The sequence below is a fragment of the Perissodus microlepis genome, chromosome 4, assembly GCF_051167445.1.
Source record: "Perissodus microlepis isolate ML-2025 ecotype Zambia chromosome 4, ASM5116744v1, whole genome shotgun sequence".
Taxonomy (NCBI): domain Eukaryota; kingdom Metazoa; phylum Chordata; class Actinopteri; order Cichliformes; family Cichlidae; genus Perissodus; species Perissodus microlepis.
Genome location: NC_140464.1, coordinates 23,096,169 through 23,234,025, shown reverse-complemented (window position 1 = coordinate 23,234,025; position 137,857 = coordinate 23,096,169). Strand labels below are relative to the sequence as shown.

The following is a 137,857-nucleotide window of genomic DNA, read 5'->3' as shown; positions in this document are numbered from 1 at the left end:
AAGACATGAGTGGAAATGGGAAACGTGTCACAAGCCAGAAACACAGACTAGTTTATGGTTTAGGCCTGGCAACTGAAGACATGGGAGCCATCAAAAGCATTGTTTAAGACCGCATCGTTGGGCCACGATTGGCCATATCTCTGGTCTACAATCGACTGGGCGCTGTGATCTACAGCACTATTTCACTGGTCAGAGACCTCCTGAAGACCCACTGAGGACTTGTCATTGTCGGCATCGTAAGGGCTGCGACTCGAATTCACCGGGCTGTAGGTGAAAACAAGGCTGGGGGTGTCCGCTTGTGCATAATCTCTACAGACTGAACAGGAGGAGGGACACACGCATTTGCATTAAAAGGGGGAGAAAAAGTGGCGTACTAATTTAGTACCATTGTGTTAAGACTCATAAAGGGGGAGTGGGGGGGGGGGGGGGGGGGGTCGACCTTTGGTGTAAAGTCCCTCCCCACGCACAGACACACACACGCCCCCCCTTCCTCATCCCCGATCTGACCCCCCTGTTCTTCCGTGCGGACAGCACTGTCGGACCCTCGCGGATTTTTATTATCCATAAGTTTCCTTTGAAGTACACCGCCCCGCTTTACACAGTTGCAAAAATGTTGATTAAAAAAATTAGAGGCGGTTTCAAACTGCCCGTGCCCCCTCCTTCCTCCTCCCTCCATTCCTCCAGCCCCTCCCTCCTTAGTGCGCCGGTTTCAAGGCGACCCTTCGGTGTAGGGGCACAGCGAGCGCTTCAACAGACCGAATCGCCAAAGGAGAAGAAGGAGAGCAGCGAGGGCTCATCTGAACAGCAGACGTGGACGTTATGTACCCGCTCGTGGGGACACTCGGTGCCCGACTTTCCCGGTGGTCACGGCTCGGTGGCTTCTTTGTTTTTGTCCAATCGGACCACCACACCGCTAGCGAGCTGAGCAAAAACACTAGGCTGCTCAGCGGCGGATCTCACCCCGCTGACCTCGCTGCTACGATGCGCCTGCCATCCCTGACGGGACTCGGGGAGGGAATTACCAGGCGGTGATCAGAGTCATGTCCCGGACTGTCCGAGGGGACCGAGTCGGCCCTTTGTTCTCAAAATCGCTCCCGACTGGGAATTCAGACAATGCTTTCTAATTAGTGTCCTGTTGTTGCCCTCTTTTCAACCTGCGAGCGAGAGGCAGGGTTCACCTTCACTGTGTTGGGTTTGTCTTGTCAATAACACCGTGGCTTCCGTGGGACTTATCCCCACTTTTAGGTGGGTATGGACGATTCGTAGCAAATTTACCAAACGGCTTAGTCATGATTCCAGCGCATAATCAAGAGCACAGCTTATTACTTGCAGCATTTTACGCCTTTTGTTTGTTTGTTTGTTTTTTTAGTTTTTTACACACGGGTTTAATCCACATCCATAATGTGTGTTTATTCACTGTAATAAAATGATAATAATAAGGTGACTTATTTTTATACAAACATCACACTGAATTTCTATGTAATGAAACCCTCCAGTTCAGCCAAATAACCCAATAAAGGCTAATTCAGCATTCCTCATTGCACTCTCCACCTACAGCACGACAAGCAGCTAATGTGTAGAACAATGTGTCCAGGTTCAGAGACATATCTGTTTATTTCTAGGTTAGGCTTGTCACATGGATAGGAACAGATGGGACCATTTGGTAGATTGTGTTTTTTTGTTTTTTATAGCATATACACCAACTGTGTTCTTTGAGGATGATCCAACTGTATGTTCCAGGCTTTTGGAGCTGCTGTGGAAAAAGTACTGAAAACCATGATTTATGACCTAAAAACGCTGCTGAGTCAATATAATACCACAGTCATTTTTTTTTATCTTACTAACGCTGGTTTTTTGTGTTGTTGTTGTTGTGTTTTTTTTTATTCCACCCAGCAGATATTATAGAGGGGGGACATTTGTTATCCTTGACTCTCATCCAGGCTGCCAGTGTTTTTCTTCTTGTTGTTCGCCCCTTATCTTCCCCCCTCAGCGCCCTATCTCACATCAACCTCTAGCTGTGTGGCTGTCCAAATACTATCTTTTCTAAGGCTTGGGTTAATTCTGTCCTATCAGCTGAAGGATCAGGTAAATGATTTGATTTGCTGGACAGACTATCTGATTTTCTCCAAGGCCTGTGGCTGCATTAACCCACGGGGGACAGAGTGAGGAGGCGGCATTGATTCATTCAGCTAGGGGTTCACACCTCTGTGGAGAGGAGACGCATAGCCCTACATAAATACAGAAGGATGTCCTCCTGCATAACCATAAAAACACACAGTAATGGGCTAATAAAACCATGAGGCATGGTTGTATTCTCAGTTAAGTATATTTTCTACTGTATTCCATAAAACAAAACAATAAGTCCAAACAAATACTAACACCCCTCCCTCACACACAGAGCAGTGAGCCTGCATGCCCAGAGGGCTAAATCATTCATCAAACTGCATCTCATGCTCGACACAAGCTCTGTATTGTTACTGAAGCTGGTGCTACTGCACTGCAGCAAGATACATGCAGAAATATGTTAATGAAGAAACCTAATAGCAGTGTCATGTTTCCTGCTGGAGCGAAACAAATGTACACGCACAAGCAACGCACACACGCATGCAATAAAAATGCCACTGAGGCTTAGATGACTGACACCACACACACAAACACAGACCAACCCCCCTCCACTTCAGAGCTGTAGGCCCATACAGACCCAGAGCTCTCATGGGGTGACTGCCAATCATCAGACAGAGCCTTGAAGGGTTTTTGTTTTGTTTTTGATTTGATTGGGCCACTTGAGAACACACAGCTGGCCACTTACTTCACATCAGAAGACATGTGTGCACAAGACAGAGGAAAAAGTAGGTCCACCAATTTCCAGAATGTGTAAAGGGATTTCTGGTTTGTCTCTCTTTGCTTTTTTCTTTCCTTTTTGGGGGGGCGGTGTGTTCAGGTTTAGGAAATAGCCAAATGCACACAGCAAAAACAACACACACATACAACACACCAGCTGGAAGAAGTACATGAGATGGTGCAAGGAGATACTTTTACATCCAACACATCTCAATACAGAAAGAAAAAAAGGAAGCAGTAAATATCAAAACAAGCATTGGCATTTGTTCCAGTGCTCCCAGAAAGATGAGGAATATTTTGCGTCACTTAGAGCACGCTTAGTTGAGATCAGCATAACTCCATTTTTACACTCACAGCGTGAAAGGTGGGAACATTACTAGCTGCAAACATTTGGCTTGAGCTTGTGTAAGTTGGAAGCTTGAGCAAAATCCTGAATGTATTATCATGTGCCACCTGAAGCCTTTTTTTTTCTATGTGTGTGTTTGTTTTTCCTTTACAAATGTGCTGCATGCATTGGAGTACAGTAGCTTGTGAAAGGTACTGTTTTGACATCGTCTGTGCACATTGTGCAGTTTGCATTCTGGTTTATTTGCCTGGGCGACCACAGCGATCATTCCTGATGATGTGACCCAGATATGCTATGGGATACAGCACATTTGGTTGTCGGTCTGCTGTATGCAATGAGGGACAAATTTGCTTTTGATTGTCCTTAGTTGTAGGTAAATGTCATGTCAGGGTGTACACCATGACATGAGCCAGCAGGCAAATTAGTCAGCTTAAGCATACATCAGGTGACTAATAGGGCACCAAACAGCCAGCGTTATTTGGATTTTTTATAAAGAAAGAAAACAGGCGACAGTCTTCTACCAAACCCTGTCTGACTTATAGTCTGAGCTTGTAATCAGATGTGAAGGTGCTAAATAAGTCAGTCTACCATAACTGAGATGGCCAAAAGCTTGTGGTGTTGCTTTCTTGTCTTAATCTTTAAAGTTCTTTCTTTTCGCTCCTGGAAATAGCACCATGACAAAGACATGCACAGAGCGGTCACAGCACAGAAATTTCCATCTGCCCCTCCTGCTTTAAACCAACGTGGGGGATGGCAAATGAGGAGGCAGTGGTTGTGTCTGTCAGCTGTGCTCTGTACAGTGCGCGAGCAAGCTTGCAGCTTGCAGGGTTGTATATTTTTGGTGCTTGTTCCTCTTCCTGACTTGTGTGGTCAGATCTCTGAGAAATTTTTTCTTTTCTCTAGAAATGAAAAAAACAACAACAACACATCCACAGGCTTGCCACAAATGTAAGGAAACAGTGATGCAACAGACTCATATATCCTGCTGAGTAAATGCTCAGTGGTGATGTGTCAGGGTCACTGAGTCCTCTGAAGGCTTGCTGCTCCTGCTCCTGCTGCTGCGAACGCTGCTACCGATCATGCATCTTTATTCGGTTACTGTAGAACAGAGGGATGGTCTGCACTGCAGAGTGTGTGAAACAGACACAAAACATCACTTTAAAGCTGCTGTCAGTCAATCAGACAAAATACTGTAATGTCCTTTGAGGGATTGGTGGGGGGGGGATGCAGAGATGTATTAACCCTGTGAGCATGTCATCCACTGTAGCATTGAAATCACCCCAAGCCCTGCAAATGGAGGATCTAATGTATTTGAGTTGATTATTCTCCTCTGGCCTCCTCCTGTCAGCAGTTGTAGCCCTCTCTTTCTCGTGTTTGCCTTTCACCCAGTTCACAGGTCGAAGAAGACTCATGTAGTGCAGCAGCCCCACCTGTTGGAGAGAGGTGAAAACTGCAGGTGAAAGAGGTCCCTGACCAGTGGATTTGCTTGCTCCAGAGCCTCACGCCTGTAGTAGAAAAAGAAAGAAGAAGAAAAAAGGAAGGACACACTAAGCCTCTTTTTTTTAAAATGACAAACGCCCCCCCCCCCCCCCCCCCCCCACACACACACACACACACACCCCGCCCCCACCCCCACCCCACTGTGTCGTTTCTCACAGACACTTTTGATCTGGGAGTGCTTCATTCACAAACACCTGCAGTCCACAGACAACACACACACACAACCCTGACAAAGACCGGGAAAATAAAGTGTAGTAGACTACAAACACACACTAAGCGCTGTTTCTCTGGCAGTGCGTGTTTTGCTGGCGTGGCAGTAAAAGGATATCAGAGGGAAGCAGTCTCAGCAGAATCACAGGGGTGCGCTGGGGCGGGAGCTGCAGTGAGATGGAATACATTTTCAATACCAAACACACTCGATCTTCGGCGTGTGTGTGTGCGTAGCCTTTCTAGAAGCATGCATATATGAATTTCTATCAGGGCAAGTGCACACGTCTTTATGCATATGCACGGACCTGCATGTCCTCTCTAACAGGCCTGCATTCAGCTCAGGATACAGCATGAATCTAGGGCAGCCTGATTAATGGGAGCAGCATGACTTTGGGCCGCACTAGATCTGTGCTGTCCCTCTCTCTCTCTCACACACACACACACACGCACACACAGAAACAGGATATGATGCATTGAACATGAGGGTGGGGCTGGTCTATCCATCTTATCCTCTTTCATCTCTCTGATATACAAATGTGGAAGATCCGCTTTTAGAAGTGCACAGGAAATGGGCCTGTATCAGCACGGGATCTTATTTTCCCACCATTCTAGGAAAGCTGGCATGAAACCTCAGCTTCAATGGCATCTTTTAACTGCCGTCTCACAGTTTCTCCCCAAACCCTTTGGGTTCTAATATATATACAGTAGCGTGCAAAAGTTTTACGCAGGTGTCAAAAAATGCTGTAAACAAAGAATGCTTTCATAAATATAAATTATTGTTTATTGGCCCCAAATGTATTCTGCAGCAGGACAACAGCCCCAAACATACAGCCAAAGTCACTGAGAACCAGCGTAAAGAAGATCAAGAAGTACTGGAAGTGATGGTATGGCCCCCACAGAGCCCTGATGTCAACATCATCGAGTGTGTCTGGGATTACATGACAACCACAGAAGATGTTTGGAACAACCTACCAGCTGAGTTCACTCAAAAACTGTGTGAAAGTGTACCAAGAAGAATTGATGTTGTTTTGAAGGCAAAAGGTGGTCACACTAAATATTGATTTGAGTTAAATTTGTCTTTTGTTCATTCATTGCATTTTGTTGATTGATGAAAATAAATGACTAATACTTCCATTTTTGAAAGCATTCTTTGTTTACAGCATTTTTACCTCACCTGCATAAAGCTTTTGCACAGTATTGCATATATATATATATATATATATATATATATATATATATATATATGTATGTATGTATATGTATACCTTGCACATGCAGTGACTCAAAGCACCTGGTCAACCGTGCATTTGTGCAGAGAAAAACGACAACGTGAGAACAGGCAGGAGAGTCACGCCTTAGTTTGTGATAAATCAGCCTCTGTCGCCACCTGCTGTCTAAACAACGCAACTGCCTGAAAGTCAATCTTTTTTTTTCCTTTATGGAGAGATTTAACCTCTTGTCACTCACATCATAAAACCAGTCTAAAAACAAAAAGATTACTGTCAAAGCTTTTTATAGCCAATAAACAGCTCATCATGTGGAAAGCAGTGAAGTCATTAAGAAACACACAAAGGCAGCGAAAAGACCCTTTCATGTGACATTTAGAGACTGTCCTTACCGTGTGAGACTGACTGAACTTTAGTCACATTACTTTGCACAGTCAGCTCATGTAAGTAATACTAAAAAAAAAAAAACAGGTCAGCATAAACCCCTGGAGCACCAAAAAGCAGAGATACTGATGCATTTAAACATCATACTCTGAGACGCAAAAGCATCCTGTTACAGTCTGCAAGTACTGTGCATTAAGTTTAACTCGGGCAGTATTTTCAGAATCTTCTAGCATTAAATGAGATCGAGGCTTCGCCGGTTCTCAGCAACACAGAGTCAAATGGACGGGAATTACTGGCAAGGTGCTTTTAATGGGAGAAGCCACAGTGTACCCACCCTCTAACCTAATATACACAACAAATAGCACTTATGGCACTTTAATGCCTCATGTTAATGAATCACTTACAATAAATGGTAAGTGGTAATTGATTTATCTGCCATCTAGCAACTTGGCTTTAACAGCAGCACTACTTCATAAAAATACAGACCAGCAAAAGCTGCTTAGAGGTGCATTGCTATTATAGCAGTTATGACGTTATCCTACACTTGCGCACACAGCTTGTTTAAAAGGGAGTTAATTGAACCCATTGGTGATTAGATTTCTAGTTTTAGCTCTGCAAGAAAATACATCACATGGTTAGCTTTAAGCTTTTACAGATACCAGCTCAAAGACCAAAAACTATGAGCAAACGAGCTATAATAGATCTGCACACTAGCATGACTTTGCTCCATGAATAAAGCATTGGTCTGGTTTTTACTGCTGTATAACTGGCATTTTAAGTCTACTTTAACACTCACACTGTAATAATTTTAACACTTCTACAGCTTGGTCGTCTTTTAGTAATGTTCAAGTCATAAAAAAAAAAAAAAGACAAAAGTCAGACATCACTTCGGAACACATGTGCACTTTATTGGGATTGTTTAGTCAGTGTACAGGTTGGCCCCACCGGTCTGGCACCCCATGTTTACCCCATCATTCCGAGACACCCCCTTGCCCCACCACCCCAGGGATGAAACCTCCAACATGGGGGGAGAAGAAGTGGGGTCAGGATGAGGGTTTGCATAACAAAAACAAAAATTAAACAGGACCAAGATTTTCTTTTAAGGCTGAAAGTACAAAAAACCCAGACATAACTTACATACAAGCGATACTACAACCATGTTAAGTATGCGCCAACCACTGGGCAGCCTTCACAGAGGCAAATACGTATCTGAACAATGCAAGTTAACATTTGGAATCATGTGTCTGAACAATGCAGTTAACAAACATTTGGAATGACCTAAAGAAAAACAAAATGTACATTTTTTTAAGCCCCAGATGAGACTGCAGAACCCTGGGGTGTCTTTTTTAAAACCTAGCCAAAAACATTACTGTCTCCTTCATCGTTCCAGTTTTTTTTTAATCCTGAGTCAAGCGCCAAAAATAACTGAAGCCATGCCAATGAGTTGGTCATCTATTCTCTGCGCCTGAGTTGTGTATGAGAAATGTGTGGTGTGTGGTTGTTTTGCACAGAGCTGAAGTTGTTGGGCGTTTGGTTGGGGAAGGGGAGAAGGAACAGTCTGTTTAGAAGCATTTGCGGTGGACAATGGAGGGGCCGGACTCATCGTACTCCTGCTTGCTGATCCACATCTGCTGGAAGGTGGACAGGGAGGCCAGGATGGAGCCGCCGATCCAGACGGAGTATTTACGCTCAGGTGGGGCGATGATCTGCAGGACAATGAGGCAGAGTGTCATTGGGATGCTTAATAATTTTTAAAAAGTGCATTAACTGAACCCTTATGAATGCCACTAGAAGGCAAGTCAGCTCACCTTGATCTTCATGGTGGATGGGGCCAGGGCTGTGATCTCCTTCTGCATCCTGTCAGCGATGCCGGGGTACATGGTGGTACCTCCAGACAGCACGGTGTTGGCGTACAGGTCCTTACGGATGTCGACGTCGCACTTCATGATGCTGTTGTAGGTGGTTTCGTGGATTCCGCAGGATTCCATACCTGAGAAGATACAAGACACCAGTTAGCAAGTGGAACTGCAGGACACTAAGGGCCCAGTTTGCATGTGAGGATTTAATAAGTGGTGGATTTCTGTTGGAAACATACCCAGGAAGGAAGGCTGGAAGAGGGCCTCGGGGCAACGGAACCTCTCATTGCCAATGGTGATGACCTGTCCGTCAGGCAGCTCGTAACTCTTCTCCAGGGAGGAGGAGGAGGCAGCGGTGCCCATCTCCTGCTCGAAGTCCAGGGCAACGTAGCACAGCTTCTCCTTGATGTCACGCACGATTTCCCTCTCGGCTGTGGTGGTGAAGGAGTAGCCACGCTCTGTCAGGATCTTCATGAGGTAGTCTGTGAGGTCACGGCCAGCCAGGTCCAGACGCAGGATGGCGTGGGGCAGGGCATAACCCTCGTAGATGGGCACTGTGTGGGTCACACCATCACCGGAGTCCATGACGATACCAGTGGTACGACCAGAGGCGTACAGGGACAGCACGGCCTGGATGGCAACGTACATGGCGGGGGTGTTGAAGGTCTCGAACATGATCTGCAAGGAGAGGGAGAACACATTTTAGCTTTACAAATTTAAAAAGACAAGTCTAGCTTTTGTCACCACTGCACTCACTACATGCATTAGAGTGAGGCTGACTGAAGTTAGTAGAATAAAAGTGCAGAAAGTAAACATTCCTTCACACTTGTGCAAGTAAGTCAATGTCTAATAAAGTGCAGAGCTACTGCGCTCTTAAATAGACACAAGTGCAGGTAAGGCACACAGTCAAGAGACCTGTTGATGATAGATCATCTTATAGAAGAGAGTTCCTGGAGGAGAGGGAGGGGAAGGAGCAAATGAGAATGGAACAGAAGGAAACTGGGGAGGAGATAAACACTGAGGTCTAGCCAAACATTACAAGTGGAAAAAGTGTGTACCTGGGTCATCTTCTCCCTGTTGGCTTTGGGGTTCAGGGGAGCCTCTGTGAGCAGGACGGGGTGCTCCTCAGGGGCAACTCTCAGCTCGTTGTAGAAGGTGTGATGCCAGATCTTCTCCATGTCATCCCAGTTGGTCACAATACCGTGCTCGATGGGGTACTTCAGGGTCAGGATACCCCTCTTGCTCTGGGCCTCATCACCAACGTAGCTGTCTTTCTGACCCATACCCACCATCACACCCTGAACAGGGAGATCAGTTTTAGTTAAAAAGTCAAAAATTACAAACTTTAGAGAAATTAGAGAAGTGTTTGCGAAGTGATAGCTGAACTAAACATAATATTAACTGTCATTAAGTTGAACAATTTTCTTGATATAGGCTTGATTTGTGACAAGTCACAATTTAAGGTGGCATTAAAAGTAGACATGCGCAGTCGCTAACCTGATGCCTGGGGCGACCGACGATGGAGGGGAAGACAGCACGAGGAGCGTCGTCTCCGGCGAATCCGGCCTTGCACATACCGGATCCGTTGTCAACAACCAGTGCGGCGATTTCATCTTCCATGGCTGAACTGTTGAAGATAAAGGAAAAAAGGATTAACACTCAAGCCTGCGGCCATTCCGCTTCCACTTCCTGTTAACTAGCGGAAGTTCACGAGCTCGGCCGCTAGGAGGAGCTCGTGCCCCACATTCCGAGTAAGCCAGACAAAAGGAAGTGGCGCTGCGTTCTGTTATTACCATATAAGGACATGGTTCGGTTTTGAGCAGCTTTGCGGCTACCGGCGCGTGGCGCGACGCCAGAGCGGCAACGCACGGCAAGAAAAAAAAAAAAAAAAAAAAAAAGGGGAACAGTCCACATTACAGAAGAGCCGACAGACCACTCCCTTCATTTTACTATCGTTACAACCAGCGCCCTCCCACTGTTGCTTAATCACGCTCGCTTTTATGAACCTTCTAAGTCCTTTGAGTGAATATCACTGCGTCATGCAGCAGCACAGTCATTCATTGCACAGCACGAGACACTTAAAAAAGGCTGCAGGTATAAAGCAAAAACGATGAAGTCTGCGATTACTTAATACTGAAGCTAGTTTATGAGAAGAGAAGTTGCATAATGAACTTATGCCGACTCATGAATGGTCACAAGCGCTTGACTGGTGATCCATTTCCTGAAAGCCACGCCTTTTCTCGGAGTGGAAGATCAGGCGATTGATTGGCAATTTCCTCATTTCTTTCTTGTCACATCTAAGAAAAGACTAAACTGATCGGGACATATTCATTCACTTGCGCTATTAATCAGTTTATCACCTTTAAAAAAAAGAAGCTAGGCCTTCTTTTTACTGCAAGCCATATAAACTGACACCAGATCAGGTTAAATAAAAAAGGAGGAATTCAGCTTTTAAAAGCGTGTGTGGGAGTATCCAGGATAAACGAGAGAGACTTAAAACTGCAACTGCTGCAAATCTGAAGGGCGTGCTAGCATGATGTGGCTAGGCTAATATGCTAAAGTAGGTCACACCCCGCCGCATCGGGCGCACAAAGGGAGCAGCCGGGATCCAGACAGCCTCAACTCGGAAACCCTCTTCAAAGTACCCTGCCTGGGATCAAATGCCAGGCGTCGCCACAATCCTGCAAAAAACATGTACGACTACACGGTGACAAACACCGGTTTTAGCGCAACCATTAACTCATAGGATGCCATTTACTAGAAGCCGGCTCCATCCAAAAGCACCTGTGAATCGCAGCAGCAGCGCTAATGAATTTGTCTGCAATCATAACCGTTCCTCGTTTTAAATAAAAAGCCAAACACAAGATACAGATACTGCTGTTTAACAATCAATACAATTCTTGTACGGGAAGACAAAGAACCGCGTGGTCCCCGACGACAGTTTGCATTAAGGTGAATAAATTCATCCATGTTTACATAAAATAAACAAATCAGCTCGTTGTTTACTTGATAAACATCCTAAAATAAGAATTTATAAATAAGGATTTCTCCGTCTCCTTACCTTTGGGTGGGGGGCTTTTCGCTTTAAGGGAAACGGTTTCAGGCAAATGATATCCCGCACAAGCTGTGAGTGTGACGGCGCTCAGAGTGAATCCGTTAGTTGTGGGCGCTTGTTTTTTATACCCAGTCGTTTGCCTGGCTCTAGCCATAAAAGGTAAACTTTCGGAATTGCGCCCCCTGATTGGTCCGGCGTCACTCACTGGGCACGTCGCGTGCACGCTATGGTGCACCGAGCGCTCGCGATTCGAGAGAGAGAGAAAGAGAGAGAGGGAGGCGATAATAGCAAAGGATTGGAGAAAATAAAAGGGAAGGGATTGGTGTGGCGAGGCCTACCTAGTAAGTCTTAATGTGTAGATATACCGCTGTATGTTCAGGTTAAATGACGTTTATTGTTTATTAAAAGTGAAATATGTCCCTCGTGCACCTGCTCGGAACAGTTTGTTATAAACATATATGAACGTTAGCAGAGCTCAGCACCCAGGACTCCTCCCTGTGAAGGCTGCAGAGGCCTCAGGCTTTTTTATCAAAAGGCTGTCCTCTCTCCCGGTTATTCAGCCTGGAATAACCTGGCATTATTTGATATTTCAGACATCGAAGTGGGGTGGGGGTGATGCTGAGGTTGCCTCCACTTTGAAAGGCAGATGTGAGCCCAGTGGGAGTCACGACCACTGCATCACCAGGTCAAAAGCTTAATGAACACAGAGCTGTGGAGCTGCCCCTCCACAGGCCGGGGAATGACCAGTTTGCTGTGTAAGGCCACCCCCTTGTCCACTGATGCCAGTTGTTTCTTATAAAGTTCATTTATATATCAGGTATGTGTCCTTCATGGTTGTCAGGTGTCCTGTAAATAGCTACCTCTTCCTCTCTGTTTGAGATACAGCAGCATGATAAAGGTGTGTCATTTCAGGGGATAATGGAGGGGGGAATCTCATGCTTGTCTCAGATTTTTATGCTCCGCTTGGTTATTATGGGTGTGATTCCTGCTGATTACTATGAAGCAGGAAGTATTAAAACTCCCTGCTCTATCAGACAGACGACCAGCACTCCCATGCCTCTAGCTTAATCACTCAGTAGATCCCCTTTGATTGACCTTTATTTAAATAAATAAAAAAAAACCCAGGTTTTATTTACCAGTTTCAGATAAAACACAGAGGCACACACACTGCGCCCATTTCCACTTCCTGTTCTTGTGTGAGTACACTTTAAAACGTGTGATTTTCGGCCTTGCTCACTCCCTGAGCAATGGGCCCAATCTAACCCCTGTCACAGACTTATGCTGCGGGGTTGACCTAAGGCCTGCAGGCAGGCAACTTTCCATCAACGATTCACTGCTGTATAAAGGTTTAACATTCAATCATACCACAGTGTGAAGGTTTGAAGGTTTTACTTTAACCCTACTCTTCCTCTGTGGTCCCCCATTCCTCTCTCATCTATCTCTCATTAAATTCAAACAGCCTGCACATCAATCCAGCTATCCCTCCATTCATTCATTCATTCATTCATTGCACAAGCATGCAGGTTATAAAAATGGCGAGGTGGCCTCAGTACCATTTAAAGCCACACTCACAGCAGCTCCTTCTCTTCCCCCCCCACACCACTTCCCTTTCCTCTCTCAGTTGCATCAACTCTTGTGTATCTCGTTGTTCCTGCCCTCTGTTCTTTGTCATGTTGACTTTAAATGGCCATTTAAATGGACCCTTATAAGCCTCTTTTAAATGAACTACAGCTTCCTGTAGTGTGAAACGGCGCGGGTGAGACCTGCACATTTTAACCCTTCTTTCGGCTGAACTTTAATATTTGGTGATGAACAAATTTGTTAAAAGCGATCAAATCAAGTGTTGGTTTGTGCACAGACTCATGAAGATGCAGTTAGAGGGCTTGCACATGCAGGGAAGAGCGTTTGCAGCAATCAAAATGTCTTCTGGCTACACTTGCTAATTTACAGGTCTTAAATCTCACCTAGACTTTAGCGATGCCTTGAACGCCTAAAGTTTTATTCATGTTTGTTTTATCAGTATTAAAATTGTATTTCTAATGAATAAAACAATAAAAAACAAAGCAAAAGCATGAACCCTGTTAATGGAGGTTTGAACAGAAACCAGAGGGTTGTGTCTCTGTAATGGCGTAAACAGGGATTGGCTGGGAAATGTTTAATCCGGCCTCAGGGAGTGCTTGTGGGATTTTGAATTCACAGTGTGTGTCTATGCAACGCACATACGTGCATAGGTGAGTCATTGTTCCAACCCACAGCTCCAGCTCCTACTTTGATTCAGGGCAAAAGCATTTAAAGGAGGATCTGTTGTTTTTTTGTTTAGTTTTGAACTCTACTAAAAATAAGCTTTCCATCATTTACAGTTCAGAATAATCACTACTGATGTGAGGCTGGACCTCAGTGCGGGCACTCAATGCATTCTCAGTCTTTAAAGCCAGCTTTTTTTCTGATTGGTTGCCATCACAAACAGAAGGTATGGGCGTGGCTTGTGTGTACCTGACGGCCATATTGGGTCATGCCATGTACACTTGATATCCGTTCTGTGACATCATGCGTGGCCGAAAGGATAAAAAAAGTGCTAGGCTTGAGCTTTTGGCTCAATATTTGAACCTGTGGCTACATTTAATATGACATCCACCATCGTAGTGGCGACAGCGGCGTCGGAGCTTCTTTGCTCACTCCTGTATAAAGAATCAAAGCGGAGCTCAGGTTGTCAGTCAGCTTGGGCGAGCATGTATTTATGTATGTTTGCGTACAGCTCTCTGGTTGGAAGTGAGAGGTCTCTGGTTAAGTGCTATGTTGTCAACACTCTTCACTGGGAAATGTGTACTCGCCAAGTGCTTGGAATGCTGTCCTGGAAAGCCTCCTCCTCCTCCACCTCCTCTCGTGTATCATACCAGCATGTGTGTGTATGTTGTGTAAGTGCGTGTTTGTGCTTACACCCAGTGTGCCAGCCAAAAACAAGCTTTGACCCTGGGCCCCTGCTGCCAAGATCCTTACTGCTATAAAGCCACCTAATGAATTTTTCCGGGGATTTTTTCCCCCCCAGACGGGAGTTTACACACAGTCACTTGAGGTGTTGTGTATAATAACTATTACTGTGATCACTGGTTTTCTAAATAGACCACTTGTCAAGCTAAGTGACACTTTAATGTGAGAAGCGAGTGAAGAGTCAGGGAGGGTTAGCCATTAGACGTGGAACTACGCCTGAAAAGGTCCATCTTTTCTTTACAGTGTGGATCCGCCACATGACCCAATGAATCTGCTGCCAGCAGCCCCGTGCGAGGTCCCGTGTACACGCCAAGTCCGAGCTGTTTTGATGACACAAGGAGGACTCGCACGACATCAGGCAGGTGTTTTTTAAGTTATGGCAGATCCGTGTGTATTATGTAAGCACGCCAACAGGTGATCTCGTTGGCTGTTTTTTTGGCTGAAGCCAGGTATTACCCCGGCCACGTGACGAGTCAATCAGTAACCCAGTGACCGCAGCAGCATTTGTGTTTATGTGTTCTTTAAGGGACAGGAGCTAACCATGACCTCGTACTATCTTTGCTGACTCTGCTTTTACGTGTCTGAGTAATTTAGAGCTCACCGGCGAGCTTTACATAGATCTGACAGTGTGTCTGTGTGACTAGTGAGAAACAAACAGTGCTCTTTTGCATGAAAACACACACAACCTTGCAAAGTGCACGCCAGTCACGTGTGTCTGTGTACACTCACTGGTCAGTGATTTGAAAAAAACCCTGCTGTGACGTCAGCACCTCAGGTTTTGCTCTTCAAATAAGGTAAGCTACCAGTCGGCCGGGAGCGACAACACAGAGCGACGCCACTCCCTGAGTTGCTAAACCCGTCCCACCGTGGCTTCCTGTTCCTCTTATGAGTAAAGACGCCACAAGTTTCCCTTTGCTCTCAACTCGGCAAGGCCATTATTGGCTAACTCGCTCGCGCTGTAACCTGTTTTGGCTCTGTGTCTACACTCATGTGTCTCTTCTTCCTCTTTCTGTCCCCTTCATCATCAAGAGAAATAAGACAGTCCACGCCATGTTTGTGGATGTGGCACTGAGGCTGAAATCAAGGCTTTTTTCTTTCTTTTTTTTATTGGTCTGTGTAGGAAGGTTAGAGGAACCACAAAAGGCCTTTATTTGTTGATGACTAAAGCCGGTTTAGAAGCTGGACAAGAATCATACAGTTACACATCAGCTGCCTTGAGTCTTACTGTTACTAGACTGCAGCTCAATACAAAAAACATTAGTTGCAATTAGCTTTGCCAGAGGCTGAAAGCACAATGCTGATGTCAGATGAGGGATGGGAAGCAGTGATGGCAAGAGCGAGCGATAAAAGCGATAAAACCATCAAATGGGATCTTGGTTGAAGCTAAGATGGAAATGGAAGCAGAAGAAGATGTCGAGAGGCGTCTTGATGTCATCTTGGAAATGCATCCTGTTTGTCGCCCGCAGGAGTTTCATTCTTGGTTCCCTGCGAGTGTTTTGCGTGACAGAGCAGCAGGAAAACAGGAGGCCAGATTAGCTTCCCGGTTACAAGCTTAAGGTGAATGCAGCTATCCGGGGATTTTCTCCTTTAGATTAATGGCAAAGTAGTTTAAACAAATACTTTGAGTACACTTTCAGTTTCTGGAGACTGACTCCAGCAACAAGTGAGCACAAATATGAGAAATAAGGGAAACCGCAACTGCGGCTCTCTGCAGGAGAAAAGGAACAACAACAGCACCTCTACAGCCGAGTTTAGCTTCAGGGGACAATAACTAGTTGCTGTTTTCCATGGTGATCTGTCCTGAATCCCTACACTATGTCCTGTCCACACACGGGCTATTTCCTCAACTGCCAGCTGCTCAGAACTGAGCTGAAAGGATGTTTTTATAAATACAAAGACAAGCTGGCTGTTTTCCAGTTTGCACTTTTCCTGCTAAGCTAAGCTAACTGGCCGGCTGCGTTGTGCCAAAATATTATTGCCCTTATTCAAAATGTTGCAAATGACTTGTTGGTATATAACCTGTGAAACATGTGTCAAACCTACTGTATCTCTTATGAATGCCATCAAGTTATTTTGAGCCACAAACAACGTTCCTGTTGCAAGGCAGAAGCTGCAGTCTGTTTTTTGACAAATTGACTTTTACATAGCCTTTATTTATCTGGCTAAGACATCTCACTGACATTAACGTGTTCTTTTTTTTAATAGAGGTCAGGCCAAGAGCGCAGCAGAAATTACAACAAATATAACATCACAGTTGTATAAAGATATTTTTAGTAGCCAAAAGGGACTGAATTGGTTACTGTGTAGGTACGATTATGCAAAGTTATAAAGATGCTTCCAAAACTGCTCATTTCTTGAGTTATATATGTCCGTACAACTCACTGATAAATCCAGTTGACTTCAGTCTTTTTACCAAAATAAGCAAAGACAGTACACACACAAAAACACACACAGAAACATTGGAAATCACTTTTTAGCACAACACTGGCTCTGGTCTTATATTTCACAGACATCAGTGAGGTCTCGTCTGTCCAAGTAAACTTCTGGTGTTTCTTTCTTTTTTTTAGAGTCATCTATCCGCCCATTTTGCTAAGCAGACATTTCCCCTCTCAAACACACACACACCCTTTTGTTTCCCTCTTGTCTTTGCAGCCTGATTAAAAGTGACTTGCTGACCGATTGTTTGCCATCTGTGACTGGTCATAGTTTCAGAGAGGGAAGCCCTATTCACCGTTCTTCCCTAGCCTCGCTCCCTTCCACTCTGCCTCCCTCCTCTTTGCGATGCAGCCAATGGATTGGTCGTCTGCAGCGTCATTGATCCGCAGGTCACCGTGGTGACAGTCTGACTCCAAGGCACGGGCCAGTTACCAGCTGTGTGTGTGTGTGTGTATGTGTGTGTTGTGCCTGCCAGCTGGCCAGTTCGTGCTTCAATTGGATTAGCTTCCCATTTATGGCCTAAATGGATTCTTAACGCCGTCCCTCTCCCCACCCCCCCACCTCACGACTTCTTAAATGCACTAGCTATAGACACACAAATAATGTACTGACCACGCCCCACGCTGCCACCCTGACGGTATCGTATGTCATTTATCCTAATGCATATAACATATATATAAATAATGGATGAAACTCTTAATTGTCTTTTGTGATTCCTGGCATTTTGTGATCCTCAGATGAGTTCATCCCCAGCAGTGAGGCTGGTAGTTCAAATGAATGTGTGGATATTTTTTTACATTGCTGTTGATTTGCCTGTTTGGCACTTCCTGTGTGTTGGACTCTTCAACGAATGTGATTTATGTGTGTAGATTGCAGGCCACTGCAAGAGTGTCACCCTGGTTTTTGAAAGTCATGTGATTATGACCACTTTTCACACTTTTTTTGGTAAACAAACAGTCTCTCTATAACGGTTAAACAGTTATAATAAGGTACAGTGTTTTTCTTTCTCTCTCTCTTTCCTCTCTGCCTCTTCCTGTGCACCCACCTCACTTCCTCCTGTAGCTCTGGGCCCTCATTGGCCCAAATTTCAGGCCGAGGTGCCTTTTAAGGGTGCGATATGTTACTCAGGTAAACTGATGACAAAGCAGTCTCAACCATGAATGGAGAAATGTCAACGCAAAAGCGGCACATGTAGATGACCACAAGCATTTGTTACGCTAGAGGTGCAGTTTTTTTACACAAAAGTGTAGAAATGCATGCAGGCTTGCACACTTTTAGATGTAAAAGCTCATTTGCAGGATATATTCATTACTGCTGCACAAGCTCAGAAGACTGACAGCTTTATCTATCTCTGTATCTAATTCTATCTCCTACTCATGCACACACACACAATCCTTAGTCACCCCCTGCATGGTGGTGGACCCAGGGAGGCTTATGTCTCCTCTACCATCTGTCTCTGTCTAGTAGGAGGGAGCCTCCTCTCACATTGGCTCGTTTCACCACTTACCAGCCCTCTGATTGGCTTGTGTGGGAATTATGAGCTTCTTACAGGCTGCGGCCACGCTCCCACTTCCTGATCTACCTTACTTCATTGCTGCCCCCACTAAAGCATGGCGAGAGAGGTCAGCCACCTACTCACACCCATGCATGCTCTTTGGTCTGCAGTCCTTGGTGATCGGCTGTTTGCACACTCCTTACATAACATGACAGCCTGTCCTCTTATTTCTGCATTTCCCAATTCCCTTTACATCTTCTCCTCTGTTTCATTCTCTGTCATTTACTTCCCCCTCTGTGTCTCCACCTAAATCAAAAGTCAGTTGCTGACCATTCCCTCAAAATAAAGCGTCCGGGGGAATTGTGGCATCGTGCCGAGTCATATCTTGGTCCACACCCTCTTTTCAGCTCTGGAAATCTATCTCCTCTCCTCTGCATAGTAACCAAGCCCACCCTTTCCCATTTGCCACCAAAAAACAAGTTCAGTGCAGCGCTGCAGCATGCACCCAGTGGCCCCCGAATTTGCTGCTGAGTAAAGTTTACATGTGTCGCTGGGCTTTGTCGTCGTATTGTGACACCTCGCTTTTGTTTTAAGCCGGCGGGGGAGGCTTATGCGTGTGTGCCGGTGGAGTATATTGTTTTTGCACGGGACGATTTCTGTTCATTTCTGTTTGCAGTTCCCACCCTTCTCTTCTCTCACACTGGCAGTTTGAATGAGCTGGCTGTTCAGTGCTGATTGGCTGCACGCAGTTGCCATATAAGGGCATAGGCCTGCAGCAGAGGCAGGAAGTGGGGTAAGGAGGAAGTGGAGAGCCGGCTCTCAGAGGCCGGCAGCAGAACGTGTGGCTTATGGAGGATTCATAAGAAATTTGCCACACCTTTTCTTTAATCCCTTTTTCTCCAGATTCTCTTTTCAGTTTCTAATCCCTTTAATTTATGACACAATCATCTCCTTCTCTTCATCTGACATAACGATTCCCATCAATCATCTCTCTTTTCATCTTCCGTTTTCCTCCGCTTCTCCTCCCTTCTGTCTTAGCATCCCTTTCCCCTGACAAGCACATGTCAGGGAAAGCCGGTCATCCATGGGTACCACCCGCAGTACCTGTGCTTGAAATGTGTACCCGGAAGCCTCTTAATCACTCACGCCAGCGTTTTTTCAGCTTAGTGCAGCATATTAGCTTTACTTTACAAGTGCAGAGTCCAGTTGGAACTGGGCAGCAACACATGGCAACAAAGATTTACACGAGTGAAGCGTGACATAACGCGCCGGCGGGAGGCATCAAAGGAGAGGTATCCGTTTCTTCTGTCCACATCTGAACATGCAGCAGAGATTACAGGGGGAAGGGGGGAAGGCGAGCGTGTAGGTTCCTGTGCAGACTGAGAGATGTAAAATGGAGGCTGCAGTTTTATTTATAAAGTCTGAATAGTCTCCTGCCACCACTGTGGTAATCTAGTCTGGATTTATAAAGATAAACTCAAAATCTGCACTTACCCACCCCCACTCCCAGGACTATGGCAGCCAAGTCAACCTATGAGCTTTGGCAGCCTCCAGGAAGTTTTGAAACTTGAGCTCTAGTGAGTAGCCTTTGTTAAATTTCTGATTTTTTAAGCTTGTGAGGGGACTCGTGTTTGAAAATGTTACCTACTAGGTAGGTGTATGTAAAAAAAAACAAAACCCTATGAGCCCAAAAGCTGAGGCCTCACAGCGTTTGAAATGCTCAGCTTTACACAGTTATTTCTACTAAAGCTCTGTGTGATATTACAGATGTGGGCACAGCAGCCCCACCCACCTGCTGTTCAAATCTTCTGTTTTATGAGGGGCAGCCAGTCAGAAGACAGTTAGCTTTAAAGGTTCTGGGAAGAGAGGGGCTTATTTCAGACAGATGAGGGCCTGCTTTAAATGAGGATCAATTTGAATAGCGACTCATGCAAAGCTACCCTTAAAGAGTCCAAAGAAATGAATGAGTTCTTGAGAAGGAGCACTGCTTGGATTTATCCCACTTCCTTACAGGCTTAAATAACAAAAACAAAACTCCAAATCACTCCCTTGTTAAATGAATGAGCTGAAAAGCAACATAACAGGGCGCCTTTCGTGTAATTTAATTTCATTGGCTGATTTATAGCGGGATTAATGATCAATAAATAAAATGGGCTTAATTATTGTTTTCATTTGTTACATAAAGTTAAACGTTTTTTCAGTTACAATGGGTACACTATTATGATCCAGGTGTCACGCAATGAAGCAGTTGGCCTGAAACTGGGGCGGTTGGAGTCTGGTAATACCTGCAAAGTGACTGTGACAGAGAGGATGACTGTGCTGCCAGTCTGATTTCACAACTCCCGCACCACTTTCTTCCGTCTCTGCGGGGTTTGTTTGTGTTTGGGTTGGAGCGTGAGGTATTTTAGAGTACATTTTGAGTGCATTCTTCATCAGTTTCAGTGCCAGAGTGCGTTTTCCGTGTGACCTGGGTGTGCATTAGTGAGGCCACACCCTCTTGTTAAGACTGACGTCCATAAAAGGAGATCTTTAAGTTTGTCACATGACAACAATCTGAGGAATGCGAGTCACATGGGATGCCATCTCAAGGAAATCAGCTTCACCCCCTAAGGACTGTGTTGTGTGCGTGTCTGTGTTTATCTTATTAGTTATGAGCTTTGTGTAGACACATGATGTATCAGTGTGTTACTGATGAACAGTGCTACTCTGTGTATTTTAGTAACTTTCCCCTTTCTTTGACTTTATGTGTTTGTCCGTGCATGACTGTGTGTGTGTGTGTTGTTGCGTGCGTGCGTGCTTGCTACATTACAGGGGAATTCACAGCTCGAGAAATTTCACTTCTCGTTCAGTTGTGTTTCAGTAACTGGAAACTGCAGAGGAGGACGTTCCAATTTCCTTCTCTGTCAAGAGAACAAGCACTTATGTGTGTGTGTGTGTGTGTGTTCGTGTGTGATTGATTGTGTACTTCATGTGCAGCCTGTACGCCTGTCAGTTAAGTACAAAGATGGGTGGGTTCAAACCCATTGATGTTACACAGATCGGCACACTGATGTGTCTACGAGCTGCTGGGAAACAGCAATAAAACCATTAGATCCTGATGATGAGCCCTTCATACATGAAGAGTGTACCTGTAACACACATCTGTGGTCATGTAGAAATGAAAATCAGCACTCACACCACTTCCTAAAGCTGACCGTGTGGGCTACATGCTGATGCTGCTCTGTAGTGCCTCCTACAGCTGCTGATCCTCTACTGAAACCACACGGTTGTCACTTTTTTTTATTGCTACACACACAAAGGGACTTCCTCTTTTTTCACTATGAGGCACCATATAAGGTCAACATTTTGACAGGTAGACACCACTACTTTGCACGAGCACTTATGGCAAATGCGTTAGTCATATCTGGGCAAAAAACAGGCTGTATAAACCACCTTTTCTTCCATCGCTGCGTATCTGCAAGCGTGCGTGTTAGTCATCGTGGGGACAGGAAATTTGAGGCAACAACCCGATGCCTGCCTTAGCTGTCCTCAGCATATCCGTTTGCGTGTTTGTTTGTTTTTCTGGACCAACAGCATTAGATAGGTTTCTGTTTTAGCTTCATTTAAATATTCCTGAGTTGAGGATTTTCATTTCAGGACTGCATAACTGGTCGGCCCTGCTTGACGCCATTTACATGTTTTTGCAAGAGATTTTTTTTGTTGCCTGCAAACGAAACACCAGGCTTTCTTTTCAGCTAGTGTCTAGTGTGGTTAACTTAAACAGCCTGTAGTTTAACCAGAATGTATCTGTGAGGTCGCGCATAAGTACAGTAAGGTTCTGTAGCTAACATGAAAGGTAAACACTTCATTACAACCCAGAATGTAAATTGAGGTAGCGAGTCTGAAGTCCGGGGTGTGCAGAAAATCAGATAGTTATGAAATACCCTGGACTGACCAGCTTACGGCACATCGTCTGCATGTGATGCATTCAGAATAATTCCTTTGAGATGAAGTAGGGATAAAATGCATGAACTCAGTGTAATTCTTATCATCTGAGGAATGTGCTGTGTGGAGTTATGCTACGGGAAAGCCATAAACAGATTCTGATTCAGGCTTCTGTCGGGCACTGACCCTCTGTGCTGACTCAGCTCTGTGCTCAGGCCGCCACCTCACTGCCTAACCCGGGCTTTTACACCATGAGAAAACTTGGATACATTATCGATCCTCAACTGAATTCGGGCATCCCTCTTTCCCATCACAACCTCTCCCCCCTGCTCCTTTCCCATCCCAGAGCTATTACCGCCCTGACCACACAGCTGAGATCCCACCTCAACCCTCCGTCCGGACACGCACATGCCAGAGGGGAAACGGGACCTCAAACAGGATCTCCAAGACTTTAGCACTTTTCTCTGGGATGCCACATAACTTCACCATCTCTCTCTTTGTTTGACAGTCTGTCCAAATAAAACACCCCTTCTTTCCTTCTCTGCTTTTCTCCCTCCCTCCAAGTCTTCTCTCCCCCCCTCTGCATTGTTGTATTAAGCAAGAAATTTTCACAAACCTATGACCCAGTTGCACTCCCATTTCCCTTTTCAATGTGGGCACATATTCACTTCCTGTCAAGTGGTTACAGTGGAAAACACTTTACTGCTTCAGCGTGTCTTTTATTGGAAGCGCAGGCAAAGAGGGAAGACGTTAGCAGAGAAACTAGCTAAGGAGACGCAGGGAAAAGAGCCTTGTGTGTTTGTGGGTGTATACTGTTACATGTATGTAAAAACATCTGTGTGTGTGTGCATTACAGGCAAACACATGGGATTCCCTAAGCAGTGGGGAACTACATTTTACCAAACACCCCAAAAATGTAGGTCAAGGGGCGCAGCAGTTTTCCTAGCACTGTTGCATAACCCTGAACGCACACACTCACACACAAGCATTAGCTGTGACTGTGCTGATGTGCAGGGAAGGAATCCAGTGTAAGCAACTGTAAAAACACTTTGTGAGGCCTTCACTTGCAGCTGCGTCCGCTGGTGTCATTGTTCTACACAGGCTGATATGAAAATGTCCAATGTGTGTGTTTAGCTTTGTATGTGTGGGTGTGCCCTGTGTTAAGATATGGCCACAGTGGACAGGAGAAAATGGAGATTGGGCTTTTACAGGTAGATGACTCCCTGCACTGTCATTGGCTGAGGAATGCAGGTAATCACCTGGACTGGATTGCCTTTTAAGGAAACAGACCGGCTGTAAATCGCTCTCTCTCTTTATCTTTATCTCTCTGTCACACATGCACACGGACATGCACACATGTGACCACTCGTTTTCCTACAACTCCGCGTCCCTTTTTTTTTTTTTGCCTATTTTAGCTTTTAGCTCTTTAAATTCTTTGTGACTTCTGTCGTCAGCTTTCCTGTCACTCCTGCGCTTGAACGCACCCCTCCGTGTTATGAAAGGCTTGAAGGGGAAAGTGGAGAAACTGGGCAAAGACGGAGGATGAGAAGAGGGATTGAGAGAGGTAGTTACGCCTTTCTTGGCTCATCTGATTGTAAACTGATAACCTGGAACATACTACCAAGCTGTTACATAAGGGATAGGAGACACCCTGAGAGAGTGTGTGTGAGACACAGTAAGCAGCAGTCTCATTTCTGTTTTGACCCCCAGCCCCCTCCCCCATTTTCTTTCCTACAGCACAGACAACTGTGTTAGTCACACTGCCATTAACTTCATGTGAAAGAATCTGCTTGGATGTGTGATCCAGTGTGTGCTTTCAGAGCGACCACATTATTAGCTGAGAGGAAATGGAACATGTTGTACGTCTGGCTCTAATTCATCTTCCTTATTCTGACCCGATTTTAATAAATATCTGCTCGTGTGCCTGATATTGAACCGGTGTAGCTGACGTACATTAGAGGTCGCTGAATGTCCTACAGAGTTATTTAATGGAAAGTCCTGTATCATTTCAGAAGTGAAAATGGGCGTGGAGGGGCAGTTTGATGGGGAATTGTGGTCTTGATTGCATAAATTATTAAAAGCAAAACTTGAATTGAAATTCCCTGCACTCTGTCATCCCCCTGAATGCATCATTCACTGTATGAGTGGGATAATATGCATATTTTTTATTCTGCTTCTTTAATAATCAGAGATTAAAAAAAAGATTCCTGTCTGTCAAAATCAAGCGATGATGTGTGAAATGTTGTAAAACGACTTTAGAGTATTTACTAAAATATGATATGAATGTTAGGTCTGCCTCCCTAGCATGTAGCAGCATCACACAGTGGCTGCACATCCGTGATGTAAGTCTTCCGTTCCACCACATACCATAGATACCCTACTGGATTTAGATGTGGTGACTGTGGAGGTCATTTGAGTACAGCCAACTGAGATGATTTTAGCTTTGTGGCATGTTATCCTGTTAGAACAGGGGTGTCGAACTCCAGGCCTCGAGGGCCGGTCTCCTGCAGGTTTTAGATAACATCCTGGGTCAACACACCTGAATCAAATGATAAGTTCATTGACAGGCCTCTGGAGAACTTCATGACATGTTGAGGACATAATTTAGCCTTTAAATCAGCTGTGTTGGATCAAGGACACATCTAAAACCTGCAGGACACCGGCCCTCGAGGCCTGGAGTTCGACACCTGTGTGTTAGAAGCAGCCATCTAAAGATGGATAAAGTGTGGTCATAAAGGGTCAGTAGTATTTAAAAGAATCCTCGGTTGTTACTAAGTGATCCAAAGAGTCCCGAGAAAATATCCCCCACATTATTACACAATCACAAGCTTCAGTTTCCTTTTCTTAGCTGACAGGAGAGGCACCTGGTGTGGTCTTCTGCTGCTGTAGCCCAACTCAGAAATGCTTCAGAAATGCTCTTCTGCGTACTTTTGTTGAAACCAGTGGTTATTTGGGTTACCGTTGCCTTCGTGTGAGCTTGGGCGTGTGGGTGAATCTCAGTAGATGATCATTTTCTGAAAATACTCAGAACAGCTAGTGTGGCACCAACAACCACGCCCTGTTCAGAGTCACTGAAATCACCTTTCTTCCTCATTCTGATGCTCACTAGCTTGACTGTGTGTACATGAATAAATGCTGCTGCATTTATAAATAAATCCCGTGGCAACTCATTAGTTTTTTGCACCAAAAATTCCTTGTTGGTGTAACAGATGAGAGTACTTTTCTTAAGGTTAAGGTGATATGTGACTAATCCCAACTGGAAACATGTTAGGTTGAGCAATGAAACAGTTAGGCTGGTCTAGTAGAAAACACTGAGTTGTGCATTATGTAACTCATATTTAAATTAAGCTGAAGTTGTTTTGTTTTTCTCAGCTTTGCATGTAGGTTTGGTTCCTTTTGAGCTGTACCAGGAACTGAAAGCTGCAAGATGTTCCATAACAACAGTGTTTCTAAAAGCGGTATTCCAGAGAATCTCATTGGGGCCATGTTACAGTTGCCTTTTAGTAGGAAATGTAACTTCCTGTAATTAATAAAATGATAACATTTTATGATAGAGAGGTTAATGATTTCTTTGTAGCATCATGGGTGAATAAAACATTGTGTTCTACTCTATTATGATGTGTACCTACTGTGTGCGACCCTACGCTGGGCTGAAACCAGTGTGCCCGGATGTCTGGCTCACGAGGGTGGCAGCTCAGTGTGCTTTCAAGATGGCCATCTGTGCCAGATGTTAACGATCCCTGCCCCTGTGTGTACAGTGGCCGTGTGCAAGTGTAGTGCATGTGTGTGTCAGCAGATGGTGTGTGTCCATCACACACACAAACACACACACATTTTCTTCCATTATCAGTTCCCAGTCATCAATTATTCACACCAGGAGACTGAAAGCGATGAAGAAAAAACGTGTTTCCTGTAGAACCTGCCAGCTCGATTTCATTTTACCCGAAATTTGATAGAACTGCATAAATATTATGAGCATGGAAAATTTAGGGTGGTGTTTTATTCATGCGTGCTGGTGTATTTGTCTGCGTGTCCCAAAAAAGAAAAAAGAAACGAAAAAAAGCGAGAACAGCTAAATCTTTCAGGGGGTCTGTGTAATAAGAGGCCTGCAGAGAACAGCTGGTGTTTGGTGTGTGTGTGTGTCCAAAGAGGCTCTCTGAGGGGGCCTCCAACCCTTTGTTGAGAGAGGGCATATCATTAGCATCTAAAACTCCTCATTGCCCGTGAAGAAAAAGAGAGATGAAAAGCTGAGGCGAGACGAAGGGAGCAGGTCAGAGACAGAGAAGAAGACAGTGAGAGAAAGAAAGAAAGAAGAGAGGTAAAGGGATGGAGAAGAAGGAGGGGACTCCGATGGTGGGGGTACAGCAGGAAAGTGGTGGCAATAACCGGCAACACCTGCCACTTCAGACAAATGGACTGTCTGTGTGTACGTGTGTGTGTGTCCAGCCGTCCAGTGGGGATACACATGTGTTGCTGTGTGTCTGTGCAGAGCTGTGGGCGTGGAACCATAAAACTGGTGGATGATCTAACTTGTGTAGTATGCTGCTGTCGCCAGTTGGTGGAGCAACAGAGCTCCTATAGACCGACCTGAGTGCTGTGCAGGCAGCAGACCTTAAGGTGATTTGGTAAAATAAAAAAGGATCAAATAAGACCAGACTTTTTGTTATTGCACTGTCCCTTCAAATTTTGTATTTATTTATTTGTATCTATTTAATGACATAGGACACGTCACAGTTTGGTAAAATGGAGAATAGAAGAAGAATCGACCTTTGACCTGTGGGTTAAGCTGTCCTTTCAGGGATCACATCCACGTGGGACGTAGCAATATGATGCTTGTATAAAACTATGTGCACTTACATGATTATCTGAAGAAGTATATTTGGTTGTTTAAAGACAGATTTAGATTTATTTTATTTACTGAAATATTTTGGGGTTTTAAATATATACCTGATCATTTGAATCAGGTGTGCAGGAGCAGGGATTTGGCTCACACGATAACACTGAGTGGTGGGATATGTCAGTAGGTGCTAACATAAATTTGTACCAACGTACAGGAAATGTTGACAAGAACTTTTTATGGAAAGGAAAAGGTCAATTAATGTGTTTGGAAAGTGAGGCTCACTCCCTCAGTGAGTACAGTCTAAATCAGGCCTGAGAGTGGACCCCAGAATCAAGTTTGAGAAACAGTTAGGAGGTCAGGGGTCAGTTAAGGGCAATGTGTGCGTATAAATGATGGTGACGTGTCTGTCTGTGTTGGGAGCTTGGAGAGGAGTTTATGTAAGGTAACAGGATGTTATGGTACTCCAAAAGTCAAATGATAGAAATGTGATATCGGCCTCTGCTTCATCGAGTTCTGCACAGAGTAGTTATCAATGCCAGACACACGAAGCACAAAGGCCTCCAGTCACACATACAGACAAACCCTTGCATGCATGAGCACGCACACACAATTTAGTTGTTCGATTAAATGTTTATATGAAAATTAACTTTATTTGTTAAAATGAAATTAAAATAGTGAACCAACTGCTTGTTTTCTACTACAACTACAACATGAGTATATATAGAAAACTGTGATATTCTCGTACCCTTATAGCACAATATTACCCTGAGGCAACAAAGCAATTTCAGGTGCAAGGCACATTTAATGATTGATATATCATCAGGGATGCCCAAGCTCTCGAAAAGTAGGATGAAATATTTTTTTCTCCCAGAAATAATATTCATGCCACAGAGGTCTAGTCCTGCAAAAGCCTTTTTCCCATGAGTTTATATTTGTCCAATAGCCCACTTCTCATCAGTGTGCCCTGGTTCTTTAACAGGAGCCGGTATGTCTTTAGTTCATTTTTACTGTCATGTTCTGAGGTAAGCTTGGGAAGCCTTGGGGGCTTTAATGGATGCATGTTTCAATAGAGGTAATATTACCACTACATTCATACACATATGAACCTGTGCCGTTCCCACCAATGCTGTACACAGTATTTTAATGTCTTTCGGCTCATTGTTTTGGTTTTACGTACCTCTGCTTTACTGCTTTGTCCCCGCTCTCCTGTCCAACACCAAACCGCTCAAAGACACAACTAGCAATCATCTGGTGGTCACCAGCTCCAAGTTAGATAAGGACAGAGACAGAAACTGGCCAGCTTCGTTATCAGGTACCTGCTTACTCAAACTGATAATACGCTAATGCTGCGTTTACAGTTGGTCTTTCAGTAAATGTTTATCTCTAAATAAGTTGACTAAACCTTAACAGGGCAGGCTTTGTAAGGGTAATGACATGATGCCGTCTGAAGGAAAAGAAAGGCTCAGTATCTGTTTGTTAAGACGGAGAGAGATTTAAAGTGTGCAGCTGTTTACTACATCAGAGATGAAAGAATTAAGGCTGGAAGAAAAGGAAGGAAATTAGTCAGGAGAAAGATCTATCAGGGCTACAGTGTTCATTCATAAGGACAGGATGTGATGTCACAGGCTCTCACAGTGAGGCAGGAAGAGGTATTTTTAGTGGTCCCGATCAGGTTTCCCTTAAGGCGCCAATCATGCCACAATCAATTCAAGCACACACAAAAGACAGAGCTCTCTGGCTTCTCCTGAGTTGTGGGGAGAGCAGTGTGTGTGTGTGTGTGAGTGTGGGGGGAGGGGCCTGAAAATGAGAAGATGTGACAGTTGCACCCACAGTTGACCGTCACGCCAGCATAAAAACACACAGAAAAACAGACAATATGTGACGCTAACAACACAAACGCATGCGCCTGCGCCGGCCTGCTTGTGGCTCATTGCTCCGTCTCTCCTTGAGCGGCCTGCGTCTTTCTGTCGGCTTCGGGCGTCGCCGTCGAACTCACAGAATCTCACACACACACTGTGTTAAACGAAGAGAGAGGCTGTGAAGTAGCTCTGCTGATCTCAGTTCAGCTGCTTTTCTGTAGCCATGACAATGTGAGGGCACAGGGAGCTGGAGGACACCCCCAGAGCACACACACATCGACACACACACACACACACACACACACACACACACACACACACGCTGAACTTTGACCTGACCTCTGTGTGAAGAATGGAGGTGAAGGCAAGTAGAGGGTGGGGGGCTGCCCAGTGGCTTCAGCTTCCAGTTCTTTGTTGGTGGAGAGGAGGCCCTTGGTAGGGCAGCAGCTGTGTGCACACACTCACAAGAAAACACACACACACACATTCCTTACTGATTGCAAGAGACACCAGCACACACACACAGGACCCTCTCAGACATCCACTTTCAGGATTGTTTCAGTCCATCTTTCAAAAAGTTTTTTTATGCAGTTTTCTTCATATAACAGTACTTATAGAAACATTTAAAAGCCTTTAATTATGACTGACTGGACATTTCGCAAACCTGAAGCATGAAATCTGGAAAACTGTTTCTCAGGAATTTAAGAATATCAAGTATTTAATTTGTCGATGGCTGCTTGAAATCAAAGCCAACATAAAGCATAAGAACAAAAAAAAAATCCCTCTTACATTTCTGACTTTATTCAGCTTTGATAATGAGACAGATTTGGTTTGAGGTTTTAAGTTAAAGTATTTCCGCTATCGGTTATTTAGATTCAGTTATTGCTTAAGAAATTTGACTCTCAGACATTAGAGCTAACTATAGAAGCCCTATTGGGGGCTTTAACCTGTCGTTAGCATTTTTCAGGGTGAACTTCACCAATTTTCAAGCTCTTCTTAGTGAGAAAGACTCATGAGGGCAGGAAAACAAAGAGGGAAAACAGGCATTTGTTGGTTTCATGACACAAGACTGTAATGACCAGGAAAGTGATCAATACAATCAATGGAAGGACCCTGTTGTAGAACAAATTTAGGTCGTTATGTCTCCCACACTAGACTGGAGCACACTAGGGATCGAGCAGTGATGGGAGGCTAAGAAATCATTTGACGCTCGGGCTTGAAATGCTGGCACGTTTACTACAGCCTTCTGTCACAGCATCATATGATTTACTGCAGCAGGAAAAGTGGGACAGTTCATTCATGTCTTCACTGAGTTGGTCAATGCTCACTGTAAAATATAGGTTAATGCTTGAGAGGTGACGCAGATTCTGTTCCAGCCGGTATCTCGTTATTGCTCCGCCGTCCCTGGCGAGCTAAAGCTGCTCTGCGCTCAGTTGTGCATGTCTGCTCAGACCTGATACAACCCTAGCTGACCTAATATGAGATCTGTAGAGCGAGGACACTCCATACACTTTGGTTTGCGCTTGCCTGCTCGCACACACTCACCATCAAACAATGGTTTCCGCAAGTTGGGGTTTGTAAATATAGGTCAGAGGAGAGGGAGAGTCCCCCTGCTCTCCCCATCGTTCTCCCTTTCTTTCTCACCCTGTTCATATCCGTCCCTTTCCTGCTCCTCACATTATTTTCTTTGTTCAGTTTCAGTCAGGTTAGTGAGTCACGACTAAAAACGCTGCAACAACTTCTCCACAGCTGCAGACAAAAACAACGGCAGGGAAAAATGTTGCCATTACTTTAATTAGACTCAGGCGTCTTATATAAAAAAAACAACAACTCTGTTTTAATAAAAATGTCTCCCAGGCTTCACTTTGATTTGCTGTTTTGTCCAAAGATGTTTCCTGATTGGTTGATGTCATAATGCAGCTGTGGAAAAGGAGGTGCCATTGGCTCCAGTCCAGAGGTGTGTGTCAAAGGCGGAAGCTTATTGGTCAGCTTAGCGTCCTCTGATGCAGTGCTGCGCCGTCTGCAGGTACTGAATGCAGCGCGTGTGTGTGTGTGTGCCATCTACAGCAGAGTGCCTGCCCTTCATCAACTGACAGATTTGAGGCTGATCACTATAGCAACCATCCTCAAAGCTGCTTTGAGAACAAAGATGGCGTCCCTCTCTCTTTCCCTCCCTACCTCCCCCACTGAGTCTCCACAGAGGCTTGTGCTGATGGGTGCTTGACTGAGGTGTGGTATAACATAACACCGCAAATATTACCACTCTCATCAGGTCCACAGCATCTGTAAGAGATGCATAATGAGACTGTGTGTGTGTGAGAGAGTAACTACCTCTCTCTCAAACATAATTTAAAGATGCATCAATGGAGGCAACACTGCATAGCGTGAGAGAGGTGTAAAATGTTCACACACACACTCTATAGTAATGAAATGCCATTCCCATAGGCTGTATATAAAAGATGGCATAGCTGTCGCGATGTAGCTGATTGGTTAATGAAGTCGTGTTTTGAAGGCTTGATTTAGAGCCGTTATTATTTTGTTTGTATTTGTTGTTTTTAAAGAAGTGTTTCTTCCTCTGTCTGTGTGAAGCCACATTTTCACTGTAGTTTACAGACCCTGATATTAGTCCCCGACTTATAGAAGTGAAACGTCTCACCTGTGTGTTTCAGGCTCCCAGAGGACTGTCATGCAAAGCTGACCCACAGTCATCAGAATGAATTCGCACGGCACAAGTAACGACGTCTGAATGTTGTATGAATGTTCATCCATTGGTTTCTGAAGTCTTGTTTAAAATGTGCATTTTCAACTTTGTCATTTTAGTTTAAAAAAAACAGGATGTAATAAGGATGAGTGAGTGTTGCTCATTGGCTAACGACTTGTCAGCTATAAGTCGTTAGCCAATGGGAATAATAATAACATTCTTTCTGAAACATAGAATGACCAAAAGTACAAAATCGATTTCATTTTCTATTCAGCATGATCCAAAATGAATGACTGAGCCCACAAACACATCAGGAAAGTGTTGACAGAGGTCAAGTGAGAAAGCCATTTTCTCATAGACTTCTATAGGACTGGAAATCTTTTATCAGCCACAGCTATCGCCATCTGGTGGCCTTCAGATAGATTGCAGGTTTAAGGACCTTCTGCACTGGCTTCACTTTCCCCACCTGGAAGCTCCATCCATCATGTTTTATTCTGTCTATGAGCTCGATTTACTTTTGGTGCCAGCCTCCAGTGGCCATTAGAGGAACTGCACTTTTCATTCCTTGGTTATTCCTTGAATGTTGTTGCCGTGTGAGTGATTCATCAATCATTATGTTTCTTAATTTCTTTTTATTAAATTTTTTGCTGGGTACACCGATTTGTTGCTAGTGACTTCATCGTTTCCACACACTTAGACAGAAGTAAAAAATCAGTAAAAACATCTACAAACATGTAGCATGCCGAAAAAAATCACAAAGTAGTTAAAGATGATTTTCCTAAACGGGCATGGCCGCAAACTAAAGCTGTAATTAGGATTTTGGTAAAGGGGATGAAATTCTCTGAGCAGCAAACAGCCTCAGAGAGGAGGGGAACATGTGTGATTGTTGACATGTCTGCTAATCCCACATCAAACCCGAATCAATTATTCATCTGAATCCTCGTAGTTAATTTGAGCTGCGTTTGTCAGCACATAATGAGAAGGATTCTGCACTTAGGAGAAAAAGCTCACTGATGATGCTGCAGGCAGGCAACCCCCCACCAAAAAACAGCCGATTCTTTCCAGTTCAGCAACACAAGTTGTCCTACCGATAAGACTATCTCTAAGATGGATGGGTGCCTGAAACATGATCTTTAAAGGATTGGCTAGCTCAGCTCAACCTAAAGACTAGAAACAGCTACGTTGAGTGTGGCCACAGTAACAGAAATAATCTACCAAGATCTCAAAAACCTCACAAACTGAACTCTTGAATGATGTTGAACTTTTATGGGAAGCTTGATTATTGCACTTTTTCTTTCCTTGAGCTGTTTTTAAAATGAGTCCAGCTTAGTACCTGTTGTACTTCATGTTGTGCATGCGTGACCCAGAAGTTCTTTATTACATTGAAAATAGTTGAGGCTGCTGTACTGACACATTTTTTGCATGCTGTTAATCTTTCCATGGAAGCTCCACTGGGATCGCCACAGCTGCTGTACAAAAGTACAGATGCAAATGGTTTCTGTGTGAACTGCAATGACTCAAAAGGTGATGTTTCCGTGCTGATCTGCAGTTTAAAGTCACTGCTTTACCACACACACACATACGGATACCTCACAGACCCTTACACGCACATTTTAAAATTATGTTTTGCAAAATAAGGCTGTTAGAAATGAAAACAACACAAGGCCCCAAAACGGGAAAAAAATACATGAGAACGAGTGTGGTGATTTTATTAGAGTGGAGCTGAAATTACACAGAGATTTGATTTGTTTGAAGATGTTCTGTCTGAAGATTGGATTTATTCAGACTGCAGGAGAGAAAGGCAAAGATTACTAGTGATTAGATTACTGGTTAGGGGTCAGATTACTTTACGTTTGCAAACCCAGCAGAGAGGGGAGTAACAAAGACCTCAGAGCCTCGTGATCAGTTCACCGGATGTTACAGTTATTAGTTTTTTTATTAAATGAAAATGAAAATCCTGTGTGTTTCTAACTATTAAAGTTGGTATTGTATTGGTTAAGATGTATAGGACTAGAGTGTGATGTACATCCAGGCCAGCTGCACTGTATGAATGATCCAACAACACAAACACCCATTCATTCATGAAAGTGAGTGGGAGTACATCACTCTTTACTCCTCAGCTCCAGACACAGCAGATGACAAACAGAGCCACTGTCTGTTATAAATATAACTCAAGCACTCATTAAATAAAAATATGATTATACAAGAAAAAATCACAGTGCAGGGAGGTTTCAGTGCTTTGGCTGGAGGGGGGGCATTTGGCACTCTGAACCTCTGCTCCTGTTGGCAAAGTTTAAAAAGAACCAAAACTTTATTAGTAATAACATTCAAACATTAGAATAACAGAACATATAATGAATGCATATTTAGAAGTTGTTTGTAACATGATGTAACACATCTTTTCTACCAACATGTGCAACACTTTTTACACTGTGGTGCTAATTTTTTATTTCTGAAATAGTTTTTGTTGTTCTCCTGTTTTGTTTTGGGGGGGGGGGGGGGGTTAGCTCGATGACAGATCTCTGATCATGATTGACGCCAGCTGGAAAGGTAGCAAAGCTAGCTTGTGATTGATCTTACTTTGTATAGTTATACAGGTGGAAAGAATATTTGTGTGTTTTTTCTGTACCCAGATTGGAAACTCCAGCGCTGTCGCTCTCATGGCGCTGTGCCATGGACGTGCACGGGTCATGTTTGGAACAACTGCCCTTGAAATTTCACTGAGCCATGAGCTACTTCTGCGTTGGCCGTTATCTGTTTGTATGTTTTGTTTTAAAGTCTACGCTTTGTGTACTTTTGTGTGTGTGTGTGTGTGTGTGTGTGTGAGAGAGAGGGGGGGGGAGAGGGTGCTCGCTCATGCACATGGACTGAGAAGATGCCAATGTGATCTGTTTGACCTCTTTGTTTCCAGCCCTCTGATGTGCATGCTCGGCCCATGAATAGAGCTGTTTTGTGAGCGGACACACGCACACGGTCCTCGTGATTTGAATGCTGAACCGGTCTCATATGTGTCTGAAAGCGAGAGAAAGTTATATTATTTTAATGCTTGGGTGGAAATCGAGTCGCTAGATATTAAAATAGAGGGCTTTTTTTAAGCATTTAAGACAATTTTAAGAGTTTTGAGCTTGTACCAACACACACTGTTCGCAATTAGACTTCTAGGGAATTCTGATGACAAGCGGGAAAACAGGGGAAAATACCTAAACTAGACGGATAAAAGCAACAGGGTTCGAGCAGAGGAGACAACCGAGCTCTGCTCCCAGATTGCTGGTCATCCTGGAGGGCGTGGTTTGATGTGCGACGTCACTGATGGTTATATAGGCTGCAGCTGTGGCGGCGGTCTCGCGCTGCTGAGACAGGCAGAGCACCGAGGACCGGCGGCGCGCGCTCACAGACTCCCCCAAACAAAGAGAAGCACGCGAGGCTGCACAGCATCCCACCCTTTCAGCCGCGAGCTCACTTGCAGAACCGCTCCTCCTCCCCTCTCCTCCTCGTTCTTCTCTCATCCCTCTCAGGACAGAACCGGTCCGAGGCTCGAGCGCACAGAAGCGACAATGACAACTAACGGAGCGACGAACGGAACCAGCGACATGCTGCAGATCCAGTTCGGTCTCATCAACTGCGGGAACAAATACCTGACGGCGGAGACCTTCGGCTTCAAAATCAACGCGTCCGCCACGTCCATGAAGAAGAAGCAGATCTGGACCCTGGAGCAGAGCGGCGATGACTCCAGCGGGAACGTGTTCTTCCTCAAGTCACACCTGGGCCGGTACATCGCCGCCGACAAGGACGGGAACGTCACCGGAGACAGCGAGACCCCGGGTCCGGAATGCCGGTTTGTCATCACCGCTCACGACGACGGCCGCTGGTCCCTGCAGTCCGAGCAGCACGGCCGCTACCTGGGCGGCACCGAGGACCGGATCATCTGCTTCGCCCAGACCGCCTCGGTGGCGGAGAAATGGAGCGTGCACATCGCCATGCACCCGCAGGTGAACATCTTCAGCGTGACGCGCAAGCGGTACGCGCACCTGAGCGACAAGGTGGACGAGATCGCTATCGACCGGGATGTCCCGTGGGGAGTGGACTCCATGATCACGCTCGTGTTCCGAGATCAGCGGTACCACCTCCAGACGTCCGACAACCGCTTCCTGAGGAACGACGGCGCGCTGGTCGCCACGACGGACAAGAGCACCGGCTACACGCTGGAGTTCCGCTCCGGTAAGGTGGCCTTCAGGGACTGCAGCGGCAGGTACCTCGCGCCCTCCGGGCCCTCCGGTACCATGAAGTCCGGCAAGAGCGCGCGCGTGGGCAAGGACGAGATGTTCGTGCTGGAGCAGAGCCACCCGCAGGTCGTGCTCACCGCAGCCAACGAGAGGAACGTCTCCACCCGGCAAGGTGGGTGTGGTGGTGGTCCGGTCCAGATCTTCTGAGTGTGTGTGTGTGTGTGTGTGTGTGTGTGTGAAGAGTGTCTGGTAGAGGAAGGGTTAACGTGATGGAATTTTGAGACTGCATCTCCCTCCTGCAGCGCGCGCGCGCGCACACACACACACACACACACACACACACACACACACACACACACACACACACACACACACACACTGAATGATGGACACACACACACACACACTGAATGATGGACACACACACACACTCACTGAATGATGGACACACACACACACTGATTGATGGACACAGAGCATGGCCTAGACTTCTAGTCCCACACCAGAGGCCTGTGCGCACTTACACATGTTTAAACAATGCCTTTTGGGCCAAATCACCCTCCTTGCATAAAAAGTACTCCTGGTGTGCCATACCACGCAAATACAGGGCCAGTGTTGTTGATACCAGTACCAATACTTTTAACCTATAATGGCAGCTTATGTAGGGGAGAGCAGTGTGTCATGATTTATGAGAGGAATCTCTAATTTGTAAATTCTGAGCACATTTTAATGACCACTGCATCACTGATTTTTACATTCCACCTTTCAGCTTTTCATGTACTCTGAAACTAGGTTTTTGTTTGTTTTTGCGTTTTTCATAGTGCATGTTTGGGGTAAATGATTTCCATTGATTCTATCACGCTTGTATCCATCTGATACCAATACCAGCATTGGTATCGATATTTGGATCGATCAGCCCACCTCTACAAAACGCAGCACGAAATCCACGCCATCATTAGCCGAGGGTTTTAATACAGTGGACTCCCCCCACCACCACCACCACCCCGCCCACCCCCGCTATTCCCAACCCCCTCAGGCTGGAGCGGATTAAAAGCACTGTTGTATCGTCTATGGTCAGTAAACTTTACAAACCACCACCATGTACACAGAGTTCTCAGCCTCTTACACACAGAGCACCGTGTGCACGTGTGCCTTCATTCAAATGTAAAACAGTCTTAAACTGGAAGGCTGACCGTGCCACCGAAGCAGAATGGCTCCACAGTTAGAGAAAGGGGAGAAGATGACTGAAAACTTGGTAGGCAACTGCTACTTTTGTCTTTATACCAAAACAGCTTGCTTAATTTAGGTCGGGTGAGGTTCTGACCGATATGACCAGGAGCATTTAAAAATGCAACACTAGAGTCCTCACCATCTGTGCAGCAGAAAAAGCTCCACAGTCTCAGCTGTCCAGTGAATGTGGATGGAAAAGCTGAAACTGGAGCCTTTGTGTCTCATTAAGAGAGATGCACAGCAGCATCCACTGCTGATGTGATTATTAGCTTCGATAAGACGGAATAGTTTTTGTTTTTCTTCAATCTACTCCCCCTTCCCTCCATTACTGTTTGAGTGAGAGCTCATGGTTTTCATGCATGTCTGATTTTCGGCTGCATGACTGGGCAAGGACACAAGCTTCTCCCTCCACCTTCTTCCTTCCTTCCTTTTTTCCTCACCCCTCCTTACTTTTTTCCCAGTCTCTGTCTCCTTTATTGTTCTAACCTTTGTTTTTAACACCTCTTCTATATTTCCCCTCCTCCTGCCTTGCCACCCCCTCCCCTCCCCCACTCATACCAAGCCTTCAGGCTTGGCTGCTGTGTGTCTCCAGTCGTCATCGATGGCATGCCGCATGCTGAACAGTTGTCAGCCTTGATGTGTGCCTGAATATCTCTTTTCCCATCATTAATCCGAAACAAAAAAAAAAAGTATGATGAACTCAGCAGAAATTTGAGATCAGAGCGAGAGTGTGTGAATCATTCTCTAAATATCACTGTGAGCCAGCGCAGTAATCTCTGAGTATTTGCATGAGGCCGCGAGGCTCTGAAAGTAATGAACGACTTATAACTGATGCTCTCTGAATCGCTCTGAATATTTGGCGTCTGCTGAGAAGACTGGTGGTTTAGTGGCTTTTTTGTTTTGTTTTTTAACTACAGCTTCTATTTTCATAAAGTGTGATCTGTCTATCCTTTCATTTTCCTCTCATCTTTGTCACACCCGGGCATGTTTGCTCTGTCTCCCTGCTTTGTTTACTTGTCACAGAGACATTCATCCTCGACTCACAAAGTAGGAGTTGCTACTTTATGTTTTTTTTTGTCCACCTTTAAGCTCAGTCCCAACCCACAAAATGGTGGTCCATTTTGAAGGTGGAGGTTGCGGTATTAAAATGATGGGCCCCTGCAATGAGAGCACGAACTGCTCTTTAATAATCCACCACAAAAACAATCACACTGATCTGAATGCTGGCTGCTCCACCACAGTTTATTATGGAAGGTGCAGTATCCTGCTTACATGGCATGTGTTTAAGCAAATTTTGATACTAAGTGGCTTGTAATCGAGGAAACTGCAGTTTGTCATATCCATCTCTTTACGAGTCGAGTGACACATGGAGTATTGGATGCAGCGTGGTGGATCTGCATTGATGGTTACCTTGTAGACAAACAAAAATTTACTTGCACTCGATGTTTCTCAGTGAGAAAAAGGTCAAACAGAGGTGTTGGGTTCAGAATGTCTTTACCTTTATTACACACATGCTTGCTAGCGTGCACTCTCCCCCGTCATGAACTCTGTGGAGCCACCTCTTGCCTGCGATGGCTGGTTTTAAACAACCAAGATGGCGACGACCAGAAATCGTCTACAAACCAGCGAGTGATGTCACAGGTGGTGTGAGTCACTTTTAAGTGTGTTGCTTTAACTTAACGGTGCAGGGAAAGGAGCACTGCTATCAGACTGCTTCTCGTGTCTTTAGATGCTTTATGCTGAAATATTGGAAATCATATCAGACATGTACCCATGATGCCTTGCTCATGGGTGACTCGACCCAAGTCGTCCCTTCTGACTGCTACAACTTGTAATGAGCAGGAGATCCGAATCTTGAGAGGGGGAAAACCACATTCAGCCCGCAAACAACGGGATCATTGTGATGCAGATTAAATGCCAAGTGGAATTAAACTGCCTCCAGATGTTTTTTCAAATCAACAGCTGCTTATAGTCCCCTCCACTCCATTCTAAAGCGGCTATTCGGCTGACAGATCCAAGCCGTGATGATGGTTAAAATCGGCTGGCTTTCATTAGGTTTTTTTTGGGGGGGTTGGCTCGGGCCAGCTCAGTCGGGTCACTCTGAAAGCTGCTTTTGTCCAGTCAAAACTGTTGATTTGGTGACTTGCACTTAATTGCTGTTTGTCAAGTTCTCACGCTCAAAAGCGGTAAATCTAGTTTAGACATCCTTTCATTAGTCGGCCATGATTATTGAGTCATGAAATTCTCCTTTTTTTTTTTTTTTTTTTAATCTTTCTCATGCAACCCTACTTTAAGATAAAATTATAGTCTGCATTGTGTGCGTTTTCAGTTTTGGCCGTGTTACAGTGGAGCTCGCTGGAGGAAAAAGATTCAGCTGCTCGTTTCAGGTTTAGCACGTTTGATTTGTTGTGGTTACATCATGGGAATCTGCATCCGCACACCTCAACGGTGCAGATGGTTAATATATTATGAATGCAGCTTCAGCTGATAGTATTAAGTCAGCTCATCCAAACACACCTACCAAAGACTCTGAGCTGAATGGGATTAGAAACGTTATCAGTGCTTTTGTTTGCACTTCATCACGAGACCTCCGTTAATCTAAAATGTTGCAAATAACTCAAATGTTGCAAATGTTTTTACAAGAGAGGAGCTGACTCTTTACTCCCTTCTGTGATTTATTTTGTTACAGCCCAGCAGTGTTTTAATAAATCCAATATTTCATATTGCTTCACGTTAAGTCTGATGTCCGTCATCGTGTGACTTTAAACAAAACCCAAACTTCATTCAATTCAAAGTCGCTGAAATCAGTCTTGTGAGGACAGAGTAGTCATTTATGTCACATCGGTGCCAAAGTTTCTGCTGTTCACTAATCTGAACTCACAGCATTTGTAATTGCTTTTTAAACTGACTCAGTGCTGCCGCTTGTTTCCAGCTCATAACATCCACTCTTCTCGTCTCTGGTCACAAATTCTCAGAGAGGCTGTTTAACGACCCGCATATGGACTCGGACGCAATTATCAGTCAGTTAGCCTGCAGCTCGGTGGCCCTTTAGTGGCCTGTTCTTCCTCTAAACTGTAGGGCAAGTGTGAGTGAAGCCTGAGTGCTGGTTTGTCAGCTAAACCAATAAGAATCCGTCACATCCTGTTGGCGACCGGTGGTTGCTTTGTGACCACCGAGTGCTGACTGCTCTTTGTAAGTAACAATTCCCTGAGGGGCAAATGTGAGGTGACTCGGGGGGGGTCTTTGGTTTTTGGTGACAAAGCTCCTGCTGTCTCCATAAAACCCAAAGGACTATGAAAACAACTAGATTCAACCAAACCTCCAACCCCCATTGTGAAACAGTTAGCTTACAGTACTGTGTACCATCTTAAGTCTCCCTTTATTTCTTTATAATTTGCTAGGAAAATGGGAAAGAAGTGCAGCAGCTTGTTGAAACATGCAATATCATATACTGTATGTGTATAGTTGTGTATATAAGTATATACTACTTTAAGTAATCTTCAGGAATAGTTCTCAGGGCTTCTTTAAGGACATTCAAAGTTCTTCTTTGGGTTTCGGCTGCTGTTTCTTCCGTTCTTTGTCAAGATGATCCAATAATGTTCAACAAGGTTGAGGTTTGGGGTGGGGAGGCCAATCCATGCCTCTCAGGTCCCGTGTTAGGTCTTTGGATTCTTTTTTTCACCTTTATTTCTTAATGACGTAACTTTATCTTTGGCATTTTCAGAGATTCAAGTAAACAAAATGTGAGCTAATGTTTTTTTGGGGGGGTTTTTGTCTCTTTTTTTTGACGGGCTGCTAGTAACAAATTTACTATTTAAAACCGGTTCTATACTAAGTTGTCCAGTATGTGCAGACACTATGCTGGTTTATCTCTAGAGCCGGGAGTCTTTTTTAAATCTCTTGAATGATTCGGTGAGTAGTAACAAAAAAAACAACCCCATTCCTCTGAAAATGATCAATTGCAACTGATGCAACGAAAAACAGCCTGAAGATGACATATTTTAAGAAAATCCGGCTCCTTGGAAGCAAAATATCAGAAAATGAGGTGTGACTAAAGACACTTGCACAGTCTGTGGATCGAACAAACTGAGCTTTAAATGTAGCCAGCCTAAACATCTCTGTAGCCTCACAAAGCTCACTCTTGTTAAATGTTGCTTCTCCCTATAAAGTCATCTATACGGATTACAGATTCATCTGTGGTTGCTTTGCATTAATTTGACAGAATCTTCATCTCCTAATTCATAAATAATTTTTAAGTCTGCGCATTAGTCAGGGTGAAACCAACCGTGTAATGTGTGGTAAACTCAGGAAGCAGAAACACTGGCTCCATGTTGTGTCTGGCCACGAGTCAGCCCTGACACCCTCTCTGCCTCCTTCATCCCCACCCGCGAGCAGGAAATGAGACGTGAGAGGCGCAGCTCTGACCTTGGCTGGTGTGCGATAATCCCCGCGGGGTGAAGGGCGACTATTTGCTTTCTCTGACTGCAACAAGGTCGGCCAGTAGGATAAAAAAGATGGGAAGCATTTAATTTATGCATCCTTGGTAATGCTCGCTGGCTGTGACTGAGTGGGCACGCTGGCGTTTTAATGTTTGCACGCCCTCTGCGTGTTTGTGTGCTGGGAGCGCGCCAGAGGATCGGCCTCGCGTCAGCTGCATACCCACGAGGGGGGGAACCTCTCCTCCTCGATGTCTGCGCTTTATTATAGGTTAGGGTTCAGCTGGTCTCCAGCATGTCATCCTGCCGTGCTCTGGGTGTGTCTCCACATCGCCGTCCTTGAGTTCACAGCGCAACTGTACTTCAGTAGAGACGAGCTGAACACACAGTTTGAATCAATTTGCCCAAAGATTTGGGGCATCCCCGGGCACGATAGTCTCTCACATGCCTGACCTCCTTTTCTCTGCATGCATGTGTGTTGTTTTTGTTTTTTGAGTTGAAGCAGCAGTGTTTCAGTCAGTGTGGGCCGGCTGGTTACACTCTGTGTGTTTGGATCAGAACAAAAGCTGATGATCTGGCTCCCTGTTTGTGCCCCAGCTGGTCGCCTCCTCAGTCAGGGCCTGGTGAACAATAGGAGCCACACAAACACAAACACACAAAGTAGGCTTGATAGAATCGCGTGCGTTCACAGCAGGCCTCTGGTGCTGGCTCACTAAGGACAATCTGTGCCTGCCGCCATTAGGCTGAGTGCGATGGGTGGAGTGGACAGAAAGATGGAGGGGTTGTTTAAGTAGAGTGTGTGCATGAGGTTTGGGAGGAATCGGCATGTGTGGTTTGCTGGTGTGTGTACATGATTGCAGACCCTCTCTGTCCTCCTTCATAACCCTGTGAGCTTCAAGACTGATCAGTGTGGACAGATCTGGTTGTGTAGCAGCCTCGGCCTCACGGCTGAGGCTGCACGGCCTTCAGGGTGACTGTTTTGTCTGTCAGTCTGGTATTTTTTATAGCAGTTTTTTTTTTAATGTCCTTGTGATAACTCAAGACAAGGCAGCCGACTGTGTGAAAGTGTCTGACACCATCTGCAAGGCTGACTGAAGTTTATTCAAATCAGATATTCAGAGAATCATTTACTCAAATCAGCTCAGCATGCAAAACTGCGTCTTAGTTTCCGGGTTTATTTTCATATAGTGAAATTCATGTTTGTTTTTCCGCTGAAACTAACAGTTCCAAACTCACGCCAGACTTTAGCCGGTGCCGGTTTTCAGTGTCTGTGTGAAAATGCACATTATACATGCACGTAAAAATCAGACGTCTTAGATTTGTACAAAAATGAAGTAAATGAAAAACATTGAACTGAGAATGAAAAACAGAAGCTAAAGTGAACCCTGCTGACCTTTTATTCAATATTTTTAGACTGAGTTTAAACGTGTGTGATGCTTGATATTACCCCAAGTCATCGGTCACTGAAATGAATGTATTCGAGCCTTGTGATGATTTGGTGTCAGCGGTTGTTTTATTTTAGACTGAAGTAGTTGTTTTGCTTGGGCAGAGTGCAACTGAATAGACTGTTTGTTTGAAAAATTCCCCATTTTGGGAAGTATGCTTATCCTCTTGACTGATGACAGTCAGATAAGATGCGTGGTTACACAGTTATACGTTTTGAAGCTGTAATCTAATTTCACTGGTCGCCTCATGAGCAGAAAGAAAAAATCTCCCAAAACATTACCCTGCCTGAACTGCTGGTACAAGGCAGCATGGATCCACACTTTCATGTTATTTATGCCAAATTCTGTCTCTAATGTTAATGTTGCAGCAGAAACTGAGACTCCTCAGACCAGGCAGCATTTTCCAAGTCTCCTGTTGTCCAATTTTAATGATCTTGTGTGAGTTTTAGCATCAGTACGATGGGTTTTCTTCTACTGTGGTCTTCTGCTGCTGTAGCTGAACTGCTCAAAGGTTTGATGTTTTACATTCAGAGATGCTCTTCTGCATGGCTTGGTTATAACGAGTGGTTGTTGGAATTACCTTCTCCTCAGCATAAAACAGCTTGTCCATTCTTGTCTGGTATAAACAAGGTATTTTATCCAGAGAATTATTTTTCTTCTCAGACCATCCTCTATAAACCGATGGTTCTGTGGGAAAATCCCAACAGACTAGCAGTTTCTGAAATACTTGGACCAACAACCATGCTATGTATAAAAAGTAACTTGCATCACCTTTCTTACACATTCTGATCCTCGCTTTGAACTTCAGCAGGTCGTCTTGAACAGATCTACCTGCTTAGGTGTGTTGAGTTGCTGCTATGTGGCTGACTGTTGAGAGATTTGCAATAACAAGGAGTTGAACAAGTGGCCAGTGAGTGTGCAGTCTTTGAAAGCAGTTAAAGGATTTTCATGCAAGTTATTTTTCACCATATGAACATATCTAGCTCTTTTCACCAGAGCACTGATTTAAAAAGCCATGCCAGTTCATAATATGGAAACAGCCAGCAAAGAAAAATGATAGGAGGAAGTGCGTACTAATGAATAGATATGGCCGCCACCACCACACCTGTGCTCCATGTGTCATTGATGAGTGGCTCAGGTTTCCAGGTTTGGCTCTTGATTGGTTCTTTTGGAGGACGGCGCAAGAAAACCACCAACTTTGCCTTTGAATAGATTTCTGTTGAGTGACTTTGAGTGCTTTGAGTCTCATATGTAATTCATCACATTTGTATGAAGCTGCGGTTAGCACCAGGTTAGCTTGAACTGAACAGATGTAAGCAGCTAGCTTGGCTCTGTCCACAGTAACAAGTCCACCTACCACCTGCTCTTTAAAGCTCAGTAATTACCACACTGATTTGTTCGCCTTATCCTGGTTGTCTGGTTTGACCCCTAACTTCCTGAGCTGGATATCAAACTGCTTGTTTTCCATAGAGCCGCCTCGACACTGTATCAAAACAGAGCCCATGCTACTGCTTTGAATGAACAGCTCACGTTAACACAACCCAGATGACATAACTCACGCTTGATGGGCTTTTTTCTTTGTGCTCTTATCATTTACAAGTCAAAATTTCAAAAGTAAAGACCTCATATTAAAATGAGGTTTTGAATGACTTTCATAAGAGTCTTTTGTAGTGTTTTTAAAATTAGCACATTTGCTATTTGCATTGTAAAGTCGTCTCTAGTACCAGCCAAAAGCTCGTCATGGGTCAAAACCACCAGCAGATGGTTTGATCCACGCATAGCCACAGTCTCGGTAATACATGGGCTCTGCTTTGCTACTAGAGTTGCGTTGGCTGAGCAGGAAGCAGCGAGCATTAGAGGAGAGTTCAAGACGTGTCCTATCTTGGAGGACACGGATCTTTTTTTTGCCATTTTTCTTTCTCCTTGTCCTCTTCAAACCCTTCTAAATGAACATTCTTGTTTCTTCTGTACCCCCTCCTCTCCACCATGTGGTTCCCATTATGGTTATATTTTCCTTCTTAATCATCTGTGTGTGTGCACATGTGTGCATCTCTGCATTTTTCTGCAGAAACTCAATCCCGAGTTGACTTTTAGTGAGCGCCAGACACAGTCCGTGACCAGTAACTGTTGAACACCTTCATGTAACGCTGGCTCTGTGTGAATACTGTTACTACAGAGTGCTGCTGGCAGAATAGTTACTGTTGGGGTAAAGATTCCCCTCTTAATGTGTTCACAAACACGTGTTGTGCCACTTGTGAGGCTGTTTTTTTTTTTTTTTTCAAACATCTTTTTTTTTCTTTTTTTTTTTCTTCGTCTTCTCCTGATTCGCCCTCTCACCTCTTGCTCTGCACACATTTACATAGCAGACAGGCTCTCTCGCTCTCTCTTTCTTTTTTGTGAGCCCTCTGGCTATAGGTCAGTGCACAGTATGATTTCATCATATACAATAGCGGGGTTTGTGCTGCTTAGATTGTATTTGTGCGTCTGGGTTTTCTCTCTTATAGTTGACTCATGTGTTTACCTCTTTGTTGCTCTTGAGTGCCTGACTAAGGTTGATTTGATTTTAATGAGGTCTGCTGATCTGTACAAACACACACATGCACTCACAGACTCACTGATTTTTGTAGTTTTTTTGGACTACAGATATACAGCAGGGGAAGAAGGACGTGGAAATGACAATTATAACTGTGATGTATTTTAAATGTTCAGAGCTAAAGCTTTTTTCTTTTTTTAAATTGGCCTACAAGTTTTGTCAAAGCTAGCTGCCATCGATTAAATATCCAATCAAATTATTCAGATAGTTCCCATTGCTTTTGGTACACCTTAAGGGACACCATCACTCTCGTTTCGTATTCTTGGAATCTGCTATAGTAGCTTTGCATGATTCACAGTTCAAAATAATCCTTTTATCTTACACTGGGCCTTGTTGCAGTTTTCTTCTGATATCTGATTGGCTGCCCCTCATGAACAGGAGGTTTGAACAGCAGGTGGGTGGAGCTTCTGTATGCCTGAGATGACCATATTAGGGATATGTTCTCACTGACATCATGCAGAGTGGGGAAAAAATATCTCTGAAATACTAAATGCCTACAAAACCAACAACTTATACTTTAGTTGAGTAATGATGTTTTCATGCTAAAAATGGAAGCATGTTAATATTTTATCATTATTTGGGGATGTAGATGTAAGTATTTAGCTTCAGTGCTGCTGTGCCTTCTCAGATTCCCGCAGAGACTGTTGTCACCGCTGGCTAGCAAACTCTCTGTGCTGTGACCGTCCACTGTGACGCCTGATCCTTTGAAGTGTAGTGGGGTCTGTCTAGACCAGGACAGATGTGAGTGGGTGGGTGTGGGTTTGTGTGCAGCTGTGTTAAATCCTTCACTAATCTAAGCAGACTGATGTTGTTCATTTGGTACGTCTGATCCTGACCAGCGGATGTGAACGTGTGGGCTGTGTATACCTCGGTGGGTATAAGGGTGCATGCAGCGCTGTCCGGACATATTGAATTATGAGGACAGGGCTGATGTCCTCATAATCCTTGCAAAGAAAAAGCTTTTGGAGAATGTTTGTATAGAAGTTTCAGAAGAAGTCCTTACTATACGGTTACCTGCCTCGCGTGTGTGTGCGTGCGTGTGTGTTGAATGTTAATGATGAATCTTCTGTGGTTATTCATATCCCTCTCATATTCATCAGCCTCACAAGGTCTCCCCAACATTTTAACCCCGCACAGGTATGGACCTGTCAGCCAATCAGGATGAAGAAAGTGACCAAGAGGTATTCCAGATGGAGATCTGCCGTGAAAACAGGAAGTGCGCATTCCGGACTGCCGCTGGGAAATACTGGACCCTGACGGCTAACGGCGGCCTGCAGTGCACGGCCTCCACTAAGTAAGAATCGCACACATCATCACAGCTACACCTGCTTCAGTGAGGTCCGTTCATTGTCCGTGTGTGTGTGTGTCTGCTGACTGTGGAAAACTCAAACTGGTCCGTCATAGCTTCTGGTGTTTAGTCCTCACTCGTAATTTGACCTGTGTGTGGGAGGGATTGATGGCATGTTCATAGCTGTGGCATGCTGTGGGAGTTGAAGTGCATTTGTGTGCAACCCTAACCTGTGGAGTCATTTGCTTTAATGTACAGTAGTTCAGTCCAACCAGAGAGCTAGCTATTAACCCCTGACCTTTGACCCTATGCTCTTGAGTCACTTCTCTGTGAGTCCCCAGACAGATCCAGGAGTGGGAGTCTGGTCATTTTACATGTCATGCTTCAGTATTAAGAGAGTTTTACTTTTAAAGCCTCTTTCTTGAGGAGACGATGTGCGGTGATCAGGAGGAGCTGCATGTTTGCACGTGTGCAGGAATGATGCAGAGGACAGCAGTAAACTGATTAGCTTGGTCACAAGCATGCGCTATGAGGGAGCTCAGAAGCAGATCATTCTGTTTAAGATAAGACCGAGCAGATCCTCGACACTGAGGGGGGCCTGCAGGAACTTCACCAGATTCCTCAATCACATTCTTGAGATTTCCCTCTGTTTACTTCTCACAGATTAGACCACCAAAGTGCTTTTTTTTTTTTTCTTTTTTTTTTTTAAACCAGCTGTGGTCTGCTGAAAACATTTTGAGAATGTTTCTGAGCTTCAGAGAATCAAAATCAACTTAAAAAATCCTCTCCCAAGTGAAAGGATTTAGTAAGCTACTTGATTCCACTTAACCAAAGACTTCAAGCTTATCCCTCTACCCGGATCCTACCTATCCAATTACCCAAGAGTCACTTGCACTGCGATAAAGCTGCTGGGTGTCTCAGTCTGTGAAGATGTGTTTGTTTTTTGTTTTGTTTTTTTAGCTGACAATCCTGCGAGTGCATTACTGCATATCTGACTGCTGTGTAAGGTTTTTTAGGTACTCCTTTAACTCTTACATTTTAATTTTCTCTCCGTCTCTGCAGATCAGCTAATTGCTACTTTGACATTGAGTGGCGTGGGAAGAGGCTGACGTTCCGGGCTGCTAATGGGAAATACGTCGCCGCCAAGAAAAACGGCCAGTTGGCGGCCACCATCGACAGTGCAGGTTAGTGCGACGTGTTGATACAGCCGTGCAAACAGACGCACGGGGGCTAACCAATTTACACCTCTGCAGTGACGGGGGGAATTTCAGTGCAGTGGAAGTATTGTGGCTCCAGTTGTGCACTTGAGAGTGGAGGGGTTCTGTTTTGTAAGCTGTTTAATGCTTTTTAACTCTGTTGCAGTCTTTTCGTTTGCGTTTTTTGCCAAGTTCTTACTCGATGTATTGAATTAATGGTGCTGATTGGAAACATCATGGGAAAATTCCTGAGCAAGCAAGAGTGTGTGTGACACTAAAAATAAATAAGGGCTGGCTTTTGTTGCCGGTGTTGTGCAATGAGTGAAAAGCTTCCTGCTGACTAAAAACAAAAACCTCTTTATATCTCTCACAGCCATGAATGTGCTGTTTATCAGCCACAACATGGAAAGTGAAACCATTGCCCAACACATTATATTGGCATTTTAGAAAATACAGGTTATGCTGACATTATGAAGGTGGTTTTTTTTTTTTGTTGTTGTTTTTTTAATGTTACCTTCAAACACTGAATATTTTAAGCTCTTCTAGTACTGCAAAAACTGAGTTTATACAAGACTGAAAGTCAATATTTGGTATGATCCCCTTTAGTCTCCAACACAGTCTGAACTCTCTTGCGCAGGTATAGAACAGTTCTCCAGGCTTCTTGAAGGACATTCAAAGCTCCTCTCTGGATGTTGACTGGCTTTTGCTCTGTTCTTTGTTAAGATGATCCCACACTGCTTCAGTGGTGTTGAGGTTTGGGTTCTGGGGAGGCCAATCCATGACTGACAGTGTAACATTGTGTTTTTTCTATCGAGATATGCAGATATGCTTTTATCCCATTGACAGTGTGTTGGGGATCACTGCAAAGCGCATTGACACAGATTTTCAGTCCAGTTCTTGTATAGTTTGGTATACCTATTACAGCCTTTTCTCCCCGTTTGTCAGTAAGAATGACTTCTTGACAGTCACCTTTCTACTGAGATCATTTCTCGTGAAGCATCAGTGAACAGTAGATGGGTCAGGTGAAGTTCTGGATGCATCTCTCAGGTCGTGTGTCAGGCCTTTCACCTAAGAGCTCTATGCGGGGGAAGAAAAAAAAAAAAAAGTGAAACAAATGTGTTCTTTTTGGTTTTTTTTGCAATCGGCTGCTAGCAACAAAGTGCCTAAAGGTGCAATTTAAAATTGCTTGTGTTGGGTGCCTTTTCTTCATTCTTGAATGATTCATAGTTTTAAACAAAAGATCTTCCCTGTGAAAATGGTCAGATATAAGAAGCCAATGTTGAAATAACAGCTTCTCCTAACAGTCTTTTTGTAGTTGTAGACAGATTTGATGTCAGTGCTAACCAGCTAGCTAACCGGCTAGCTAACAGCTGCAGATTTTCCTCATACACTGATGCCACATATTGTCAAGTAGTTTGGTTGATTTGTGTTACATTGATGTCCTTACATTGACATTACACTGAATTTTTATACATGTAACGCTTGGCCAGATAAGTTTTTATTAATAAGTGTTTATTAACTTTGGCTACAAGCACATGATGAAAGTCTTTGTGCTAACTGGCTGCCTGTAACATTAGCATTTAATAGGCAGATCAACACTCTGCAAACACCTTTTTCCTCACATTAGTCGGTGGCACAGAGGTTCTAAAAAAGGAAATGCCAAGCTTTTGCACAGAATTTAGGCTGACAGAAACTACAAGTCAGCAAGCGGATCACAAGATGCTCCACTTATAGATCAGGCGTTGGTCTCCAGTATTGGCGGATCAAAGCTGACGGGTTTTTGCTTTGTGCTGCAGTTTCTCTTTCAGGAGGCTTTGGCAGCTTGAGCACTCGCTGACACAGATTTCTGACATGAGTTGCATCACATACTTTATTTTTTAATGAGAACAAAGAGTCAGCATTTTTAATCATAAGCAGCATTCCAGCAAAACAAAGAAGCACAATGTGCTGATGTGAAGACCGCACATTGCTCTGACACATCTGTTGTCTTTTTCAGGTGAGTCTGAGGAGTTCATCATGAAGCTGATCAACCGCCCGATCATCGTGCTGCGCGGGGAGCACGGCTTCATCGGTTGCAGGAAGGTGACCGGGACGCTGGACTCCAATCGCTCCTCCTATGACTACTTTACTCTGGAGTTCAGAGATGGAGCGTACAGCCTGCAAGGTCTGTTTTCGACACAACTGGGTCCTGCAGAGGAGGACTCACATTAATGGAAACTTTCATTTGTAGCAACCTTAAACAGTCAGCAAGCTGATGCTATAACGTCAGTATGTGGAGAGACACAGACACGGGGGGTTTAATCATTTATTCTCCAAGAGATTTAGATTTTCACTATGGACTCACAAGGTGTCTGTGCCAAAAAAGGATTTCAATCTTTTGTTTCTTCCCCATGATTATCATTTTTAATCCTCACTTTTCCTCCTCCCCTGTGCCTCCTCTCCACTCTTCCTGCAGACTCTACAGGTAAATACTGGATGGTGGGGAACGAGCAGTCGGTGGTGAGCAGCAGCGACACGCCCGTCGACTTCCTCTTTGAGTTCTGCGACTACAACAAGCTGGCCATCTGCCACGCCGCCGACGGGAAATACCTGCGCGGCGACCACGCCGGCGTGCTGAAGGCCAACGCCGACGACCTTGAGACCGCCACGCTGTGGGAGTACTGAGGGGGAAGCGGAGGGGGAAAACCCGCGGCGAACGGGGATGTGGTCGCCTGCCGCCGTGATGCCGGAGGAGGGAAACGAGAGCACGGCGGCGGCTCAACGACACCACCCGTCCACACATATATGGTGTCCTCACCCCCCCCCTCCCCTCCCCTCCTCCCTCCCCTCTTGCTCCTCAGTATATCCTGTACTTATAACTTTATATGTTGATGAACTGCACAGAGAGAACAGGAAGGCTAGAAGAAGGAAAGAAGGAGACGCTCCTTTTTCCTTTCCTTTTTATCCTTCCTCTCTTTTTTCCAGCTCTGCTCTGCAGTGCCGACCTTTATCTGTTGCCATAGTTACCACGGGGCTGTGCACTTTTCTTCTGCTCCAATCTGGTTTGCTGCTCGACCCATCCCCACCCCCCCATCCTCCGCCACTCACTCCGTCCTCGCCTTACGATTGGGCTGTTTCTACCCCCCAGAGCAGAGCAGAGCCACGTTTAAAGAGCCCCCTCCTCTCTGAGTGAACCCCCTCGTCTTTCCACTCGTCTCTATTGTTTGTGTGAGCGGCACACGGTGGCAGTATTTATGGTGTCTGAGCTGATCTGGTAGAGTCCTTTTTCTACTTGATCTGATCTCTGAAAACAGACTCAAACCTCATCGCTGTGTCCTGTCAGGTGGCTGTAAGATAGGAAGGAGGAGGTCTGTTTCTCTGATGGTTGGCTCTTGTAGAAACTGGTTTTCTCGCCAGGCTGTTTTCTTTTTTTTTTTTTAATTTCCTTTTCTCTCTCATGAGCGGGCCTCGTGCGCCTGTGATGACTGTGATACAACTGGAGTGGATCTGCTGATGATAAAGATGTTGAAGATGTTCTGATCGAAGGGTTCAGTCTCGCCCGTTTTTCATCTCAAGTGTAGGAAATGTCCAAACAGTTTCCCGTGTAGTTCCTCTAGCGGTTTCCTCATTGGTTTGGCAGGAAGTCTGATTTCCTAGACCAAACGATGGGAAGTAGGAAGTTGATCGCTAATGCTATTGTCACAAGAATAGTGTAAAGAAACTAAGTGAAGCATTAAAAATGATGGGCCACGTGTGGTATGTGTAATGGGGGAGGAAAAAAGTCTGTGAAACACAGTTGGATTCATTTCTTTTTCCATGTCCGAGGCACAGACATTATCATGGGTAAGTGTACAGTAGGTAGTCCTAAAAAATAAAAACTGGAGTAAAATGATTTATAAACTCTTTGAAAGCTGCTTTTTCGATTCCCTCGACTTGGCGCACGCCTCAGCCTTTACATGTAGACCAAACCTTTGATACTGGAACCGACAAAAACTGGAACCTGGTGCTACTAACAACGTCCCGTCGAGCATCTCGCACACCGTCTGGGGACGGTTTTCCTACTGCCTGTCCACCTCTACACCCATTCCCCATTCCCTAAATCTGCTGCTTCTTTTCGGTCCGAGCAGCGTCGTGACCACATTTACAGCGACGTCTCCATTTCTGTTTGCGTTGGATTTTTTTTCTTATGTCTGAACTGTTGGTGAAAGTTCAGTAGAGACTTGTTTTAAAAGGAGGAAAGAAGTAGTTTGGTTTCGCGTTTGATTACAAGTGGTCTGTAATGCAGTCATGTAGCACGCTGCACCCACGGGTCCTCCTCCACCTCCTCTTCGATTCTCCACCCTTCAGCAGTCTGCATTCATACTAACAGAAGCAGAAAGTTTCTATCTGCTGCTTTTTTTCTTTTCTTTTTTTTTTAACGATCCAGCAAAGATGATCTTGGCACGTGCACCCCCGCCCCCACCTGAATTATTGGGCTCTTCCACCCATCATCATCCAGCATTCCTCTGATCTGAAGGTCAGTATGGAAAACCAATCACTGCTTAGCCCACGTCCAACTTTCTGAAGGTTTTTATTTTTTTTTATTTTTTGGCATGAATGGTTGAGAATCTCGAGTGAATAAAAGGAGCAGTTGTCCTCGGAGAAACCAGCTTCTCCAAGGTAACCAAGACATGGGCTTAGACAAACGGATGTGGAAGGGTAAACATGTGGTAATGACTGTGCCTTACTCTTGAGTTTTCGGGCAGTAGACAAATTAGAAAAAAAGAGTCCACATCTTTGCTTTGTATAACTGGAACTTCCTTTTGTATTATTTTGTATAATTTTCTTTGATATTTGTGGATTAATCTCTCTCTCTCTCTCTCTCTCGTGCCATTGGTTCACCTAAAATCCAACGACCAATAAAACTGGGATTTGGAACGCTACATGGCTCAATGGTATTTTTTTCTCATTTCCTGGCAAGTTTCAGACAAAACCCTGGTGTCCTCAGTGACCTCCTCTCCAGAACTGTTTTTTTTGTTTGTTTGTTTGTTTGTTTGTTTGTTTGTTTGTTTGTTTGTTTTTTGAACTGCATGTATTTTTAATAAAAAAAAAAAGTGCACATCTGCTGCAGTAGTAGTGCTCAAAGCTCTGATTACATTGATCACGCAGCTCACCTAGATACCTGGTCAGTTACTAGTTTCTGTGAAAAAGAAGCAGTCAAGTATGATCAAATGGAGGCTTTAAACTTTAGTCTGAGGGGTTTAATGTAAATATTGCATTACTGCTGTGGAATTGCAGACATTTTTAATATTTTCCTATATTTTCAAAAAGAAAATCTGCTTATGGAGCAACGCAAGCCTATTAAAATCAAAAACTCCAAAAAGCCTGAAAGACTACAAAAGAGTGCATGATGACAGAATTATTTCCATGGTTAAGAAAAACAATGTGAAAACCTCAAACTAGGAAAACACTATTGGATGCAAACCAGAGGTATCACAAAAAGGTAGGTGCAAGATTTAAGCAGTCTGATCAGTCCAAGAAAGACATTCATGGACAAATTAAGATTAAGAATTAAGATAAACTTCAAGAATGATGGGAGGCCTGGAAAAGTACTCCTGATCTGAAGCGTGGTGGAGGTGTGGGCACTCAAAAATAACTGGGTCAGTTTTTTGATATTGTAGCTGCTGATTGGATCCGGATCTGAGAGCTGCACTTTATAACGGATTCAGTCAGACGCCGCAAATGGATTGTTAGAAGCAGCCTGCATGTTCCTGAAGCAGTGTCCTATCAAAGTGCTTCTTTAGGAAAACTGGGGATTTAAAACTGCTAAGATCACAATGCAATAGCATTTGTGTCACTTGCTGAAGGCTACCTTGATGCTGCAAAGACCTACAAACAGCAGCACAAAATGGTTCCAGTAGAGACATGTCAAAGTGGGATCTTTACAGGTTCCAGACTTTAAAAATATTTGCAAATATTTGATTCTTTTCATCTCAATTCAGTTATTTATATAGCATCAAATCATACCAACAGTTGCCTCGAAAAAGTTTTATATTGTAACATAAAGACTACAGTAATACAGAGAAAACCCCAACAGTCGGATGATCAGCTATGAACAAGCACTTTGTGGCTGTGGGAAGGAAAAACAGGGTGAAATCTCCAGCAGAACTCGTAGGGGTGGCTGTTCTTGCCATCTTAGTTTGCTTTTTTTTTTTTTTTTTTTATTAATATTTCAACATGTGAAATATTAAATCCATCTTGCACTTTGATGGTCTCATTTCACATGCTTTATGTGAAGGTAAACAGGTTTTGGAGATAAAAGGAGAAAACTATCCAAAAGCTTCACATATTTTCTCTCTTTCTTCACTACTTTCTTCAACCGCAGAGGACAGATCAGGACAATGAATGTGCCAGACTGGGGGGGGCAGGGTTGTTAACACACATAAGGAGAAAGTCTGTGCATTTTACTCAACATTTAAAGCTTACTTTGAAGCCCAAGACTTTCTCAGGCTAAATTCTTTTGTTCTTGCAAAATGATTTATTTATTATATCCTCAAGAAGACGACATTTTCCAAGTTCAACCTGGATAATTCTGGAAATCCCAGTCTTTTCTTCCCCTGCTCGTTTCTCATGTAATCATAGCTTCATTTTTAGTCTCTTGCCAGTTTCTGACCACAGCAGCTCCACTTGTTGCGCACACACAGACACACACACTTTTTTTTCTGTCTCCTGAATGGAGCCGTTGTGTTGAAACATTTATTCTAGCACAGAGGAAAGGGCAACTGCTCACTCACACACACAAATGCACATTTTGGGTGGTAATGTAATGTTGGAGCCTCCAGAGAAGCCCTCTAATCCCCCCCCCCCCCCCCCCCCCGCACACCCCTGTCAGATTTGCAGATCCCAGAGGAACACCCAACATAGCAAAACAAACATACACCACCCTATCTAATCCGCCCCACAACCTCCTCTCCTCCTCCTCCAGCTGCTGACTGATTCTGCTGAAAAAATGAGTCACTCAGAATATGACCCAGATCCCAGGAATGGGTGCAGCGGTTTGTGGGTGAAGTGTGAGGCTGCAGGCGGAGCTGGGTTGGCTCGCTCTCTCTCTGCCAGGAGGGGGAGAGAGAGGGAGGAGAGGCTGTGTGCGAAATGGCCGCTGTCTCCACCCACATCTTGTGCACCCCAGCAGTGTTACCATGGAAACACCAGCTGCTAGAAGCTTGGATTTTGTGTGTGTGTGTGTGTGTGTGTGGCACTGTCAGGGCGTGAAGTGTCAAAAACCTTCATTGCATTACTGATGCTCAGGCCTGGTTAGGTTTAATTTGAGGGGGTGGGACTGCACTGAAGGGTGAGGGGTGAGGAGCCTTTAGGGAACAGCACCAGGAGGAGGAGGAGGAGGTCCCCCTTTGATCAGAGAACAGCTCATTGAGCCACGCTCTACTGTGCGGACTCCTCCTCCAGCATCCATCCTGTGTGAACGTACACTCTCCTCCACCTTCGCTATCAGCTCTCTCCGCTCTAATCAAATCTACCTCCCACCCACCATCACCATGTTTTTCCACTCTCAGGCAGTGGGTCAGTGGGTCAGCGTGTAATCTCTTTAGGGGATGTGAGTGAGCAATATGGGTCTGTGCAGGATGAATAGCAGGTTGACTCATTTTTACAAATCAGCCATCAAAGGCATGAATGACGCTTTCTGCATAGTTTCACATCTACAGCGGCTCTTACGAATACAGCAGTGGGTTGGTGGTAAAGGTAGCTGTACTGAGGGGATACAGCTGCATAAGCACATGCTCATTAAAAACATACAGAGCCATTAAAGAGACACACAGACGATAACACACACAAACAAAGCCAGCGGAGGTGGAGCAGCAAAAACCATCAGGGGACCAAATGCTGCCAGACACCAGCGCTCCCTGAGGAGGAGAGCTCCAATATGCATGCACACATGCACACACACACATGCACACACACGCCTGCAGTTCTATTTTTGTGAGGACCTCTGTTTATATGATGCATTTCCTTATCCTGATTCGCAGCGAGAAAACATCCCAGATTGCTCTCACTCTGCTCCGCAGAGGTTGTGCTGGTCACCATGTAACATGCAAACAATATGTATACAGCAGTGTGAGCACAGGAACGTGGATGCAAAATAACAGGAAGCAGCAGGAAGCTGAGGCACTATTTGTCCATCACAGGTGTCCTAGAAGATATGTAGGTCACGTCTGTGGTTTGTGTTTTCAGGCCTGCCAGAATGTGACGCATTTAAAATCCGTTTCATCGTTCAATCCCATTCAGAGCTTCGGCTCCACAACCACTATTCAGGGAAAAGACTCGGTGTTTGTCTTTTAGAGGCTTGAATAGCCCATGGTGATACTGTTATTGTTCACATTTATGCATCGCTGCAGATAAGGACAGTCTGTGCATATTTACATGACCTTTTCTGCACACAATGACCATTTGAGGTACTCCACCTATCACACACAAGACTTCAAACTAAAAGTACAGTCTGTGTTGGTGACATAAATGAAATCCTCTAATCATAGCTACTTATGGGATTTGCATCTCCTAACTGAAATTAACTATATTGGAATGGCTGGTTTTGACATATTAGTAAAGATATGCAGCGAAATATAGTAACACAGCTGGAGATAATAAATATATTGCTACCTTAGGACAAATAGTACGGTGAAAACGCTGATGAATGTGAGGTTTAAATAGATGACGGCGATGCTGTTATTGTACTGACTGAACTCCTGATTTGCCCTTTTATGCATCAGTGCAGTTAAGGACAGGCCCATGTATATTTATATGACCTTTTCTGCACACAATGAGCATTCAAGGTACTCCACCTGTGACATACAATAACATAAGGGACGTCTGTGTTGCTGCTGTGACTGAAGTCCTCTATTATTGCTACTTTCGTCTGCTCCCTTATTCACACAGCTCCACATGTTGGATGTAGCAGAGCGTTTGCACTAGATGCAAACACCCACACTCAAAGGGATTTGTGTCTCCTACCTGGTGTGAAGCAGGTAGCAAATGTGTAAAGCACTACTCTGTGGATGAAACCCTCTGTCAGCTGCTGCTATGTAATTAGCACTAGAACTTTATAGTGATCTAAACTGACTGGGCCAAATGAAGCGGCCCACAGTGGACGAACTGTTTATTTTTCTTGTAGACTCTGGTCTGGATGCATTAGCATGCTGTTATCTAAGCAGGAAGCATGGCTGAGGCTGACTTGGTGGTTCAAGCCAACCTTACTGAAGTCGTGGCACAGGAAGTACAGGAGGTCCTCTACCAATCGGAAGCTTTGATCCCTGTCTCTGCATGGCGACACTGAATCCTGAATTACCCTCAATGCATCCATCAGAGTGTGTGTGGATGTTAGATAAAGTGCTTAGAGGTACAGAATAAAAGCACTGTGAGTGTCGCTCATAGCAGAAGGTGCTCAGTAAACTCTACAAGTCCCAGTCCGTTTACTGCACGGGCAGCACATTAACACACACACCCTTCTCTTCAGATGTACTTTTCAGTATGTTTGCTATACTTGTGTACTTACACTTTCCTCTAATACTGTAAAAAGCCATGCCTCCATCCATGACAGTGTTTCAATCATAATACCAGGGTAACTATTGAGAGCTTGAATTGTGTAAGTGACAGCATCGACTGCGTTGCCAGAAATCTCCTTTATTCAATCTAATCATGTCAGCTAAGCCCGCCCTTTGTTGTTTGAATTAAATGAGTCATTAGGAGATAATTCCCTTTAATGCTATCCAACTGTAATCCATGACCCACACGCTCTTCTGGCAGGCCCTGGGGTGTCTTTGGGGAGTAGAAAAGAATAGAGTAGAATAGGATTTCTAATTAAAAGAAAAGATTGTTTCTCAGGGATTCAAACTCATGACGTCGGCAGCAGTGACAGTCGGGATGAATTCTTACAGGCTCTGAGGTCAGGGCTAACAGAGGGTGGCCACAGCAGTCATGGGGTTAGCTGGAAACAATGAATCTTTGAAGGTACAGTCCAGTGAGTTTACACATTAGTCAGTCATCATGAAGGCATCACTCAGCTTGTAAAAATAGCACATGGTGTTATGAACAGTGACCCCCCTCCCCCTGTCTTTGGAAAGGCTTTTTAATCACATCTGGAAAATAAACTGATGATGTCACAGTGATGTCAGCAGAGCTTTTTTTTTTGAGTTCATTAGTATAATAAAAGCGCTCAGTTATTTTAGCTGTCATGGAGGCCTAACTGGAAGGATACCAGGACTCACAGCAGGCAGTTTCCACTTTGCATTTGTGGTTGTCATTGAAAATTCCCCCAAAATTAGGAGCTGAACTACCTTGAAGGAAACACGCAAGATGTATCCGTCTGTGCTATCACATGTATGTTTGCTCACCAACTTACTGCTCCGCCCCCTCAGCAACATGTAGTCAAGATTAAGAGTGAAAATGCTAAACTCTAATTTAATCTATCACTCAAATCTCTTAAAGTCCAAACCTCAGATAGAGTTAAAAAAAAAAAAAAAAAAAGGTTTCAAATAACTTTAGCTATATGAAGAAGAAAAAAAAACAAACCTAAAATGATGCAATCATGCGTGAACGTGAATTTGAGTGAACGACCCAAAAACGACAAACGGCTGTGAGCCTCATTTACATGATTCAATTCATGTCGGCTTGGCTGGTTTAAGATGAAGAGTCTGATGAAAGTCTAATTCCAGCTCTCGAAGTCTGTCTCCCACCACCCATGACTAAAACCATTAGGACCCCCAGGCTAAAATGGAGCTTTGCTGTTTGCTAGTGTGCACGCAGAAATAAGAAGACAGCAAAGTGTGTGTTGCAAAGTGATTTGTCACACTTGCAGCACGCTTGGCTGAACAAAGGAGTCTCCTCTGTCTGTAACATCACAAAGCCCGGCTGTCGCGACACGGCGATTGGTGGAAAACACTCCGTCTGTCATGTGATTGGCGCATAGCCCTGAGGCGGGGTGGGGGCTCAGTTATCATGAGTCAGCCCCTTTTTCTGCATGAGCTGAAGGAGGAAGGAGGGGGTGAAAGAGAGGCTCAGACAGAGAGAATTGTCTCCCAACATCGGCTTTTGTACGAAGCAGCAGGTCTTAAAAATGCGAACAGAGGACTTTATTAAAAAGTTTGCAGTCTCACATGTTACACAAAAGATACAGAGCAAATGCTAACAATATTTTTTTTAATTTTACGCTTTTATTACTCAAAAATATCTGTATAAACGGGAAAGAAATTGTCTCAAGATTCTCAACTGTCCGTGAACATTTTAACGAAAACAAAAAAGGGTGGAAAAGAGTAACAAGAGGATCTCGCCATTATTGAAGCCCAAAATCAACACGAGAAGGCAAAAGTATCTGAAAGTGTGTTTGTGATTCTCTAAAAATGCACTTTCAGTGTGTTTTTCTTTATCTGAATTGATAAGGAGAGGCTAGCTCGCAGAGCTATCAAAACGGATGAAAACACTAGAATGAAAAACAATAATGCACAATAAAAGGAACGAAAAATAATAATCAGACGGGGAAAAACTACTGAAATACTGTAGTGAGGGTACATGAGTGTGTGTGCAGGGGCACACCGGGTCAAAGCAGGATTCACGCCACCGCGTTAGAAGCGTCTGTAGTAGCGGTGCGGTGGCCCGTAGTGCATCGGCATGTCCATCACATCCATGTTGTGCTGATGAAGGTTGAAGGGATCGGGGTTGTGGTGGTGATGGTGGTGGTTGTTGTTATTGTTCAAGGGTGGGAGGTGCTGCAGCGGGGGCACGTAGGGCGCCGGGCGAAGCCGCGGCATGATCACCTGGGGGTAGTGCGGCGGTGGCACCGGTGGGTAGCGGGGACGCGGAGGGACGAAAAGGGGAGCTTGCACTGCCTGGGGGAGAGGAGCGGGTGGAGGGTTGGGAATGGGTGGGTTTTCTGCAGGTGGACCGACACGGGGGCGCTTGGTGTCTGCGACGGGCTCCGGTGGTGGGCCGACTCTCTTCCCTGAATTATCTGAGAGGAGAATGAAAATAAATAAAAGGATCGGTGAGGTGCACAGCAGGATCAAATGTTTCCCTCACGCCTATCCTTCACATAAACCACACACAGGAAACACTCATGCAACTGCTGCCAGCACGCCTGAATAAATAATAGTCAAAGGGATGAAGAGGAAACACCGGAGAGGAACAGTGTTGTCGTGGCAGTGCCACAGTTTCCTGCCAAAGAACATAATTCACTGCAAACTGAGCGATTAATAGCAGTTTGATGAGTGCCAACATTATTTAATATTGTTATTATTATTAGGGGCTTTTTGCTGTTATTATATAGTGCAGTGAAGAAGAAAGCGGGGCGGAGAGACACAGCAAAACCGCTGCACTCAGCCTGACGGCGTATGAGCTAAAGCTCATCGTTTTCAGAGCATGTTTTTATTACTGACCTGTGCACTTCTTATTCAGCTCCGCCTCCCCTTCCTTCTGGATCTCCTGAATGATTCGCTCGTCATCTTGCTGTAAAAACACAACACACAGAGAAGTTGACACATTTCCAAAAACGCTGTTGCCATTATTACTTGACCTTAAACGACTGAGCTGGTTCGTGTGTTAAACAGTCGTTAACTCGCGAGATCGCTACTACAAAGTCTGTATTATGTAGTTCCAGTAGCTAGAGCACGCTTTACTTCCTGCTCTGTGCTACATGTGACCGAGGACATCAGAGGATGAGCTGGAGCTTCTCCAGCTCATTAACTGACTGGAAACTAAAGGCTGCCTGTTGGTTGCCAGTGATTCTGTAGCCAGGCCGCTGTGGGCAGCCACGGCCTCAGATGGTCAAGGTCAAAGTGCAGTGGGAAACAGAACAAGAATCAAGATCTGTGATTATGTGAGTGTTTTGAGTTTGGAGCGCACCGTGGGGTCGGTCCAGAGGGAGCACTTGCGGCAGTGGCGGCAGGGAGCACCAGGAGACCGGGCATGCTGGCAGAAGTGGTTATAGCCGGTGATGGGCTCTCGGCAGAGGTAGCACATGAAGCTGCCGCAGCGGCACGACATCCGGTTGCAGCCCTCCGATTTGACCAGGCCCGTCCCACACTTGACGCACTTCCTCACCCGAGCTGCCGTCATGCGCTCCTCGCTGCAGCACAGAGAAAGTTTAGGGAAATGTGACGAGAGAGGATCGGTTTTGGGATTTTCATTGAGACACACACACACACACACACACACACACACACACACACACACACACACTATAACAGAGACATTTTCTGTGAATGAACAGATCCTCTGGATGCAGCAGAACAAATTCCTGCTACTATGATTCCCTTTTAGTTTTGTCCTGTTAGAATCATCAGACCCCGATCCTCTGATCTGTCTACCAGGCCGCTTCCCGTCTCCTTCAGCGCCCGGAAGTAAGACGATCTGCGACCGGCTCAAAACAGGAAGCACTGCCTCCAAGCCTGCTGGGCCTGCAGGAAGCAGCCGGCCTCTCAGTTTCCTCAAATGTTGTCCGGGAAACTGAAGTGTTTACCCAGCATCCTCTCTGGTAGATGTTAAATCTAGCTCTCCTCACATGTTAAATCTGAGCCACCCTGAGCACTCTGTACATTACTGATGAAGGCTTCCCGTGACCCACTTACAAGAGCACCCTCATGCGGATCTCGTCTCTCTCCAGGACCTCATCGCAGGTCTTCCCAACATGCTGCTTCCACTGGACGTGGCACTTTCGACAGCTCTCCTAAACAGAAGAAGAAGAAAAAAAGACAGGAAGGGGATGTTGAGAAAGAGGGTGCTGCTTCTGTGCTTTTCTCATCAAAAGTCAGGAGATGCATCCACGCATAGTTTTCCCATTAATGCTGAGCAGGCGGTGTAGGTGGGTATTACACTGCAGTCAGAGTGTCTTACACACACACACACACACACACACACACACACACACACACACACACACACACACACACACACACACACACACACGCCTCTGCTCAGCATGCTGCTGGTGCTGCCACTGCAGGGACTTGGGGCTTGCACGGTTAGGTGTGGCTCTCTCTCTGCATGACTGCAGCGAGAGCGCTCGCCGCTGACTGCTCGGTTGCCTAGAAACAACGACTCCAGGCTCCAACCTTTCTCCGTCTCCTCAGCCAAAAGCGCTAGCTTAAAGGGAAGTTGGGGAGTGGCGGGGTGCAGGCGGCTCGAGGCTCCCACTCTTCCTAACCCTTAGCTAAGTGGTGTCACCATAAATATTTGAGCCCCTCATCTAATATTAAACAGTGTGACAGCTGATGCAGCAAAGCATGATCCACATCTGCTGCAGCACCTTCCCTCTGTGTCCTGTGACCTCCTCACACATCCTCCTTTCACTGGGGGATTTTTTTTGTTATCATGCATGTAAGTCAGAGCTGATTTCACAATATTCAGTGGGACAGCTCTGCATGAGTAAGGTCAGCCAGAGGGTGGTGGGGGAGAATCTATGGTTTTGGCTGGTGCTTGAGTGATGAGCGCTCCCTAAAAAAAAGGCACAAGATCTGGATCCAGTTTAGTTGTTTCTTCAAAAAGAGAAAAAAACATTCTGAATAAAACTGATATAGAGATGAAAAGCACGGATTCAAACCATATGGAGGTTTGGGGTTCATTATGTCAATTATTATAAAGACCCAGTGACCTAATGGATAAGGCAACAGCGTCCAGGGCTCAGGATTGTGGATTCAAATCCCATCTGGACTACATTTTGTCAATTTCCCAACTGTGGAACTAATAAAAGTGATCTTAACTTATCTAACTGAGGAGCAAAGACATTAGAAACACTGTGTGACACTGATCTTGTAACTTGTGTTCTGCTAATAAGCTAATAAGTTTCCAATAAGTCTCCCCGACAGCAGTGGTCTCCCAACAAGATAACTGCAAAACTGGAACATCTATGGGACCCCGAGAAAGTGCTTAAGGTGCTGACTCAACCTGACACAACCAAGTCAAGAAAAGCCCAATCATCCACACACACAAAATATGATGTCTCAGACGTCACAAAAACATGTTAATCTGCAGGCTGGCTGATGTAATCATGCAGATGAGTGAAAGCTAAAGAGGAAAATACCCCTATAGTCTGTAGTTAGAGAATAACTGTTAGAGATTACAGAAGAGGAATAAACAGGAAAAGCTCAGGTAGAAGAAATATTCTGCTTAAACCTCAAAAGAAAAGAGCCAGAGTGAGCATTCCTGGACTCAAGTGTCACAAAACCCCCCAAATCAAAACAAGAAAACGCCAGCTCACACAAAGCCAGACAAGGGCGAGAACGACAGAACGATGAGAGATCGCCCCCTAGTGGTAACATCGAGGCCAAGGAACGAGGAGAGCAGAGCGAGCGCGCCTGTCCGAGACCTGTTTGACAAGACACTGAAAACCAGGAACACACCTGAGTTCTTATAGTGCAGCTAAAAATACAGCTGCTGATGTCACAGCCAAACCTCGAAGGGGGTGTGTCGTCCACGCCTTCACTTACACACACACACACACACAGGAAAGAAAAAGAAACGAAAAAAAATTGAAGCAGGCTGAAATGTGACAGAGGTCACAGAGATAAACACACAGCACAAGTTTGTCTTTTTCACCCTCTCTCCATTCATTAATTCACACTCACTGCTCCATTTTTTTTTCCCCAGCATGTTCCAGCTCGCCTTACTCCTTCATTCACTGCTCTCCTTTTCTGCGTGCCACTCCCTAACAGCACCTCCTTCCTACTTTCATTCATATTTTGCATCTCCTCTAAAGATTTAGCCCTTATAAGGATGTGCACAGCTTCTGATGGGGTTGTAAGGGGATGTGTGTGTCTGTCAGTGTGTGGCTTTTGCTGCAATCAAACTCGAGTGGCATTTCGAACGGCAGGAAGGAAGAGGTTAAATCTGACATGACAAGCCATAAGCTTGTTGCTTGCAAACCCGTCACAGGACTTGCTCCTTTGAGAAAATGCATCTGATCTACAGGAACAGCAACACCAAGACTGCAGTGCACAGATTTGCACAGTGCTTCCACTTCCAGTGTCTCACATATCACATTCCTCAACAAGTAATCATGCACAGGCCGGGGACAAACCTGTGCAAATGTCCTCACAACCACATGTGGAATATGTTTGTGTAGGTCAGACAGAGCCAGGACAGATTGGGAGAAAGAAAAAAAAAAACTGAAGGAGAGGACAAAATCTGGGTCAAATTTGATGAGAACCACATTTGAAATGGACGAGGAAGTGTGACCGACCAGTCAGAAACCAGTATGAGGGGAGTGGACAGCGTGGCTAGCCAATGAGACGGCGGTGTGGAAGAAGGCGGGTGGGCTTACGGAAGTGTGTCAGTTACATAATGAGGCCCCTCCCTGCTTGAGATTGAGCGGGCTGTGGGGTAGACTGTACAGTGTGTATGGGAATAAAAAACACACACGTGAAAACAAGAGAGGAATTAACACCTCAATATCACCTGTCTCTTATTAAACACTGGTGATAATACCAGCGTGTGTGTGTGATGGGGGTTCCCAGGTAACAACACACATCCCAATTCTAAGTGGAAGTGGAAGCAGCTTTTTGTGGCATACATAAGCAAACATATCTGTGAGCTTAAACGTGCTGGCTTTAAAAGCTGACTGAATTTGTTTTGCACTGCAGACGAATCACTGAGCAAGGATCAGACCCAGAGTTATCTGGAGCATGTCTAACTTTTAAGTCTCTGGGTGTGTGTGTGAGCTTGTAATGAGGTGCAGCTGTGCAGTGATGCTGCAAGGCCAGCAACTGTAAGCCTATGGCTCCACCTACAGGCTGCTGGCAGGAATTGCATTGGATTTCTATTCTTCACTGCCTGAGGCGAAGATCTGCAACAAATGCAAGCATAATGCTGAGCCAAAAGGAGGCATCTGAGAGCCACGTGCTAATAGAGAAGCTACTGTGGAGCCACAAGTAAGAAGAACTAGTCCAGCTTGGGCCAAGTCAGCAGATGTAGGATTACAGAAGAGGTTTGCTATGGAGGAAAAACCCTGCTGGCAGATGGAAAAGCTCAGGTGTAATTAAGAATCTGGTTAAAACCTCAGTTTTAGTTTCCTCCAGAGTTCCTTAAAAATCTTTTAAAAAGGCCTCTGGGAAAGTTGATGCTGGAAACACCCTAAAATACCAAGGCAGCAGAAATGCTGAGGAGGATAACTCACATGACTCATTTCTTACTGTTTCAATGTGGTGTCTGCACTGCTTTGAGAGCCGTTTAAAGGGCAAACAAGTCTCACACTGATGTCTCACAGCCCTCTGACTGAAACTAAAACAGGGTTTGCTCAAACACAAAGAGCTGCTCTTGTATCAAAACAAATGAAAAAGTTAAGTATATCTCATTTTCAATACAGAAAACAACAAAAAGGAAAAATATTTTACACTTTGGAAGAGACTTTTTAAATATGTGCTTACACCACAGGGACATGCTACACGGAGGGCACCATAAAGCCAATTCACAACAACCTGTTTCACAAGCCTGAATATGAGAGCTACTGGCAGCGTCGGGCATTTAATAAAATATTTTTTCTCTTGACTTGTCTGAGTCCAGGTTCTGTGGGCAGCACTCTCAGCAGAGACACCCAGAGCACCCTCCTCTCCCAGCTCATCTAGGAGAGATTCAGTCTGTCCACCGTCCCTACTGCAGGAACTCCGCTCTTTAGGAGGTACCCAGAACACTTCACCTGTGAGGGGCTCCGGCATCCTAGTCAGATTTCCAAACCACCTCAACCTGCTACCTTTGCTGTGAATGACAGCTCTACTCTGAGCCCTCCCCAAACGCTTGCACTGCTCCCGCTGTCCCCGATGACGAGCTCAGACTCCCTTCAGACGAAGCTAATTCCTGCTGCTTGTATTTGCGATCTCATTCGTTCATTCATTTGGTCATCCACTGTCACCAGAGCTTGTGACCACAGATCTGCTCAGTCACACAACAGTGCCTGTACAGATTGCGAACTTTACAGTTTTACTAATGTTTATGTGCAATGCCGCCATCTTGGATTGTTAAATTGGGGCTGGTGGGGTTGCTTCAACTTTCCGAGTGGGAAGTCTGACTTGAAGGGCTGTTCTAGTCGAAAATTTCAATTGGGAACTTGGAAATTCTGACTTCAAACAGAACACACCAGAAGAACCATGTCGTCAGTCTTGGAGGTGCTAATTCGCCCCTCTCCACTTCACACTTGGCTGCAAACTGCCCCAGCACAAGCTGGAGGGGCTCGCCCGAAGGAGCCAGAGAAACAACATGATCTGCAAAAAGCAGAGAGGTGATCCTGAGACCACCGAACTCGATACCATCGGCTGCACCTAGAAATGAAAACTTGTCTTCTTTTCTTCTTGACCGTGTTTCTACAAGTCTCACAGACCTGATCTGTGCGGGCAAGATCAGGCAGTTTGCCTGCACTGTACAGACTGGCCTTCTGCCATGAAACTGGTTGAGCTCACCAGCTTTATAACCATGTTCTCCGTCCATGGCTACAAATTGGTTTGAAAGCGATTGCACTACTCCTGCTTCTCTTTCTTCTGCTTGTTTTTTAGCCTTTTTCTGTCAACTACTTTGTTAGCTTGCAGGTTTGATCTGTGTTTTTCATCATGTGCATGTGCAATGTTTTGTTGGCCAGATTAAAATCTTCAAACGGCCCAAATCTGGCCCACGGGCCTTCAGTTTGACATGAGAATTGAAAGAATACGAGCTCATCGGTTAATGAAGGGTTTGACCTTATACCACTGTGCGAGGAGTCACACATTTTTCTTGTATGGCTACTGACATAACCCCCTCTCAACTTCTCTCCTACCTTTGAGGGAATGCAAAGATAGCAGAGGTGTGTGTGTGTTTGCTTCTCTTTACAGTTGTGAGCAGGAGTGAGTGCGAGACGTTTACAGAAGCAGAGCTCACAGAAAAACGGGAGGGTTGTATTTATGTGGGGAAAGGAGCGTGAATGAGCCTGTGTGTGTTTCTGCCAAATAATGAAGGTTTTTTTTTTTTGGCCTGGAATTTGTGTGACAACTCTGGCAGACAAAGAGCATCGCCTCCCCCTGCATTCCTCAGACAGAGGGAGGAGGCCCAGAGATAAACAGAGAGGGAGCCAGAGGTGGCGACCTCGCCACATGGAACGGTTCATCATTTCCAAAAGCTGCTCATCAATCTCTCCTCTGCCTCTCTCTCTTATGCATGTCGGGCTTCGTGTCCAGGCTGCACGGAGATGATTTATAGGTAGACACCATTTTGCTGTCATGACGCTCTGAATTATTCACGATCCAGTCGTCCACTCTTGGTTTGAAAATTTAGATTAGATCTTCTGTGCTGTAAGTACTCTTACCCAGGGTCACATCAGAAGATGTGCAGATGAGTGTCGACCTACTTTGGTGTACACTTCTTTGCGAGAGTGTTTAATTTACTTTATAAACAGAGAGAGAGCAGAAGAGCAGAACTCACCTTGCGGCACCGAGGGTTGGGACAGCTAAACAGAGACATGTCTTTGTCCAGCAACGCTGGGAAGTTGCAAAATGGACACCTGGAAGAGATCAGAGAGGAAAGGAAGATGAGAGGAAACGTACAAGGCATCTGTATATGATAAGATGATGGTACGCTGACAGCCGATTAGAGATAGTCACACATTAAATGACTCCAGTCATAATTCAGCAACTCAAAATGAGCTAAAAATGAGCTAGAGAAAGCAGCCAGATCTTCAACATCCCACATTAGGAGAGACAAAGTGCTAATCATAAATAGGTTAGGCTGCAGCTAGCTATTATCACTCTGCGGACCATTTTCTCACGGCAATTTCTCTAAGCCCCCCCTCCCTTTCGTTCTGTAAAAGTGAAGATGAACCATACTGAACATGAATCCAGTCTGTGGGAGAACCTCAGCTGACTGGCTTTTGCATTACAGCTGAAATATTTTCTACTGTTTGTTTGCATCACCTGATTTGAATTTCCACCCACCCATGTTGTCGTGTAGACTTTGAATCTACTCCTGATGCTTTGTGTTTGCTTTGAACACACGATTAGCCCATGAGCCCAAGTTCTAGCCAATATTTAAAAAGTTTGATTTTTTTAAATGAAAATTTTACATTTTCAATAAAGGCTGGAGGCCACTTCTGCAAAATGACAGGGGGCTCGGGAGCCAGTTATTAAAAAAATAACTGAGTATCATTTATCATGATTTAATTTCATTTCACAACAGTCGCCTCGAGGTGCTTGGTAAGACCCTGCAATAGGACAGAGAAAACCCCAACGAAACAAATCAAACGACCCCCTCAAAGCAAGCACTTGGCGACAGTGAGAAGGAAAAACTCCCTTTTAACAGGAAGAAACCTCCGGCAGGACGAGGCTCAGGGATGGGTGGCCGTCTGCCAGTTGGGGTGAGGAGAGGGAGACAGGACAAAAGACAGACAGAGAGCCAGAGATTAGTAATAACTGATGACTGCATGCAGAGGTGTGTATAAACAGAATGAGTGTGAAAAAAGGTGAGTGAAGAACACACACTTGCAGTGCATCATGGGAAGCAGCCTAGGCTTATTGCAGCATGGTCACCAGGGTCACCTGAAGCCCTAACTACAAGCTTTATCTAAAAGGAAAGTCTTAAGCCTAATCTTAAAAGTAGAGAGGTTGTCTGTCTCCTGAATCCAAACTGGGAGCTGGTTTCACAGAAGAGGGGCCTGAAAGTTGAAGGCTCTGCCTCCCACTTTATTTTCAAATATCCTAGAAACCACAAGTAAACCAGCAGTCTGAGAGCGCTCTGTTGAGGTGGAATGGTACTGTGACGTCTTTAAGATAAGACAGGGTCTAATTATTCAAGGCCTTGAACTTTAAACTTAAACTTTAAATACTGAACAAACATTAAAATACCAACTATTCATTTTTAAAATAGTGCATTTTCAAATTAACTGACTTTTTAGTGTTAACTTAGTAGACAGATTGGACAGCAGGCTAAAAGATGAGTCTTATGTCCCTACAGCCCGTAATTCTATCCATCTGTAAACATTGCTGGAATCTCTTTATTCAATTTTATTAAGTCAATTAAAAATCTGCTTGTGGACAAACTGGCACCTCGAGTTATCAGTTACTTTATTATACCTATAAATCTGGGAGCAAAGAAAAGCAGAATCCAGCTAGAGAGCTACCCCCACACACACTTACCTCACTAACTCATCTGCACAGGTGGCAGCAACCGCCTCCTCCGCCTGCCTCTCGTAATATTTACACAGTATATTCTCTGGTAGGACCTTCTCCAGCTCACACACAGGGTAGGAGCACGGGCAGCCCCCCTCCATGCAGCTCAGGTCCGACTACAAGAAGAGGACGGAGCGTGACTTCATTACAGAGCAGAGACGCTGCACGTTCACAGCCACCTCCAGTTTAAATGACCATTATTATGACACATTATTAGGTACAACAGTGCGGTCAGATGAGGCGGATGAAAAACACGACAACCTTTTATGCAATACAGTATATACCAGTACCAGCAACAAGGCACCTAATAAATGGCAAAGTCTTTATTTTCACAATAATACATGGACAACAAACATTGATGATATTGTGAAATCTGTGCCCCAGCTCATATTCAATCTTGACATTTATTTGTAAGCTCATCACTCAAAGAGGTGTGTATTATTATGGGATTAGTCAGTTATAGTTGCCAAGCAACATTACCAGTTAAGTCGTATTGAAAACAGAAAATGTCTGCGTGTACCTTCCCAGAGCCGAACACCGCCTCCTGAGCGTATTTGACCAGGCACTCTTTACAGAACAGGTGACCGTCCGAACACTGCGTCATCTTCTCAAAAGCAAACTCCCCAAAACAGCAGCCACACTCTATCAGCTGACCATCCTGGAAAAACAATCGGAATCATCATAAGTCAAAAACCTCACATTATGCAGAAAATCCTGACAATATCTAAAATGAACCTCGAATGAAACCAGCACATTCTGCAAGCTAACAAGTTTTATTTAACCTCCAAGGACCTGGCGTCCACATATGTGGACATCACATTTTGGGTTATTTAGACCAAAATACTCAATTTTGCTCTACAAGGGCCTGATATCCACTTACGAGGACATTATACTGCTACTGTTCTATCCAAATTTTAAATGAATATCCTCAATTGTGGCTCTTATTTTTCTTAAAAACAAAAATAAGGTAAAAAAAATCTGGTAATTCTTTGTTTTTACATTCATCGGGTCCCAATGTGACCAAATATCAAAGAGAAATTAAAAATGCATGACGTGGGAGAGTTCGGGTCTTAGGAGGTTAAGCTAAGTTTTATACTGGATTTATTATGATTATTTTTGAAATACAGAATATGAGGCAAAAACAGACATCGTAGAATTCTAAAAAGCTTAAATTTCAGTATTTTGTACCACAAAAGACCACATTTATTCTTCAACACAATCTGAGCTCTCTTAGGCAGCTTTCTTGTCATTTCTTTAAGTCATCTTCAGGAATAGTTCTCCAGGTTTCTTTAAGGACATTCAAAGCTCTTCTTTGGATGCTGACTGCCTTTTGTTTCAATCCATGACTGATACTTTCCATTGTGTGTTTTTATATCTAGGTTTATTTAACTGCATTGCTGGTGTGTTTGGGATCACTGTCATGCTGAAAGGTTAACTGTTTCAGGTTAGATACTGAGTAAGATCCTCAATAGCTTCTCAACAGCCACCCTTCCACTAAGACCATTTCTGATGATCCTTCAGTGAAGAGTAGATGGATTAGTTGGATCTCTCAGGTCCTGTGTCAGATCCTTGCTTATGTCTTCAGGACACGACTTTCAGACACTGAAATCTGCTGTAGATACTTCTTTAGATCTACCACTTCTTCTTTCATCCTCCACTTCTCCAGTTTCTGCACTGCTGACCAAGCCAAGCTAGACAAGCTTTCAGGTAATACTTTGGGAATCACGTTATATTCAATTTTATGCCTGTCAAACTGTGTTGTATTTGGCATTTTTAGTAGATTCAGCGAAAGAAATGGGAACAAATAAGTTTTTTGTGACAGGCTGCTGGTAAAAAAGTGGCTAAAGATACAATATAAAACTGGTTCTAAGCAAAGTTATCTGTTATGTGTAGGCACAACACTGGTGTCACAGAAGCTGCCTTATTATCATTATCATTATTATTATCATTAATACTATTATTATTGTTGTTTAAAAGCTTGATTGAAATGAGTGAAAAGGCAGCCAAATATCCAAAGAAAAAATTTAAGAGCTTTTGAAAGCCGCAAAACCACGTTAATTAAAAAAAACAAAAACAAACGTCTGGCTCCTTGGCAACACTATAAAAAGAAATGAGGGGTGTCTCGAGACTTATTCACAGCACAGTGTTATCTGGAAACATCACTGAAAAGCTACTTTAGACTGAATCAACAGATAGAGATGCATTGTGATGAATCCTACCTTCTTATACTCATCTTCATTGACCTGAAGAGCAAGGAGGAAGTCCTCATGCTGGACACAAAGAGAGAGAGAGAGAGAGAGAGAGAGAGAGAGAGAGAGAGAGAGAGAGAGAGAGAGAGAGAGAGAGCGCGCGGGGCAGTCGATTAATTGGTGAAGATTGGGTGCACGAGGTAAGCTGTAAGCCAACATTGATGTAACACTTTTCTACCTCTGCAGAGAATGACCTGAAAACAGAGAGTCCCTGGGACTGAACCGGCTCCGCTGCTGGGCGTATGATGCCATGGGCGTATGATGCCATGGGCGTATGATGCCATGGGCGTATGATGCCATGGACATATGATGCCATGGGCGTATGATGCCATGGGCGTATGATGCCATGGGTGTATGCTTAATTAGCTGCTGACTGTGCCTAAGTTTGACTAACATATTCACCCTACTAAGTGCTTGAAATCTAAATGACTGAACATTAGCCTCAGAAATCTCTGTATTCCATGTTATACAGCACGTCACAAGGTTATCAACAGTTGTGAAGCAGCTCTATGCAACATATCCAACCATTATAATTGTTCTATTCGCTGAAGCAAGACGCCTTTAATATACTGAGCAGCACCACATTATTCCCTGGTCTTCGAACAAATGCAGCTTCTAACAGTGGAGTTGTCCAATTAGTAAAAAAAAAAAATTAGTAACTTAAATCCTCAAGCTGCAGATAAATACAACCGCCTGTGCAAGGCAAGAAATTATCATCATGAAGCTGACTGCACAATATGAAGCTCCAGACTAGTTCCTATATGCTTCAGTTTCACTATGCGGTTCTATCACCTGCTAAATGGTTAATGGCACAAACAAAATAGTGAGAGGATAGCTACTGGTAGCTACCACAGACAGGGGAAATAGCAGACGGTGGAAACTCTACTCAGTAAAAAAATTAATAAATAAATAAAAGGCCTGGTAAACAGAAGCAAAGAAGGTGAAAGAGACCTAATAAAAACAAGAAGGAGCTTTGGATACTGGATGGACATGAGAGGGATTTAAAGCAACATAATTAGCCCCATATACCCGACTGCTTTAAAAGCCAAAGCTATCCAGTCTTTGAGACAATGGTGCAGGGTGGGGAAGGGTACAGTGGGAAAAGCTAGAAAGAGTGCTTGCTATACAAATGAGTTACTGCATTAGAAAGCTACTGTTTAGATAAGTGAAGTATATCATTATCTGTTAAAAAATGAAGGCTTATAGAGTTCAGGGTTTTCTTGCACAGAGGAATTCTTGGTGCAGAAAACAAAGAGGTTTTTACACAGCCATAAACACCCCCGTAAGGAATGTAAGGTAACACAGACTTGCTGCCTTTATACTCCATGAACCAATTATGGTTGTTGTGCTCAGTTCACTTCGCCACCCCCCACATAGGGCCATTCTGGGCTATAAAAATCGTGATAAATGCAACACTCCTAGGACTTGGCGTCCACATGTGTGGACATCACATTTTGGGTTATTTAGACCAAAATACTCAATTTTGCTCTACAAGGGCCTGATATCCACTTACGAGGACATTATACTGCTACTGTTCTATCCAAATTTTAAACGAATATCCTCAATTGTGGCTCTTATTTTTCTTAAAAACAAAAATAAGGTAAAAAAAATCTGGCAATTCTTTGTTTTTACATTCATCGGGCCCCAATGTGACCAAATATCAAAGAGAAATTAAAAATGCATGACGTGGGAGAGTTCGGGTCTTAGGAGGTTAAGCTAAGTTTTATACTGGCTTTATTGTGATTATTTTTGAAATACAGAATATGAGGCAAAAACAGACATCGTAGAATAAAAATCGTGATAAATGCAACACTGAAGGAAAACAGAGTGCCCGAGTGAGTGTATTTGTGTGTGTACCTCTGCCCATTCCTTTGCCTTCTGCTGATAGAACGAAAGCTCCTTTTGCACAGATGCCTCCAGACTGCTGTATGTCCTACAGTACCGACGGTCATTCTCCAAGAAGTACATCCTCTTGTCAAACTTAACCGAACCTGGCGGACAAGGAAGAAACCAGTTACTGAGAGTTTCCAGTGGCTTGTGAAAGCAATTTCTGAATGTACAAAAGACCAATAAGTAAAAGATGCAAAAACAGGTGCATGCAAAAAGTTTTCTCACCGTGCTCAAAGTGGAAATCGACGTAGCAGCGTTCCGAGGTCCTGCTCCGTCGTTTCTTTCCCGACGGGTCCCCTGACTCTTGCCACTTCTTCAGAGCTTCACATAAGGCCTGGGAGGAAGAGCGAGGGAGAGTTGAAAGGTACGACAGCAAAGAAGACAGAGGAGGCATGGTGTGCTCTCAGATGGGACTTTAGGTACCTTGCGTGTGATTGCATAGTGTCCCTTCAGGGCGTTGAGAGCCCATTTAATGTCCTGACAGCTGAGCATCCTAAAATCTGCCATGAGCAAGTCAGCGGCCTGCATCACAACTTCAGGTCCCACTGCGCCCAGCTTGCCATAATCAAACAAGTTCTCGGTCACCTGAAAGACCGCAAACATGAAAACAGACACACACATTAATATACGATTCACAGATTATATGAAGCTGTAGTCAGTGATCGGCTTGAGTGGAAAGGTAAAATAAATAAATATCGGTAAACCTCCAGCACTTAAAAGTCAATTCAACAATGAAAAATTACAGTGTTTACTTGAACTAACAGCTACACCCTGACACAGGCAGTCATAGCTAATAGCTGTCTGCTAGGCCTCACCTCCACCCATTTGTATCACTGATGTGAACCTCTTCCCTACATTTACATCGGAGGAGACGTCTGGGACATTTTTATTATAATAATCTCAAAAATAAAATGGCCTACTCTGAGATACAGCCCATCCATAAGGATTGTCCCTCAGTTTTGCTGATTGAAATTCTATTACTTCTGAAGTCCACAAATTAGTAGATATTAGGGTCTGATTGTTGCAGTTAGCTAATAACTTAGCACTCAACCCTTTGGTCTTAATATAATCACTTCTGACATCAAAATACCCCCAAAGAACATATACAGTCTATATTTACATACAGCATGGTATATTTGTTTTAATTTGGTTACTAGACGGAGCCTCAGCACATCCATTCCATCATTCTACATCAACACTCTTTAACCACATTATAGACATAATCTGATACCAGAAATAGTTCCATTAGAAACTATAATGGTCTGCTCAGCTTGAATTCATGTAACGAGGAACCACGTCTCCGTTATTAATTTGTATCTACACTTTACATAACTGTCCTAAAAGGGCTTTTAAACCCTGACCCACACTGCGAGATCCTAGCTTACGTTGCACTTTTTACTGATTGAAATTCTACTGTTTGCACATTAACACCATTTACACACATTTTCTGTGCATCTAACATGCACACACAAAGACACCTGCCTCATTTTGGGTGCCACCAGACTCTAGTAGGATGCTGGTGGGAGCTGATGTGGCCGCTGCCGTGTCTTTCCTCGGATAATCTTGAGTCTCCAACAGCAGGTTACAGATACTGGGAACAGAGCAGAGGGAAGGGGGCTGCATGTGTACAAGCTCTCACAAACATTCACACAGTTACAACTGTGCACAGTGGCAATCATTTCATATGTGACCACCTACACCTGTCTTTATGACGCTGTGTAACATACAAGCTAAAACAGAATGCAATAATTTGCAAATCCTTTCAAAGGATAAAGGTACTACCAGAGAGTTAGAGACTGTATTGCTGACAAATATCAAGAAAACTGAGAAAAATTGTTATACTATCAGTCCAGAGGCCAAAAACTCTTGACCCCGGGCTCTTTGAAGATAGACAGAGGAAAAGGGGAAAACTGCCCTGTGATCAGACCAATCAGTAACTATCTTTACCGTGTACTCTGCACTAAAGCAAAGAGTTTAAATCAGCTTTTTTAAATCAGTGTACAGATCAAGACCCAAGATCTGTGACGATACAGACGTACATATACGAAGGCATCACTAATACTGGAGAAGGTTCTGCTTATTTCAGCTAGACAATGGGAAACCACATGTTGCACAAAAATGATATATTATACATGTAACCACTTGAAACTGCAGCTTAGTATCCAAAAACCTGCAAATTGCTGGTAAAAGAAGAAGTGACACAAAAGAGAGGCAGATTTGACCTTGTCCCATCTTTTTCTGAATGCGTTGTTGGCATAAATTCCAAATAAACATGTGTATTTAAAGGAAATACAATTTCTCAGTTTCATCATTTCTTTTTTCTATTGAACTATTTTGAATTAATCACAGACTTTATATGACTTGCAAATCACTGCATTCTGTTTTAAAATTCACATGTGGCACATTGCTTCGAACATGGTTACCCAACAAGATATATGTATCTATTTTAAAGCTCTACGTTAAGGTTAAATTAGATAAGATGATTCTTACACATTCAAGTCTTTCACATTATTCTTTTGGATCAGTTCTGCTACATAGGTTTCTTGGACGTCGGGGAGTAGATCCAACTGTAGAGGATATTCAAAAAGTTGAGGAGAGCATGGCCGGAAAGAAGAATGGGGTTGGAACGGATGAAATGCGAGACAACACAGCACAATTACACTCATTTAACGTTATAACAGATAAAAGAGATGCAAACAATTTTCGTAATGAGATACTCACAACCCCATTGATAAGGGCTCTAACGTGAGGCTGGTGCTCTGGTCTCTCCTGTTGTGCGGAGGGTCCAGGCCTCGCATCCTCTATCTGGGGAATGTCCTCTGGTGCTGGAGGCACTGCGACCAGATTAAGTCTTTCTGGGTTCTGACCCAGAATAAGTCGTGCTTCTTCTCTGTTGTGTGGGACTGAAGCTGCGGGAGCGGGAGGAGCTGGAGGAGCAGGAGGAGGGTTAGAGTTCACACCAGGTACCCTAATGTTAAGTCTGTTGGCTGGCTGAAGCAGACCCGAGGGACCAGCCTGAGCTGGAGGGTTTGGAAGGGCATTTTTGGGTGCCTGGCTCCCCAGGATGATCCGGTGACCTGCTTCTGGAGGACCCAGTCTCTCTGGGGCTGCAGCTATTAGAACTGCAGGGGGCATCCCTGGTATAACCTGAGGGGGTTGAGGAGGCTGGGCCGCAGCCTGGGCAGGGGCCTGAGCCAAGGGCTGCGGCTCAATCTGAATGAGATTGCCCCGCATTCGAGTGACTGGCACAGGCTGCAGCAGACCCTGGGGCTGGGTTATTAGAGCCGAAGCTTGATTTGGCTGTGGGGGAAGAACAACTAGCTTCACCTCCTTCAACTGGATGAGGTTGGGCTGCACTGACACTGTTCCACCAGACTGGAACAGTGAAGTACTAGGCTGAGGGTGCGTCCGTATACGAGATGGAGGATGTGCAGACGAAGTACTGGCCTGAGGATTGTCTTGCGTAAGGCTACTCGTGCTAGCCTTTACTTGAGTCTTTGTAGAAGAACTTGAAGCAGTCACTGCAGCAGCACAAATATAGTGTGTGGCACTGGCAGAGGAGTTCGCGTGATGCTCCAACCGTAACTGTGCTGAGGAGCCAGGTTGTGGATGCGCGAGTCCAGATGTGCTAGGCTGAGGCTGGACAAGCACTTGTTCAGGTACTTGTGCAGGTATTCTGGATGAGATGGTGTTGGCCTTGGCATTTGTGGAGGTAGATGGGGTGTGGACAGAAGAAATTGCATGGAGCTCCCCGCTTGTGTCTACTGATGTACCGTCGTGCTGCTGTGAGTTTATGGTCGGTTTTGGCTGGGAGAGTGATGAAGGGCCGAGATCCAACAGTGTGTTTCCAGATGTGCTCGAGTGCGCCGGAAACTGTACTTTAATGGCTGCTTGGGGAGACGTGGTTCCCTTGGCATCTCTGGAGGTAGAGGGGGCACAGGCAGGGACTGGGTCCAGTGTGGAAACCCCAGAAGATGCGCTACTTTGACCTACAACTTTAATTGGGTTGTGCGAGGCCCCGCTCCATTTCGCCGCTGGGCGGATCACGTGTCTGCGCGCAGGCATTAGCGGCTGAAGAGAGAGCAGAAAGAATCCCAGAAAAATGTATTCAAACATATATAAATAAGTCTCAAGTGACATACACGAAGAAAGGTTCAAGAAAACTCTGCATCAGTTACCTCCAGTATGCTGACATCGTCGTCATCTGCATCGTCCGGGACTAAAACGGGACTGCTCGGTACAAGAGTCACAGGCTCTTCATCCGAGTCATCAGAAATAGTGATGAGCTCTCTCAAATGAGAGCGCGAGCCTGCACAGACACACGCACAGTGGAGTTATTGAACGATGCATTTACAGGGGATGTAAAAAGGGACATTCACTGCATCGTGTGGAAATTTAAGACAAAGGAGATGAGCGATTGCAACATGAGCCAATGCTGAATTTCTTTGCAGAAACGGTTAGTTCATCAGACAACTAGCTGAGGTGCTGAAAATAATCTGCACTTTTGCACTTCCTCCTAAAAAGTACAAAACACGAGGTTTATATGCGTGTGTGCAACAGGTCAAATACAAGAAAGTGGCTGGACCTCTCAGAGCATAAGCAGAACATAAAACGTGAATCTCTGCAAGGCAAGATATTCGAGCACATTTTGATAATTGTTTTTAGGTTTTTATTAACATACTGTTACTAACCTGAAGTTTATAAAGGTGCTGACGGGTTTATTAGATCAGCAAATTATTTTTTTATGTAGTTATGGAGCATCTGTTGCACTTTTTACACTGTTACAACAAATGCATGTACTATGCATGTCTGTGACTTCTCTCTGTGTACTCCAGCTTCCTCCCACAGAGCAAAACATGCTTGGTGTAGCAAGGCTGACTTACAATTCTAAATTGACCATAAAGCTTGATTTAGACTTGTGGTTGAGATTTATGGAAGGAGTTGAATTGGAGTGTTAGTGTGAATGGTTGTCTGCCTCTATGTGTTAGCTCTGCAACAGACTGGTGACCGTTCCAGGGTGTACCTTGCCACAGATGCGAAAGGCTCTAGTCCTTTCCATGACCCTAACTTGGACAAGTGGAAGCAAGCAAATGGATAGATGCATAAAAACAATAATCATATATCCTGGAGACAGACAATTGTGTCTACATGCATGCCAGTGCGGATGTGAAGTCTCACCTTGGCTGCGGTGAACGTTGAAGCTTGCCAGGTGAATGACCTCATCATCGCTGCCTCCATCTGCCATTGTGAAACTACACTTAGCAGCTCCCTGAATCAGCCCACATACACAATCACTGCTCAATCAGTAACATCTACACCCACACACACAGACACACACATACAGAGAGTTATGTTTCCATCAGAGGACATTACATACACACGCATTACTTTCCTGGAGATTTACCATAACCATAATCACTGCCTTTTAAACCCTTACCACAAACAAACTCTTCAAACGAAAATAGATTCGTGTTATGGGAACTTGTTTTATTTTATTTTTCTCGTAAAAAGGAGGCAAGTCCCTTCAATGTGACTTTTTATAAACATTAATTTCTATCGTTAGAATGTCTATGTATGACACGCGCACAACAACACTATCACCACCCTGCTGGTATTCCCCTGGAATCCAGCAAATGGTTTCAGTTTAACATCTGTCACATTTACAGAAAACGAGGAGAGCTGGACTCCACCCTGAGAACACAACTAATCTAATCGCACAGACTACTAAAGACTCAGGAGCACGTTAGTGACTCCCCCAAACACGTTACTAAAGAGAACTCAACAAAGACGGAAGCTCCACGGGGAAACAGAATGCGGAGTTGGGCTCATTTAAATCACCACCGACGAATAACATTAGCGCTACCACTGATGTGTTCGCCAGCACAGTCGCGTAAACAAATATGTGCTAACGACCTGTATCGGCTTTACTTGCGGGCGCAGCTCTGATAGTCCTCGATCTGATCAAAGGTGGCACAAATCTTGTGTTGTTAAAACAGGACACGCTAACCCAGCGAGAAGCTGCCTGTACTCGTCCCCCGCAGTCGTCCCCCGCACTTGCACCGCTTTCCCCGCCGTGACATTAGGTTTAACATGGCCCTTTTAGCATCAAGTTTAAGGCGGTGTTTGAAAACAAGCATCCCATCATGGCTATCGATCATTTCCGCTGACACAAACAGAACAAACTGCTCTTAGCCAAGCTAGCATTCGTTAGCTTGGCTGGCTAGCTAGCCAGACTAGTTAGCTGACTTGTGCGAGGCTTCCTGTCCACAGAACCGCTTCAAACAGTCCCCACACGGCTCGAAGTCACAACACGAGAATATCTATGTAGAAAAGTACTATACCGCAGCTCCGTCTTGGTTCATGAGTACAATACGTCTTCTTGGTCAAGTGACAAACCGTGAATAACGAAACAAACTGCCAAAACAAGACCAGCTGAAACGTCACGACGTTAAAAACACCCAGTCACCACGTTCAGACGGCCTGTGGGAAATGTAGTCCCACCCACACTTGCCTGATTCTTCACCAAGCGTTAAGTCCAAGATACAAACGTACCCATTCTGTCGCGAAATACAAGTTATCTACTGCCTGAGGTATTGTATTTATATGTAGGGCTCCTTAAACAAGAAGCAGAAAAACTTTGAACTATTAGCTCTCTCTCCCTTTTAGTTAGGATTAAAGAAAACCATACTCAAACAACAGATCAAAATAATATACTTAAAATGACTTTGAATATGAAAATCATATGTAACTATCAAATCTGTAATTTTAAATGCTCTGTAACGCTATAAGCTATTTTAAAGGAAACCAGCTATGCTTTTCACGTTTTCCTAACATTTATAGGATTCTATTGCAATGATGAATTAAATAAATGAATTAAATAATCATAAATAAACAGTTCAGTGTCTGTCCAAGTTATCCCACAGACTGCACTAAATACTCTGTTTCAGATGACTGACTCAGCCACTGAAGAATCTCCAGTTTCTTTGCCTCTTGGGTTATTTTTTACAGTTTGCTTTGGGTCATTATCCATTTGCAACGTGAAGGTCTGTCTTGCAGGATTTAGCTGAATCTGAGCAGACAGTATAGCCCTATACAGTCAAAGGAGCTTGCAAAGAAAAGCGTCTGGACTTCTTTAAGTTACTTGAAGACGTTTCACCTCTCATCCGAGAAGCTTCTTCAGTTCTAAGGTCAAATGGTGGAGAGTCCCAGATATAAACCTAGTGGGAGTATCCCCCCACAGAGGGACAAAAGGACCCCCTGATGATCCTCTAATCGCCTGAGCCAAGGTGTGAAACTGGGTGTGGGTCCCAATCAGCCAGAGTTTCGGGTGTGTTCATTGTGAAACCTGGCCCCACCTTATCATGCGAATTCCTGAGGTCAGATGGCCCAGGATGTGAGTGGGCGTTAAGGCGTCTGGGAAGGGATCTCAAAACTGGATTATAGATGGCAGAGAGTTGGTGTCGTAAACCACCGCCTCTGTTCAAAGATGGTCGCTCACAGTGGACATAGATGGCTTCTTTCACTCCTCTTTCAAACCATCTGTCCTCTCTGTCCAAAATGTGAACATTGGCATCCTCGAAAGAGTGTCCTTTATTCTTAAGATGCAGATGGACTGCTGAGGGGATGACAATGTTGTTGCGTCTGTCCTTTAAGACTTTAAGAACGCCCATTTAGGATAGCCGCACGTTTTGAGTGCTCAAAACGTGTGGCTATCCTAAATGGGCGTTCTTAAAGTCAGCAAAGAGGCACAGAAAAGGAGACCAGACACTAGCGAGGGAGGATAAGAAGGACAGACGCAACAACATTGTCATCCCCTATGTAGCCGGTGTATCAGAAAAACTTAGGAGAGTTTTCTCCAAGCATGACATCCCGGTGCATTTCAGACCCAGCAACACGCTCAGACAAAAACTGGTTCACCCGAAAGACAAAACGCCAAAACACAGACTTAACAATGTGGTGTATGCTGTACAGTGCAGCGAGGAATGCCCAGACCTCTACATTGGAGAGACCAAACAGCCACTTCACAAGCGCATGGCACAACACAGAAGAGCCACCTCCACAGGACAAGACTCAGCAGTCCATCTGCATCTTAAGGATAAAGGACACTCTTTCGAGGTTGCCAATGTTCACATTTTGGACAGAGAGGACAGATGGTTTGAAAGAGGAGTGAAAGAAGCCATCTATGTCCACTGTGAGCGACCATCTTTGAACGGAGGCGGGGGTTTACGACACCAACTCTCTGCCATCTATAATCCAGTTTTGAGATCCCTTCCCAGACGCCTTAACGCCCACTCACATCCTGGGCCATCTGACCTCAGGAATTCGCATGATAAGGTGGGGCCAGGTTTCACAATGAACACACCCGAAACTCTGGCTGATTGGGACCCACACCCAGTTTCACACCTTGGCTCAGGCGATTAGAGGATCATCAGGGGGTCCTTTTGTCCCTCTGTGGGGGGATACTCCCACTAGGTTTATATCTGGGACTCTCCACCATTTGACCTTAGAACTGAAGAAGCTTCTCGGATGAGAGGTGAAACGTCTTCAAGTAACTTAAAGAAGTCCAGACGCTTTTCTTTGCAAGCTCCTTTGACTACGATGACCTGGATGACTGAGAACCTTCACAGACATAGCCCTATACACTTCACAATTCATCCCGCTGCTTCTATCAGCAGTCACATCATCAATAAACACTGTATAGCACCCATACCTCCACCATGTTTGACAGATGATGTGGTATGTTTCAGATCATGAGCCGTTTCTTTTCATCTCCAGACTTTTCTCATCATTCTGGTAAAAGTTCATCTAGGTTTCATCTGTCCATAGAACTTATTTAGTTATTTTACAGAGATGCAAAGGCTCTTTTAGATGTTTTCTCGTAAAGTCTAATCTGGCCTTATTCATGAATAACAGTTTGCACCTTGTTTTGAAATTTCATTCATGAAGGTGTTTCTTGATTGTAGACTTTGATAATGATATGCCTACCTCTTCCAGGGTGTTCTCGGGTTTGTTACATGTCCTGGAAGAGGTAATCTGCTTTTCTTAACCTTGGGAGTTACCTTCTGTGTTGTTGAGCAGGTCAGGACATTCTGTCTTTTACAAATGAACCAGATTGTTGATTTGCGCTCTCTCTCTGCGGTTTTATTTTTGCAGTCTAATGAAGGTCTCCTTAATTTGCATCAACATTTGTTTGGCTCTCATTTTGAAAAATCCAGTAAACAGCTACAAAATCCAACACTTGGAATCAACTCCTGATACTTTCTGTGCTTTGGCTGTTATGGAATACCATGGGAACAGGCCTCACCAGACTGTGAAACTGTTTGTCAATTGCCCAATTACTTCAGAGCCTCTGTAAATGGGGGCACTGTGCATAAAAATGGCCCGAATTCCTAAACAGTTGTTAAACCCATTGAATTCAAGCTGAAAGTGTGCACTTCAATCACAGTTCCTTTAAAATCCACTGTGGTAGTGTACAGAGGCAAAAATGTCCAAATACTTAAACTTTACTGCAAATATTAATCATTTTGAATCGATTTGTGTGATTCGTCCAAGAGCAAAGTAGGTCTCTTTTGCTTACATGCTCTCATTAATGTTAATGTTTGAAGTGATGGAAACCTGCTTAAGAATACATATAATAAATGTGTTTGGTTTAATTAGACCCATAAGTGTCGACATAGAGACACAAGACACAAGCAATGTATTTTCAATGTAATTTCTTTTAATATAATCTTATTTACAACGCATTTTTCATAAATGTTTAGTACATAGTAAGTTACAATACTTCTGCATCCATTACACAGTGAACTCATACCCTTGATAATACAGACTGAAATGGTCCTGCTTATTAACAGTCTTCAATTTAAAACAGAACTTTCTATGTTGCTTGCTCAACTTCTAAGCTTCTGATTTCGTTCAATTTGGAGCATTAATGACTGTTAAGAAACTCATTCATGGTGGTCTTGAAGATGACTTCTTGCCAACATTCAGGTTATGGAGAGAAAAAGGGGCGGGGATCAGGGCCACAAAAAAAGCAGGTAAAATGAGGGCTAAAACTTGTATAAAAGGCTTAGGAGATGTAACTATACAGAATTCCAGAAACACGTTCTTTCAATCCTCGGTTTAAAAAAACAAAAAACAAATCCAGATGACCTCTCCATAACATCAGTAGAGTTAGAATTTTTTTTTTTTAAATCAAGGCTTGGGAAAGCCACTTTGATTTCATTTTTAACAGATGTAACAGGGCATTTAAAACACCAAAAACACTAGCAGGTTTCATACAATGACAAGGAGTATTTCTCTGCAGTAATACGAATGTTAAAAAAATGTAACAAAATTCAATAGAACCCACTTTGTGGGTTACTTGCATGTGAATTGACCCTTCAACTATGGGGGAGGGGGTGATGAGGACATTAGTGTGGGCTCCACGCAGAGCATATAGCAGCTTGGTCAGTAATCACTTAGTAATAAATAATAAAATAGAGTGGATCAGAGTGGTCGCAGATACAAACAAAGAAATTAAGATTAAAAAAAAGAAAGAAAAAGAGGAGCAGGCTCATTTGATCATTTTTACAGCGTAACCGAGTGTCATGCCTGACACAAACACAAAAACACGCAGACACATAGATCTGCACTCTCTCACATGCACACACACCCAGACAAACACGTGTACATACATGCGCTCATTCTGAGACACGACAGTGGTTAAACACGAAGCATGAATCCTAGTCAATCAATCGACTCGTCAGGCAGAAAGACAAACAGGCTCTGTCTTTTTTTCTTTTTTTTGTTTTGTCGTCTTCTTCACAAATCTGATTTCTATGTTCCCGGCTTCGTATGCGATTGGCTGAATCCGTCCCGAGACTTCGCTGCGGTGGTTAAACATTCTGAAGGATGACATCATAGCTTGTTAAAACAGAAGGTTAAAAATGCTTCTTCAAAACATTTGAAAAAACTTTTAGTCCTTTTTTTTTTTTTAAATGTTCTCCTCCCGCTGTGCTTCCTCCTTTAACCTCCAACAGGTTCGGGAGGTGAAGGGGTGGCAGGAGAGTGAGTGTGTTCTTGTGATGCTTGGCTGCTCTGTATACTTGGTGTATACTTGATATTCGGTTTGTGTGTGTGTGCATATATGTAAAATGTCACATAGTCTGTGTGCACGTGCAAGGGCCAAGTGTGCGCAGATTCATCACTCCACAGCAAAGCCGCAGGTCTCCTCCACAGCAGTCAGCAGTTTCTCGTAAAGCTTCTCGTAAGACTCATAGGGAGGGATGTCTATCCTGTTGAAACTGGAGGCAGAAAAGAGTGAATTACTTCCCTAAAAAACAAAAAATTGACACAAATATAGACACACTAAGAGAAATCGGTTCTTACCACGTGTGAGCCTTGGGCAAGTTTTCTGTGTTAGCATCTATCAAGTGGATGGTGAAGAGTCTTGGTCCTGCAGAACCTGTAGAGCCTTACACACATACATTCTAGTTATCACTGCTCTGGTACACAGAAAAGACTTTAAATAGAAAAAGCTCTCAACACTCTTTAATGGGTTTCAGATTGAAACATGCATCTAACCATTCTCACATGAAGCTAATATTGTTCTAATTTGGGTTTTAAAACTTTGCATTTAAAGGCCTTGTATATGAGTTATGTGTTGAAAAAGTGAACTAAATGTTACCATCAAAGGAATAGCAGAAGCAAAGTGTAACCAAAAGGTGTATGTTGTGTTTGTACCAGTGCATGACCCACCCTGCAGCGCTTTGAATCCCTGTAGGGGGACCCTGGTGGAGCCTGTGACAAACTGCAGGAGGCGTCCTCTCCTCTCCTCACTGAAAGCCTCCACTGCTTGCCAGAACCACCGCACTACATTGCTTTCACTTGTGCAGTGTTTCAGACGGGTGTTAGTCTTCCAGTCTGCAAGGTCTATTTTTCCTAGTCCACCAATGATCAACTGAAGAGATTTAGAGACGGGGTGGTGGGTGGGGGTTTGAGATGGATATAATGAATTAGATAACAGATTAGAAGAAGAAATTTAATCAAAACTACCAATCCAACATGCAGATATGGTAAAAGTCATATAAATATTTAATAAGTACTAATATATTGTTGACGTATCAAACGCGTACCTCAAGTTCTTTATGGTCGAAGGGTTTGAGGAGGTGCTGTGGGATGAGCTCACTGAACCCTTTCTGCAGAGCCAGAAACTGGGCTTCAATTCCACGCATAAACCTCCAGTTCACATAAAGTCTGAAATGAATAAAATAAAATAAAAAATAAGTAAATGTCTGGCAGACGTTTGCAAGTAATGTTTACACTCTGTATCCGACACAGAGTTTAGAGTCCTACCGTGGAGTTATTTACCTTACATATTCCTTCTTGTTCTCCTCAGTGACGGGGACATTACGACCATTAGGCTTGAGTTCATGTTGTGAGAACTTCCCAAAGGCATTGTGCTCTACACAGAACGTGTGATCGAGTACTGAAGTGATGTCATTCTCCCTGCACACAACACATCAAAGTAAAAGCTGAAACGGAAACTATGTAGACAAGCACGCAGGACACCAACTAAGCAGTCTGCCTGTGCCAGGCTGAGAGGATTCATTTATTGGTGCTTTTGCTCACAATATCCAGACGAGGCTCTTGTGCAACTCGGGGTCGGTGGTCTCCAGGTCGTTGAGTTGGATGGGTTTGCCCAGCAGCTGTTTGTAAAAGGGCAACGTGAAGCTCCCGTTGATGTAGTGACCGTGAAAAACTGCCAGGCCCATCACACGACCCACAAAGTGGAAATATGACAGGTGGTCCTTAAAAGAAAGACAGTGTGAGACACAGAGTCGGGACTTATTAGCATTGTTCGTTATGTGGGTTTACTTGTGTGTACTCACAGGATTGATGGAGGAGTCTGGGTTGATCTGTAGTGTGTAGATATTGTCTGTGGAGTACTGGAACAGGCCGTAATAGGGGTTTAACATCTCGTGACACAGCAGGTACAACCACTCCCTGCAGACAGACACCACAATGATCACAAAGATGAAGTAGCACCAAGACTTTAGTGAAAACAATCAAATACAAGATTCTGTCTTTGTATCCAGTCTTTTGTACAAGCAGTTGATGTAGCACTTTTTCAAAACATGTGGTAAATTTATAAATTATATAGTAATTAAGTTCACAGCTGTATGTCAGACTACCCCTTACTACCTGTAAATTCTCGGTGGGAAACACTGCAGTAACATTTAACATTTAAGCGCAGGCATTAAAAGAGCTGTCACCGTGTACTTAGCACTGGTACTTGGATGATAGGATGATAAAAGCACCATGCAGTGAATTACCTGGCCACTCCACCATAATCGAGTCCTTCCTCTCCCCTGAACTTCACCATTAGCCGTTTCTTCAAGTCTTTGGGCCTCATCTTCATTATCTGCCGGTATGACTCCTGTATAACGCACACAGCTTTAATTACAGGCTATCAGGTTTAGATCAGTTTTCTTTTGTTAATCGGTTATTTAATATTCACAGCCAGTGCTTCTGTGTTTCCTCCGCTTCCACCTGCACTCACCTCAAAGATCTCCTCTCGGGACACCTCTATACGACAGTGTCCCGCTTGAGGCTGCTGCAGCGACAGCTCGTGGCGGAGCAGCTTTAACTTGTGCACCAAATCTCTTTCGTATCGCGCTGCCACATCTCCATCCCCTCCTCCTCCTCCTCCGCCACTTACTCCTCCACCGCCCCCCTCCTCACCCCCCACATCCATCTGGGGGGCCTGGGAAGATTCCTTCACTTGTGATTGCTGACTGGAGGTGGGAAGAAGTAGAGGAGGAGAACAGAAGGGAAATATAAGGTTGTGGAAGAACGATATGCACAGGATTACACACAGTCCCATTCAGCATAAGCAGTGAAATCTACCATAAGCTCATGTTTCTGTATATCACACCAGTCAGCAGCGTTAGTAGGTCGGTGGCAGATTAGATTGGTCCATGCTTTACCTGATAATGTTGTGTAGGCGCGGGTCTGTGAACTGTGTGGTTCGGTTGTTGTGGTCCACAAAGTAGATCCGGCCAGACACGGTGCTTCGGACCTCCCAGCCTACAGGTAAAGGCCCGAGTTCCTCACAGCTCACGCTGGCCAAATCCCTGCACCAGTAACACATAAACACAGTGAGACAGAGCACCACATTTCCACCTGTTCTGAACATGCATACTAAGTAGTATAACCCTCATACTGAACTAAACTTGGACCCCAAAGGCCCATGAAAAGCTACTAAGAGTTATTTTATTTATCTGCTGCTGAATAAGAGCATAAAAAAGACACCGGGCATGCTCTAAAGACACATGGAGCAAAGTGTTTGTGCATTTCATTTAGATATCGCTGCTCATTACAGGGTCGAACTGTGTATTTAGTGTCGGGTCACAAATTTGAAGAAACTGTTAAACCTCTTTGGGCTGCAAACTTTGAGAACCTTATTAAAACCAAAACATTTGTTGAAGAAATGCTTGTACATGTTTACTGTGATCAGTACCTCACCATAACACATTTTGCAGTTTTCTTCAGTGTGAAACAAAACACTTGAATTTCATCATTTTTTGGCCCTCTTTACATAACCCTTGAATCATAAACTTTAAAACACAGTCATATGGACATGTTTATGATTAAGGTCAGCATATAGGGTCAGAAGTAATGGCCTGTTATGACAGATTTATAGTTAGCAGTAATTAATATTGCTGACATTTTTATGACCGGGGGCAGTTCGTACTGTCAAAACCATCCATAAATCTTACTAATTAAGAATTGTAAGTGGTGTAAAACTGTCACAGTCAGCCATTAGCACAAATTATGGGATCATAAAACAAGATGTATCTACACAAAGTATAACTTGTAGATAAAGTATGATATAAGATGTAGATAAGGCCTAAAATGTTAGCCTGAGTGTATAAATCAAATGCTTAAAACATTAATTTTAGTGTATTAACAAGTCAACCAAATCACTCTAGTTTAGAATAGGTACAATATTAGAGTTATAATCCCAAGTATCTGATGGTCCTCTATGAGCATGCACTCAGCAAAAGTAGGAAGGAAGAACTCCCTCTTAACATGCAAAGAAAAGTTTAAATTACATGTAAACCTACATGTGAATGCACTCACTTACAGAAACAGACTTTTCTTGTTAAGCCTTTAGAAACATTTTATACAATCCTAAGTATAACCCTGAGAGTCGAGTACTTTAAGGGTATGTGTTAAGTCTGTCTGCAGATGCAGTGGCTAAGTCTCTTTGTGGGCTTTCACCTCTTTTCCCAGTTATGCTTGGACTAAATGGAGTGCAGCATAGTCATACCGTGGTATCCGGGGGTCATGCCAGGTGCTGACGCCTGTCTGTGTGTGGAGGAAGTACACCTGGCCCTGCACTGTTGTTCGCTGCTCTGTTTTAACAAGAAAAGAAAGCCATTAAATGAACTATGTGAGGTTTAGGTTAAACAAATATCTATAGCCACAACAGGAGTTCATCACTGACCGTATCCCTCTGGCAGGTCAGGCGGTTGGTGTCCATGCGGTCTGTTCTGAGGGGTGTGGCCATGACCTCTGGAGTCCTGCCCTCTGATTCGCTGGGTCTGAAGACGGCTCTCCTGACTGGGAGAGTCGAGCCGACAGTTCCCGCCTCCCGCGGCACCGGTGGAGTCGGAGTAGGGCAGCGGTTCTTCACTGAAACACCCCTCAAACACAGGCCTACACACAAACGCACAAAGAAAAACACACTGGAATCACATGACGGGTCAACTGCTTTTTATTTAAAACTCAGCGCAACAAAGACAGCAGGAGGGACAAATACTTAACAAATAGAACTAAAATAATCCTCTGACCTAAAACAGGTTGTTGTGTAACATCACATGAGATCCAAACAACAGTCTTGTATTTAAAAGTTAGGGTGTGATATTAGCAGGGTTAACATCTGGTGACACTCACCCATCATTTTCTAACAGTCCTCTACAGTCCACAACAGGGCCTCCGCTGCCAATGCGGTCTCGTGTTTGCAGGCTCACTGTAAACAAGGAGGACGGACAGGTCAGAGAGTTGATGCTGTGTTAGAGGGGGGAGTGCAGAACATGCACACAGTGAAAGAAAAGCAACAATATGACTAATCTGTACATACGCTCCATCGCTGTCCAGCCTTACCTACAATCTGCCCCCGCACTGCATCACTGTCAGAGGGGTTCAGCTTACATAGATCTAGACGCTGGTCTGAAACAGGAAGAAAATACATTTTTATTTTCTTGACAGAGCAGCACTAAATAAATGGTGTGAAAATGTGTGTATTTAAAATCAGAGCAGTAGATAAAGACGACGGCCTTACATCCTGTGTCTTTTAGCCTGCTGATGGCATTAGAAAGCAGTCGTATGCAGCCCAGAAAACCTGCCCCTTGTCGTTTATGGATCTTCTTGTGGTTCCATATACTGATGGTGATGGAGTCTGTTTTACCAATGTAGCTAAAAGAAAAAACAAGTGACAAGTGCAACAGGTCTCTTTAATCCAGCTTTTTATGAAGGCGAGCCATTTTAAAGGTTAAAGATCCAAATGAATGAAACAATCAACATCTGTAGATCTTCTGCATCTTTAATGAGTTGTTACATTTACATATAACTGAAAATCAATTAAAATGATAAAGAATAGATGAGTTGCTGCCAAAAGTGGAGGAGTTTAAGTGTCTTGAGGTCTTCACGAGCTCAATTAAATTCAATTTTATTTATACAGCGCCAAATCACTAGAACAGTCGCCTCAAGGCGCTTTAAATTGCAAGGTAGACCCTATGATATTACATACAGAGAAAACCCCAACAATCATATGACCCCCTATGAGCAAGCACTGGCACTGGCAACAGTGGGAAGCAAAAACTCCCTTTTAACAGGAAGAAACCTGCAGCAGAACCAGGCTCAGGGAGGGGCGGCCATCTGCTGCGACCGGTTGAGGTGAGAGAAGGAAAACAGGATAAAGGATATGCTGTGGAAGAGAGCCAGAGCTGTGAGACTGACGCAGGGATTGGGGGCACAGGGCTCGCAAAATCGCTAGCCCGACGTCCCGGGGCTAGCGATTTTTCCAGTCGGGCTACCAAAATCTATCTCTGCCCTGCCCGTCGGGCTATCGTAGGAAGGAAAAATATATGTCAATGTTTTTGCATTCTTTCGGAAATGTAGCTGGGTAATTATGTCATTGGCATCGGTGAGCCACTGTCAATATGTGACATATTGAAATCGTGTTTGAATTTGCGCTTGTTTTTTGCTTCCACTTTGCAATCGCGCGAACTGTGTATAGAGAGCGACAGCACTGATTGGTGAGTGATGATAATTTGCGCACCAATTCCTCTGACATCGTCTTATCAATCGTTAGCTTACTATGCAAACATGACAAGTGAAATCTTCCGCAGCAAGCTTAAACATGTGAGCGGTTGATCGCGCAGAGAATCGCTGAGCGTTATGTGAGTGCGTGTGTAAAAGCAGCAGGATATATATTTTAGTTATGTTGAGCCAGGGTGAAGAAGTGACAGCCAAAGAAAAGCTTACCACAAAACGGAAAAGTTATGACAAAGCAGACTATAAGGCAAAAAGAAAGTGCAGCTTTATGGTTTCATGGACAAAAGAATTTCTGTGGCTGCAATATGACGAGCTATATAACCAGGGGTGCACATAAGTGGTCCGCAGGTGCGCATTCGCTGTCAAAATAAAAAACGCGCACAAGATAAGAAGTTGCAACGCGTGTTTGCGTACATAGGATTTTCTGAAGGAGGACAGACATTTGTTTAGAACTCTTAAAGATGTCGAAGAAGCAAGCTCCTTTAAGCAATTACTTTGGTTTTCCTCCACCTTCAAAGAAATGTCAGAAGGAGTCCGAACCACAAAAGAAGCACGTATTCTCGGAAAAGTGGTTGCAGGAGGTGAGCTGGCTTCAAACAAATGATGAACGCACAGAGATGTGGTGCGGAACGTGCCGTAAAATTCCCACTCTAGCGGACAAAAACAGTGCATTTTATATGGACGCAAACGCGCGTTGCAGCAACTTATCTGGTGCGCGTCTTTTATTTTGACAGCGAATGCGCACATGCGGACCACTTATGTGCACCCGTGTAAATAACATAATGTTCTGCCGGGTGTGTTGTTGGTTTTCCCTCGATTTCTGAGTCGACAAGCGCCTTTGTTACTGGGACCAGTCATTTTAAGAAAGGCCCCCATTAGAACCCATGAGAAATGCAAGAAATGCATTATTGCTCAGTCTGCAATATCTTTCCCAGATCAAGTTTGGCAAAGGCCTGATAACAAGCCATTCATTTGATTCAGGTTTGTTGGAACAAGGATGCATCTAAAAGCTGCAGGACGGTAGCTCTCGAGGACTGGGATTGGGCACCCCTGACCTATGGTCATGAGCTCTTGGTAGTGACCGAAGGAATGAGGTGGCGGACACCAGTAGCAGAAATTAGTTTCCTTGGAAGGGTGGCCAGCCTCTCACTTAAACAGATTTCATACTTTCTGTGTCTGTGAGTTTGCTAGGGTCTGTTTGGGTCCCAGTGACGTCAAACTCATCATCAGACAGTCAGTGTGAGGGTCAGCTCAGGCATCCACGTACCTGCCTGTTTTTTGTAACCGCACAGATTCATCTGCAGAGAATTTACATTACAATCCACCAATGACGCATCCTATCAAGGCAGCGTACTTCAAAGAAGTATAACAGGAATGAATATTTGGCTGTAGGGTCTCCAGCAGTCCGTGTCCCCAACAGAGCATAATGCAGGCTTTAGAGACAGAGTGAGGAGTTGAGATTCAGAATAGCGCCACTGCTACTCCACATTGAAAGAAATGGTTCGGGCATCTGAAAAGGATGCCTCTTGGACACCAGGCCTCAGGTTAGACCCAGAACTTACTGGGTCCAACCTGCTGGCTTGGGAATAACTCTGTGTCGCCTGGTGATGACTGGGAAGAGGTGGCTGGGGCAAGGGGAGCCTGGGTCTCTCTGTTTGAGTCCCCAGTATAACTGGTGCGTTTATCGCTTTGTGTGCTGCCGGTAATGTCTTTAAAAGTCACTTCTACTCATGCCCTGTGATAAGGCACAGGCAGCCGCTAATGTCTTTTCATGAATGATAGGTGTCGCCACTCAGACAACACCACCACATCTGTCAAAAACTGTTGTTTTATTTTATTCTGTTTAAAACGCACGACAGAGGACTGCTGCCTCCGTGACCTGAACACAGACAAGTGGTAGAAAATGGATGGATGGCTATGTTAAACTAATTATCATTCATTTTAAATATCTATACCTAAGCAGAAATTACTTTACTGTAAACGTATAGTAGATTTGTTTTTAGTGCTGTGGAGGAGACTCACAGGTCATAGTGCTGATTCCATTTGGGGTCCAGTGTGCTCTTTACTGTGTCTGTAGAGTGGCATTGACCTGATCCGTCCACCACAACTTTGGCAAAAGGATCTGGCAGACCTGCACACAAAAACTTGTAATTAAAAATCTGTTGCCCATAAAGTCTCACAAAATCCAAAGTGGCTTAGGTGCTTCTCGTAAACATGATCTCCATGATAAAACATTTAACATAAATGGAGTTGTTGTATTTGTATCTAGACTAATACTGGCCTGCAGTTTAAAAACAAACAGGAAATTCAGTTTGTTTGCCATTCTTATTAACAGTACTTGAGATTCACCATCTAATCTGACAGGAAATGAAGACTCTAATCCAGGCGGCCTTTAACAAATTCTGACCAAGAACAAAACTGGGCACACTCGGAGAAGCTTTGCAGCTTTAAACAAACCCCTGATTGTGGGGTGACAGTCAGGGTCATTGTTGTATTCCAGCGCTACCACAGGTCAACAGTTATCCCTCAGAACAGCAAATGAGCAACATCAATGGCACTCTGTTTTCACAGTCGCTCCTATGTCACACGGGCTCTTTATAATGCCAGAAATATGCATGTGAAAAAGATCACAATCAAAGTACTTACGAAAGAAGTCTTTCTTTGCGAGGTTCTTGGCACATAATACTGCAAGAGAAAGGAGAAAAAAAAATTACACAAATATATGTAATATTACAGAATGTAGGCTGACACAGTGGACGCATCTGAGAGGAAAGAATGTGGGTCAGGATAAATGTATGAATACCAGAGGACGGTCATGAAAGTGGATATGACACGGACAGAGAAGTACAGGCTAGTGTCAGGCAAAACGCACAAAGACAGACACACGCTGAAAGACCACCCACGGATAAAGCAGGAGACCACTTTCTATACCCACACCATCTTTGTAGAGTCAGAGAGCAAAGCTCAATCTGACCAAGACTCTGAGAATTTGTAAGTGTGTGCAAACTGTTGTTTATCGTGTACGTGGGTGTACACAAAGTCTGGTTATTTGTTTCCCCAGACAGCTGGCATATGACACCCTAGGCTAGCTCTCCTCTAATACTGAAAACACAAGAGATCAACAACTTTACAGCTATTTATTTCTTTTTTTTTTTAGAAATACACTCAAGTGTTTGTTTCAGGGCAGAACAAAAACAAGCTGCATGTTGGTTTTCACAGCTGATGCAATGCAATTCAAAAGGTAAGCTGTAATCAACACGGATAATGTTTACACTTCAAGTCCACCGGGCCTTTATCAAATGTATATGCAGTGTTTTTATTTGGGCTGGTAAGTAAAGTGTAGGGTGTATACCTGTGAGCTCTGCTTTGTAAAGAAACAGTAAGGTTTTTGTTCTGACTGCATGTGAGCTTTGTGTTTGCTGTTCGACACACTTATCTGTAAAGATCAGCTGATCACCGTGCATTAAAAAGGAGCTTCAAAGTTCCGCTTTTTTTAGTTAACTGTCCTGATGTTTCTTCTCTTATTTCAGCATGTCATAACAGTCAGTATGCTTAAGATTAGATTATCATCTTCTTCCGGTGCGCTAACATTTCTAAAGGTTAAAAAAAGAAGAATGCATTTGGCTAGCTTCATTTAGTCACCATCAGCGTCCAGAAGACACTGTAGTATTTCTGGCTTCTCTTCCCGTCACAGACGAAGGCAGATCTAAACTTAGTTTTAGTCATTTTTAACTTTAGCTTTTAGGAAAAGAAGAATCCACACACTCCATGTCATGACTACGTGGGCAACAGCACAAATGCACAAACAGCACTTTCTGCCATAATTAGTAATCGTTTGCTTTGGAAGGCACTGAAGAGTGGAAATCACTAAAGCTGCACTAACTAACAGCTACAACTAACAGCTTGAGTGAAAGTGACTCCGTGCAGGCAAACACAGCAGTCCCAATGCCTCTAGCCTCTGCTGTCAATGCAGAAAAAAACCACAGTTAAGCCACTGTACTGGGTTATTGACAACATATAGGTTATGTGTGGATAAAGTATGATTTCCGTTGTTGTCATGTTGCACATTTACTCCTGTGTTACTGCAGAATGTCAGTGTGAGTCTAGTGATTCACAGTCACACTGATATTTTAAGGAAGTAAATGCAAAATCTAACGTGAACAGCACATTTCTTGAGCTGGACTGCAATGTCAGCAATTTATTTATTTTTTGATTATTCTTTAAATATTAAAAATACACACCAGTATGGACCAACATAAAGGTCGCCAGAAAGTATTTATGAGTTCTTGTGCTAGTTTCAGCTCAAACTGTTTGACATGACAAGTAATTAAGATAAACGGCCTGCTCTATAGCCAAAAACAAGACAGCCTGACAGAACCTTAGAAAAATAATGTGGCTTCATCTCTCTGTTGTTCATTTTCATATTAAAATGAATTAGGGTGGGGTGGGGGGGTCAAAATCAGATCTGAGTTAGAATGTGTAACCCAATCAATCACCTGCCTGGAGCTTGGCAGGGGAGCAATGGGTGCATGAAGTGGGTAGGAGAGTCATCCCACACATCTGAGGGATCTTGTGGCCTTCATTACACATCTATCGCAACTTTAAATTACCTTTCATGGCAAGTTGAAATAAGCTGACTCTGCACTTAGTCTACTTTGATGATCCCTTAATTATTTGCCCTTGTTTTTTTTACCCAAATGACCAAATATTTGCGCTCCTCAACATGTAAATTTGGTGCTTTTCTTGTTTTGTGTCCATTAATAGATTTAATCTTTGAGCTTCACACTGCTGACCTGATAAAGCAATATTTTCATTTATTACCCCAGGCACTGGACTAGATCAGTGTAATTAATTCTTTAGAAGCTGATTTAAAAAAGTATTCTGCATATTAATAAAGATAATCTCAAAAGTCCTCCATCCAATCTACACTAACTGAACAATGCTGGTGAGACACTGGGAACATTTCAGAGTTAAGTACTGCTGGTAACGTCAGGGGAAAACAACCTTAGATCTTAACTGATCTGCCACACACCTAAACTGCCTTTTGATTCGGTTTGGCCCAGACAGCTATCTAGGAAGTTAGTCAGGCAGTCAGTGGTTTAGGATGTGGTGACCAGAGTGGCACGTACGTGTCTGGTGTTGCCTAGTCCATTTCCTGTGATTAACCAATGGAGAATGGCTTCAGGATATCCTTCCCTGTTCCCTGTCAACCTCTTCCAATCCTTTCCTCCTGACTCACACATTCCACACTGAGACTTCATCTTTTCTACAGACGTAATGAAAGAAACGCAGTGTGTGAGGAGAGGGAGGGAATCGAGTTTCTAAAGTCTGCCACCTATTTCAGACTGGAAGTAAAGGAAGCCTCTGTCGCTGTCCCTGCTGTGCTATTCACCAATTCTTCCCACAATGTGTTTTCTGACTTGCTCTTCTGTGGCCCTGAATGTGTGACAGGACCTTTCTCAGCATCTCAGGAAATTCCTCATTCTGCGAAGGTCATGGCTGGTAAAAAACACACAGAGCTTACAGCCTAACAGCTCAGCTGGTTCTCAGTTTCTTTCCCCACTGTCATTTCCCTTTCTTTTTATTTGCATTTACTGCCTTTCTGTTTAAAAAAAAAAAAAAAAAGTATGAAAAAGCTAGACAGTCAGTAGGGTAGTGATGGCGGGGGTTCTATTCATCCAATCTTGATGGGACAAGCAGAAACAGTTTGAGAGAGGTGAAGAAAAAGTGAGCCTCTTTTGCACCAGTCAGTCAGCTACATAAGGAATTTAAAAATCACATCAACCATCTCCTACAGATGTTAGCAAACTTGCTCTACACCTCTTTGACACCAGATATTCTTCGGATAATGACCAGAAATGCACAACTGCAGCGCCTAATTAAAGCTTCCTAAATCACCATTAATGGCCGAGTGCTCCGGTAACGAAGCCAAGGTAGTGCAATCTCTTTGCACTTTGATCACAGCTCGAGTCAAAAAACATGATGAATGCTGACAAACTTCGAGCGGTCTAGACTTTCTTGTCTCAGCAAGCGCCCGCAGCCTTACAAGCAGAACAACTCGTGAGCTTATGATGATGTCATTTCCTGTATGACCTTCTTCTTTCGGCAACAAAAACAAAGCAGCGGTTGGTGGACATGTGAGCAAATATCACACCTGCTTAATAACAAGTAGCCTGCAGTACACAGACGCAGGACAACAGAAGGGCTTGCACAAGCACCCAGACAATGGTTCTGTAATGAAGAATAAGTGGACGCTGAGGCTCTTTAACCTCTTCATCCATGTTTCTACATCCTGTTTTGCATGCTTTTCTGTAAATGTGTTTCTGCACATACTGCAAGCTTAGTAAGTGAAGGGATTAGAAATGCTTATGCTGCTTCCTAAGTAAGCATGAATCTGACTCCCCCCTTCTCTCCTCTGTTGTATCCATCACACAAACACTCATTTTTATTTCACTGCTTTTTTCTCCTTTTCTTTGATTGTTCCTCATTCCCTCACACTTCTGTTCTCCTCTTTTCAGCTCCTTCACCCCTTCTCTCTCAAGTAACCTCTTGTCCTGATGCTGCCCTGTATTGCAGCTCAGGCAAGTTAAGCACTCAATCCGACTGACTGGCACCAAAACCTGAGCGGCACGTGTTGCGTCCACTAACTTTATCCTACTAAATGACTGATTCTTTAATTCCTTTCATGGCATTCTCCACAATAAAACACCATTCACTTACAAACAAAAACACCCTTTTCTCCACCATTTTTGACCTACTTATGCTCTGCATCTTGCCTTGACCATATTTTTGCATTCAAATGTTATGTTTCACAAGCTCAAAAACCAGAGATACACTACAGCTAGTTATTTTATTTATTTATTTATTTAAATATTACTGCAGTTGCAAGTTTTTGGTATCAAAACTCACAAAATTAGCGTATGATCAAACATTTGGTGCTTTTTTTCAAAATATTTATTACTGTGTATGACATAAATAATTTGGTTATACATTGGTTTCAATACAGAAGCTACTTCTGACTGTTCCCTTCTCACAAGCGGTGGATGCACTAGGTTGATTTGGTAGTTTTATGCCAGATGCCCAACATAATGCAACCCCAATGATTCGTGTGTCTCTGGCTGGAATTCAACCAGTATCCTTTTGCTTCCTAAACAAATGTCTATACCGCATTACACAAGTTTCAAAATAGTTTACATTTTTTTCCCCCGTTTTCATTAAGTATTTGACTTACTTAGGTCTTCCATGTTATTCAAAGCAATACTTAAGCTTAAGAAAAAGATAACGAACACAGGAAGACCCAACAATCACTTGTAAACACAACAAAGTCTCTCAGATCTGACCCAGTGTCAAACATGCTTATGTCCCTACTGCACACACACACACGTGCATGCTTTTCAGATATACTGATGTTAAGGGGGGGAAACAACCAACTCTTTCTGGCAGACTAAACAGAGCTGGCCAGCCTGGCAGCATTGCACTCCCATTGGCTCATTGCACATTCCTTACCCAATTAGAATTCCACTCATACCTGTGGAGGCGGGGCACAGTCAGGGGCAATAACCTCTGGTTGCATACAAGTTTACACACACATACCTTCTCTGCTTGCTTTCATTTTAACTCATCTGATGAAACACTTTACGATAACATACTTCTAGTAGAGCTTATTTTACCAGAGTCGCTTACAGTAAACTTTATCATAAGTGGACACGATCTATTATAATCCCGGATGACTGCAGTGTTTTAACTGATTCTGATTCAAATGATTTGTTATCAGTTAATCTACCAATCTTAGTAGTATATAAAATACCCGCTTACAGTTGATACAATGACATAATCTATTTTGATCACTGATGTCACTCTTGAATGTCAAGAGTGACATCAGTCCTTTGTTATTATTTCAAACAAAAGGAGCGGTGAACTGAGACTCAGTGATAACGTCAAGCGCAGATAACCTCAAACTGAAATGTATAAACAGTGGGATAAGTGACGAAGTGTGCTAGATCCGTTGGTCTGATTCCCATCCTTCCTTCTTGAAATCCACTCTGAGAGGAAGAGTCAGTAAGTAAACAGCATGTAGGGCGCATTTTCAGACAGCACTTCACCACATCAGTGCTGACAGGCATTTGCTTTAAAAGACATCCATCACAATCATACCTTTGCAGTACACTGCTGCAATGTTCCATGAAAACCACACAAAGAAATATTTAGTCTGACGGAAAGTAAATTTTAGTGTGTGTTATTGCTCAGCTTTGACTCAGGGGGACAAGGCGTCTGCTCAGCGGCTCAGATGGGTCATTTCCATTTGAATAGAGGCCCTTGGATGCCCAGTGGGGTTACATTATCAACAGTAGGAACCTTTGTTCCAGCTGTGACTGTATGTGGAGCAGAGGAGGAAACTTCTATATGACCTACAGGGCAGACTCCGACCCACAAACTGAAAAAAAATTTATCTCAATTCGGTTGAATAAATGACCCCTGAAGAACAAACATGCTGCAGTTCCTTCAGTGGGGACAAGTTCAACGAGTCCGACATTTGTGCAGCTACAGCTGACACAGCAGCGAAATGCCAATCGATACTCATTGGTAATCGGGACTAGGATGTCAAATCTAGCGGGAGATCAATTTTCATACAGGCTGCCACTCGACATTTGCTCTCTCCCCCGCGTTACAGAGCTCGCCGCATTCGGCTGAAGCGGAGGTTTCGGCTGGTGGTCAGCACCCCCCAAAAAGGGTGTAGCTAGCAAGCGCTAGCGGTCAACATTAACCACAATGTTACTATTAGCTAGCAGGCTAAGAAGCCACTGTTAGTGGTTGATAAAAGTTTCTGAGCGTGGCTTTCAAGCGTCGGCGTTCACCACGACTAGCGGACTAGTCGCCTGTCTCAGCTGCAAAACGCACAGGGCAGTGAACAGCTCCTCGGCTGTCCTCTCGATAATTTACTTAGCATCTAAGCTAACAAGCTAGCACTCGGCTGATGTTTGCCACACAAAAACCGGATGTTTGGGCGAACAGCAGACTCGAGAGGCTCAAAGACACTTCGGGTCGTCTCGTTAGGTTTGCTAAAATCAACACGTTACCGAGCAAACACTGAGTTCCGGTTTAAACGTGCACCGTAAGCTCTTTCTTGCGCTCTCGCTTTTACCTGTCAGTCGGATTTTGATGCTGGACCCGTTCCTCCGACTCCCAGGATTCGACATCACTCCGGGAAAAACGATCACACAAACTTCCCCGTCGAGCCAGCCAAAATCACAGTTTCACCAAGTAATGGAACTGCGAATAACTTCAGTTTCCACACATGCGGTTTGCTTTTGGTTTCCTCACGGATAAAAATGTATTATTTCACCGCAAAGTCTTGCGCTCCTTCGAAATCCGACAACACGGGAGAACATTTTCGGGCAGGCTCAAGCACGTACTGACGTATTGTTCTCAGTGTCTGTACAGTACGTGCTCGCTCCGGGAAGCGTGGGCGTGCCCGTGGTGATCAGATTCTTTCAAGTCTTTAGACATTCTGTTTTGGTTTTTACTTCAGTAATTAGGGCCCGAGCACTAAAAGTACGAAGACCCTACTGGAATTGCTACGTTTATTATTATTCAGACAAAACAAGTGGCTTTTTGGGGACTTTAACATACTTAAAAACAGAGAAAAAACAAAGAAATGTTGCACACGTGTCAGGTCTGGTAAAAAGAAATTGGTATTTTAATAGTTTCGCATATGCGTGGTGCAAAATGGCTCTAGAGCGCCACCTATGCGTTGTTAAATAAAGTCCTAGGACCACATAGTTTGAGCTACATGAATGAAATTTGGCACAGACGTGTAACATACCAAGACGAACAAAAAAGTAATTGGGCCCATCAACGCAAACCCAACAGGAAGTCCACCATTTTGAATTGAATGTGAGATTTTGGCACCGATTTTGCCATTTCCAGGCGTTGTACTTTTGCGAACTCCTAGGAATTTGATCAGATCAGCTTCATATTTGGTCTGTGTCAACTACACACCGGGGCCATTTAATTTACAGCAGCATTCATTTTGGTTAAAAAAAAAAATACAAAAATAGAACAACACACAGAACGGACCAACATTTAACTAAAAATTGTTCAACTCAACAAAACTCAATAATTTTGCTGAAATGATACTGCTAGGTGTTTTGTTAGCTAGGCTATCTCACCTTGTTCAGGGATATTAGCATTTTTTTGCGTTTTTAAAAGTGACAGTTATGGATTGAATTGGATTGCTAAAAACATTATTTTCACATAGTTTTCTTTTTCGTGTTCAACACTTCAAGCAAGCTAACATCAAGTGTGTGACAAACTCATAGTCGATCGATGTGGTCTGTGTGTGCCAGGCCAGCAGTCAAATCAGTTAAGGTAAGAAGATGCCTCTGTTTAGAAATATATGATCAAAAGAGGGTATCTTAAGGTGTGAGATGCCCCCTGCTACAGGGGAACGTCACTTACATTGTTGTTAAAAAAGCATTTGCTCCCTTTCGGATTTTATGGACTCCAGTGAACCACAGTGAGATCCATTAACCACAATTGGAAAAGAACTTGTAACAGTGGTGAACCTTACCAGGAGTGGCTGGCCTACCAACATTCAGTGCATCGATGACTCATCCGGGAGGTCACAAAAGAACCCAGAACAACATTAACGAACTGCAGTCCTCACTCGCCTCAGTCAGAGTTCATGATTAAACAATAAGAAAGAGACTGGACATAAATGGCATCCATAGAAGTGTTCCAATGAGAAAACCACTGGTGACCGCAAAGAACAAAACGCCTCGTCTCACATCCGCCACAGCTCATCTTGATGATCCCCAAAACTTTGGGAAAACATTCAAAAGTTTCAGAAGGGTTAAACAGTCCAAAATGTCTCCACAGAAATGTGCCACCACTGTAAAATGTACAATATGGACGATAAATATAGCCACTATTTACAGTTTTCACACAAACATTTTCGCACCAGTGTACCGCAGTGAAGTGTTGCATTATTTGCAGGTGTACACCATAAATTTAGAGAGTCGTTATCTGATGGTTCAAGGGGTCCCAGAAATTGGGGTTATAACTTGATTCAGCTGTTTGCCCTCTATGGAGCTGTAGAGGAGTATAGGCCCCTGGATGAGTATCCTGCTGAGGAGTTCACAGAGGTCTACTTTGTAAAGTTCCAGAAACTGTTCGTTATGCCTAACTGGCAAAGTCTGAAGAACCTTCGGAATAATTTGGTTTCATTTCGGCTCAGCAAAGCGACACATGGATGAGAAAAGTTTCTATGGTGGTGTGCTGCACGTGTGCTAAGTCCGTATAATTTTATATCTATAGGTTAGATTTTGCTTCACAAAATCCACCACTCCAATGAACAACAACTTAGTTCCACCTTAGTCCGAGCAAACCTAAGCTAAGATAATCACACACACACAACTAGTCACTTTACATCTTTTCATTGTTCCTTTATACATTTCCACAATTTCCCTTTGGCACTTTTCTTTTAATTTGACTAGGATCTTTTTAAACGATGTTGATTTTTACACAGAAAGAGGACACGCAAGAGGAGCCTTCTTCATCAGAAAAAACTACCACGTCAGACGACAACAACCTCACACGCAAACAAACCTCTGGAAATGACAATACAAGGGAGACTTCAAACATCAGCTGCTATTTAGACTTTACTCTTCTGCTATTACCTCCCCAAGAACATCATTACTATGGACCTAAAAGTCAACATAGGGTTTTACTGACAGAGGATAAAATAGGGACTTTACACAATACCTGTGCTGACACAGCGAGAAGGGGGTTCAAGGTGCAAATAGACCTTCTCAAATAGAGACAAGCAGCACATCAGACCACTGCAGTCAGATTTCTCCATTGGACCACACACTTGGGAGAACCCTAAACGCAAAATGGAAGAGGCTGAGGAGCCCTCCATTACTGTTTCTGGTCATAATGAGCCTTTGATTGGGCCAAAACTATCCATTTTTTTTTATTTAACAAATTTTACATCACAGCACTGCCGCCATTGAGGTTAATATTAAAGATGTTTAAAGAGTATGCAGGTATGTGATTTCTTTATTCTTCCATTTGTTCCTGAAATACACTTCCCTCAAACATCTCGACTCTCTGAAAAAATAAGAAAAGCAAACTCTAAGATTGAGAATTCTGAATTTCTGAAATTTAAAGAGCTTAGCAACTTCTCATTACAGATTACCCTGAAATCAGGAAGGCAGTGTCCAAAAGATTCCAGCAATAGGTTCTCATCTTTCACAACCTTTTCAAAAATATTTAAAAGACACATTGTCATCAAGATTATAGTCCTGTGGGAGGAAGCACCATTGGCAGAGCTGGTAAATTATTTACAGACCTGAGAATTTTTTAAATAGTTTTATTTTTTGGAAAACCACGTGAAAACAGTTTTATCTGTGCAGCAAACAGCTCACCATCTTTTTCAGTATGATCTCCACCAGGTCTTTGATTCCTTCGTCAGGGTCCTCATTCGGCCGTCTGATGAGCCTCTCCTTCAGAAAATCGAGCATCTCCTCTCTAGAGATGGCATTGTCACCATTCAAGTCGTACATACTGAAGCAATCTGAGCCATGCCAAACATAGGAATTTGTTTTAGGCAGATAAGCTACATGTGTGAAGGTGTGAGAGTGAGCCTAAGCAAAAAACGTAAGATTGAGGAATTACATTAAATTTTTTCATCCAAGGTGCCCCGAAGAAAAACAGGCAGTCCCCTCAATCCACTCTTCCATGCCAACAACGCCGTCTTTGTCTTTGTCAAATGTAGTGAAGACTGAATGACAGACAGTTACACTCACAACATGTCTTGGATTTAATTATAGATTTTAATTGTTTGTATTGAAGAAATTGTTCATTCCCAACTCTGTACTCCTGGACAAACGTACTGAAGGATATAATTTAATCATTTTGAAAGAGCTGGTGGAGGTGAGTGATTCCTTTGTGCTCCCATATTGGAAAGTGGACAGGGCTATTGTATAATAAGAATTTGTGCCAAATTGGAGAGTATTTACAGGGTGGTAGTGATGATTTGGAGATTTAGTTTACTTGCCACCATTTTATCGACATTTTACTATAAATAAATATAAATAACTGTAAACTGAATACCTCTACCTGTGATCCTGTCATCAATCAGCCCAAAGATGCTGTGCAGTATGCTTAGGAACTTCCCACTGTCCAGACTGTGCACTGCTCTTCGAGAGTTGTCAGACTCCACCATAAGCAGGTTAAAGTTAACATTTAAAATTGTGTTTTAAACATAAAAAGCTACAAATATTTTAGTAAATGTTGTAAAAAATGACTCGACAAAACATGTTTTTGTAAGGTTTTGAGCTAAAAGTGGAAAAATGTTGCTGTTAATTCCAGCATGTTTCAGTTTACAAACGGCGCCCCATAATGAAGAGCACTAAACTTCCGCTATAACAAAGTTAGCCGAGTTTAGCCCGGAGATTTTCCGATTCAGATCGATTTTAGCTTGAATAAAGCGATATCGACTCATTAAATCCTGAATTGATTTTTTATAAATGTATTTTGCCAGAAACACCAGAATCTCAGGTTAAAGCTTACAAAACTATTTCAACAACCACCAAACAGCTAAAAAAGCAAATGCGAGCATGTATACGGATTCCACACAGAGATGTTAACACAAAGCGCGGTCCCGATGGCGAATTTCGATAGGCGAACTTCACAGGCATGATAACACTCCCGCACAGAAGAGATTGATATGCCCATTGTCAGGAATCGTCAAAGCGCCACCTAGTGGGAACAGGAAATGTCATGTCTTATACTTTGGTGCACTGCTCCTCAAAGGTTGAGCCCATCCATCTGAAATGCGGTGAACATTAACATCAGTCCCTCATAGTGCTTCAGTGTTAAAATTGTGAGTTTATTGAACTGTGCACCCTGGTGGAAAGGCGATTTGCTATGAAAAAGAAAGTAGCGTTTGAGGGGCTTGGAAAGCTCAAAAACTCTTGAATTTTGAAACAAACCTCCAATGTGAGGAAGGCTTTCTTGTTATATGGTCGTTTTCATTGAATATTGCAAAATAGCTCCACAGCACCCCATACAAAATTTCAAAAGACCACCCCCTACTCTATGTTTCATCTATGTGTCTGAAATTTGGCAGGCTTATGTAAAATGCCAAGATGTTTTCAGGCCTCGTACTTTAACGAACTCCTCCTAGGGATTTAATCACATTGACGTGATCTTCAACGGGTGAAATCTAAAGACCTTGATGATGCTAAATTGCAAAGCTTTTCACGTTTTGTGAAACCATGTGGTCATGGCGACACGTCGACCTTCAATCACAAGATCAGAAGAAGCATTTAACTGTTGTAACTAAAAGATACACTTGGCTTTCCAAAAATTTTCCCAAACTTAACAGGCAGTATGAGAGTCCAGCCCCGAACCGATTCATGTGCCATTTGTCAGTAATGGTTAGAGCAGTGCCTAGTGGGAAGAGGAAATGCAAAGTGGGTTATAATCATCATTGAACGAGATACAATTTTAACTGGTGGTTCTACTCATGATATGCGTCAGTGGGACATCAGATTGGACGGTAATCTCCATCGCTGCCTGCTGGGCGTAGATGTTGGGCTTAGCTTGATGCGCTGGGGTGCGAGGGCCCTCTCATCACTGCTTGCAGCTTTAATTCTACTTATTTTTTTTTTTTTACATTTACTTCACGAAAAATTAATCAAATATAATAATACATAGATAGACATACATTAAAATCTATTTATAGAAGGTCATAGCAGTTACTTTTTAATATAGCGCTCTTTTACCTAATTTCTACTTTAACAATATCCCTACATAGAATCACTGCCAATAAAAAATGGTACGGTCTCACTTTTTATGGCTAACCTCATCAACCCAAACCTAGTTGTTTAGGTTTTTGTCAATAATTGCTCACTTTAAAAATAACTTTTAAAACTTAGTACCTAAATTAACCCTCCAACAACTCTGCTTTATGTTTCTTATTCAAAAATCAATGAATATCACTAATATAAAAAAAGCAAACAACAAACTTTTGTAACAGCTTTGCAGATGTTTGGCAGAGCTTCCATTTTAATTAAAACTCAGACAAATGCTGCGGAAAAATGGGTAATATATGATAATATATGCTGATAGGAATGGATGACGGTCTTCCTCTAAAGTTAGGCCTTGAATGCTGTTCACCCCAGCAATATTTAAATTGCATTATAATCCTTAGTTCCTATGATATTTCACTCAGACCCACAAATGTTAATTTATGGTGTCAAAAGGAAAAGTTGGGGTTTCAACTGAGTCATGGGATTCATCTGCACAGGTACCAAAAATATAAAATACCTGAACTGTGAGAGACTTACACTTGCGCAGAATTATAACTTTGATGGGAATATGAGTGAGACGATAAAGTCATGGCAGATGTGACATAAAATTAAGTTCAATTGGATGCACCATTTGCCTCATAGCAGCATGACAGGCTTTAGGAAATGTTTAGCAGGAACATGAAGCGTGCAGGCAGCTAAAACACAAAAAGACTGAAGGAAAGCCGGGTGACCTGAGATTATAGCTGCTTGGATTTGGCTCTTTAGCGGCGGCACAGTTAGCTGCAGTATTAGCAATGGGAACAATGGTACCTCTCACCGGCCTGTTTACACACCACAGTAAATCCATATGAGCAGACAAATGTCTCGCACACGTCCCAGGGGCCAGACACAAACACACATGTTGCAGTTTCAACTCTTTCATATTCTGCCCATTGGCCACAAACCCTTAAAACAGAGAGAGATACAGGTGGAAGCAATAATTCATACACCTTTCCACCTTCCTCTTCATATGAGCACCCCTCTTTATGTCTTTAATATCTTTCCCCATTTTGTCCTCCACTTTTAAACTACATCTGTCTAATTCCCAGATGATGTTTGTATTTGTCTGTTTAACTATGTCAACACTCCACAGGTGGCTGTAGTCACGCTGGGGACACACACACACAAATCGGTCTATCCTTCTAGCCATCGTGTACAGCTGTTAGTGTGATTATGTGATTATGTGGGTGTATCTTTTATTCAGCTGGTCTCAGGGGCTGTGGAGCCCCTGAGACCAGCTGAGTGTGCTCACAACAAAATCATTCCTATCATGGAGACAGACTAAAACCGCAGGGACAAGCAGACACATAGTTAACAAAGATGAAGTCATTCTGTTTAACTGAGCAGTTGGGGAATAATACTGGGTGGCCAAAACATGAAATAAAAATCAGAGGCTGAGACATGAGAAGACGAGGAAGAAGATGAAATTACACCAAGAGAAGAAGGGGATGGTAAAAGAGAGGCTCCTCAGAATCTGTTAAGTCATTTTAAACAATAACAAAAACACAATTTAGAAAGCTGGAAAAAAATAATATGATTGAAATGCTGTGAAATGAATGATGAAGAATATGGAACCAAGTCAAACCATCATCCCCCTGAGGCTCATTCTCTGTGCCTCTGTGTCAGTACGAATGTGAGTGCCCCCTTTGGGAAACTGGAGCAGCGGCTACTTCAGCTCAGAGGAAGTTGGGAGTGAGGCTACAGGCTGAGAACAAAGCAGTGATGTCAGAAAATTTCAGCTTCTGGGAAAGCAGCAACTTTTGGCATTCTCTGGAATTTTTCTTCACATCCTGGAATTTACACATCCTGGGAAAAAAAAATCAGCTCTTTTATATTTGACCCAGAGCTGTTCCTAGCTGAAAAAAATCCAAATGTAATTACTTACACACCAAAATACACTGAGGGAATCATTGTTTTAATATAAAGGATTTAATCTGACACTAGGTATTTCAAAATAATCAAGATGGACAAAGATCTATTTGAATTTGATGGACAAAAATAACCCTATGGCACATCAGTGGTTTCAGTTTAAGGTGCCATACTAATCCTAATGTACACACATAGATAAAGTAATAGCTGTTTAACAGCAGAGACGTGGTGGAATGAAATTGGAGGGGTGGAAATCAAGAGGGATCGGGGAAGATAACTAAAATAATGGGCTGAGAAAAGGAGACGGTTTTGATGGCTTTGCAGGGAAACCCTAAATGGACCAAGGCAGACTGAAGAATTCCCAAATCCGCACTGCCAGACAGATCATGGGATCAGACCTTGAGGTTACTGCTGGTTTTAGAGTCGTGACCATATCAGGAAGGAGGCAGCCCAGTCACACACACCTATAGTGCTCCTGAGCTTACCTGTACATCCTGCACTGGTGAGTACCTGAGTCAAACACTAGCTCTTGTTGGATCAACATCTACTATCCTTTCTCTCACTCCAATTAACAACTCTGCTTCTGCTTTCTTTAAACTGCCAGTCTGTCTCTGATGAAGTCAGTGGGTGAGCAGGCTAATCGGTTACTAGGTTGAGTATGTTGGCGGCAGCAAGCAAGCCTGGTGTCTATAAAGGCGATTGCAGGGATGATGTGGACCCCCTGGAGGGCTAGATGTCATGAATAAACCACATGAAATCAAGCGCCACTACTGGGTCAAAGATGACGGATGACATTCTTATTGTTATCATCTTCTCTAACCAGACTGTGAAAGTGAGGCAGGATGATGTCCAGCAGATGAAACTGCCTAAGTTCTACCAAGCCAGTGACATCGCTGATCACACGTTCCTCAACGAAGCCGCGTCTCGGAAAACCTACACCGCCACTATGTCAGCACAAGGATCTACATAAGCAAGCTTCACAGCACTGAGTAATCCACAGCACCATTAAAAAGCAGTCAAACCATAGAAAAAAAAGCAGTATAGGAACAGAAAAGCCTTTTGTAACTTAGAGAATTTTATTACTTTTGGTTTTCAATGTGTTATTCAATATGTTTCCCATCAATCATGAATCATAATCAGTCAAGATAAAGATTAAATAAAGATTATTCACTGCGCAGAGAATTAATCACGCCATGTGGTTGATGCATACCCCCCCCTTCTGTTCTTTTGCCATAAGGGTTATGCAAGCTTAAAATGATTTAAGATTATTCATACAACTGATGATTTATTTGATGACAAACTGTAATTTATCACATTTAACATTAAATCTACATGTGTAGCTTTGTACTACTTAAAGTCTCAGTAAAAGTCTGAAACCTTCCAGAATGCACCATGCAACCATGTAACACCATGTAATCCTCAAGTTAATAAATTGTAAAACTTCATTAACAAACAGTGAAATTGTATCTTATAATCTTTGTTTATCTTTAGTAAAAATGAAACCGAGCTTGTGATGACAATGCAAAACTATTTTTACATTATGTGTTAGTTATTATTGGTTACAATTCTGATCAGTCGTTAGCCCGTCCTGTTTATTTGTGGTGCAGTGCTCCATAAATCTGTGTGGATTTGAGGATAAGGGCCAAAAGACATATTTATGCTTTACAAAGTCCTTAATAAGCTCAACTTCAGATGTAACGTCATTAAAAAAAGATTCAAATAATATTCATGTATGCTTTACAAATAATTTATTATTCATTTGATATTTGTTATAATAGTTTTTTCATGTTTACAACCAAATAATAACCAATTAGTAAACACGATTGTTTGTGATGTATTATTTGTGAACTATAAAATCCTCCTCCTACTAATAAGAATAATAAGGATTTAATTTAAGAATTGTAAGATGTGACAACTTCTTTTCCCCCCATAAACTAGCTGATGCCCATCTGCATCTGCCTCGCAAGTATCAGTATACATTAATTTCATGTTTATTCAATTCAATTCAATTTTATTTATACAGCGCCAAATCAGAACAACAGTCGCCTCAAGGCGCTTTATATTGTAAGGTAGACCCTACAATAATACATACTGAGAAAAACCCAACAATCATATGACCCCCTATGAGCAAGCACTTTGGCAACAGTGGGAAGGAAAAACTCCCTTTTAACAGGAAGAAACCTCCGACAGAACCAGGCTCAGTGAGGGGCGGGGCCATCTGCTGCGACTGGTTGGGGTGAGAGAAGGAAAACAGGATAAAGACATGCTGTGGAAGAGAGCCAGAGATTAATAACAAGTATGATTCAATGCAGAGAGGTCTATTAAGTGAGTGAGAAAGGTGACTGGAAAGGAAAAACGTTTATGTTTATCCCAGTAAAGCGTAAAAAAACAAAAAAATTCAAATTTTTTGTAAATGGGTTGTTTATTGAACCCCTTGACGAAACAAAAAAAAAAGCATTAAATACTAGTTTCCATATATGATTATTAATTTGTGTCATATTTGCTACATCTGGCATTTCATTTGCAATGTACTGCTTAAAAATAAATTGTGCAATTATGATGATACATTGATGATTTAGAATTATCAAAAGTATACAAAAACATGATACATGAGGTCTTACATACAGGTTGAATTACACTAAAAATGTAACATTTATTTTTTTTAACACAGTACAGGAAATAGCATCAACATGTAAAGGTGCCACAAAGTTGAAAAAGTTTCCATCATGTTTTAACATCATTGACCGAGCATCCTTAAACCTTTAAACCCACGTCTGGACATGCACAGGCCTCTTCTGTGTGACAGTCAATCCATATAAATGGCTTCCTATCTATGGTGCTAAACTGGCCCAGATATACAAGGGGACGAAACACAATTAAGTTCCTCCTCATCGTTTCTCCATTCCTGACAGAGCAGAAGCGTGCGAGTGGCCTGTCGTTACGCAGTTGTATGTTTTAAGACGGCAGTTGCTGGAGGTGTGTAATCAGTGTGCCGTGTGATGATTTGTTAGGGGAGTAGAAAAAGGTTTTGCGGCCATTATGTGGCATCGGGACAGCTGTCTGTGTTGTTCACAGTGCTGATGGAGGGAAATCAGCAGCAATTACTCTCCTCTCTCACACTCACTCTGTTTGTCTGCCCCCTTTCATGTCCTGTCGTCACAGAGCGCGAGCACCAGTGTATGCTGATCACGTAAGGATAACACGTGTGTTCCTGTTTCCGAGTTTGAGTTCCCTGCAAAATCATGTACACCGTGTAATCACACCGTTCTTTTGATCTCTGGTCCTTTCCTATCAGTGGGGAATCTGGTGCAGGCAGGACTGGAAACACTAAGGTTATCCAGTACTTTGCCAGTTTTGGAGCCTCTGGGAGCAAAGCCTCAGACTCCAAGGCTCAAATAATGGGCATTTGAATGTTGCTGCTTCCAGGGCTCAGTGGAGGACCAGATCATACAGGCCAACCCAGTGTTGGCGGCATTTGGTAAACCCATCAGGAACAACAACTCCTTGCACTTTGCAGGGATCAGATTTTAAATAATCAGATAAACTATTAATGTCTCGCATGAAATGAAATAGAAAAATTGTTTCCGAATATGTGCGTCTGTTTTCCTTCTAAGGAAAGTTCATCCTCATCCACAGCTAAGCCGGCTGGCGCTGACACTGAGACCTGTGAGTGGATGTTACTCTTGCATTACTTCTGATCAGGCTTGTCAGTGTTAGGGGGCCTTGTTAAAAATAACACGCCTTGCTTTTTATGTGCCGTCGTCCGTGACATGAAGATGTCACGCCGTGACAAAACATCAAGTGAGAAATGAAAATAATTTGGATAAATGGGCCCTTATGAATTGCGTTTGTCTTGGTGCTAGATCTGCTCGAAAAATCAAGACTGATTTCCCAGCAGGCTGCTGAGAGAGGATCTCACATATTCTACCAGCTCCTCTCTGGAACGAAGCCAGAGCTCAGAGGTAAAGCAGATAAATCTGCAGTGGACGGAATTAAAATGACTGAATGTGAAACGACAGACTGGGGAAAAAAAAAACATGTTTTAATAATGTCATATGCTGCATGCTAATATGCAAGAAAATGAATAAATAATAATTTAAAATTCAACGTTTTAAAAACTAAAACACTTGTAGTGGTTTTAAAAGCAAAGGCTTCGTTTGTATGCAGTTTCACTCTTAGGAGATTATTAATCCTATTAGGCCAAGATCCAGCAATTCATTCTTGTCCTCTGTAGTAGACATGAGTCTACATGACTTCTACATGACATCAATCATCATTAATTCCTGCTGTACTGTCAAGAGGAGATCCTGGGCTTTCTATTGATGCCACATTTGTGGAGGTTTCAAAATGATGGGCAGTGCAGCTTCCACATTTTACAGCAGCAAGGGAAGTTAAGTGATACAGTGTTTGCAAATATTATTTCTATTGCTAAAAATCTGATTGTTTCTTCTACATGTGACTCCAAACATCAATTTCAGAAATATACAGAAATTATAACGCTTTCAAAACAAAGCTTTTAATCGGTGTTCTTTAAGTGTTCTTTCACTGTTTTCTCTGTGTGATTGTAGGGTCTTTACCTTACAACATAAAGCAAATTCAGGCACCTGTTGCTGTGATTTGGCTCAATATAAATAAAGTTTAATTGAACAGTGGACAGCAGGACTTACTAACTCCCATGTCCGTGCTTCAGAAGGCAGAGGTTTGAATGAGGAACAAAGGGTTTTAGTCAGAGCTGTAGAAGGGGAGTCAGACTTCTTGCTGTCAGGGGATGAGGCGGAGGAGGGCCAGACATTAGAGCGGGAAGGTGAAAGCTCAGAGGACGACATACCAGCTTTCAAGGAGCCTGAGCAGGGACAAACTGACAACGCTCGCCGCTCATTATAGATAAAAAGCATCGTGTAAGATAGGGCTCTGACGTTTTTTCACATTGCAATGTGTAGAAGTGGGACACACACACACATACAATAAAATAAAAGTTTGGTTTCTTAAACTATTTGCTTTGCTGATTTATATAATTAATATATTTCCCAAAGGTGCACAAACTCCAGCTCTTCTTTCCATATCAGTTCTGTTTCAAACCTCCTAAAACTGGGTTTAAAAAAAGTTTACAATATGAAAAATTAAAAGTAGGACATTGTTGCCCACAACCACCAAAACTGGAGGCTCTTTGATTACATCAAACAGTTAATAAGCAACCAGGTTTTTTGGGGGAAAAAATGAGTCACAGCACATAAAACTACAAGAAGGTGCTGCTATCTGAAGGCATCTTTAAAACTGAAAGCATTTTTTAGCATGTGTATGTTCACAGTATGACTCGGATATCCTCCATCCAGACCCAAGTACCCTAGCTTACACAATATAATGAATTCCTGGTGTCACGTTTTTGTCCCTGCGCAGGCTTCTCAAAAGCTGGTATGTCCTTCTCTGAGCTCACACCTTCCTGCTCTGATGTTTGGCCCTCCTCCACCCCATCCCCTGACAGCAATAAGTCTGACTCACCTTCCACAATTCTGAGTAAAATCCTTTCCGCCTCACTCAGCCTTCTGTCACATCATGCACAATCACTGTTGTGATTGTGCACGGTGAGGTGACATAACAGCACAGCTTTAGGTGCCTGTTAGCTGCTGAATGCAGTTTAACCAAAAAGCTTGACTAAGAGAAGTTCTTTTTAAACAGGGTTTTTGTGTTGAAATGTGTTTCTTTCATTTTTAATTTCCACAGTTTTAATGCTCATAAAATAAAAAGGAATGTTACCAGAAAAAAATGAAATTATTATTATGTTAAATCATTTTGGGATATCATGAAGGACAGACTATCCCTGGGTCTCAGAGATATGTTCTTGTGGCTTCTCTCTGTTTTCCCAAGGGGTCATGGTGGTGAATTTATCCACATGTTTGAGTTGACAAATTTTGCACCAGTTGCCCTTGTGACACAACATACATTTATCCAGGCGTAAGACCAGCAAAAAGAACACACTATCTTGTGATTTGTTCCTCTTCTTGGTCTCAAACCAGGGGTCTTTTGTGTGTTAGTCAAATGTGTTAGCCATTACACTGCGGAGCCACCAAATCTATTTTAATAGGATCAGTTTTTTAAGCTTTCTAGAGTCCCAGTTTTGAAAAAGTGTCACCTGAATTACTGATTCCCAACATAATAACTAGTAATTATGTTAGCTTTAAGACTCAGGGAGCTAAAAGAAAATAGTGAAACCCACCAAAAGCAGTAGATTAAAGGTTGAAACTAAAAGTAAAGCAATACACGATTGAATAATTAAATGTGAAGGGAGACAGCGAAGAATGCGTATCAATATGTGAAACCGCGACAAAGCTCTGGATAAACAGTTCCAAATAGTGGCTAAACACAAATTTAATATGTCTGAAAAATACTAAAATACAAGTATAGTTCAGCAGTTCAGATGGATGTAGCCAATGTGACACCATCTGTTGATTTGTGGACTCTTATTTTACATTTTGAACCAGTAACTTTACTTGGAACCAGAAGTCACCATGTTTGGCCAAGTGGGTCTAGCGCTATCTAGCTAGCAAACCTCATGAAAAGGCAAAACCACTGTTTGTAGCTTTTACTTATTAAAAGACTGAAAAATTGCAGTTTCATTCACCAAACCTGGAGGACAAATGTCTTAGGGGCAGTTACAACAGGGTATTTACTTATCAGTTAAGAAAAAGCAGCTAGTCTTGGCTACCTGCACCCAATGCTCATGCTAACAGAACCCCAAAGTGGACTTGTGGGGCTGACTGAAACTGAACCAAGCAAATGTATAAACCTTACTACACTATGGACCCATTTATTTAACTATCGTGTAATTGCATTGAAAACTCAAAAAGGCAAATAAAGCACCAGTTAGTGGTCTAATTTATCTGTGACGAAGGACTGCAGACAGCTAGTAGCTAGCCTCCTTGTTTTTATATACCTGCTGATCAAAGTAATCACACCCCTAATGTTAAACTTTAATTAAAGGATTTTTTTTTTTGTAGCAGGCCATAAACAGTTTTATTTCTATCTTTTTGGTATAGTTAAACGTATTTGGGTGTGCTGATGAGTTTAAGTTTGTTTTTTGAGTCTAAAGGACATACTTTAAGAAATCAATATTTTATCAAATCTTGTAGTGTAGTAACTGTGGTGTCTCTTTTCATTATAACAAAAAGGTAAAGTATCATTACCTTACCCAAAACAGTGTGGGTGTGTCAGGGAGTCACTCTGGTGGACAACGTGGACGGCGGCGAGGAGCTGCTGCTCACTGATGTGCGCTCACTCTTGTGCTCACACTGAAAGCTTTTATCTTTCATTCAGAGTTTGTATATAACATTTGATTATGCAAACGTACTGGACTGTTGATGGTGCTGTTGCCTCTTTTTGTACAGCTTTATTGTGATACTCTGTTCCCAGTACGCTCTGTTCTCTCTGCTCGTGTGTCCACAGGAGGCCTTCGGTGTCCCGGGCTTCACTCCTGAGGAGAAGATGATCGTGTACAAACTGACCGGAAGCGTAATGCACTTTGGAAACATGAAGTTCAAACAGAAACCCAGAGAGGAGCAGGCTGATGTGTCTCCACTGAGGGTAGAGAAAGTTTACCTCCCTCTCTCAAGTACCCCAGTTCTTCTCTTTTTAGCTCTCTCCTTCTCCTAAAACATGCCCTTCTGTTTTGACATACAACCAAATATTTTTTCATCCACTGCATATTGTTTTTTTTTGCTTCCATTAATCACAGTCTTGGCAGCAACCTATTTTTCAGCTGTGTAATTAGATCCTTGTCCTCTCTCTCCTCTAAAGTGGCTGACAAAGTTGCCCACCTCATGGCCATCAACTCCGGGGAGCTGCAGAAGGGCATAACACGCCCCCGCGTCAAGGTTGGCAATGAGTTTGTGACCAAAGCTATGAGATCACTTCAGTACTAAAGGTCCTTGTAATTACTTATTTAACAAAGGTGCCAATGGACTCATTCACATTGTAAAGATCACCCAATTTGAGCTTGAATTTTCAAGTCAGAACCAAGACCAGTGTGTGTACTCCATCGATGCTCTGGCAAAAGCCACCTATGACCGCATGTTCAAGTGGATGGTGACCCGCATTAATAAGACACTGGACACCGAGATGCAACGGCAGTTCTTCACAGGAGTGCTGGACAATGCTGGGTTTGAAATCTTTGAGGTAAGCTTTAAGCAGAGTGGTCTCGATCAGAAGCCACAATGTGCTACTTCCTCTTGTCAGCTCGCAGGGTCGTGCTCTGTGCTTTGTCTCCAGTTCAACAGCTTTGAGTAGCTGTGCATCATCTTCACCAACAAGAAGCTGCAACAGTTCTTTAACCACCACATGGAGCAGGAAGAGTACAAGTAGGAGGGTCTTTATCGACTTTGGCCTGGACCTGTTGCAGAGGGTAACGCAAACATACTCTCAGAAACGCTGTGTGCACTCACGGGGCATTATTTCCACCTTAATGTATTTTATCCCCCCCTCCAGCCTATTGGGATTTTCTCCATCTTGGAGGAGCAGTGTGCGTTTCCAAAAGCAACAGATGCAACTTTCACAGCAGCTCTGTATGAAAACCACCTGGGCAAGTCCTCCAGCTTCCTCAAGCCAGAAGGGGGGAAGAAATTGGCCAAGGCCCACTGATGCACTATGTCGGCACTGCAAGTACTTCTTAAGAGATTACTGGCTGGTAAATACACGAATGGCTCCAAACATGTGTATGTGATGGAATAAAGTTATTTCAAAATGCTTCTGTCAATGAAATCAATGCTAATGTGTGACTTTAAGCTGTTTTTACCTCTCATAGGTGGGCTACAATATAACAGCGTGGCTGGATAAGAACAAAGACCCCCTGAGTGAGACAGAGGTGGGACTCTTCCAGAAGTCGTCAATGCCCTTGCTGGCCCTTCTCTTCAAAGAAAAGGACACTTCCGGAGGATCCAAGAAACAGAAAAAAGGGTCTTCCTTCCAAACCATCTCCAAATTCTACAGAGCAACTCACACAGCCACAGGAACAAATACACATCTGCAGATACTGCACGATAACCATAAAGTAACAGAGGGTAAAAAAGGACTTAAGGACAATACAAAACGTAAAATTCAAGAAATAAGAACAATGGAAATGTCATAGATTGCTCATAGTCTACCTTTAACATAGTCTACCTTTAACTACTTATGTACAATAGGAACAGGAACAACTCAAGAAGCTGATGAGCACCCCGCGAAGCACTCCTCCCCACTTTGTTTGCTGCATTGTGCCCATTGAGTTTAAGAAGTCAAGTCAGTGGCTAAAAGTCTTTGTAAGTTTTGCTTTAATGTGAAAAACAGTGATGAATCTGGGAACTTTGTCATAGACATTGGTGAATACTTTTAGTTTCCAAATCTGATCTTGGCATTCGTGATTTCATTCTTTATTGTTTGTGTTTCAAAGGTGTGACAGACAGTCTTCTCATCCTGCACCAGCATGCCTGTAGTGGGGTGTTAGAGGGAAAGGATTTCCTAACCCACAGTTCAAACCAAGGTCTAACTACATCTGTATTTATCCCAATCATTCTAGTGTATTAAACACATACACAATGTAACTGGAGTATAGTTAGTTCGATCCCAACAGAGCACTTCAATCTTGGACTCTTTACCTTAAAATATAAAGCGCCTTGCGGTGAAAGTTGTTGTGATTTGGCGCTATATGAATAAAATAAAGCAATCATTTGAGTGTGATCATATTTTTTGTTACTCTTTTCCCTCTCTGGTCTTCTCTGTACTATGTCCAGGTGCTATATCCTCAACACCCACATCATCCTCAAGGGACTTGCTGACAACAAGAAGGCCTCTGAGCTCATCCTAAATTCCATCGGCCTAGATAACATGGAGCCACTCCAAGGTACACCACTATTACAAAGACCCAGAAGTATGAAACAAGCACACCTGCATTATGATTAACAGAGTGGTGAACACATGATGTGTATGTTGTATGAATCAAGTTTATTAAAAGGTAAAGTTTGTCATAATTTGCTACAATATTCCTTCGCTTCAATAAAATCATACATTGGCTAAATTTCCTTATGATTTAAATCTTCAAAAAGCATAAGTGATGATTATGACTGTTAAATACTATCTACTATTGGCATCTGGTACAGATATAGTATAGTATATAATATTGTAGTACTAGTATAATACTGTCTGTAATATGTTCAAAACTGTTTATCTAAAGACTGACCATAGGTCTTTTTTTTTTCTATCATTTCCTTTTTTCTTTGTCTTTCTTTTTTCCATCTTTTGCTTGTCCGTGTTTTCCTCCCATCCTGCCAGGATTTTTTTCCATGCGGGCATCCTGGCAAAGCTGGAGGACATGCGTGATGAGCGGCTGGCAAAGATCATAACCATGCTGCAGGCTCAGCTTAGAGGATATCTGATGAGGATTGAGTTTAAGAAGATGCTGGATTGACCCTCAGTGTGTGGATCTGTTTGTATATGCGTGCATGCACAGTACTGTAGCTGTTTTGGTTGTTCTTTCTGCATTTATGTGGCGCGTGTTATGTAGAATTGCACTGATGGGTATCCAGCACAATGTGAGGAAGTTCCTCCAGTTACGCTGCTGGGGTTAGTGGAAACTCTACACTAAGGTCAAATTTTGAAATTACTCCTCTTGACAAATGATTAATTATCATCATCAAATTTTCATCATCATATTTCCTGCTTTGTGCCAACAGGTGAAGCCCCTGCTGATGGTCAGATGTCAGGAAGAGACCTGCAAAGCTAAGGAGGAGCTGAGGGTGGCAGTGGAGAAGGTGAAGGGACTGGAGAGCTAGATTAAAGATCTGGAAAGAAAGCTTGTCACTCTGTCACAAGAGAAGAATAACCTTGCCCTGTCATTGGCTGCAGTAAGTAGATCATTATGTCTACACACAGCACTGCTTAGCAGATCTTTCTGTGCATTTATGCTATATTTAGACTCCTGCAAATTAAATTCCTGTAGTATATTGGAAATCTTTTTTCTGCAAAGTAGCACAGTAAAACAACCAATACAATAAAAGGCTGATGCCTTTGTTGTTTCTTTAGTGTAAAGGATGCTTATGAGCCAATGTTTGTGCTTCCCATGTGTTACCGTTACATCAGGATAATACATATTATACATCTTTAAATCGCTTTGTTTCTCTTGTGTTCTCTCTGCAGGAGCAGGACACAGTGGGTGATGCAGAGGAGCACTGCACACGGCTGATGCACCAGAAGGTCCAGCTGGAGGAGACTGTGCAGGTAATTTGCAATACAGGATCTGTACTGTGTTACAGACGTCTTTAGCATCTACCAGTAGAGCTCAGTGGAGGCCATTTGGTAAAATCTGCAGTAATACAGCAGCAAACAGGATAAAGGGGATTTTTTTGTCAGTAATAATAACTTGGATCGCCAGTATATATGAATATAAATGGAGTAAAATTTAATGTTGGGATAACTAGCAAAATGGCCTTGTGTATGTTTAGCACATACACAAGGTCGAATACTCATTAAAAACTATGAGGTCATTATTATTTAGAGCTTTTCATTTCTTGGAATCCACAAAAAGTCTTTTTTTTCTTTTTCTTTTTTCTTTTTACAAACAATTGTGAGTTTAGGATCTAAATGAGCGCCTGGAGGAAGAAGAAGGCAACACAGCGTCTCTTCACAACCAGAGAAGGCAGCTAGAGGGGAAACTGCATAAGCTGAGGAGAGACCTGGACTCCCTGGAGTCTACACTGGCCAAGACTGAGAAGGAGAAACAGGTTAAGGGCACAGGGAACAGGAATGTAGCAGCTGATGAGATGTAGCTCATTTGCATTTTCTGTGCCTGCAGACATTTGGACAAATAACCACAAAACCAGGAGATTTGATGCAGAATTTGAAGGTTATGACTAAATGCTGGTGACCAGTCCAGAGTGTACCCTGCCACTTGACGAATGGGAACTGGCATATGAAAAGTGAGAGAGGAGACAAGAGTGCTCTCTCTCACACACACACACACATGCAGATTTACATTTATTTCCTGGACACTTGCACTTGATAAACATAACTTTCTTCCTTGAAAGCCTAACCTAAAAGTAAACTAAAATTTGTCTTCATCTCAAAATTTAAAGCCCGACATTATAGATACATGCTTTTTGTCTCATCATATTGACCTCATCTGTAAGTATAACATAGAAGAAGAAAAAAGTTTATACCATTTCTACATATATTTGTGTATGTTCCTGTTATCTACAAACTGTCAGTGGAAATGGACCCTCTTTCATGTTCTGCTGTGTCCATTTGTTGTGTGTTTAAAGGAGAGACTTTGAAATTATCAACACGAACTAGAAGGAGGAGGATGAGCAAGCTCTCAGCACCACGCTCACCCAGAAACTCAAAGAACACCAGGTTGGTGAAACTACAATAGCTTTTTATTTTCACTATATTCTTAATAAGGGTTATTTGAAACTGTTCCTTCTTCTGTCAGGGCTAACAGGGTGTCAGAAGCACCGTACAAGATGCACACTTTAGCAGTTGTAGATGCTATTTATGCAAAACCTGAACTACAATTGTAAATGATTTTTAGCAGCACAGATGGCTGTACTGGTTGGTCTACTGTTTATACAGAAAGTTCCAACACTCTGAGTCTGGTGGTCATCTGACCTCTCTGACGGCATCATCATGAAGCTTAAATTTCTATTCATCCATTAAATGTCTTACCAACAGTTGGAGGATTGTTCATTTTCTCTTGGCTGCTCCTGTTAGGGTGAGCCACACATCATCTGCCTCCGTCTCACCCCATCCCTAGCATCCTCATCTGTTACGCATATCCACTATCTGTCCTCTGCACATGTCCAAACCTTCTTCTAAACCTCAACCGGAGGAGTCAACCGGAGCCGTCTCTGATGTATCCTGTCCATCCTGGTCACTCCCAAAAGAATCATAGCATCTTCACGCTACAGGATGAATTCTAATAAATACACTGATAAAAGTGAACTTTTATTGGAAGTGAAGAGAAAAAAAGATTAAAGCTTGGTGAAAGCAAATGAAAGCTAACCGGACGGCTAAAATTACAATGATGGGAGCAAAGAAGCATTGCAATGTGAAAATTTGGAAATAGGAAAGTGAGAAGCAAAAGAGATAAAGAGCAGTGATGATTAATAGTCTGGCTTTAAAGACGCAAGGTTTTTGCTGTGAGTGCTTATGCACGCGTTGATTCGTTTTCGATCCTCTTTAGGGACGCATCGAGGAGCTGGAGGAGGAGCTGGAACCTGAACGAGCCATGAGAGCCAAGGTACACGGACAGCTTGTATCACAGCAGTTTCATCTTTGAGAGTCTATTTCAGTCCAAACGTGATACATACCTGACCACTACGCATATGAATTCAAGTAAAAATACGCAGACATGTGACATTATGCTACAGCTAGAGAGTCAAGTTGTTTTCCTGTTAGGTAGAGAAGCAGAGAGCAGAGCTGTCACGAGATCTGGTGGACCTCAGTGACAGACCGGAAGAAGCGGGAGATCTCAACGTCACCGTGAAAGCTGCTCAGAAAGCAAAGCTAGATCTTTAGACTCTTGTGTGCTTAACTCTTTCAAAATAAAACAGCCACAAACATAGACGCTCAGCCACTCTTATAGATGAACTCTGAGGCCCATGCCCACAAAGTGGAGGACAGCGTGTCGGAGGCAAACGCTCGCCTGGCTGAGATGGAGCGCACTCAGACAGAGCTCAGTGCTGCCAAAATCCATCTGACTGGTGAGAATGCGGATGCATGCGTTACTGTTCCTTGTTGAGCTGGATGCATCATGCATTTGCCTCTACACCTCTTCATCCAGACTACCTATCCACAGGCTCATAACTCAGCCTGGTGAATGCCCTGCATGATCTCTTGCAGTTAAAGGAGCAGCTGGATGAGGAGTTAGAATCCCGTGGGGAGGTCCAGCGTCTTGTGTCCAAGCTCACTGCTGACGTCACCACATGGAGGAGCAAGTATGAGACGCCATACGCTGCACCGAGGAGCTGGAGGAGACCAAGTAGGTTCAAAAGAATTAAAAAAAAAGAGTCTTATGAATCATGACAGTGATAAAATTTTAATTTAAATTCCACTCTGGTTCTTTCCTCCCACTCTCTCCCAGGCGCAAACTTGCAGTGCATCTCCAGGAGGCTGAGGAGGCTGAGGAGGCAGCAGAGGCGGCTCAGGCCAGAGCTGCCAGCCTGGAAAAGGTCAAGCAGAGGTTGCAGGGAGAGATGGAGGACTTCACTATAGACCTAGAGAAGGTACACATGCACAAAAACAAAATCTCAATGTGTACAGCCCTGAATGATGCCTTAATATTGCTTAATGTTTTAGACTAGCTGTAATAAACAAGGCAGGACAGGACACAGAAGCACCAGAGGCTATTACACGGCAGAGGTCATGCACATGAGGTTAGTTGCTAACAAACAAATCCAGCAGAGAGCAGTCAAGAGGCAAAATTCCAATAAACAAGCAAAGTGTTTTCAACAGCACTGGAAAAAAGAGCAATGCTGGAACGTCTGATTATTCAAAGCTATTACTTAGAAACTTAGTTACCCAACTAATTTCTGATCCAGTTATCCTCACCTTTTGTGTGGAAAATGCACTTCTTTATTATATTAATGCTTTCTGTAATGATATATCAGCAACAATTAATAATAATAATGAATCTAACTAACTGAGTTTGCTATGTCTGCCTTTGTGTAAGCAGTCCAACGCGGCAGCTCTGGATAAGAAGCCGGGAGTTTTCGATAAGATGGCAGCCGAGTGGAGCCAGAAGGATGAGGAGCTGCAACTGGAACTGGAGAACAGCCAGACGGAGAGCCGCTCCTACATGATGGAGATCTACATGCTGGAGACGGAAAGCCAGGATCACTTGATGACTGTCTGCAAGGAGAGCAAAACCCTCTCAGGTGCTTTCTAACTTGTCCAGTTACAGCTGATCATAACTTGCAAGCATTTGAAGAAAGGAAAATATGATCCTCAGTGTTAACTGTTGTGTTTTTATTTCTGTGCCATTTCCTTTCAGAGGAGATCAAGGAGTTGACTGTCAGCTTGGGGAGGGAGGCCGCAGCGTCCACAAGCCAAGAAGAACGTGGAGGTGGAGAAAGAGGAGCTGCAGATGACTCTGGAGGAGGCTGAAGCTTCACTGGAAGTTGAGGATGTGCCTTATTTTCCCAGTGTTTTAAAAAAATATTATGATGTTATTTAGAAAGGTTTAAGATTTGACATGTGACATGAGTGAAAGAAAGCAGACACAGTGTGTGTGTGTTTCCAGGTGGAAGAAGGTTGGTGCTGGAGCTGGCAGCTAATTTGTGTGTTTCTGTAAGAATAGCAGGTCAACAGCAGCCTGTTTAAATACATGAAGACCGTCTATGACCTGGACGATGCTGAGGAACGGGCTGAAATGGCAGAGATGACCCTGACAGGAAGTGGTGAACAAGGTCTTAAACTATCAAGAGTCTTTAACATCACTGATAGTCTTAATCAGTGTAGTCTTAGGAAATAGCCTGCATGCTGTTGATGTTTTTGCTGATGTGCCGTAAATGTACTGTATGTGTTTTTGTGGAACATCGGGTTTGGGGCTTTGGTTGTTGCTCTTAAAGTTTTGCAAAACTTTTAGATCCTGTATTGTCGATTAACATAGCAGAAAAATGTTTGAAATGTTTTTCTGTACATGGGGAATGTGATTTATATCATCTCAGCGTTGGTGCATAAGCCCTCGAGGAAGGAGTGGCTAAAGCTGTGGTCTCACGTCAAGGATAGAGTCCACCCTCGCGTGTGAGTGTGTGTGACCTGCTGCAAAGTTCAATAAGCTGCAATGAAGCAAGTTCTTGAGCACATTATTACTCTAGTAGCAGAAAATTTGTATCTTATTGTATTTATTTTTTCCTTGAAGGTGATTCAGATTTGGTCGACTTTCCTTTAAAGTGGTAGCGTTTAAAGTGTCAACAAAAGATTCTGACAAATGGCTCCTTCACGTTCTGAAATGTTACATGAAATGTGCAATTCAGTTCAATTTCATTTATATAGCACCAAATCACAACAACAGTTGCGTCAAGGTGCAAAAAAAGAAAAGAAAAGAAAAAAAGTATATTCTGACTGAGGCAGCTGGAAGGGGGAACCCACATCACATATGAGCAACATGGGGTACTATAAAAAACAAAGCCACGTGGTTGTGCAATGGAAAGCTAAAAATTATTTTTCACCTACACGGGCAGGGCTCGAGTCCCACATGAAGTCAGCACTGACATGTACAGAGCATGCACACATTCCCATGCTCTTTTAGTAGGAAGGGCATTAAACTGAGATGGGAGGCATGTCTATTTTTTAGATGCGATGTTATGTTACAGCACACTGCTCTCACTCGGGCATTCTGGTCTGTGGGTCAAAGGTTTCTGCTTAACAGGAGTCATTCTTTCACATACATATTATAGTAATATTACAGTGTGGCATAGAGGATGTCTGAAATTATGTGGTAACACCTAAAAGTATAAAATTCCGATGCTTAAAAACAAATAAAATAAAAACTGGATTTTACCTGACTTCTATTGCTCCAGTAGCTGTGATGCTGGGTAACACATCCTCCCATTCAGTTGGCCTAAGATGCTCTTTATAATGAATGCAAGATGCCAGTGCAAAAAGAACAAAAGGCACTTAACTTCATACATCAACATGAATTTATTTTAGTTTCAGATGAATGTTTCACATTTTATACAAAATCATTAGAAAATGCCCGACACTCCAAACTCCCACATCTAATCCTTACTTGGTGGCTTCACACACTGAAAAGGATTATTTGGGGAATCATGCAGCATCCCGGACCAGATGATGAGGCTCAGCCCGACCTCCAGATCACAATCGAATGACGATGCCCGGCTTGCTCGTTGGCCAAACACTCACTATCCCTGCGTGACACAGTGATATCTCGCCACATCTAATAATGTACAGAGTAAGATACAGTAGGATGAGTTGTTAAGAGGAGACCGGCGAGCTTCCTGCCTTTCTCCGTCGATCATCACCAACCACCGCTTAGATGTATGGACACAGTACCACATCAACAACACCATGCATGTTTTCATACGCATGACACATCATTGGTTATGATTAGCTATGTAGTTTAAAAAAAACCAAGATTGATAGTTTAAAAATTAACCAATGACTGCAGGCCTGAGGACAGAGAGGAGAGGGCAGGAGAAGGTCCACTGAGCCTCTTGTTTGGATGAGGTAAAGTGAGCAGGGGCAGGTGTAAAAGCTCATGACTAGATGGTTTGCTAATGTACATGCCCGAGCACACACACACACGCACGCAAACAAACAAACATACATACATATTCGTCAACACCTCTGCCTCGTGCCAAAAACCTGACTGACTGATGCCCCGCCCTCTGCAGGACAGTGTACAAGAGAGTGTGTGTGTGTGAGAGAGAGGGGAAGGGGTCAGAAAAGATAGCACACACCCTCGATTAAGATTGAACAAGTGAAAGAAGATTTTATTCAGCCAATGAAAAGAGGTCGCCCCTCTAAAACACAAAAAAGCCATCACAGCAGGGGCAGAGAGGCACTTACACAATCGGTTTCTACTCACACACACAGGGCTCGCTGTGTGTGTGAGAGTGTCTTTAACAGAGACACAGCTACATTTTTTATTTTTTAAATGACACTCACACTCTCAGATACTCATTTTCACACTTAAGCTTTTGGCACATGTACATGCAAAGCTTTAGTTTGGCCTGCTCAGGCTAAACTGAGGGAAAAGGGAGCGCGGGAGCGCAGGGGGGGGGGGGGGGGGGGGGAAGAAGACGTGTATGTGAACGGACGGATGCATGAACAAACTGGCGGACAGGCTCTTGATCACTTTAAAAGAAAAACAAAGACACTCCCCCCTCCCCGCCTTTATCTTTGATCCTGTCCACGCCCCTTTCGGGGTCACGTGTCTCTAGCAGCACCAGAGGAGCCCTCTGATCGGTGGGTACAGCCATCAGTCCAGTCACTCGGTCTCGAGGATGAGCGGCGGTTGCTCGTTGTCTTCCTCTAAGCGTAGGTCGTTGAGGTCGTCGTCAAGCCCCACCCCTCCCACAGCGCCCTGCTCTTCACAGTAACCTAGGAAACAAGAGTTCACAAGTCAAACATTGATGAGATTTCTTCTGATTGGATCACTTCCAAACTTGTCCCGCCTTTCTGCACAACTTAATTACAGATAGTTGCTCCAAAACAGCCATCTTTACAAAATAGAAAAAAGTCTTTATTCGTTTTTATTATTAGTTTTTATTTACCTATTGCCTTTTTTTCCCCCAATCAGAAAAAAAGAAAGAAAGATATCAATACTGTGTCACCTACCCTTTGAGACAGCAGCACTGTAGGTCTGGGCCACAAGTGGGCGATCATGTGACCCCTGCTCAAGGATCTCATTGGGGGGCTCGGTACTCCCGTCTAACCTGAAGCCAAAGACGGAAATCCTCAGTTTAACTCCCAAAAATTTACCTTACCAGCTAAAGCGAACCACAATCTGCCAATGCTGTGTTACCTGTGCTGCTTCGTTAGTGTGCATTCGCCTCCCTCTTGTGGATCCAGGTTGTACATATACAGGTAGCCATCAGCCGCTGCTACAAGCAACCTGGGAATCTTCTGAATCCTAATTTTTAACAATTAAAAAAATGGAGATTCATGAAAGATCCACAAATCCAATCCAACACGTCAATCACATTTATCCTCTTCAGCATCTTCTCTTCTTCAGCACCAGATGTGACATACCAAGCAGCTAATAATCATACAAGCTCATTAATATTTTCCAGTTTCCTATTCTTAGATTCCTCCTCTGAGTCCTTGGCACACAGATGAGGAGCGGCAGAGATGACGGATGTTACATTACTCAAGTATTTGCATTATTTTAAGTGCCTGTCAGAAGCTCAGGACCTATTATGGAAATGCTACTAACTTCAGCTCTCCATACAAAGTGGTACAAAGGCAGAGTGACCGAAGCCTGCACATCCTCAGGAAAACCACCTTGTATAAACTCATTTTGATTATTATTAAACTTTAAATTGAAAAAAAAAAAAGTAGGTCAAAGGTGACCAAAGATTAAAATCAGTCAGTATTTTAAAACTTCCTACAATCAAAGTGCAACGTAAATAAAATGTGCTAGAAAATTTGTATGACCTGTGATTGTAAATTCAGTCAACGCTACTTCACTTTTTTTTTTTTCCTCCTTTCTCTGGCGTGATAAGAAAAGTAACAATTTCATAATGTCTCAAACGCAGTGCTGCATTTGTGCTCACTGCGAGTGTGGAAAGTGTGTACTCACACAGCTAAGGCGCAGATATTCTTATGCCCGCAAAAGGGTAGACGTACGGTGGCGAAGGCTCGCCCCTGGGTAAACATTTCCGTGACTTGGGAAGGCAGGTAGGTGGTGGACGCCATCAAGACCTTCCCCAGGTAACCTCCCCACGTGGTGGGCTCCTCGGCTGGCCTGAGCGTACACGTACAGAATGTGAGATGCATGTTTTCGTTGGAGGAAGCAGCAGCTTGATAAGTGGCTACGAAACAAGCCATCCAAAGACAGACAGCTACGTACACATACTTCTCCTTCTGTGTTTCTAATTTGAAGATGTGGACCGTCTCTGTGTTGCTGGAGGCAGAAAGGTACAGGCTGTCCATACTGAACGCCAGCGAACAGATGCTCACGCACCTGAGAAGACAAGCACGGCAACACACGTGCACAGAGGAGATGGTAAACACATACAAAAGCGTGCACAGATGTTACGAAGAATCAAAACTGCAGTGCATGAGCCGTCTACCTCTTGACTCCTCGTCGAAACTCAAAGAGCTTCTGTCCCTCTGGGATCGAGAAGACACGGATGACTGTACCCTGAGAGGAAGTGAAAAAAAAGGCACAAGATGTACAGAGTTGCAACACTATTACAGGATGCAAGAATCAAAATCCTCATTTCCTCACGTGGAAAACAAAATTAGCTGCGGAGATGACAGGGTAATGTCCTGCACAGCAGCTGAACTACCTTCTCTGATGCTGTAGCCAGCTTAGTTCCAGTAGCATCGAAAGCCAGAGCCGCTAATGGGCTGTCGTGGGCTGGAATCATATTTGCTGCTCTCTGGAAAACGACACACAGATTAACTACTTTACAAACCTGCTTTCGGGCCCAGAAACACCTTCAGACAAAAACAGCCAAACGCACAATAAACACTGCAGGAGTGCTCAGACCTTTATATAGGAGAAGCCAAACCACCAATTTACAAAACACACGGCACAACACAGGAGAACCAGCTGAAGAGGAAAAGACTCAACTCTAAGCCTGCACTTTAAAGACAAAGGTCGCTCTTTCAAAGATGCAAATGTTCACATTTTAGGCTGAGAAGATGGAAAAGTAAAGGAGGTCATCCACGTCCACTATGAAAGACCGTCAATTAACCATGTTTGTGATTCCGGTCAGACACAGGGGCCATGCAGTCCTCCAAGACTCCTCCATCGCTGTGTGTTGCTGGAAGCGCATGAGTTAAGTATTTGCTGAATGGTGATTGGTTAGTCAACCAATCACCATTCAGCAAATCCCTGATCTAGTCAGATCAGGGAGCGACAGCTGAATTAACCAGCAACGCTTTTAAAAGTAATAACTGTGGTTCTTCACTGCAGCTGGCTGACCGACCAATAACAGCACTGCCTCCATCTGACAACAGAGCTCTCTGCAGGCAGACGGCTCTGTGCCCCGACTAGAGCGACTACATCTGCTGTTACAGGCTGTTCAACCCCCGCTCGCACTCACACTGTGCCTCAGGAGACCTCAGCAGCCACACAATGGTTGGGCGGGGCAGTGTCTCACGGAGGTTTCACACTTCGGTGCTCAGTGATGGTAATGACCCAGTCTTTTTTCACAACTTGGCTGATGATTAACAACAACCCTTAGTGGAAAACCCCCACTAGGTGTTAAACACCTCTCAGCCCAAGTAGTTTTAAAACTGAAGTCAAAGGAGCTTGCAAAGAAAACCTGGATGACCTGGATGACTGAGAACCTTCACAGACTTTTAAAACTGAAGAAGCCTCTTTGATGAACCTAAAGAAATCCAGCTGATTTCTTTTCAAGCACTCAAAGCTACCACGACCTGGACGACTGAGTATCCACGCAGACATTTGTCAGAAACTGAAACACTACTGTGGCACAGCAAGCGTATGCCCCGGAAAATGCTTTGTAATAAATCCTGATGACGGCTTTATTTAAAAACAGGAGCACATAAAGTGTCATTGTCTGGGTTCACCTACCAAGTTGACTGTGTCAAACACTTGGACCTCTCCTATCGTAGCACTGCCTGGGTATGCCAGGTAACAGTTATCATTGCTGATAGAAAGGGCACACAATCCTGGAGAGATACGAGCACAAAGACAAATTAATCAGTAAAAAAAAGATGGAGAGAAAAAACAAAACGTGTCAACACAACCAACTACAACAATGGTATCGGTAACATGAAAGAAAAAAGGAGAAGAAAAGTCTTAGTGTTGAGAGCGGCAGACAAAACAACACTGTTCAAAATAAACTGAGAAAATGAAAGAGGAGACACTTCTCAGCTAATACGAGAAAGTCATATTACTGCTTTCAGCGGGCCTCACTCAATAAACCGCGTGAGCACACGTTACGCACACGTTACGCACAAATCTGAGTCGTACTCTGCAAACAAATTTTGACTAGCTACGTATGAATCTTGGGCTTACTGAACAGATGGTCCTTTTACTCCAGCTCTTTATTCTCTTCTGATTAGTTTTATTCATTCGTTTTTAAACCTGTGCTACAGTCCAGATCTACATACAGTCATGGAGGCCCAAGCCCAAGATTTTTTCCCTTTCATTTTAAAATGATTCTGATTCGCTGACACACGAAAAGGACAAAACTAGATTTGTACATTTCTAAATATTCATGATGAGGCCCAATACAAGCACATACATGTAAAGTGGTAAACTTTTATAAAAAGCACATATTACATTCACTATATTTTCCTATTTATATGATGATGACAGACTGTTTCTTCAGACTCACCTGAAGGGTTAGGCGGAGTCTCTCTAATAGTGTGCAGCACTTTCATGTCTCTGATGTTGTGAATATAGAGCGACTCTTCCAGGCACACAATCAGCCTCTGCGGAGGAACCACGCAACATCAACTTGTGTGTACTTAGCAAACAAAGTCGTCATTAGAGGGTAAATAAGCCTCTTCGTATTCATGAACACTGCAAACGACCCCTGGCCTACCTGTCTGTTGAGCTTCACAGCCAGTATAGTGTTTGAATAGGAGTAGTTGCAGATCTCAGTTCCCTTCTTGAAGTGACAGACTTTGAGCTTCCGGGGGGCCTTCAGACTAACTATAGCCACCAGGCTGCTGGAGAACAGACGCTCCACAATGCACACATCCTCAGTGTCAGCTGCCGGAGACGGACACAAAATTATTATTTCATCAGTGCTCTGACATTTTATAATCACTTATGTGATTAAAGGATTAGATCATCTTAAACAGTTTGACAATTTGGGCTTAGACATTAAAGCATCCCATAATAACTACAATACTGTAATAAATAATCAGCTGATGAGCAAAGGAATAAAGCTCCAAGCATGATAGTGCATTTGTAGCCTGTAGGTGCCATAGAGCGCTGTGCAGACCCACATACCCGTTTACTGTCACCAGGGGGCAGTGTCAAAAATACAACAAAGGAAATATGTGCTACGCTGTTGTTAGCATAGCCCATACCATCCAGAAGAAATAACTCAAAAAACTTAATCGGTGAAGTGAAACCAAATGTTAAAAACAGTAACCTATATCTGCTCCCAGTGAGTGCATTTTCCCCATTCCTCTTTGTGGTGAGCTCTACCTTGTTTCCCCTTTCCTAGTTAAGCTAATTGAGCTACGCATTGTTGCTTCTTCACTTGCTGATTTTCTCCATAGCTAAAGACTTACACCAATGTGTCTACCCTAAATCTTTATTTTTTGACTCTACTCGAGTTATTTAGACTTCAAAATATACATATTCACCTATAGTGGAACAAAGAACCACAGTAGCATCACTGATAACTGAAAGAACTACTAAATGAAGGAAAGCTGAATTCACGTTTTTCTACTGCTATCATAATTAAAACTCAGCTTGGATCCTTTGTTTTAGTTATGATTAATAACATTTGTGGAATATGGGGCACAGCTGTGGAAGCGGGACATGCCACAAACAGGAGAACCACTACTTAAGGAAGCGGTCTTCCGATTGGCTGACATTTGAAAACAAAAGGTTTCAACAGCAGCCGGTATGGGTTGCTGTCTCAAAGCCAGAGGAAATACAAACGCAAGAGGGAGGGGAAAAAAATTATTACTTGCACAGATTACTCATAGTTTCAAACTCTGATCATGCTGAATGTGCACCATGTAACAGTGTGTATGAAATGTGAGTAAAACATTCTGGGACTGGGAATATTGGTGCCCCCCCCCCGATTATTCTCTCTTTGACCATCTTCAGCGTGGCTGCTATTTTTAGATCACTCCATGGAAGTCGCGTTAGGTCTCACTGCATCTGCGTCTCTGTAATACCTGCTGGATCTCCTCCAGTGTCTCAAATCGTGATCCTTAAAACGTCATTTTCATTTTGAAGAGTGGAAGAAGCTGTAGGAAGCCAAGCGGTCCACGTGGCAAGTGAAAATTGGTTTGGTGAGGCCAAGAAGAAAACTCCTGGTATGCAATGCAACTCAGGGCTTTTCATCTAAACCAGGGGGTGCCTCAAGGGCCGGTGTCCTGCTGGCTTCAGGTGTGTCCTTGATCCAGCTGATTTACATGGCTTAATTACTTCCTGAAGTTCTCCAGAGGCCTGGTAATGAACTAATCATTTGATTCAGGTGTGTCGACCCAGGGTGCTATCTAAAATCTGGACCAGCCCTAGAGGCCTGGAGTATTCCACCCCTGATCTAAACATCATCTCTCCAAGTCCAGAACTCTGCAGAGGGAGGGCAATTCATGAGGCAGAGTCCTAGGAATATTGAGCAATGATTTCGTACACACACACAAAAAAGGGAAAAAAGGGTCAGTGTTTATCTGCTTGCAAGTCTGAGGTCTGTGGTGAAACTGCAGCATGCACAGTTCCAGTGGTCAGAAAGGGACTTCCAGGGAATGATCCAAAAATACAGAGTGGGCTGGAATCTGTCTGGTCTTGCTCAAGAAGTATAGATGTGGATAGTTTTGCATTTTATAGGTAGACTGTGTGAACTTCTTTCCTTCTTTTATCTAGGGTGCAAAAACAATCAAAAAGCTAGCCTTTAACACTTTGTTTCATGAAAGAGTAGAACGAGCGGTGTTCAGAAATTGCAGAAATGGCTTTCCCATTCTCTTGTGCTGACTATAAAACTTAAATCACCTACTCCTGTCTTCTTCTTTGGTATTTAAATATAAATTAATTAGCAAAAAAGTCAGAATACAACATATAGGTTAATAAAAGGGATGCAGCAGAAATCATATGTAACCTTTGTCCATATACAAGGAGGATGGTTGATGCTTAAGCATACTGGTGAGAGGAAAGGGCAGACATACTTCATTAATTATTTAAAGTAAAAGCACTGCACTAGTGGTATAGTGACTCCAAACTAACAGGAACAAATGCAGTAATGCCTCATAAAATATAATTAAGCAATGAAGTAACAGTTTTTATAAGACAAGTACCTTTAAAGCCAACTAACTTAAAACAAATTATTTTCTCCACTGCAAATACCTCAATGGCCAACTACATCTGGACAACTAGATAAAGGTATATCTGGCAGCCTCTCCAGCGAGTCTCTGTCCTGCAGATGGACTGCAGCTGGTAAAGGTGGTCGGCCATTTTATAACAGGCAAACCTTGCAGTGTCCTCCTTCCCCTGTGCAGTTTTTCGCGTTACGCCGCATGGACCGATTATCTACCTGTTGAACGTTGCTTCAGCTCTACAGTGTGCAGTCGATCGCCGTCATCGGCATCAGTCATAGGTAGCACAGATGGAATCTGTGCCTGGGAGTGAAGACTAACTGGAGAGGCAGAGGAAGAGCGACATCGAGGACCACCGCAACAGGGGCCTACTCTGTCTACGCCATTAGCATACACATGTGTGGTTAAATTACTGGAAAGAGTTTCATGTTATGCAGCCTCGTGCACCATTACCACCACCATTACACCCAAGTCGCACTTTCACAAAAACAAACAAACCAAAAAAGTGCATGCCTTTAAAACAAAACAGCTAACTGCATGCAACTATTGTGTGTGCATTCTGTTTAGTGATTGGATGAGGAAAACAAACAAACGGGTGAGTAGATGGTAGTAGAAAGCCAGAACAGAGGTCAGTTTATACTTACTACATTCATATATCTGCTCCAATTTGTCCACAGAGGACAGGGAGAAAAACTTGTATCCTGATTTGGTGCCAACAGCTAAGGACCTGTACATAACACAGAAAGGAAGCGTGGCAGTGACCAAGCACGGTGTCACACAGACATAAACTGAATAACAATGCACTCTGTGGTCGTTGTTACAGCCACATTGTATTAGTCTACACAATGAAAAACAGGGGGGTTCGGTCTAATTTCAGTGATCTCGGCTAACTCCGCGTACCAGAGATACATTGGTCATTGTGGTCTCAGTGTGATTGTGATCACACGACTAACGCTGTGTTGCAATAATACCAGGCCTCTGCTGCTGAGAACAAACACCGGCAAATTTAGTACATGACCGAGTTTAAATTCGACATGTCTATCTTAATCACATTAAAACAAATACAGTGAACCAGTTCGAGTCACAATTTTCTACAACAATTTCCAGCAGTCTTCCAGCTGTTCACCAGTAATGAGTCCAAAACACAGAAAAATCGAATTGCCTTTTACTATTTCTATCTACAGTTAGCCTGGATAAGTAATTACAATTACCCGTAGCAAATATGCGTCTACAGCACACTTAATTTACGAGCATGTTGCTAGTTAGCCTCGGACCACAAAACACTATGCTAGCTAGCAAGCTATGCTAGCATCTGATAAAATAAAAGGTAAATGGATAGTTTAAAAGAGTAGCTAACCCAAAACACGACGCCTACTGATAGTCTTTTCTAGCATGACAAAAACCACATCTAGGAGATTTCAAATCCATTCCTGTGACCCCGCTAGGCGTCCAGACAAGTCCAAGCTGGGTTAATTAGCATTAGCTAGTTTCACAGCACAGGCCATCCGATCCCAAGCCACTTTCCCCGGCCCTGCCTTACGTGTTGTCCTGGTTAAAGTTGGCGAAGAGCAGCTGGCTTCCGCCAGCGTCTCCGCTTTGACTGGCCAGGTTCATGGGTTCGGCACCATCGACGTATAAAGCTTCAGTAGAAATAGCAGCAGCTGGACTGAATACAGTGGTAAGGACCAGAAGTGTTGAGCTTTACGGAACCATCTCTGTTTGCTGCTCTGCTCTGCTCTGCTCTAACGATTGTTGTTGTTTTCCACAGGAGCTGTTGCTCACCCCCAATACGCATGCGTTATGCGCACAGCGTGCAGTTCCTTTAAAGGGCCATGACAGATTTTAATAAATGAGCTCCCCGGACTCTAAACAGGAAACGATACAAAACAAAAATATGAAATGAACAAAAACAAAACATTTAAATAAAGAAAAACCCCACAAACAAAATTATGGTAAAACGGTAATCATACTGGTATCTCGGGTTCTGTCCTTTTTAAGCCAATAGGGAGACAGAAACCAGGACCAATCACGGCTCTATCAGAAGACTCCTCTGTACATTGAGGATTTCAGAGAACCAGCGCCCCCCATCGTTACATTGTGTAAAAGTCATCTACAATGGAGGCGCTGCTAGCAAGTATTTATTCTACAGTTCCCATCTCCTCATAACACCAGCATGAAAATTTATATTGTTGTATCTTTAGCTTTAATTTAGTTTAAAATTTTAACCTCTTGTTATTCTCTTTTTTAAATTATTAAATATATATAAACAATCATCAATCGAGGCAACAGGATCCTCCCTAAAATGACGATAGTTTATAGTGAATTTTTAAAACGATAAAAAGTTAGTTTTTTTTTCTAATTTGAACCCTCTTCAATCTACAATTTATGTGCAAATTTTGTGTTTATTTGCCACTTCTTTTAAAAATGAATTTCTGCACTTCTTATTTCTTACTGAGTGCAGTTCCTGCTCTACCCTATTGCAAAGCAAACCTCCAAAATAACTAAAAGAACACTGATTGCGTGTGTGAGATTTGAAAAACTCAATGTACTGACACTTTCACTTTCACATAATCAGATCTTTGTGTTAGAGAGAGGCAAGTGAGTACAAACTAAGTAATGCCTTTTAAAAAAGAGTTGCAACATTTCATACATCACCATTTTTTAGCCATTATCTGTTGCCTCTTCAGTTAATGTGCCACAGTTTACAACATTTTAACAGATGCGGAAAGGATCATGTAGAGCAGCTTTCAACATATGTGAACATCAGATATTAAAATTGTATTACATATATGTCTGAGTAGCCCACGTTTTTTCCTTTTAGTATGCCATATTACTGAAAAATAGAAAATGAAGCTTAATAAAGCCACTTATTTGGAGCTTTCTGTGCTTTTGCAGATGCCTTCAATGACTTCAAATGGACAACTTTCTCTTTCCTCTGTGAATTCTCACGTGGGAGCACTGGACTAAAAACTTTCACATAGCATGACAAAAGTCCCAAATTCTGGCAGTTGGAACAACAAAGTATAAGGCGTGGGATGAAAAGGAAACAGCGAGTGATCCCATCCACTGACTGAAATGTAATTTAGAGCATGAGTCATAGAATTTCTGTCTGTGTATTGGTTTCACTGGAGTTTCAGGTGTAAGTCTGAGCATGTTGGAGTGGAAATTATTCACTCACGCAAATCTGACAGGTAAAGTGAAACACCAGGATGAGACAGTCTACCCAGACAGTTTATCAGTGAGGATCTCCCGGGAAAACAAAAAGGAAGTGTATAATTTAGAAATACTGTCACCTAGTTGGCAGAAGGGGTAAAAGCATAGAAAACAAGAACACAAGTAAACTAAACATACCTTAACCAGAACTCAGTCCACTGTGACAGATTTTTAATGTAATGAATTACTCTAAATTACCTACAAAGATTCCACTAGAGTAGCTTTGCATGAGTCACAGTATAAAGAAGGATTATTATTAGTGCAGCCTTTCAGTTCATTCTGTGTAGAACAAGTTGTTTAAACTCTCTCCTCTTTAACACCACTTACCTTTCTTCCCATTGGCTGCTCCTTGCAAACAGAAGGTTTGAACAGCAGGTGGGTGGGGCTTGTGTGCCCACAGCCAGAACAATGACCTTTGATCTCGTTGAAAGTCTGGTGTATCCAGGATAAACACAAAACATATGGAAGCTTGGCTTTAAGAGCAGGAATCTTTAACCAGTTTCTGTCTAAGGCTCCTGTCAACATTATTTGGACTGTTTCAACACTATCTAAACTCTCATTATGAACAATATTTTGCATTTTCATAACCATGGTGACGACTCTAGTTTTTTTTACACAATCAAGATCGATTATAGAGCATCGCACACACATTTATTATAACCACAGTGACTCCACCGAGAGCTTTTCATTTCTTCGTCTGCTCCAGTGCCTTCATCGATCTGAGTCAGCCGTGTCCTTTGGACCAGCCTGCTGTTTCCAGGGGCCGGGTGGCCGCCTCTTCTCCAAAGGTCTGTCAGCACAAACATGATGGGCAGAGATGTGCAGACATATCTGGCTTTTCAAACAGAAAGCAAAGCTGCAGTCCTGGCATTTGCGAAATTTAAAGGCGATTACAGTAGGAGACAGAAACCAGCGTGTCTGGCCTACACAGATGTTTGTCACCACACCCCAATCTACCAGCTGTGTTACAGGATGTTAGTTTAACATACATTCAGATACGCAGTGTTTAAAGCTGACTTTTGAATGTTTGCAGTGAGGCTAACCACAGGCAGCTGGTTGCCTTTAGGGGCGTATATTTATAAGTATTATTCACCTGAACAAATATGGTTGTCAGGTCACTGTCCCTGATATGGAATCTTATCTGCAAACACAGCCGGGGTGGTGGCAGCAGTGGTGGTCGCCTGTGTGTGTGTGTGTGTGTGTGGGTGGGGGGGGTGTATAACACATTATACACATTTCTCTCGCAGTTTGGGTATCTGTGCATTTGCATAATGGGTCTGTGCTGTCTCTCACATCTGCAGCACGGTGCCGCAAAGGGCTTCTGCTGGCCACTTTTATTGTTGGATAATATTTAATTTTCCATTCAGTGGAGCGTATGTGTTTGAAAGGAAGAATGGGGGTGGTGGGGTTGTGTGTATGTGTGTGTTTATGAGTGTGTGTGTGTGTGGGGGGGTGTCTGTAAAATGCCAGGCACATAAATGAACTGTAAAGCCAGCAGTCAGCAGTGTATACTTTCCTGTTATACACAACATTTGTGTATTTTATGGGCACAGAAGAAAACATTGCTACAGCCTTCTTCTTTACTTTAAATACACTTGCTGGCCACTTTATTGGGCACATCTGTAATAACCTAGTAATCTAATAATTTTATCAGCCAATCAAATGGTTTGCAACTTACTGCCCGTATTCATGTAAACATGGTCAAGATGATTTACTGAAACGGAGTATCAGCATGGGGAAGAAAGGTGATTTAAATGGTTGTTGGTGCCAGATGGGCTAGTAAAAAATAAAATAAAAATGCCTTGTTGATGCTAGAAGTCAGAGGACAATGACCAAATGGCTTTTCACTGTTAGGAAGGTAACAGTAACTCAAATAACCACTTGTTACAATCGAAGTATGCAGAAGAGCATCTCTGAATGCACAACATGCTAAGCACTGAAGCAGATGGGCTACAGCAGCAGCAGAAGACCACATCGGGTGCCAGTCATGTCAGCTAAGAACAGGAAACTGAGGCTATAATTTACACAAGCTAGCCAAAATAGAATAACAGAAGAGTGGTCTGATGAGTTTCGATTTCTGCTTCGAGATCATAAAATCGCATAAAAAACATGGAAGTGTGGATCCATTCTGGCTTGTATCAGCAGTTCAGGCAGCTGTTAGAGGTGTAATAGTGTGGGGGATATTTTCTTGTCACACTTTGAGGCCCTTGGTACCAACTGAGCAACATTGGCTCATCAGCCTGAATGAGTTTTGTTGCTGACCAAGTTCATCTCTTTATGACCACAGTAGTTAAGACACCTTAATCATCTTAAACTTGAACACGACAACAAATCCTCTTTAGTTTGGAAACTATTGCACAAAGAATTCAAACGGCTATAACTTTAGCTTATAAAGTGGCCAGTGGTGTAAATATCAAAAATCTAATAAATAAAATAATTCCAGTGGCTCCAAACCTTGAGGTCACTTCTTATTTGGAAAATAAGCGAAAAGCGAATACAGAAATTTAGATTCTTTCTTTCTTACTATTTTGTTTTTCCAATCTTTTGCCAAATTTCTGCA

The 137,857-nt window shown here is 43.3% G+C and overlaps 6 protein-coding genes and 2 pseudogenes across 10 annotated transcripts; 3 read left to right on the top strand and 5 right to left on the bottom strand.

Annotated features, from left to right (window-relative positions):
* Positions 1–7,394: 7,394 nt before the first annotated feature.
* actb2 (actin, beta 2) lies at positions 7,395–11,545 on the bottom strand. The gene is made up of 6 exons (XM_084926549.1): positions 11,425–11,545; positions 9,861–9,990; positions 9,422–9,661; positions 8,603–9,041; positions 8,316–8,497; positions 7,395–8,213 (listed from the first exon to the last, which is right to left on the bottom strand). Exons 2-6 carry the CDS (start codon positions 9,981–9,983, stop codon positions 8,070–8,072), a joined length of 1,128 nt encoding a protein of 375 aa, XP_084782675.1. The 5' UTR covers positions 9,984–9,990; positions 11,425–11,545; the 3' UTR covers positions 7,395–8,069.
* Positions 11,546–34,980: 23,435 nt separating this feature from the next.
* fscn1a (fascin actin-bundling protein 1a) lies at positions 34,981–52,973 on the top strand. Its single transcript, XM_084926548.1, has 5 exons — positions 34,981–36,056; positions 46,726–46,882; positions 47,939–48,060; positions 50,069–50,236; positions 50,528–52,973. The coding sequence occupies exons 1-5, from the start codon at positions 35,216–35,218 to the stop codon at positions 50,734–50,736; spliced, it is 1,497 nt and encodes a 498-aa protein (XP_084782674.1). The 5' UTR covers positions 34,981–35,215; the 3' UTR covers positions 50,737–52,973.
* Positions 52,974–59,149: 6,176 nt separating this feature from the next.
* On the bottom strand, positions 59,150–79,798 carry rnf216 (ring finger protein 216). 2 transcript variants are annotated; one of them, XM_084926544.1, is made up of 17 exons: positions 79,690–79,798; positions 78,527–78,660; positions 77,527–77,657; positions 76,070–77,419; positions 75,839–75,915; positions 74,831–74,939; positions 73,772–73,933; positions 73,574–73,682; positions 73,316–73,449; positions 71,429–71,479; positions 69,730–69,867; positions 69,177–69,325; positions 67,471–67,549; positions 61,662–61,759; positions 60,937–61,159; positions 60,471–60,540; positions 59,150–60,046 (listed from the first exon to the last, which is right to left on the bottom strand). In XM_084926544.1, the coding sequence occupies exons 2-17, from the start codon at positions 78,591–78,593 to the stop codon at positions 59,661–59,663; spliced, it is 3,333 nt and encodes a 1,110-aa protein (XP_084782670.1). In that variant the 5' UTR covers positions 78,594–78,660; positions 79,690–79,798; the 3' UTR covers positions 59,150–59,660. The 2 variants fall into 2 exon arrangements, with proteins under 2 accessions (XP_084782670.1, XP_084782671.1); XM_084926545.1 differs by lacking the exon at positions 79,690–79,798 and adding an exon at positions 79,356–79,667.
* A 3,248-nt stretch (positions 79,799–83,046) lies between these two features.
* On the bottom strand, positions 83,047–100,095 carry smurf1 (SMAD specific E3 ubiquitin protein ligase 1). Of its 2 annotated transcripts, none has more exons than XM_084926538.1 (18): positions 99,813–100,095; positions 93,317–93,355; positions 92,693–92,801; positions 89,676–89,809; positions 89,498–89,563; positions 89,288–89,363; positions 88,839–89,050; positions 88,662–88,746; positions 87,316–87,462; positions 86,889–87,123; positions 86,662–86,765; positions 86,218–86,332; positions 85,958–86,136; positions 85,697–85,834; positions 85,462–85,582; positions 85,085–85,286; positions 84,716–84,800; positions 83,047–84,630 (listed from the first exon to the last, which is right to left on the bottom strand). In XM_084926538.1, the coding sequence occupies exons 1-18, from the start codon at positions 99,865–99,867 to the stop codon at positions 84,531–84,533; spliced, it is 2,202 nt and encodes a 733-aa protein (XP_084782664.1). In that variant the 5' UTR covers positions 99,868–100,095; the 3' UTR covers positions 83,047–84,530. The 2 variants fall into 2 exon arrangements, with proteins under 2 accessions (XP_084782664.1, XP_084782665.1); XM_084926539.1 differs by having other exon boundaries at positions 84,716–84,791.
* Positions 99,935–102,684, top strand: LOC146388950 (RNA-binding protein 48-like; annotated as a pseudogene).
* Positions 102,685–102,730: 46 nt separating this feature from the next.
* LOC146388949 (calaxin-like) lies at positions 102,731–103,910 on the bottom strand (annotated as a pseudogene).
* A 4,268-nt stretch (positions 103,911–108,178) lies between these two features.
* On the top strand, positions 108,179–123,579 carry LOC146388948 (myosin-16-like). The gene is given in 35 exon segments (XM_084924713.1): positions 108,179–108,281; positions 110,560–110,587; positions 110,693–110,786; positions 110,824–110,939; positions 111,023–111,063; positions 111,261–111,359; positions 112,148–112,157; positions 114,570–114,660; positions 114,838–114,962; positions 115,163–115,290; positions 115,400–115,566; positions 115,660–115,757; positions 115,759–115,792; positions 115,876–116,010; positions 116,013–116,045; positions 116,192–116,377; positions 116,577–116,664; positions 116,816–116,872; positions 116,875–116,905; positions 117,156–117,245; positions 117,664–117,825; positions 117,920–118,007; positions 118,095–118,265; positions 118,558–118,638; positions 118,995–119,141; positions 120,599–120,655; positions 120,814–120,897; positions 121,001–121,130; positions 121,133–121,354; positions 121,357–121,396; positions 121,499–121,640; positions 122,090–122,291; positions 122,408–122,425; positions 122,428–122,460; positions 122,463–123,579. Coding segments are annotated over 35 exon segments (3,459 nt in total). The 3' UTR covers positions 122,591–123,579.
* Positions 123,580–124,040: 461 nt separating this feature from the next.
* Positions 124,041–133,884, bottom strand: wipi2 (WD repeat domain, phosphoinositide interacting 2). 3 transcript variants are annotated; one of them, XM_084926543.1, is made up of 13 exons: positions 133,625–133,884; positions 132,729–132,811; positions 132,303–132,461; positions 129,630–129,799; positions 129,420–129,516; positions 128,651–128,748; positions 127,395–127,487; positions 127,176–127,246; positions 126,953–127,066; positions 126,683–126,847; positions 125,906–126,013; positions 125,719–125,816; positions 124,041–125,481 (listed from the first exon to the last, which is right to left on the bottom strand). In XM_084926543.1, the coding sequence occupies exons 1-13, from the start codon at positions 133,696–133,698 to the stop codon at positions 125,369–125,371; spliced, it is 1,443 nt and encodes a 480-aa protein (XP_084782669.1). In that variant the 5' UTR covers positions 133,699–133,884; the 3' UTR covers positions 124,041–125,368. The 3 variants fall into 3 exon arrangements, with proteins under 3 accessions (XP_084782669.1, XP_084782666.1, XP_084782668.1); XM_084926540.1 differs by lacking the exon at positions 132,303–132,461 and having other exon boundaries at positions 133,625–133,883; XM_084926542.1 differs by lacking the exon at positions 132,303–132,461 and having other exon boundaries at positions 126,959–127,066; positions 133,625–133,883.
* Between the last annotated feature and the right edge of the window lie 3,973 nt (positions 133,885–137,857).

Bases quoted from the DNA above. Each gene is read 5' to 3' on its own strand.
- fscn1a (XM_084926548.1), top strand. From the start codon at position 35,216: ATGACAACTAACGGAGCGACGAACGGAACCAGCGACATGCTGCAGATC. The intron at 36,057-46,725 runs GTGGGTGTGGTG...AACCCCGCACAG, and splicing joins GAACGTCTCCACCCGGCAAG to GTATGGACCTGTCAGCCAAT. The intron at 48,061-50,068 runs GTTAGTGCGACG...TGTCTTTTTCAG, and splicing joins GGCCACCATCGACAGTGCAG to GTGAGTCTGAGGAGTTCATC.
- wipi2 (XM_084926543.1), bottom strand. From the start codon at position 133,698: ATGAACCTGGCCAGTCAAAGCGGAGACGCTGGCGGAAGCCAGCTGCTC. The intron at 129,517-129,629 runs GTAGGCCAGGGG...GTTCCTCCGCAG, and splicing joins CTGTGAAGCTCAACAGACAG to AGGCTGATTGTGTGCCTGGA. The intron at 125,482-125,718 runs GTAGGTGACACA...CTTGTTTCCTAG, and splicing joins CAGTGCTGCTGTCTCAAAGG to GTTACTGTGAAGAGCAGGGC.
- smurf1 (XM_084926538.1), bottom strand. From the start codon at position 99,867: ATGTCGAATCCTGGGAGTCGGAGGAACGGGTCCAGCATCAAAATCCGA. The intron at 86,766-86,888 runs GTGAGTGCAGGT...TGCGTTATACAG, and splicing joins CCCGAGAGGAGATCTTTGAG to GAGTCATACCGGCAGATAAT. The intron at 86,333-86,661 runs GTAATTCACTGC...GTCTGTCTGCAG, and splicing joins GATTATGGTGGAGTGGCCAG to GGAGTGGTTGTACCTGCTGT.
- rnf216 (XM_084926544.1), bottom strand. From the start codon at position 78,593: ATGGCAGATGGAGGCAGCGATGATGAGGTCATTCACCTGGCAAGCTTC. The intron at 75,916-76,069 runs GTGAGTATCTCA...TATCCTCTACAG, and splicing joins GAGCCCTTATCAATGGGGTT to TTGGATCTACTCCCCGACGT. The intron at 69,868-71,428 runs GTAGGATTCATC...TTGTTTTTCCAG, and splicing joins ATGAAGATGAGTATAAGAAG to GATGGTCAGCTGATAGAGTG.
- actb2 (XM_084926549.1), bottom strand. From the start codon at position 9,983: ATGGAAGATGAAATCGCCGCACTGGTTGTTGACAACGGATCCGGTATG. The intron at 9,662-9,860 runs GTTAGCGACTGC...CTCCCTGTTCAG, and splicing joins TCGGTCGCCCCAGGCATCAG to GGTGTGATGGTGGGTATGGG. The intron at 9,042-9,421 runs GTACACACTTTT...CTCTCCTTGCAG, and splicing joins ACAGGGAGAAGATGACCCAG to ATCATGTTCGAGACCTTCAA.